A 101,968-nucleotide genomic window follows, 5' to 3' on the forward strand; every position below is an offset into this window, starting at 1 on the left:
CAATTCTCAGAGGTACAGGTTTGTCAACAGCACAAGAAGTCTCATTTATCTCTGCATTACAATGTGCTAAGCCCTTTGGGACTCCCTACCCTGTGCTCAGAGTCTCCCACATACTCTCCTTCTGGGGAGGGTGGGAGAAACTCCTTTGTGAAGCCAACTCCTCAACAACGCTTTTGTCAGGAGAGAGGCAGCTGCTGCAATTAAAATAGGTTGGGAGAAGAGTTCCTGCTGAGCCCAGTGAAAGCTCCTTAAGCCTGATGTTCAGTTACAAGGCCTTGTACGCTGTTGCAGCTGGGTGGCAAAATGTGATTAGCAATTAGGTACATGAAGTTATTGTTGCAACACCCTCAACAACTGCATCTCAACACAGGAAACAAGAGGTTGAATTTCACCCTTCAGTGTAAGGCTCAGAGTAGTGGCTACTGTTAAGGATATTTGACATTTTAACAGTCTTCTGATTATCAAGCTCTGTTTTCAGATACTTCTAACATGACTAAACAGTAATGATTTGAAGTTAAGTTTTACATAACTGAACACTGGCTTTAGACTGATCTGTTTACCTCAACAACATACTTATTTTTTTCTTCTAAAATATAATGAACAAAATCTATTTTTAATGTTAAAAATATATCCATTGTGATATATATCTTCTTGCATCTTATTTAACATGCTCTAACATTAGCTCAAGATTTCTGTTTGACTGCAAATACCAATGCACATTATAAATGTACCTACAATCCACTTATAACACTGGAAAGGTTAAAAACATTTAAGCAAGGACAAAGGCCAACTATTTACTCAAAATATCTTGCCCCCTGGACATATTATTGCTTAATCATTTTCACATTGGTTTTACTTTTGCTGCTGAAATTACCAGCTATCATTTGACACAGTGTTGGACTAGAAATACTATAAATCTGAAATGCTAATGTACTTTCCACTGTGTGTGACTCCTACCAATGAAATACACCATCCACAGTTACTTTTATCTCAAGCCAAGACCAGCAAGGACAAAACACAGTCTTTTATTGACTTTAGAGCTTAGTCCATTAAATTTCCTCCTTTTTCAACCTCCAAAGCCAATCACAGGCTGATGGCACCATCCCGGATTTTATTTTGCAATATTATGAGCCCAGTTTCCATAAACAAGGAGTATCATGGGGGCTGGGAACCTTCTTCGAGGCAAGGAGGCACATTACTCGCCGGCTGCCTGACAACAAGGGTAATTACTTTTTATTTTTTAAACCTATGGTGAAGGGCAGGCTTAGCCAGCACAGAAGCTTCCACAGAGCCTCTGGGGAAGAAGAGGAAAAACACTTCATGCTCCTTGCCAAGACGTTTTAGATGCAAAGTGGGGCATCAGCAAACCTGAACCAAGCTACTAAAGCCCTCACAAGGCAGCCACGCAAACAAAGAAAACAACCCTTCACGAAAAGATTTTTTTAAACAACCCATAGAAAAGCAAGCAAATGCACATGGTTACAAATAGTATCGCTTCTTATCGTACATGAACAAGAGATGCTGCTGTTTAAAGGATGAAAAAGCATAGACTCTTGTACAATTGAATGCAATATCCAGTGCTTGAAAACATGCTAAATTACCAACATGTCTTCTAGATTTTGTAGGAAAGGCACACGCTCAGCTCAATCTGTTGTCCACACACAGCACAAGTGAGCAAATCCAGCACACTTTAAATTATTTTGAGCAGATCTGGCACAACTTTTTGCAGTTCAAAAGAAGCTGCCGCAGCATCCACAGAAGGTCTGTAATCGTTCACTCCACAGTGTACTGGGCACAGTGACGCTGTGGACACAGTACAAAGTCAACGCAAGCATCTCATAACTCTTGCTGACACTATAACAGCTCCCAGGGCCAAAAGACAAACACTGTGATTCCTATTTGTGTTGCTCATGGTCTAAAGAAAGATAGTCTCACTCTGAGGGCAAAGGCATTTTTCAGTTTTCTTGCATAACTGATTTTACATATAAAAGTTAACATTAAACACCTGACTAGAACTGATCAGAAAACACCATTTTTTCTCAGGAGAAAAACACAATTATAGCAAACACCATGGCTACAATCCAAAGTAACGTCAAAGCGCTGTTGTATCCAGGGCAGCGGAAAAAGATCCAGCAGAATTCAAGACACTGGACAAAGAATTTCCACTGCAGACTGCTGAATCTCCTGGCTACCAATTCCTATACGGCAAATTTGTTGTATGGTGCATAGCCCCATGCAAATCCTTGTCTCCCTACCTCTGAAGAATGGAGAGGGCAGCGAGGAGTGAGGTTGCTGATACACCCAATGAATTAAAGGCTAAGAATTGCAATGCTACTGTTGTTGGCCCATAAACAGTGGCCTACCTTGAACCTAATTACTGTGCTGCATTAAGTATATGGGATATTGTGAAGAATACAGGATTAAAAACTGCTACAGAGACAGTATTGAACGTTTAGTCAGGAAATCCTCACTCAAGTTCATTTTCTCTCAGATTCAGTGAGACATTGCACTTAGACTACAGACAGCTTTCTTAACATTTTTCTGAGTTCTGGTAACTCTCTACTGGCACAGAATACAGTCTTGGATTTGGCAGAGCTAGAAGTGGATCTGCAATGCTACAATGATAGCTGTTTACAGCAGGGTCACTAGATAAATACAAACATTGTTATAACAGCTGTATTCAGTTTTGTAGGTACAGAGGTCATTAATAAATAAGATTGAATCATGATTTGTTTTCAAGGATTATTAACAACTGGTTGATTTTTTTATTACTGAGTCCACATACTTCTCATTTGTTCTGGTTGGCAGTACTGCAACCTATTAGTAAAGAGTGGCTTGTTTGCTTTGTTAGAGCTATTGTCCAGATGTCCAAATATATAACTCATTCTATGAGTTATAAGTTTAAAATCACAGTGTTTCTTAATGGCATAGTATAAATTAATAGAATATGGGGGGGGGTTAGCTAGACTTCAAATAAAATGTTATGTAAATGAGAAAGACATTCAAACATTGAAAATCCACATCAACATGCTGAGTTTATTACAGAACAGCTCACTGGAAATTAACTGGGTACTAATCTTTTAATACTGCAGCTGATCCTTGGTCAACCTGTTACAAGAGTAAATTGCCATTCCCAGCTGTGCCATACTATAAGAGGATAAACATCAGAGTGGCCCTTAGAAACAACCTATGTCAAGAATATCTCCTCCGTCTTTTACAGCTAATCAGAGCAACGTTACAGAAGAAAAGCCACCAGAAGGGAATGTATGTGAATATGAATCCAATTTGATGCTGCTGTAAGGCACAGATATTTTTTTTTTAATGTAGTAAGACACTGAAAACTCAGTATTAAAAAGCTGAAGAATTGAGAGAATTGAGAAATTAATTTGGCCCAAGAATTCAATTCAGTAAGACTCAGGGATCTAACACTCAAAAAATCTGGGCCTAAGTACTTATGAGAGTCTCTTTTCTCTCATTGCAATAAAGCCACAGCAGAGCTCGGGGAGTTATGTACCCAAGTGCTCAGGTTGTTTCAGAGAACACTTCCTGGACCCCTACATCAGAAATTGCAGTGCCAACCAGACCATGACATACATTTGAGAACCCGTATGTCTCTGGTTCTTACCAGCTGCTACATAAGCTAAATTTCCACCAAAACAAGCTGTGCTCAGCACTCTTTCATACTCATCAGCTTTTTATTCCACACATGCATTTTCTCTTTCAGTTTCTTCAACTTCCATTTTCATTTGCACTTACTCTACCTTGTGCTTCCTTCGCAATTTCAAGATGACTACTCTAAGTCACAGCTGAGCAAGAACTGTCTCTGCACTCACAGAAAGTCCTGTCTAAAAAAAAGACTGTCAGTGTTTGTAAGCTTTTTAAGGCAGAAATAGTTATTTACTGTTTGCACAACACCTAAAGCTATGGGACCTCCAACCTAGCTAAGGTCTTTAGTCAGTATTGCAATATTAATGTTACATAGTGATTTTAAATTGATAATGTTTTTGCCTTCTGTTGCATATGCAAGAAAGTGTGTTCATGTTAATTGACAGATGAGTAAACACCACTTCTTTTTATCATTCCCATCTTATTCCAAAATGAGAATATAGAATAATTGCACAATCACACTGTTTATTTAATATACTATAAGATGGCAATAACCTCCTCAACCTCCCAAAACATTTCTGTGGATAAACAATGACTTCTAGAGAAAGCTATTTTACTACTGTCTTTCCATTACTGACAGAAATATGGACTAGGTGATTTTTAATATTGGTAAAACCTAGCATATGGCTGTGACCTGGCTCTGTGGAAGCCACCCTGATGCTTCTACAATCTAACCCTCAGTTTTGGAGAAATTATCAGAGGAAGGAAAAGCTGTTTCTCCACAACCAGCCCTCCCCAGGGCAGCACCCATTCCATGTTGTGGGGCAGGAGGAGCTCTGTTCCCTGCCTTTTCTCTGTCCACCCCAAATAGTTCAGCTGCGTCCATCCAGTATTACGCAGGCTAGTGGACACAGCTGAATCTCTTGAATTACTGCTGGTAAGTGTTCAATTGCTATTTCTCCAGTCTTGCTTACATGGTGTTATTACTTACGCTGTTGGTTGCTGCTGGAATTACTATCAGTGCAGACTGAAGGGACAGTGGAGGGAGACAAGATGGCTTGACAGATGTCTGCTGAAATTTGGGAAGTGGTGCTAACTATGGAAAAAATGAGCGTGTTTGAGAATTGCTAATAAAACATAGCCGAACATAGTGATACTTTCCATGACTTATGCCAGAGCTAGATTTAAAAGCTGGCACGAAAGAACATTTCTTCTTACCAGTCTTATAGGTTCTTTCTTTGCCCATATACTCTGCTCAAGAGTGCCTGGTACAACACAGACCAAAGGGCTTCACAACTCAGGATGGATAGGCATTATATGGAATATTTTATTTTTTTTAAAAACTCACCAGCCCCTTCAACAATTACCCTCTCTTCAAAAATGGTAGATTAATCTTTGGCCTTCTTCCTTCCTCCTGCATGGGGAGTATTTGGCCAAGCCTTGGAAAAGGAGTCCAGTTTGAGAGCAGCCAAAATTACAAAATAATTATAGCAACAGCCATGCAGCCAGCCTCCTATGTAAAAATCTTGTGTCCTTCTGCTGATAATGTCAGAGTCACCGGAACAGCCTCTCCAAAACCACAGAAAGTACTTCCCCTTCATGCCGATGCTTCTCTGTGTGCAGGAGGAAGGATGGTCTTGTGGCTCGCAGAGACTTGGCTGTCAGCATGTGTGGCTTCTATTCCTGGTGGTCACCAACTTCTCTTGTGACTTTGGGAGAGTTACCCAACTTCTCCATCCACCAAAATGTCCGTCTGCTATACAACATAACAACATAAATAACTTTTGCTCTTTAATGTAAATACCATTGAAAACCGTAATGGCTGAGGATAGATGGGAAGCAATGTAAGAGTTCCAAATATTATTTTCATGGTGCTATTTAGTGGCATTTTAGTTCTCCTCCCCGAGCAAAATTTTCATCAGATGTGTAGTGCCTTTATATCATCTACAGTTTCAAGACACAGAGAGATAACTATTTAAATATACCTATTTTCCATCGCCTGAGGGAGGGATGTAGCAAACACAACCAAAGGAAGCACATCTCGAACTCACTCCCGCTTCACCTTCATAGTTAAGCTAATTTTCAAGAAGAAAGATAGCAACATCGTTCATACATGTTTCTTGTAAATCCCTCTCCAGGCAACTGCTATCAGATAAATAGTCCACATCAAACAATTACTGACAATTTTCAGTGTATGGCTCATTTAGTTCTAATGGACACATCTCAAGATACCACCAGCACTGTGCAGTGTAATAGGTGTCTGGCTAAGTGACACGAGTTACATGGCTCAAATAAGGGAGCAGCGATGTTGGTACACATACCTTTACTCCTAAGTCCCAGTTATAACATTGACTTTTACAGAAAGCGAGCTGATGGACCTTTGTGATGGTGCTTACCTGGAAAGATGACACACAAGGAGGTGGCACACTGGCCACATTTTTAAATATTTTCTGCAGGTTAGAAACAATTGTTTTTAGAAAAGTTTGAATACCACAGATTGGCAGAGGCATCAGGGAGGCTTCCACTGATAGTATTTGATATAAAGTTGAAGGCAGCTCCTACGTGAAACAGGAGCAAATAAATTTATTCCATCTTGACATTAAAGAAAAACATGTTACTTTAAGTAAATAACCAGGCAACCTTGAATTGTAACTTGCAATTAAATTTGGAGCTCCTGTTCACATCCTAACTCAATAGAACAAACTTCAGGTGGCTACCTGAACCTAGAGACAGAAATAAACTCAGTCTGAAACACAGAGGTTTAAAAAAAAAAAAAGTTAGAGAGATAATTCCTTTTCCTTACATCATGCCTTTTTCTCTTCAACTCTGGTGCTGCCTAACTTAAGGCATTGCTATAACAATGCAAGAAGTGATGCCATCCCAGTGAATGGCAGAGGGTTGTTTGTTTTTTTTCATCAAAAGTACTGTATTCATCACCATTATCTATGACTTGCCACCCAGTTTCAAAAATAGTTCATATTAAATTAAGCTATTCAGCACTCAATTACATGTTTCTTTTCACATTTTAATTTCTCAGACAGAAGCAAGGTGGAATTGCAATTTAAAACATTCTGCTGCCTTGCATTATTCAGAACTTTCTACTGAAATGATTCCAGATCTGTTACAGAAATAGTAATTCCGGTTTTGTTCATGGAGCTACCATGCAAAGCTTTTGCTCCTGAAAGCCCACTATACATAGAATTATCTGGAAGTTCCATGTGCACTGCTAGCATGAGTATGCAGGGTGTGCTGAAGGTTTTGTGATCCATACCACCAAAACTAAATATTAATGCAATTAGGATAAATCTTCAAATATGAACAAGCTACTCAGGTCTGCTTGTCTGAAATTCTAACACAGTTACAACATTCTTTTGATATTTAGTATTTCCTAAGTAACAGCAGATGTGCACATAGTTTTGTATTTTCCTTTCATACTACAGTAGGAAAGGCAAGTCGAACTGTCATGTTTGACTGAAAATATGGACTATGTAAAAATCAAGTTCTTTCTCAGCCAAACTGGTATTAACAGCATTGCTTTCAAGCTAGTCACTCCCTCCAGTGAAAATTGTTTTGTTCAGTTAAGACCTGTTAAGACCATCTGACCATTTTCCTGCAGCACCTATGTCAAAAGAGTCAGCTCTGTGCAGAAAAAGTATGGAAGCTGTTAATGGGATCATTCTGTTCATTTCCACTGTCTTAGCTCCCAGAAGCTTCAAGAGCAATCATAGAGACTAAAAGAGAAAATTAACTTTCAGAAATTATTTCAGTGCAGTCATGAGAGCTATTGTTACTAACGAAGAAGGGTTGTTTTCATGACACAATTTGAGATGTTATGGTGGCCTTCCTTTTGTGGAGGTCAACCTGAAAAGCAGAAGCAGAAGCAATTAATCTACTTTTTCCCCACATGCATTAAATTCCTATCCATTGACACTTGTTTTTCTCAGATCCTCATTCCAGAACATCACATATTCTACATAGACCATGAACACACAAAACTGCTGCATGTATCTTTATCCTGCCCAATCTGTAGGCTCGTTAGTACTGTCCTGAGGGAAACACTTTGTTCTAACTCTTCGTTCTCTGTTTTTATCATTTGAGAAACTTCCCAGTAAGTGCCATCGACTCCTGCTGTTTACTGATGAAATGAATTATCAAAGAAAGTATTTAAAGTGTGATCAAATGGGGGTTGTTCAAGCTCTTCTTCTTTACCTCACCACTACAGCTAGGAAAACCCTACAAATTAGAAACCAGAAACTCAATTATTGTGAACAGAACAGGACACAAAATTTCCCCCACTTCACATCCAGCTAAGCAAAGCAAAACTAAAAGTAAAAGGTTCCCCCTATCACAAAGGCACAGTATCAGTCGTGGACATATAGCAAGGAAGGAGAAAGGGGTTTTGGCCAGACACTTAGGAGGAGTGTGACTGAATAATTAGATGTAAGGAGTACATTTGAATACTGTCTGAGAACCTTCTGATTTTTTTGCTTGAAGTTCTCAATAACTTTAAGAATGGCATTAATTAACACCTGAGGGAATATTCATGCATTTTTCATACACAAAAACAATCTGCATGCAGAAGCCATCCAGACTCTCCCAAAGTGACTCAATCTGAGCAGAGCTAGTCTGTAAAGAAAGGACTTTTCAGCCCATGGACTCGTCGCCAGAGAGAGCACACTGTAGGCACTGGCGAAAAGGAGTTTTAACTGGCTTAGGTTAAGTTGATACAGAAGGCCAGTGCCTACTGGAGAACAAAGAAGGTGCTAAACACATACCGCTTTAGTGCCTGAAATCTTTTCCAAAGGTCTCTAGTAAGTTTTAAAACACAGTAAATGAAAATTGCCTTTTTCACTAGAAAGGGAAAACATCTGACATGTTCTTAGGAAATAAGCTATTAGAAATTAACAGGAGTAAAGCAGTCTAAAGACAAATATTGAAATGTCTGTATGTACACAGATACAAGAGAAAGGCTGCTTCAGTCTCTCAGCTTTGATATCTGCTGCCAGATGTTCCTTTTCTATCTCTTAAAATGAGCACTTTTTAAAGGAGATTTCCTATGGAACCATATAGAAAATAAGCATAAGGTCTTAATCAAAACACCCCAAATTTTTCCATCTTTTCTTTATGTCTCCATTGCAGGTTTAAAGTTTTTCCACTAGGAGTTTAAGACCTTAAACTTCATTATTTATATTTACATACTGATACACAACTGCAAACTGAGGTTCAACAACATGAGCTACGAGTATAATCTTGAACACTGTAAATTTCCTCACTTTGTCAGTTTAAGAGAATTTAATGACCTATTTATTACTGACTTAAATTCTTGAAACCTCTTTGAAGCTGAACTATGCTTATGTCTTGATTCTATAATCAGATCGTGATGCATCAAAATATGCAATCCCTAAAAATGGAAAAAAACCCCAACCAACAAACCACTCTCTGGCAGATCAATAGCGTTAAAAGTAGAACTGACAAAAAGTAAAATCCCTTTACAAACTGTTTCATTTTGTACTGGATTGATCGCTGCATACATACAATATGCACCAACCCCTGCTGTTAAGTACTAAATACAAGCAGAACACTTCAATCCCATATAAGCAACTTCACATACAGCTCAAGAAACTGGGAAAGTGGGCAGCTGCCTAGTGTAGCAGCCTGCAACGGGGGATGAACTGCTTCAAGAATACAGGTTAATAACCCTTATTCCCATGCTGGCTACTCATGCTGTAAGTCCTCCCGAACCCTCTAAGCAGGTTCTTGAACTTCAGCCTGGGGAAAACAGTGATAACTGTGAGGATGCAGCTCATGCTCTAGCCCTATTCCCACCCTGGTGTCCTGCTGAGGCTCTGGGACAGCGCCCCCATGGATAGTTTGGAGCGTGGAGGAATGCTTTTCGCGTGACATCCTCTCCCTAAGGAAGCACATGAATGGATTTCATACAAGTAGTTGAAAGCCACCAAGATGCTAAGAATTTCAAAATTGAAGCTTACTTAGAGAGGACATGAGAGGTAACTATCTCACTTCTGGAAAGCAACTTCCAGACAGAACTACTGGGCTAAAGCCCTTACCTTCCTGAGCCCATGGGCACCACTGAAAGGCTTTTGTTGAGTTTTGGTCACTTTTAAAGTAATGCCCATACTCAGCAGCTGTATTATAAATCCCTTGAGTGTTTATATTTCAACTACTAATAAGATACACTTGAAAGTTAAACAAAAAGCCTGTAATTACAAGTTTCAAACAGTTCCACAGAGCAACGATTTCTCGGGATAGAGATGCCTAGAGCATTGGCTTCTTACCACGCAGCTTTCATGGCAAACTCCAGCCCTAGTATCTTTAAATGGAGCAAACCACATGAAAGTCACCTTTCACGCATCTGGGAATCATCCAGAACTTTGGGGATCTTAGATGCTATTTGTCTTATTTCTTACAGCACAATGGGAAATTAAAGGAGATGAGCACACAGAATTCCTAAAAAATAATTGACATTGTTTGGGGTTTTTTTAATATTAACACTTAACTAACACGAATGAAATACCAAATTATTCACTGAAACTTTCTCATGAGAAGTTACTGTGGCCAGCCGCGAATGTCAGATTTCAGCCTGGAATGCTGATCTGAGCCTTTACATTTGCCTACATACTTCATTTAGGCTCTAGCCTGCATTGCTCAGGCATCCCAGGTGCTTAGACTCCAGCAGAAAACTGACACAGAATCACGATTCCGGTGATGAAATACCCAGTCCTGCTGACTGCTAAAGGACAATTAGAAATCTTTTGTCTTTGTGTTTATTTCAGTCCTAAGTGACCTAGAGCAGTAAAGGACTCTCTGTGATACACGTTGCAACAGATTTGATTTATTCTATTTTTAAGCAGTGTCTCAAGCCATAGGAATCCCTTGGGGAGATTTCTGCACTTGTCAGGAAAAAATTGCTGACCTTCAGCCTCAGATTTCGTCTGCTCACTTCGATCCCGTCTTCCCCTCACTCACCTCCCCCTCTTGTCCGCTCCCCCTGCGCACTAAGAGCCTCACGACTACAGACTGCGGCATCGGCTGGGGCACGGCCGGGCATTTGGCCACTCAAAGCCCGTCTCCAAACCAGTTACAATTACCAGCCTCCTGCAGATTTGTGTTAATCCTTTCCCCGAGGCCCTTGTCGATTTCCTCGCTCCCCTCTGTCAGCGGGAACCTGGCGCCGACCGCACGCTCTTCCCAGAGCCCGACAGCTCCCGCAGAGCCGCCCGCAGGACGCAGGAGCCTCTCCACAGCGAGAGCTCCCGCCCGCAGGACGCAGGAGCCTCTCCACAGCGAGAGCTCCCGCCCGCAGGACGCAGGAGCCTCTCCACAGCGAGAGCTCCCGCCCGCAGGACGCAGGAGCCTCCACAGCGAGAGCTCCCGCCCGTTCCCGCCCGCAGGACGCAGGAGCCTCTCCACAGCGAGAGCTCCCTCCCGCAGGACGCAGGAGCCTCTCCACAGCGAGAGCTCCCTCTGCTGGGCCGCGCGGGAGATGCCGGCCCCGTGCGCGCCTGCCCTACCCGGGCAGCCCCGGGGAGAGCAAAAGCCAAGCAAAAAAACCCAAAACGCAAAAAAACCACACCACGGTTATTATTTGTAATTCACAGAGCGCAACGGGACCTCTCGATCCACACGTCTCCTCCAAGGGCGGAGAGTACTTGTAGTGAGAGAAGACAGAAGTTCAGGTAACCAAAAGATTTTAAATAATTAGGGTCTGTAGTTTCATGCTGCTCTCTTCCTCCAAAAGCAAAATTTACTACTGCAGCTCAGCGGGTTCTCAGCGTTCTCCGAGAGCGAGACAGAGATGTACATACTCTTAACTCGCAGTGTTACAGATTGCTATAGAAGGGTGAGAAACACTGCTGCCAATTGAAAATAAACTAGGAGAAATGGCTAAAAAGAATAATCAAGCAGGAAGCCAAATTTCTTTTCAGAGATGAAAGACTATCTTTAAGATTAATGTGAGTTTATCCCAGCAGGCAACTTTGGCATTCAACTTCTTTTACAGCATGCTTGCTTTCCTGCTTCCAGCAGGTTTCTTTTCACATTGTAGTACTACTTTAAGCACTGAACTAACAGAAAATCCCTGCAGATAAAGCTTGCACTACTTTAATAAAGGCTGTTGTAGGCAGCGGTCTTAATTTTTAATCAGAGTATTATTTGTATCACCCAGGCTACACACTGCACTGTCACAGCATGATGGTAGTCCCAGAAAGCTTAACACCTACCAGACAAGAAAGTACAAGGACCTGAGATGCCAAGAAAGGACATACATAAGATCAGTAGCAGAACTGAGATGAAAATTTCCATCTGCCAGTCTCTCCTATCTACAGGATCACACTGTTTCCTATCAAAATGTCATACTGGGGAAATGATGAGTGCCATGAGATTACAGCCCAGCAAATGTCTCCCAGCAAGGTACCGACATTAAGTACAAGTCTGCAGGAACAAGCGAGAATACTGAATAAGTCTTCTCCTTTATCTCTTTTTTCTCTAGGATAGAGAAAGCATAGAAGACTGGAGAAGCAAACTAAAACCAGATACTCCTTAAGGGACTACTGAGCAATATTTGACATCTAAGCCAAAATAACTTCAAGGGGATGGCAGTGTCGTGACTGATTCAGAAGTGCCCCTACTCCAGCTCCAATTCCCTGTGGAGAAATGCAACACTGCACTAGCATCTTTTTCTCTGCTGCACAGAAACCAATCTTCTGCCAAACTCTGGCTGACTGGTAAAAGCAAAATTAAACATTTATGTGTCAGATCAGGTGTATGCACTGTCACTCATTCATTAGTACTGACACTTTAATGAGGATGGGTTACAATTGGAGAGTCCATTATTGCTGCCATTCCATAGGCAGAGAGCTTTGGGTGAGCAAGTCAAGGAATTTTGGGGAACCCAGGAGTTTTCCACCCACATAGCACAACCTCCTCCTAACCCATAAAGAGTAACATCATCTTGTTCATAACAGAAGTAGCTAACTCTGATCATGGATGAGTCAGAATTTTATATCCTTCCTCATCACTGTCAAAATTTGCAATTATAGCTCATTCTTTCTTCCCTAGTGAAACCTTTGCAAAATCTGTCCAGCTAGTGAGAAATAAGCAGCTACAAACTTGGGAAAGGAATTCTAAAATGTAGCTCTTCCCTATATACTGCAGGCAACCTTTGAGCTGACAGTAGAAAGCTTTACATCTGAGATCCACCCAAAATGTGAATTGCTAGCTTTAGTATTTATGGAACAAAAGTGACGCTTTTTGTATGCATCTATTTTCGGAAGGATGGCTTCAGAGATACTGCCAGGATTGAGAAAGTAATCTGTACCACCAAGATTACTAAGAAATCCTGTTTGCAAACCAAGTCCTGTTAAACCACTCCTACAGTAACCTGGCCTCTGAGCTTCTCCTCCTTTAGTCAATTATTGCCAGGCCCAAACTATGTGAAAGGTTTGCTTAGCATTTTTGCACTGGAAGAAGCATGACAGAGACAGATACACACCACAGTAACCTGATGAAGCTATTTGGCCTGCAATTATCAGAGAAGGTCATAAAAGACGAGCAAAGAGTGCTGACTTTAAAATCCATGAAGCTATATGCTATGTTAACCTAGCAGGTGCCCAGCTAGAGCCATGCAAACATACAAAAATCTGCAGTAAAAGAAATATCAATGCAATGAATGGAACAGCTAGAAGAGGCAGAGGCTGTTGTATCTACATGGCAAGCCAGTTGAAGTTGAGGAATTTTTTTAAGTATGGAAAGTAAAACGGCCCCATTACCAGCCTGCATCACACACAGTATTGAAGCATGGGGAGGGCTGCAGGAACATGCCATCAGAGACCCTTTGCTAGCAGTAAGAGCAATTCAATAGTTCGCATAGCAAAATCTTATTTAAACCCTGCTCAAGCATATCTCTACTTTCCCAAAATAACTGAAGTAAAATACTGAAAAGAACAAAGCAGTAATCCAAGGATTGAACATGGAAGTCAGGGTGCTAAGCACAAATGTATACAAAATTTGAGGTGTTCAGAGAAAGCTGGGCTGTGCAAACTGGCCAGCTCCCATTGATGGTACGTGCAAAACACTTCTTCCACGGAGTACCATGAACATACGTGAACTATCTACTGAACTTCCAGATCTCTCAAGGCACCTGACAAGGCTCACTCTGATCTGGAAACTGGCCTCCAGGACACAGCGTGTTCCAGGGGGAGGTAAAGCTCATGATGATCACTAATTTGTCCAGTATCCTCCAATATACTGATGAAGCTGCATTTGGTTCCACAGCAGGAAAAGCACAAAACTAATTCCTACAATAAAATAGATTTAGAATATTAGATTGGGTTGGGAGTGGAGGATAAGGATCCTGGAGGTGTGTCAAACACACAGGTTGTAGGGTAAACAGAAAGGCATTTGTTAAGGAGTCCAAAGGTGGAAATGAATGAGGCAGTGCTGGACTATGTCCAGCCTGGCTTAGCTTGGAAGTGCAGAGCAACTGTGTCTACAATACAAATCAGTGGCTGCACCATGATGTAGTGGGGAAATCTGTAACATTTAGTGAGCAACCATGAGAAACATTCTACCTGTGCTCAGTTGGATGGTGTTTTCATGTTGTGAAATGCAAACATGATGCTCTCAGTGCAGACCTGGATACCAGCATAATTAGGAAACACTGAAATACAGAGTATCATTTTTACTCCTCAAAAAGAATCAGGTAAGTTTCATACCAACCATTTTTTAGTAATATGCCGGTAAGTATGGTTAAAAAACCTTTATCCTCCATGCTAGCTTATCTTACTGAGAAACTAAAGGATGTTGATGCACAAAAATCATTTTATTAAAGCAAAAAGAAAGTAACATTATAGGGACTCTATCTTCTATTTCAAATGGTTTTCATTAGAAGTAAAAATAGCCATGTCAATTGATACACAGTCTAGATTCTTTCAATACCTTCCCTAAAGGGAAGATGACGATTCTTGCTTTTTGTAATTCACACCCGAGTGCATTGCTCCCACAGGTTGTTAGGTCATGCTGCCACAATCACCGCTAAAAATACGGCTCAGATGCGTTTATTCTGCACTGTTATAAACTGTTTTTCCTTTACTGTAAAGATAACTCCAAGGAATGAACTCAAACGTTCAGCCTAGAAAAGCCATTCCCCCTTACAAATCAGTAGTACAACATAACGGTAGATGGCACTGCTCGAATTCAATCTGAATCTGCACATTTCCTCCAAACACAGCCAAGACAGAGGGGCTATTAAGACTCAGCAGGGAGACACTGGTTCATGCATGACACCAGCTAATAACAATTAAAAAAACATGGGGGGGGGGGGGGGGGAGAAGAGAGGGAGAGAGAGAGAGAGCGCTTCCATATCAGTGCTTTAGCAAGAGCTAAACTACAGGTCAAATACATTAGCAAAAGGCTTAGTTTAAGATAGTGGGAGCATCCATTCAGAAGTTCATCTACCATACTCCCATCTTTCAACTTGGTGTCTTTTGCCCACACCTACTTCAACAGGATGGATACTAGATATTCTGCTTTACATGAGCCTAGAGGGGACAAGAGCATTCTGGATTTTAGTCTGAGTACTACTGACAAGTTATTTAAGAGAACCTATTGGCTACTTCTCCTTGACCTCATACTTTCAGCTCACAGAGGAAAGGTCTGCAGGGACAGCAGCTTCATTGTTTCAAGAGTGTTCAATTAAAACGCCATTCTGGAAGCTGCTCCAGCTACTACACAAAGGAGGTGCACATACCTGGTGCAGAGAAGAGGTTTTATATGTATATAGATATATGCAAATATGTATTTGCATACACACTATGTTGTTTTTTTATATACACCTATGTAGTACATACTACACTCCTTTGTTAACCCTTTAGCAAAACAGACTCAAAATCTAAGAGCTTAGGTGCACAATACCCAAACATTTAGTCAGTTGTCAGAACACAAATAATTTTTACCCTGAATTGCCCAAATATTGACAAAAAAAGAAGTAATTTTTCTACACATTTTCAGACACCAGGAGGGCTTAGAAGCTAGACATAATTCACACAGCAAGACTGACAATATTCCAAAATCACTTTGTGTTGAATATCCAGTTCTCACCAATTATGTTCTCCACAATACACAGTTTAGATCAGTATCTTGTTTTAATGTAAGCCTTAAAAGCCATCCCCAAGACCACCTGGACATCAGAAAGGGAAGCATTTCAAAACCATACTTCCTTACATGGCAAATAGCCTGCAGGTTAAAACATTCTTCATATTTTAGTAGTTTACGTGTAGCAACATCACATACTGCAATGCACTTCTTGCTATACCTTCTCTAACCTTCAAATATTAGAAGGGAATGAAAGATGCCAATACATTCTGCTGCATACCAACGAGTGCAGCTAGCTCATAGGTTTGAAATGAGACAGTGAAGAACAGAAGTCATCTCAACCTGGGCCTCAGAAAGCTAATTTGGGCATCAGGGAGGTCGACACCCAGCCTCACCTGGGTAGTGCAGCAGCACCCAGTGTTCTTTTGCAGAAAGGAAAGCTGCCAAGTGGGTTTCGGTACACAGTGTTCACCGTGGCATTTCCACTAACAAGCGTGCAAGACACCTTGGGCCTGGGCTGGTGCCATTGTGAGGAACGCCACTGCTGCAGCAGGCATATCCTGCCAGGAAGCCCACCACAGTCAAGAGGGGAAGACACACATTGGCTGCCCTGTTTTAAATTCCAAGCCATTTCTGCAGTGTTTTCTAGCGTTAATGGTACTGAACAGCAGTCACACCACATGTGTACCTTGAAAGGAAAACAAATAAAGCTTTTCCTTTCCCTTCTGGCCCTCTTACATATAGGCCTATACATAGGAAGAATTGTTTATTCAAGGAACACCCTAGAAAAGCTAAGAGTTGTTAGGGATCAGTTTGGACATGGATGCACAATTCCTGAACCTCTTATTAACTTACCAATGACACTGCATGATTTACATCCTCTTCGTGCCTCCGTTTCTTTAAGTAAAGAGGCAGTAGCAAGTTGTATGGCAATATTTTTTGTATGATCTAGGGGGACCATCTTTGCAAACATTTTGAAAAATAGTAAACACCTAGCAAAAGATAAGATACAGAGGAAGTGTGAAAGATTTTTCTGGACTGTAGAATTCAACAAGTTTCAGACTAAACTTTTTAAGACAAGGGACACAAGTAGTCAGCAACCTACATATCCATCACCACTAATTTAAGAACTCAGAATGCATTATGGAAACACACTATTTCAACAGATAAAGAAAATACATTGGTGGAATACACTAAAAGCTAAAGGAACAAGCTTGAAGAAATGGTTGAGATACTTGCTTAGCATTCTATTTCCCTTGGCCAACACACAACAAACTTTAAAATTATAGTAAAACTATTTTTATAAGGGAGAGAAGTATGCTGCCCTAAACAGACTGCCTGTCCATGTGTTTTTGCTACCTCAGTGTTATTTTAACACAACCTGCACGTAGTTGCAAGCAGTTAGAAATAATGGTACTACCTGCATTGCAGATCTGAGCTGTTTCAAAAGCCAAACATCATACGTGCTGCCTGTATAATAACTCCTATATATCAAAAAACAGGACCAGACTTTGATAAAAAGACTGCAAATTCAGTTTTCCAAAAGGCTAACTTGAAAGCAGTATTTTAAATACCTGTGCTACATTTTGTAGCAGTTTAGATTTTCTTTTTGGAGGGGGTGGGGGAGACCATCTAACTTGGACATCTTCAAGAGCACACGTTACCACTAGATCACCGTGAGAGAGATCACAGCCCAGCCTTTCCAATTGCAGAGAATTTCCAGTTAAAAGCATCCCTGCCTCAAGTAGAATTGAATGTCATATTGTTCATTTAGTCAGGAATCACACACCAAGCATCCACCTCTTCGTTATTTAAAAGGAAACTTCTAAATCTTATGTTAGAAGAACTGTATTTGCAGGAATCAGGGACAAGAAAAGCCTCCCTAATTTGTTTACAATTACCTTCAATATTTGAAGGATTGGTGTGAAAAACTTATAAGGAATTGTCAAAGCTGGCTACTGAGTATGCTTTTAGTAGGATAGCCATGCTACACATGCAGAGTAAAGGAAGTCAATTACCCTGAAAAGATTTTATGTTGATCCTTTGACTAACAAGTAAGATTAACATCAAAGCAAGACAAATATTAAGAATACAAGCAAGTATGTTTGTCCTGATTTTTAAGAGTTCTGCCACCCAGCATACACAAAAGCAAATAATGGTGTAATACTGTTCAATGAACAAGCAAAAATACTAAACATTATGTGACCTTCCATTAAGCAATGAGACAGCTAGAGTTTTAAACAGGATGACAGTAGACTAATCTCAAACTAGGGTTTCAAATATCAACATAGTAGCAAAGGATAGGCTAGTGTCAAATTTATTTTTAGGGAAATTACCTTCATTTTTGATATTGAGTATTATGCATATAGTACAATAAAGAAGTGTCATCTATCAGGCCATGATAAAAAAAACAAAACAAATATCAGCACACTCCAGCCAGATAAGGAAACAAACATTTATTAGAAACTGGTAGTTTTATAGAGCTAAAAAGGTAAACATACCTTTAAGAGACAAAGAATACACAACTGAACACAGTCATCATAAAGGCACATCATGAAAAATTAAATTTGCAAGACCCCATCTTTTCAACATTTGAAAACATCATTACCGTAATTTTCAATACTCATAATGGCACTTACACACTATAAACAAAATGGACCAAGTCTAGAAGATAGGCACTGCTAAAGTCATCTCCGCATCACACACAATACATTTGCTCATTGGTCACAGTCAAACAAAATGATTGGGAACTGATCTCACAAATCCCACAAAGATAAAAGAATGTTGGCAAAACCAAGAAGCATTCAGATCAGAAAGGCATTGTACATATGGGTGATTTGGATAGAATGACTTTTTGGTTTTTTTAAAAAGTGGGAAGTCCAAGGTTTCCCTAAAGGGAAGGCCAAAAGCACAGCTAAAGCTGCCATTTTCTGAAATCTGATAAAACAACATTTTAGAATATGAATTTTATGGACTTGTTATATATCAGTTTATGGAGAATAAGCATCAGCCACGGAAGCACTGAACACAGGTTTACATCTGATTGCTGTTTGAAAAACACGGCCCAAACAGTATGTGGAACAAGGGAGGTTCAGAGAGTTATTCAAGTTTGCTTGCTTATTTGTTTGTTTAAAAGAAAAAGAAAAAAAAGAGACCCTTAATGACCTTATAAGAACACAGTTCTTCCTTCCTTCAGTAATCCAATTTCAGGAAGTAGTCTAAGAGCAGTTGCTCTTAGAAAGTCAAAATAAATACAAAGGTAATCTTGAATTTACAAAGATTAAGCCACCACACATCGCAGAAAGCAGAAAAAGCATGACAAAATGAGTTCGGCAATAATTGTTAGTCTATTTCAGTGTTCAGGCCTGAAGGCAACTGAAATGTGGCACGCTTCACCACCCCTCAAAAAAGTAAGTAACTTTGGAAGTACTTGTACATGGAAATACCCACTTTCTGCATTGAGGAAGTGCTGCTTTGGTTTTTGAGGAGGAGCTGTTTCTCAAGCACTAACAAGTTCTGTGTGCATGCTTTGCTTGCTTCATTAACATCAACCTGATGGGCACCCGAGATCAGCAGTCCCATTTGGTCAGTTGGACAAAATGCCTCAGTATTTTACTATCTGAACTTCACACACACAGCCAGTGTGCACAGAAGACTGTGGGAATGAGGATTTATCTCCCATAACAAACCTGTAAAACCTTTACATAATAATGCAATTCTCTATTGGCTAAAAGCACATAGTGGACCGTAGCCCTCCAAGTAGGGAAAAAAATGGAGACTCCAAAATGAGAAAGATTTCTCTCCCCAAGGCAGCTATGATGAGCTCCACTGTTGGCTGTATTACAATCACTAACAGCTTAATACTGGATCTTCCACACCATTTTTAAATGGCAACTTGCACTTCTATGGAATGGATCTAGTAACCAGTTTTTTCTGTTCCTGTATATTATAGATCCTACAAAATGTGCAGCTGTAACCCAAAGCTTGTCATGGTTAATGGTGCTAACATTTCCAAGTGCAACGAAAAGCAGGTCCAGTGAAGCAAGTTATGAAAATCACTGATTGTATTACAAAAATATTGTGTAAATCAATTTGAGGTATTCCGATACCATGGAACAGCAGTTTCCCAGGCTCTTATTCTTTAAAAACAAAAAAAAGGTTAGCCTGAAGATAAAGGTGATGGGTTACATTTTAATGTGTTACTCCATCCTTGTCTGTATCCAAGATCCCATTTCTTATGAACTTAACATTAAGTCTTCAAAAATAACAATAAGTGCTTACGTCTAGGCGTGCAAAATGTTGCCTGTGAATTGGTTCAGTATAGGCAGCATGACAAAACAAAAAGTCACTTTCATATATTCAGTATCAAGGCAGTATAAACTTCTCCTACCTTTGGTTTGATCCAAGCCAAATACACATTTAGAGAAGACAAATACAAAAAAAAAGAAAGCCAATGAGTAAAATACACATGATTTCCTGAAAATATAAACATATTGCTGATTTAAAGATAGTTTCTTGATTTTTTTTTTTAAACTCAGTGACATTTTAAAGTGCAATATAGGTATCTGTTTAGAAATGGTGAACTAGAATTTAAGAAAGTTTCTTTCCACTTCAGGGCAAAAGTAGAAGTTGCTGCATCTCTCCACAAAGATCTGTCTCCAATTGTGAGAGCAGATTACTTGAGAAATCATTTTTGTTCTGGTGTTTCCAACAACATTAGAAGCATCTCACCTTTTTCCTTCATTTCATGCTATTCCCAAATTCTGCTTCATTTTTTCATATACAACATAGCTGATGCTGACAGCTGGAAGCACCTTCATAAAATTAGGGGCTATGCCCCTATAAAGTCCTCGGATTCCCTCTGTAGCAACAATTCTTTGAAAGAGACCGACCATGTTTAGCTGTGGAGCTCCTTCCACTGAGGCTAGAACAAAAAGATAATGTATTATACAACAGTTCTAGTAATTTTAAAATTCTTAAGCAATTATTAAACCCTTGGGTGGTGAGCCTACTACCACCTCTAGGGCCATTGATTAAAACTTGAGCCCTCACAGAGAGGAGATCTCTTTAATCCCAGATATGTGAGGGATGTCCATGTGTCTAAACCCCACTGAAAAGCATTATCCACCTACATTCCTTTGGAAATCTAGACTCCTATCCTTAAGTCTGTGCACAAACCTATCAAGGAAAAATCTCAGATATGAAACTGTCTTTATGAAATGTCCTCCAGAGCAAACATTGTTGTCTATGTTCAAAGGATGATGCAAGCCCTTTTCATTTTACCTTCAAAATTTAGGAAACATTCTAAATTTTAGAAATGTGCTTCCAGCCTATGATAGGAGCTCTATGCCTGGTAGTCTTTATGGAATGTGGCTCTCGGAGCACTAGTGTCTGAAATGTTACATTTCAATCGAGTATGATGAAGAACACTGTTGGGGGTAATAGGGAGAAGAGACTAATGTTAAGAAGGATTTTCCAGATAAGTCCTTGGTTTTCCAAGTTGGGCTTTTTTATTCCCATGTGTCTGCTACAGCTATCCCAAATGATACAAATTTGATGTGATCACACAGAAATGTTTTCAGTACAACAGGACTCACCTTGAGCCTGCATGCGTGTTCTGATAAGAGCAAGAGGGTAACTGGCTAACTGCCCACATGTGCTGGAAACAGTACCACACCCCAACAATACAAAAACACCTGGGTTAGCGGAGCTTGATGCATAGTGTTCTAGCCATGTACTCTTTAAGAGCTGCCAAGATATAAAATTAAATAATAAGACAAGAGACCTGCATTCAAGAAAGTAAACAAATACATCTTCATTCATAACAAATCTTATGGGCTCAATCCTGAAAAGCACCAATCTCACTACGCCAGTCCTACGTGCTCACTTTTAAAGTGCACAGGTAAACACTTTAGCACATGGGTAAGGACTTTAACCAGACTACAATAGTAAGTGCCTAGAAGAGAAATCCTTAAAAGATCCAGCAGCAGGAACAGTACTCATGTTCTAGACCTGTTAATACTTTGGGGGAAGACGGGGGTGAAACACAACTCAGCACCCCAGAGTGTGCAACAAAAGCTTGCACAGCTGTGCACATCACCTCATGTAGAAGCAAGGATGCAAACTGTAGAAAAGAACTTCCATACTGCTTTGAAAAGGTTTGCTCAAGCAATTCTGCTGATTGCTACTGCAGTGACAAAAAAAATTTGACTAGAAAAAAAATTAGTCTGTGCATCTGAGTTACTTAACACACTTCAAAGCAACACCTAGCATCTGAAGTAGATAAAACATTTTAATTGTTCCTGATGGGTGTAAGAGGTGCTGGTTCCTCTTGAAAGAAAAGAGAGTGGTGTTTCAGACCTTCTCACAACAACTATATGTCAGCCACAAAGAATTCTGGTGATGTGCGCAAACACATGAGGAATTCAGGTTACTATAATCCCATTATAAATCACAGAAAATGGCAAAAAAATGTATTAAGTATCATAAATGCAGGATAGGTGATATAGTATGAATATCATATCAGGTTTTTAAGGCCCATATTTGCTATAGAACGGGTATGTTCCAGTCCGACAGGGTTAGTTAGGCATGCAAGCATGTTGTATTGCCAAGGTCTATAGGATCCTGCCTTACAAGTAGATTTCTCGTTTGGTACTGTTCCATGTAAGGGCCCAACGGCACAGGCACTACTCCATGAGGGGCAAACAAACAAAACCATGAAAGCCCAGTAAGATTAGTGGAAATTCTCATTTGTCTATTTTAAACTGAAGGCACCTGTAATTCTACAAGCTTATTACAAATATAACTAATGATACAGGTCTTCTAAAGAATATTTACCCTTTTCATAAATTAACTAATGAAAGCTACATGCATTCAGTAACCTAAACTCACCTCATAAACAGCAAGGTCAATGCCAGCATAAGGAATTATACCCAGAATATTAGGAATATAGCCTTTGTAGAAGGCCTTTACACCTTCTCTTTTTAAGATCTTCTTAGCACAGTCAAACATCCCAGAATATTGCCCTGTTTTACCCACAGCCAATCTGGTCTTTAAAACCTAAAGGGGAAAAAATAGTAGCTGTAATTACATACCTACTTATTAATGTATGTTACAAACACAGGAAAACACAGTATCTCTCTGCTTATTCAATTGTCTGGAACTGCTTTGCATTTTGGTACTTCAAAATTCCTTTGTGATGACTGCTGTTAAGGCTTTGTCAGCAGTAGGCTTCTTCAGGTTTTATCATTAGTGCAGGGCAGTATGCATACTACTATACACTAGCTTACAATTTATTAGCCTTTTTAAATTGCATTTTACCTTTCCTTTCTTGATTAAAACAGGCAGATTTTTTATCAACTTGAAGGCAACAGTGCGGGCAATATTTAATAGAAGGATTAGCTAAAGAACAAGCGAGAACATTAACATACTAGAATATCACACTTCTCATCTGGGAACAGCAAAGTGTATTAAGAAAACAGTTTTTCAAAAAGCACGACACTGAGAGGTAGTTAAGGGAAATAAAGATTGCATCTCTACTGAAACCCAGCATCTGATTAATAATGCAAATAAGTCTATACAGAATCTTAGGACAAAGAAATTACTAGCAGTATCCAAAAGAAACCACACAGGGAATTTCCTGAGCAAGAATTTGACCTACTTCAAAGCCTCATAAGACTGCAGCTTCCTCAGGAGTTTCCTGGCACTTTGCTTTTCTCTTACTTTGAAACACCCTAAAAAACACTTCTAGGACAGTATTATATATTTGTTAGGAAGATCAGAGCATCTTATTGTAGAATAGTTCACCTGTCTCCATTGATCAGTGTAATCCAGATGATGTACATAACATTTCAGTTATTCTATAACTTAACCCATCTCTGTACCAACGCTAGCTGTGATTCAGCAGCTCTAACAGCAGGGATGCTATTTAAAAAGAGATCATTACCACTGTCAGCAATGAAAACAGCTAAGTTCTATTCCTACTGACACCCCTCCCTATGAAAAAGGTATTTAGGTTACATTTTCCATTACTTCCAAATCTTCATGTTGGTATTGGTTTAATCCCAGACCCCAGATATATTCCAGTTATTTGCACAACAAGATAAACTTTCTGGGGAACCAGCAGTAGAGTAAGTACATCCTACTTCCATTTAAAAAAAGCAGGATGTGAAATAGCTACCCTAGAGCTGTTAGTATATTAATGCTAGTCAAATTGCAACATGTGTAGTACCACATACAAATATGTCCTACAGAGGAAAGGGCAGTTAATCCACCCAGCCCCAACTGCAGCTGTTATATTCTCCCTCCACATTGATCTCCTAATTGGACACAGCTCCACATCATAATGTAAGAGAACTTCATCAGTTCTGCTACACACAAGACCTTCCCTTGCTTACATACAGTGGGAAAAAGATTTATGCCCAATTTAGAAAATACTTGAATATGTAATTAATTTTAAATGCGTTCTTGGATAATTTTTTTCCCTGAACTAGGTTTTATTTAAACATTGCTGTAGACAATATTATACAGCCAAATATATACAAAAATAACAAGTATCAATTAGACATAGTATATTCTAAAATGCCTAGTACTGAAATTCTGAAAGGCAGTCCAAAGTAAAAATAAATTAGAACATAAGAATATAGAGGAATTCCTACAATACTTTCTAGAGCAAAAAGGGTTTTACTTTGGAAATGAACCAGACGTTTGGCAGACTCTAACAGAAGCAGATTCTCTGTTGCTTACCTCCATGGGATAAATAGAAGTTTGTGCTGTTGCTCCAGCCAAAGAACCAGATACAAATCTTTCAACGGTGCCTAACTTCCCATCATCCTTAGTGAGTACCTTCTTATACTGTATAGTTAAAACACATAAAATAAACATCACGTGCTTTTTAGGAAAAGCAGGAGTTATTACAAGAGACAAGAGTACAGCACAAAATGTCTTTTCAAGCTGTACATACTTTTTATGTATTTACAGTTACATTTACTAACCCTACAAATTTCGCACTATACTCACTGCAACTCTGTGGACAAAGATTCTCAAGAATACAATAAATATTCCAGCCTGCAAGAATCCTTTACATTACACACCTCAGCCACCCACAGTACTGTCAGATGTTCTACAAACAGCCAACAAGGGTACCCACACTATGGACCTCAGATAACAAAGAGGAACCCGACCCCCTTGCAGACCCAGTTCTCCAATCAAAGAATGAAAGACTGACTAGCATGTTCACAGAGACACTTAGAGAGCTGTACATACTGTTTCACTCAAGACAGACACCATCATGCAAGAACATGCCACTGGCTCCCAAAAGGCAGAGCAAGAGTAAGGAATAATGTGCTCAAGGTTACTCTATGGCATCAAAATCTGCTGTTCAGTCTTGCAATATCCCAAAGTTTACTTGACTTTTTGTTGCTTTTATTTCATAGTTGTAGAGAGATGTGCAGTATGTTCATTTAGTTTTACTTGAGGCACCAGCAAGCCCCACAGAGGAAAAATAAAGATTGTTTAACTACACCAGAACAGGAGTTCATTTTCTAAAGGAGGATTAGGCCTTAACATGATGCTTAAAGCTGATTCAGAGGTAAATATAACTCTGAAATCCAGGTTGAGGGCATCTTACATAGCATCATGATATTTGACTTAAAAAGAATCCTGTGTAAGTTCAGCTAGCATAATGTGCTAAGTTTTTGGTTGTTGTCACTTCAAAGCAACAAACTAGATATTAATGCAGGGCTCCATATAAAGCTATGCAGACTGGAGGGCAGTTTAAAATGTATGACAGATTTAGTTTATTTACATTGCTTATAATACAATAGCAAAATCTGCCTAATACCAAGTATTCTATTAACAGAATAGACTATTTTAAATCTGAGAGTGACTCTAAATTACTGTGACAAAATCCCCAACCACAGTAAGAACCCCTATGTAATACAACAGTGCAAATAATAAACAGTGAAAGTGATATAATATTCTATCTACCATAAGTTTAATTCCTGATTTATCATCCTACCTGTTCATAAGCCCAGAATTTAATAGCTGTTTCAGGAGCTATTTTCACAACATTTACACCATTTCCCCTCCAGAGGGATCGGACGCCACCTTCTTTCAACATTTGCTTAAAACCACTGGCTATATTCATTTTGTTTGATTTTGAACCATGAACCTAAAAAAAACCAAAGTCACAGTAAAGAACACTGCTCTGATTAGACTGTGAAACTCGTCACCTAACTATTAAATTGCTTAAATGTATCAACTAGCAAAACCACATCCACTATTGAAAAAAATCTTATTTTAGTGGCACAGGTACTATAATATTTTGTCTACATTTTTGCCAATATGACTATGGAAAAGACAATTTTTATGAACACAAAATATGGAAATTGTCAAAACATAACTAGACCTCCAGAATTCAGATATTGTATTTGGCCATCAGTTTTCCATAACAGCTCTCTAAAAACTGAAGTGATACACTGGAAACTAAAAAGTTCTTAAACATTGCACCTACCTGCATCATCACTTTAAGGCGATCTAACGGCGCTGTACCCGTTCGAGAGACAGCACCAGCCACTCCTCCTGCCAACAGCTGTTTCCACCACTGTCCAGTCTTTTTCTCTTCCTCCGTGAACTCATCTGGAACAGTCAAACTATCTCCTATATCCAACACCTATTAGAATCAAAAGCAAAGATGTGCCAATAACTATCTCATTCCATCATCTGAATTTTATCAACAGTTCTAATTCCAAATTAACCTACCACCTGAGAACACATAAACAAAATGCTAGTTAAAAATAAAAAATTATCTCTAAATTACATTCTATAATTAACTTGCTATGGATTGCTATTGCTATTCAATGAATAGCTACTTTTTGAGCATTAATACCACAGACCCACCATTTCAAAGACTGCACCATCATCATTAAAAATTATGACAAATTTCCGCCTTGAGCATGGCCCAAACAAAGACATTCTGTCACGATCAGTAGACCTTTACAGTCAGCACTAAAGCTCAAATGCTTATATGTTGCAGCTAACCTTTCACCGGACAACCGTCTGGGATTAGTTTGGTAATCTCCTAAGGATGCTAACAAGAGATTTCTCTCTCATGGTAATTTATTCACACATATGTGCGATCCCACCCCCACCCCCCCCCTACTTTAAAGTAGCATTTTTATAGCTGATATATCAGAATATTCTATTTCTGGTAACTGCTGTGTATTATCTTACAAAATGACAAGTTTGACTTACGCTTTATACATTTTCTTATCATCAGTTACACTGAAAGACACATTAATGACTTTTTTCAGCTATAAAAGTTTGAAATTTCATTAAGAGGTGCATGTTTGTATTACCATTCAATTTGATCAAAGAACATTACTATAGGCTTTAGTGATAAAGCTGTCCAAGACTATGGAATCTCACATATCACTTAAACATAGTCTCTGCTCTTCATGTAATTTATAACCATGATATATGAGAAAAAATATGCTGTAGATAATGCAAAGCCAATATTATGCATAAATTAAACCTATAAAGAAGCAAGAATGTTTTTAATAACTGGTAAGTACTGACCAGAAAGCGTGTTAACCAACAGACTTTTTTTAACTACTGTTGATTTTAGTTGTAGACACTACATCCCTAATTTATGCTGCATTCCCTGTCTGTTAAGTAGACAGAATACTGTCTTGGTCATTTGGAACACAAGAATTGCAGGATGGAAATTACAGATATAGCCACTGGACAAACAGGGTAAGCACCAACTGCTCTGGATATTGAACACAGAACAGATTAATTGGAAAATCCTTTCACCTTTCTGACATTCATGGTTTCCAAGTAAGGTGTCATCAGTTGCTCAACTACATGGAATCATCAAAGGATCAATCAGAACTTTCAAAATATAAACTCAATGTTCTTAGAGATATTATGCATATCTACCAGGGTTTAAACATTGTGTCTACCAAGCCCTAAACACAACTAAGAAAAAAAGCTAAATTTGAGGGTGTTTATAACAGAATATAACAGCTACCAATTCATAATAGTTCTATGCCAATGCAGCTATCTGCTTGGAAAAGTCTGACAGCAATTAAAATTTTATAATAAAAACAGAATTGGAAGAGCTGTCAATGCCAGCCAGACATGTGACTTCTCACATCTGCTCTTATCTGAAACACCAGCTGTGTTGCCATATAGCTGGATTTTGCTTGCTGTGATAAGTGGGTCATCAGCTGACTGCAACACTGGAAGATCACAAGAGACTTCTAAAATTGTTTCTTGGGGATAACTAATGACGTTCCATAATTTAAAAAAAATAATCTTATGTTTAGTAATAGTAATACAAAGCATTTTATTAAAGCAAAGGGGTTTTTTCCACTAAGTAAGCTGGGACCAGGACTATTTGATCTCATAGCAGTGCTTCAAGTGTTTCCTTCAGCAAACAGGGAGGTAACACCCTTTTGGCAAGCATTTCTGAATTGAGCTTGTACAGTGTGAAACACTCAAAGCTTTCAGATTTCAAACTGGTTTTTATTACGGAAATGCTGACTAATCCCTGACGATATAGACGGTCTCACTATATTCAAAGAAATCTGTCTTTACCTAACTTTATGGATTACTCCAATAATCTACAGAAAGGATATTTAGTAAACAGCATTACCATTGGTTTACTTACCTTATTATTTGTTCTTAAAAGTCAGCCACTGAGGTGGTAAGAGCTCCATTCAATAATAACTTAAAAAAATTTATCTGCACAGTGGATAGCCTATTCCTGTATATTGTCATTCTTAAATGAAATTCTATAGCACAAAAGAGTGTGAGAACATGTGCACAGAAAATCATCACTAATGACACCAGTGATTTTATGATAATGATTGTTACTATATAAATGCAAATACTGAACTAATTTCAACATAACAGTTAAAGTGCTTCTATAATTTGTTTCAACACATCAAAAGCACTGAACATAAGAATGTACCGTAATGTGAAAAGAAAAATATATAATATTGTGGTTGTTATCTTTCTGTGGAATATCTCCAAAGGAAAAAAAGGATGCCTTCCTAAAAATTACTGATAATTATTGGCAAAGTTTAGATGAAGTTTTTTGCTTAGAATAAACTCACACGACACTGTCCTGCTTGTAAATGGGCCAGCATGAAGTGAAAAGGAAAACCAAACAATTTTAAATACAGGTATGCCTGAAATATAACAACTGTCAAGCTGTTATACTCAATACTGCAAATTAACCCAGCAGAGATGAACTTAAGAGCTGCACTAAGTTAAAAGAAAAGTTGAACTTACAGTGGAATGTTTCCAATATCGAATTATTTCCTCAATGTCTGTAGCTGGGTTAAACATAAAATGGTCTCTCCACTCATTCCAGTCTACTGTCATTGTCCCATCAGCATCAATACTAAAAAAAAATTGAACAAAACTATATAAGGAAATAATAGCAGGGATGGGTTTTTGTTCTGCTTTGTTGCTTTTTTTGTTGGTTGTGTTTTTTGTTTTGGTTTGGGTTTTTTTTAATATTGGCCATCATATCAGCGACAAATGACTGGAGATTCCATACGGAGACTTCAAGGCTGAGTCTGCCATGGCCTTTCAATACTATGCTTTTCTTATCCAAGTGCATCTGGCATATTCCATTTAAAAACAGAATATAACGCTTCATTCTATCAACAACATTCACAGGGAAATGAGGTAACATTCTCCTCCCAGAACCAGATCCTCAGATAGTGACCAGACTTACAATCACCCGAGAACAGATGAAATATGTGAGAATTCTTATAAAGGCACCACTGAAGGTACCAACACCTTTCGAAGTTATAACCCCATTTATCCTGTTCTCTGAATTATAAAAATATAATAACTAACAATACAAAGAAGCTTAAAATACTTTAAGCAATAATAATTCCTGACCTTTGCAGGATCTTTTCTGCCTGTTTTTCTGAAATGCTTATACCCAGTATCTTGAGGGACTGGACAACCTCTGATGCTTCAATTTTTCCTTGAAACATTAAAAGAAAGATGATGCATATTTAAAACATGGAACTTAATACACTTAGCACCTTGGAGCTCACTAAGTTCCACTATAACACCTACATAATAGCAAAGATAATTTAAAATACATTTAAACACAGATGATATATTTTGATTGTCTACTACAAGGACTGAATGCAGGCAAGTACATTAAAATCATGCAACCAAATGAGATGCAAACATTCAGTGAGTTAAAAAAACTATTCTATCTTTAATAGATACTTAGAAACTTCCTTATAGTTTCTCCATCTGGGAAACAAAGAGCCCCAGATCAATGGGCCTGAAAGATAATAAAAAGAAAAAAAGACTATAATAATTTATTATTTCAATCTATAGTAAACTATAATATGATCCTATTAAGGAAAAGAAGTAGGTGTTCCACATTCACAACTTTTTGTCTCCAGTTTAGAAAAAGAATATACACCAAGATAACTTTTAATGCACAGTTTCTTCAAACCACATTTGAACAAATGAAATAAATCAAGGCATACCATCATTGTTTTTGTCCAGGCTCTTAAATGCCAGTTTCATCTTTTTCTCATGATCTTTAAGATACTGCATAAATTCTTCAAAATCTAGCTGTCCATCCTGGTTAGTATCTCCAGCTTTAAAAATTTTCTGTTGAGAGAAAATGCAACATTCAACTTTTCCAAATTACAGCAGGTCACAAAGCAACATCAGCATGGCACAGCTTTAAGAAAAGCATCATACTGGTCACTTTGGGAGTCAAATCAGGAAAACACCTAAGCATACACTTCAGAGCTGTATTTTGTTTTCAGAATTTAACACACTATCAGTATTTTCATAAAGAGAGAAAACACTCAGAGCAGAGATAGATTTAAGAAAGCATTATTTATTATTTATATAACTTTCCTATTCAAAGATTTTAAGGTTTCTTACCAGCACTGGCAAGTTATCCCTACAGGTATCAATTTGTGGAGGTAGAGGTGGGGGACAGGACAAAATCATGAAAGAGAACAACTTTAAGCCTGTGACTTCCTTAGTTATACATGAAATTTGTCAATATGTCAGTAAAATTAAAGAAATACAGTCTTAACTATCCTCTTTAATCCAGTGGTCTACTAATTATGAACTATAAAGATAAAAAGACAAATAGCAATTAACTATTTAACTGCTGACCAACACACCACCCCCCCCCCCCCCCCCCAAAGATCTTGCCTGACTAGCACTTCCACCCCCCAGGCTTTGAGAAGGCAGGGCTTTCTGCTTCAAACTGAAGCCCCGACAAAAATTTAAAACAAACACACAAACAACAGACTTGTAACAAAGAGAAGCACAGTTATCTTCCATTTTTGCATGTGTTTCTTAGTAACTGTCCTGCAGATAAGAAACTTCTACATGTAAAATTAACTACGAGTTGAATGCATGGTATACAATTGCCAGCACTGCCGGAAACAAGTCTGAAATACAGCCTAGGCATACACTTCTGCATCAACAAAGGGCTAGAATACTTAACCATCTTTCTGTGTGAAAACATACTTTTTAAAAAAGGGAAATTACAGCAGTCCCCCCCAAGCATCAGCCTGGAACTGCTGAGGCTTGTCTTCAAAGGCAAGCCCAGAGAAGAGCGAAGCCCAGGCTAACAAGCTCTGCAGGATTTATTAGCTTGGGCTTTATGCCACAGCAAGGGCTGCTCCACACAGGGAGGGCTGCAGAGAGAGCAGCGGGGCCAAGGAGAGGCAAGACCCACAGCACACTGTTACAGTCCATGTGCTCTCACACTTCCATAGTGCTGCCATCTCCTCTGGCAGGATGCGCAGGAAGCAGGCAGGGAAATCCACCCCAAAACTTTGCTCTAGAACACAAGATTTAAGGGCAAATTATGCCTCATGTCTTCATTTGGGCATCAGTCCCTGTGGTTTCCCTCAATGTGTGAAATCCTACAGGGGCACTGTCTATAAAACAGCCAGGAGACCAGCCTGACAGCACAATCTCTTCATTAATTTGCTGTAAGTTTCAGAGCACTTTGAGGTACATATAAAGCATATGCCAAAAATTCTTCCAAATACCTTCTGTTTTCCAGACAGCCCTGTGCAACTGTAGTTTCTGGATAAAGTAATTCTCAACAAGATTTGCATGGCTGTTCTAATCTGCAAAATCTGTTTTTAATCATTTTGTTTACTCCATTATAATTACTGGAAGTCCTCAAAAGACCAAAGTCCAACAAGTTCTAGCCTACAGAAACTAAACATAAAGGAAATAGAAAACTCTAGTGTGTTTGTTGCAGGTGTCTGAAAAAAATTGAAGACATCTGAATACATTTATGTGCCTCCTTTATCTTTCTTATCCCTCTAATAAAAGCAATGTACTGTAATGTTTAATCTCAAAAGAAAAATTTGTAAGATTATTATAGATTTCTCAATGGAAGGGAGGAAGACGATGTGGCATTCCACAGTGAAATAAGCAGTGAATTATTTACCTCCCATAATACAGCAACTTATGCACAATACAATCAACTAAAGTTACTGCATGCTCAGATAAAGGCATTTGGTTTTAGCTTAGAAAAATAGTGTTCTTCATATACTCTTAAGTCCAGCTTGATTGTCATTTCTATTAATAACCTGTCAATAAAAATATAATCTTCAATTCAGTTTCATGCCCTTGCCAACATGGTTAGGGCTGTTCAGAATTTCCCATTCAAAAAAAAAAATAGTTTACGTTTCTTCAAGTTTATGAATGCATTTCTGAATTAAGGAAGGATTAAAAATTAAGCCTAATTAAGAAAGCCTAATGGATTAATCATTAAAAAAACCCCAAACAAATAAAAAACCCAAACCCAAGAACCACCATTAAAAATTACTCTAGCCAGAAAAGAGTCCCCCCTGAAAGACACTGCAATCTCAACCCATCTTGTACTCCACGCATGGCACCTCATACCACAGGATCCAAGTGCCCTGCTGGATTCCCACAAGCTACTGAGAAGAGGTAATTAATGTGGCAGTCATACAAACACTCTGAGTGAATTCTATCAATGCAAATTGTTAGTATTCCCTACTGCTATCTGAACTATACAAACAAAAATGTGGAACAAGGGAAGTGTTGTTCTGGCTCACATATGACAAAATTTTAACTAAATTCCAATTACAAAATCTCCTCTGCTGAGGATGACATGAGCCAAACAAAACAGAAGTTCCTAGCAGGTTTAGAGAGCTGGCAATTAGCGTGTGTGAAGAGGAGCACCTTTCATTTCATCTGCCAAATGAGCAGATTTTACATTGCAACAACTAGAAAAGGATAAGCACAAACATACTCTCCATTCCCTACTTTTGTTTTTACAGTTATTTTCCAGACTTCAAGCCAGTCTCAGCCACTCTCAGGGCAGCAGAACAGAAGCAACAGGGAACAAAAACATACGCTTTTCCTCAGCAGGCACATGCATTTTTTCTCACATTACAAATCTAAGAGTTTATACAAACAAAACCCTCTTGTACTAATTATGTGGGTGTTAAAGTTTCAGATTAAAACCAGCAATTTTGTGGAACAAACAGGAACAGTGAAAGGAGCTTGCCTTCCATTTGGAGGGCAGGAACTCCCTCATGGGGGTAATGTACTCCATGGGCATAGCCAGCAGGAAGACACTTGATTCTGCAGCACACTAACTCCCAGGTAAAAACTGCCCATTCACAGCATCAAATAATAATTCAGGTTGGAAGGGACCTCTGGAGGCCATCGAGCACAACCCTGACTCAAAGCACGTCTAAACAGATGTTGTGGTTTAACCTCAACCAGCAGCTAGGGTCCATGCAGCAACTTGCTCACTTCCCCCCACCCCCAGTGGCATGGACAGAATTGGGAAAAACAAGCAAAAACTCATGGGTTGAGATAAAAACCGTAGTAATAATAATAACGATGATGATGAAAAGGAAGATTACAAAAAGAGAGAGAGAAAACCCAAGATATACAAATGATGCACAATGCAGTCGGTCACCACCTGCTGATAGATGCCCAAGCAGCAATCTGCCCCTCCCAGCCAACTCCCCCAGTTTATATACTGAGCATGACATCACATGGTATGGAATATCCCTTTGGCTATTTTGGGTCAGCTCTCCTGGCTATGCTCCCAGCTTCTTGTGCCCCCCAGCCAACTCATTGGTGGGGTGGCGTGAGAAGCAGAAAAGGCCTTGACTCTGTGTAAGCACTACTCAACAGTAACTAAAACATCCCTGTGTTATCAACCCTATTTTCAGCAGAAATCCAAAACATAGCCCCATACCAGCTACTATGAAGACAATTAACTCTACCCCAGCCTAAACCAGCACATTAGATCTAATTAGATCAGGTTGCACAGGACCACATCCAATTAAGTCTTGGACATCTCCAAGGATGGAGATTCCACAGCCTCCCCAGGCAACCTGTTCCAACATTCAATCACCCGCACATCAGTTCAACAAGGAATTCAATTCTGCTGTTCTTCATTTAATATACTACCGGATTTTGCATAGTTACAACCACTTGTCACTGTGCCACTTCCTGGTTCACCAATTTCTCTGATGGAGGAGAACTGGATGCATTTTAAAATAGGCATGCTTACAACAATAGAGCAGGAACCAAAGTAGATGCCAGTCCTCACTTGGAAGTCCTGGGAAACAATGTTCAGTGTGCCTGCCACGTAAAACCTGACATTTCTTGTTATAGACTTACTATGGGATCACCTCACCTTTATGTAGGTCCAGCCCCAAGAGGAAAATGTTTATTTTTTAAGGTGTGCCATTTCTTTTCTCATTGTCTAAAAACTTTAAGGCCAAGCAATAAAGATAATTCACTAGATAAAATGAAATGGTGACTGTGTGAAAAATTGCTACTTACAGGTAGACACAGGAAGACTGTTTAGATGATCTTTCTTTTTAATGCTATGGGCCTTCACACATACCGACTACAACGCTCCAATGCTGACCTATTCGGTCATGACACTGTTGCCTTTTTCTTTTCTCTTATGTTTTGTTTTTGTTTTTAATTCTGCTACTTTTGTTCTTTTTCTGCTGTATATTTTGTTAACACAGCTGCTTTCAAAGTCCTGCACAGCAAGGCGATACCAATGTGAAAGGCCACAACTAGACTGAAACACTGAATAATTTTATTTTTAAATTTCTGTATTATATAAAGCATGTTACAGCATTGACTTCTTACTCCTCCAGAAGACCTCTGTATTTGGTGTGGAAACCTAAGCCAGCAGGTCTGTTGAGAAAAAAAAAAAAAAAAAAAGCTACAGACAGGCTTTATATACACCTAAAAATCCTGACACTCTGTAAGTGGCCTGATGAATTATTAGATTACTCTGTGCCAAAGTTATGAACTTTAACACATTCATAGCTACACTGTGAAGACAGAGAATGCAAGACACTAGAAATGTTAATGTTTTTTGTAGACTTTCCTTTTAATTCACAGTTGAATTTTTATACTACTTAGTAACAGTATTGTGCATAAGCCTTCACATTCTGGTTACAAAACTGAATTTTGTATGAAAGGCAGGGCTGCTCAGTACAAATGATTACCAATCATCTATTCATTAGCTTGTTAATATAATGTAAAGAATATTTAAAAAGAAGTGATCCATCAAGTTACTGGGTGTTTCTGGCTTCCTATCATGCTATCTACAAGATATAAGTAAAAAACCCAACACTTAAAGACACATAATTGGTGCAATTAGCAATTCATTCTTCTGTAATCTATGACTAGAGTTCCAAAGGGCACAATTACAAATACTGCATAGAAAAAACACCATCACAACAGTAAGAACAGCATCGCGTCTTCGGACATTCACAAATTTCACATTTTCTTTTAAAAGCAGAGGTAGTAGATATAAAACCAATCACGATATTCCCTTCTCTTCTCCCCTTTTGCTGTTTTTTCCCTCTTCACATAGTCATTCACATAGCTCTGCAATCTACAATTTTAAGTTATTAGACTGTAATCTTATTGGAAGCCAAATTCAGTCACAGCTCAAGTATATGCAACTCTTCTCTCTTTACCGGATACGTACCCTGCAAAACTGAAAACTAACGTTGTCCTTCTCCTATCTATATCTACCAAGACTACACAAATTTATGACACACAACGATAACCCAAAAACCAGTAGTAAAGATTATTAAAGTCAATCTTGTCAAACTGATTCAGTTGGGAGACAAATCCAGCACAAAGGGAAAGGGGCTGAGGATGTGTCCACGCAGCATTATACCCCAACCAGCAAGTCCACATAACACACTAACAAACTAGACTGCCATTTAACCTCCAGAAATCCAACACAACACTGCATTTTGAGCAAAACAGTAATTTTCACTGCCTCCAAAGACCTCCCAACTTGTTCAAATGCTGCATTCATATTCATTCACTTGCCTCCCAAAGGATACTGCCAACACACAAACAGTACCCAAGCAGGCTCTTTACACCTGCCACAGACAGACACTAAGAGTCCCCCATTCCAGTACAGCAGCCTTGCACCCTTGGCGGTAGCAGACGCTCCCCTTCTGTTCTTTGTCCTAAGCACCACTCTCCCCTGCAACAGAAAAGCACTAGCAGCGGTCTTCTCACTGGTGCATTTCAGGTAACAGAATCGCTATAAAATAAGCCTAAAAAGGAAGATATGCAAGTCATGAGTATGCTCTCCAATATGCCTTGCAAAAGTTGCTTCCTCCGGACCTGGATAAACTCGTCTCAACTCATAGCTATGAATTAGATTCCAAGAATCTGAAACAGCATAAATGGGAGATGCAAACTATCCCCTGTACCTCCATTCATCATTCCTTGCAAGTTACACTGGTATTTTTTACTTTGAACGTACTTGATAGACTGAGTTTTTCCATTAAATAAGACTACTCTGCTACAGAGGCATCCCCACCTTACAGTCATCTTAAAAGATTTACCAGTTTACCTTGTTTGTTTACCTGGGACATACTGCAGCCTCAAGACCAGGATTGAGCAAAGCATTTCAACATGCAATTAAGAGATGTTACAGAGGTGGGGGTTCCCATATTTGGTGCCTGGCATTCTTGCACTTTGCAGCAACAAGAGGAAGAATTAATCATTCACTGTACCCTGACACTGTTTGGAAAAAAACTATCAAGTTAGTATTAAAAAAATTCATTTTATCTCCTTGGATGTTTAAAGTGTTATGAAAACAAACTTTTATTCATCTTGCCCTTTCACATGGATACTTAGAGACTACAGCACATATCAGTTAAAAGCTTCTGAAGTTGTAGATATTGAAATGAAATAGTGACTTACAAGTTTGCTTACAACTCAAGTCAGCTACATTACTGAAGACATTTGTGGTATTTCACAATGAAGTCCCCATAATCAGACATAATCGTAACACCTATTATGACCTGAAAAGCAAAGTTTAAAGGAACTAAGTGGGTCCAGTTTTCTACAATCACATCTGTTTTGGTAAAAAGTTTAAGATGCCTGTCTACTTTAAATGTATAGTACCAGTTTTTGGCATACTATTAAGGTGAAAGAAAGCTTCATTTCACACAAAGAATGACATACGGACATGAAAGTACTGAAGCTTATAAGACTGTGAAACTGCATATCACATATGATAATAATTTCTAAGAGTAGATATCATGTGATTGAAAATGCCCATGTTTCTTCTAAGAAGTTGCCAAAGTAACTAGTGCTTTTTGTATGTTTCTAGCCAAGCTTCAATGTAACAAAGAGACTTCAGTTAACTTGGTCTACTAGCCTTCAAATTTTGCCATGCAAGAGAAGTTACCAACATTAAGAAAAGTGCAAAAATTTGAATAAAACAGTGGAGAAATATTCAAGGACATGTTTAGCTCAGTCACTAAACAAGTATGTGCTTTCTGGACTAAGAACAGCTACGCTAAGTTCAAGCTCTGAATCACTATCTAGCTGTAGTTTTTAGAGGCCAGAGAAAAGCACAGCAGGAAAACAATGCGTGCCTGGCCCTGTTCTCACCCCTCCTCTTGCACTGAGACACAGCACTGTAACACAGCACAGGGGCCTGCCTTGCTTGACAGAATTCTGAATTTTCTTTGGTTTAAATGCAGCAACACACTTCAAGTGTTCTGAGTGTTTTTAGACTTCGTTGGACTAAAATTTTCATAAACACAGTTGATTACTCTAAATAGACCATATTCTGATTGCTGAGAATTTAGTCTCTTTGGGTCCCATTTCCACCACACAGAGGTGTCTCATCACACTGTTTCTTTATCTAAAGGAGCCTTAACATAGCCAAAGACTTAAGTCAAAACCTGACAGAGTCAGTCCAAATAAGATCATCATACTGTTTCCCGAATGTAGTTATTCATTTCAGTAACATCTTTCTACTCCTAGCTCCAGGACTCGATGTATAGTACCTGAATTTGAATGCTTGGCTGTTCCTACTGCAAACTGAAGCTTGAAATATGGGGTTCACCTCCTACAGGTTTACCGTAAGGATTGATTGCAACAGAAGGAAAGGGTGAACAAAAATAGTACTTCATACAACCACTCACACCATTTATGGTACTCCCGCCTAAGAGACTCACAGCATTCTGAAGACACAGGATGAGATCATTTGAGATCTGATCCCAGCATCTATTTTGTGTCTCTACTGGACAAGTCCTCTAATCAAAGTGAGCATACAATAGCTGTTAATGTTGCTTGTAGAGTGCCATTTGATACTGTCATCACATTGAATTCCTTCTTCCTAGGTGTTGACGTATTATGTCAGGAATCTTCTGTAAAGCTTTGCAAAGTTACCCATTCCTGGGGGATAATAGACTACAATATAAAACAGGAGTCATCCTGGCAGCCTCTAAGCAGCGCACATTTCAGATTTTCCAGTGGTTTACTTTTGTCTGTCACATACTGACAGAAGGCAGGTCAAGTAGAACACAAAGTCAGGAGCTTCTGTCATGTTGTACTATGATGTCTTGCTACGGGAAAAAAATTATTCTTCCTTAGACGGACATGCAACCTACCTCCAAAGCTTACCACATGGTTTCACATCAATTCTTGTATCTACAATGTTACTTCACCTAAAAGAGTGTCTCATCAAACATTAACAAAACTGCCAAGACAACTGATGAAAAGTGAAATAAAAAGAGCATACCAATAGTCTATTACTCAAATGGATAGCAGCTTCTTTTAAAGACACACTTATTCCTTCTAGAGAGGAATTATATTTCAAGAGAAAAGAGGAAAGTAATACTAGTAGCCCAAGCACTAATTTATACCGTGAAGATGATGACTTAGGATGAACCAACTGACTTTGGAGTGAAACACAGTAGCACTTGCATGGTCCCTTACCAGGAGTTAACCAGGAAGCAGCTATGGTCCCCAGAAGTATGGTGACCAACACTCCCATGCATGTGGATATCACCCCATGCAACGGAAGCCAGCCCTCCAAGAGTATTTTTGGAAATCTAACCCAGACCTCCATCTAGAACATAACAATAGTGGATGGCCTGAGACCCCATCCCAGCCATGAGGCACCAAAGGCTACGATATCCCAACTATGTTGGCAGGGCTGAGCAGTTCAGTAGCTAACACTTCGCCACATTGTGTAATATTTCTGCATCTCATTTCCTCACTCATTAGTTATTAGTAATTATAAGACTACTTCTGCCTCTCCAAACCCAAATATTATGATCCAATATCTGACTTCATTAATAAAATACCTTTTTACCAAGTAGTAAAAAGACATTTTACTGAATTTAACATCACTTTAGAGCATGAAGTGAAGTAAGTGGGAGGAGGCAGCTTTGGGCTGCAAGGAAGTACAGGAAGCAGATTAGCTACATAAAGACAGGAAAGAAGCTGGAGGCAAGTCTTACTGAGGCTGTCATTATAACAAGTCTAGTTATTAACAGTTACATATAACTAGTCTAGTTTCTAGTTCAAACTGTGCCCACCATTAAGTTTAAAATAGTGAGTATACAGAAGTTTCAGTGCATTCCAACAATTCTTCTACCCCTCTCAAATGTGGAACATGACTCATGGTTTCTTTTGTTTACTCTGTTTCTTAAGCAACTAAGACAGCCAGTTCCTGTTCTCCATTACATCCAGGTAAGTCTAGTTTATCTCTATTATTTCATGGGTTTCACTTCCAGTTTATCCTGTAGCAACTGAGAATAATTTGACAGATACTCAGATGTGCACTATTAATGAAAGGCACCACACTAATCTTGAAAAAGAACTTGGAACTTCAATTCTAAGTTGCTCAAAACTTAAAAAACATGCCACATGTCTCAGGGCTTTCAGTGAACTATGGGGGAAGACCACCCTTGTTAAATGCCAGAAAATTAACTGATCACCTGTTCCTCTGTTGTTCAATGTAAGTAAAAACCCCAAATTGTTACAGTCAAACTGGTACAACAAGTTTTCAACAATGTGTATATAATGTGTGACTGAAGTTTGCAACTAGCATACTCTTAATATTGACAACTCTCATGGATAAGCAAACAGGCCAAACTGTCCCTCCTTGATACACCAAAAACTGAGAACACAAAACATACTTATTGTAAAGATGATTTTGACCAGAAGCAATATTGAAGTGAAAGCATGCTGTCATTTATGCTCTCACACAAGCACCATTCAAGACACCTGCTGGATACTTTTCCATTAAGTATATGAGACAGAGAATGAAATATACCAAGGAAAGGTAAAATAGAGACCAGATAATGAGTCCATGGGAAAGAACTGGCAGTGTCCCACGATTAGTATGAGGTCACTGAAACTGAATTACTGACTCAACATATCTCTTAACACTGTAGTCAAATTTTAAGTTCACTTTCCTGAACCTCTTTCAGAAAGTATGCAACAGCTATTACAGGCACGGCAGTGCAATGCCATCTAACCATTCTTTACACTGAAATAAAGAACAGGACTGTTACAGTAATAGCTCCAGCACAGATCTCAGCCTAACTGAACCTATGCATGCCTTTTCAGCACAGACTTGCCTTACCACACAAATACTTATGCCTACAGCATCCTGCACTAAACGAGTTTATTATTCTGAAAGCCTGGGGATTACTGAAAACTACTAGGAAAAAAGAAGTTTCTCTTCCAGTTACAGGCCAGAATTGCTAGTCTAACTCAGCATTGCACTAGAACACTTGATGACTCAAGTTTTACTGACTTGTGAGGTCACAACATTGATAACAAGAGACAGAGGAATGTAATAGTCCAACCTGATCACTGCAGAATCCACAGCACAAAGAGTGTGTGCTGTCTGTTTCACGGTTTGATGGCTGCTGTCACAAGTGTGCATTTTTAAATAGAATGGTCTTGATATCACACAGCTAATGCCAAGAAGAATCATTTTCACGTGTTCATGGAGATCTAGCATCAATAACTAGTTCTGATATTGCAACCTACTGTTACGCAGATTTACTTACCTGCTGCCCAAAGTAAACCTTAATTTATTCTGACCTAGATTATACAAAGGTGGAGTGACGGACAAAAGCTGTAAATTACCATCCCTTATCATGCTGGAGGAAGAATATGCTATCTATCGAACACGACGCAACAATGAGTCAAAGGAAGTCAAGAGTCAACACATGATGAATATACCCGGCCGTGCCCACTTGGCAATAGAACTGCCGACAGCTGTACATAGCGTTCACACTCGGGATCCTTCACTTATAACCCTGAGGCGTGCCAGTACAATACAGCCCCCGGAGCAGACTCGGCGTCCCCGGGAAGCAAAGAGGCAGGCCCGAGGCCGACTTCATCCAGGAGCGGCCCGAAGCCCCCGGATGCGGCTCCCGGCTCGGCAGCAGCCCCCGTCGCGCTGCCTCGGCGCCGGGGCCAACAAGGCGAGCCCCAGCCGGGCAGCGCCTCATCCCTCACGGGGCGGCCGGCAGGGTGGGCCGGCCGGCAGGGTGGGCCGGCCGGGCCGCCCCTCGCCCTCCCCACGGCCGCGGGGTGCCGGGGAGAGGCCGCTCGCCAGCGGCTGCTCCTCCGGGAGGCAGCGCCTGCGGGAAGCGGCTGAAGACCGGGAAAGGGCCTCCGCCGCGCCCCCGGCCCACTCTTACCTCCTCCGCCTCTTTTCCCAGGGGGATGCCCATGGCCCGGAGGCCCGTCTGGAGCTCGGCGATATCCACCCTCCCATCTTCGTTGAGGTCCAGCTTCCTGAAGAGGTTAGCGTACCGGGAGTCGCCATCCCTGCTCCCGTCGCAAGCGGCCGCCGGCAACGCGAGGCCTCGCAGGAGCTGGAACATGGCGCTGCCGTGCAGTACAGGCAGCGGGACGCTCGCCCCTCGGCTCCTGCGGGCTGGGCGCGGACAGGAGGCACCGCCTGTGCTGCTGCCAACGCCCGCAGCTGCCAGAGGAGGAGCCGAGCCGAGCCGAGCCGAGCCGGCGTGGCCCGGCCCGGCCCCGCCTCAGCGGCGAGGAGGAGGAGGGAGCGCGGGGAGCGCTGAGGCGGGAAGCGGGAAGCAGGAAGCGAGCCGCGGAGGGAAGAGGGTGGGCGGCAGCCGCAGCCCCCCAGGCGAGCCTCAGCTCTCCTGACCGCACTTGGACGGTTGTATCCAGCTAAACGTTTCCAGTACAAGTAGAGAAGTACCAACAATGCTTCGAAAGACCTAATTTGGATACTTTGCTTCATTCAAGTCACCAACGGTTGAGGTCTGGGTTGAAGCTGTGTGAAGAGCCCTTAGTCTAGGGGCAATCTTTGGCCTAATAGAACAAAGACTAGAAGAGGAAACTTACAGTTTTTTTGCTTCATAAATAAATCAGTGGGGTAAATGTAAAAGGACGCAGCTGGTATAAGAACAAATGGATAGAAAATGTCAGCAAGGAGGCTCTCTGTGAGAGAGCTGCAGTGAAAACAAGAGCCGCTGAATTGAGTCTTGCTTTCCCGGTGCATATTCAGTCAATACACAGCCATGGAAAGTGCATTTCAGCCTTGTAGTGGGAACTTAGTAGCCTTACCCAAAGAGTAATTAATAAAGCTAATGGTCTACGTTGCCTGACCGTAGACTAAATAGTGTTTGAAAAAGGGCTAGACACTACTATGACTTGCCTACACGAAGACTACCTGCTTGTGTTATAGGTTCACTGAATAAGTGGGGTAGAAAGGGACCTCAGGGACTCTGTAGTCCAACCTCCTGCTCAAAGCAACCTCAGCCATGACCTCAGACCAGGTTACTTAGGTCTTTTTTCAGTCTTTAAGACCTCCAAGGATGGAGACTGGACAACCTCCCCAGGCAGTCTGCTCTACAGCCTGACTGTACTCACAGGGAGGAAGCTTTTCCCTTTTGATCTACTCCGAGCTGTTGCTCATTTCAGTTTGTGCCTGCTGTCTCTTATCTTCCCACATGCCCCATTACAAGGACCCTGACCCTACTTCCTTTATAAACTCTGTAGGTACAAGGAAGGTGGAGGCCTCCTTTTAGGTCCCCACAAAGTCTTCTTTTATCCCAGTTGAGCAAGCTCAGTTTCCTCAGCCTCTCCTCACACAGCAAGTGCTCTAGCCCCCAGACATCTTGGTGGCCCCCTGCTGAACTTGCCAGTTTATCTATGTCTTTCAGGTTCTGAGGAACCCAGAGCTGGACTAGAGTGTCTAAATACAGTCTAGCTTGTGCAGAATAGAAGGTGATAACCACTTCTCTCCATCTGCTGGCCATGCTCATGTTAATACAGCCCAGGATGCTGCTGGCCTTGTTTACTACCAGGTCACACTGCTAGCCCATGCTCAGCTTGCTCCCTGCCAAGACCCCCAGGTCCTTCTCAGCAGAGCTGCTCCCTAGTCTGTATTGTTACAAGGGGCTATTCCTTCCTACGTGTGGTACTTCATGTTTGTCCTTGTGGAAATTCATAAGGTCCCTGTCACCCCATTCCTCCAGCGTGTCTGAACGGCAGCCCTGCACTTGAGCACACCAGCTGGTCCCCCACAGTTTGGCATCATCTGGAACCTGGATGAGAGTATACTCCACTGCCTCCACCTAACTGATAAATAGGTTAAACAAGACAGATCCAAATATAAACATGTTACTTTGTTAGTACAGTTAACTCTATGTATCGGAACAAGCAGAGTCTGAACATGCTTCAGTCCTTTCTGGAATAAGGCAAGTGAACATTGCTGAGGTCACTGCATTCCAGTGATATAATACTGCTAAATAGCATGGCCTTTGATTCTGTTTTTGTACTTATACCATCATCTTTACATCTTTATCTAATAAAGTACAGTGACTGCAACATTCTCTTTTATCACTAATCAGAACATGCACATAATAACTATCTGTACTAGTTATTGAATACATAGAAATATGACATAAGTGGGAAAGAAACAGTGCTACTACCTTAAGCTCCCATTGCATATCACTAGGTTTCTAATATCCAGCATTGTCATTGTCTGAGGTGTTGATGAAGTACAGTTATTTTCTTACATGATGAATATCATACTAAATACTGTACTTTTGTATTAACACCATGTCTGAACTAGAACCACTCAAAAATTAACACCAAATACCTGAAGCATACACTTAAATTGACCTCAGGCAGTTTTACCCTATATTGTGTGCTAATGTCATTTAGATGTTCAACATCAGTTAATCATTTCCACGTGATCAATAAAGCTATACGCAAGCACTCAAGGAACCTGCAGGCATTGAGTGTTAATATTTTTCCTAGCAGTATAATGGCAGACACCACATTTTGGTAACCACTTCAGGGTGAATAGGGACATATTATATATACACACACTTAAAATATTTTTTTATTAATTAAATATAACTTACTTTAGTGGCAATACATACAAGTTTGTGAACTGACCAAGTATCTGCTATAATTTACCTGCAGTGTGGGTTGAAAGTAGCGTCTGATGGGGGAATGATTGACTAAAGTAAGAAGTGGCATAAATAAATATTAAGACAAGAAAACCTCAATGGAATACTGATATTTTTTCTAAAAACTCTGTAGTTGTTATTAACACGTGTAAAGTTCATGTCAATATTCCAAAATTCAAGGTAAAAGAGGAAGAGTTGCACTTGTGCTTCCTGAAGCAAGAAGGAAAAACAGCTAGTTTTTGGCAGGTTTGGCTTTTGTAAGTGCATCCTGCACACTTATAGTTTACACAGTGTGTGTCATACTGTTAGGAGTTGTGTAGGAAAAGTAGGCCACAGAAAACAGGCAAATAATAGAGCTTGAGGGTTAGACAACTCATATTTGCAAACAAATTCTGCTTTGACTTGCATGCATGGCAGAAGGTTGGAAGTACAGGTTGTATTTCATTGGTCCAACTGTTTAACCATGATGTGACAACAGTGAAACTCATTTTTCATTGAGTGATCCCAGATTTGCACTGATCTTCCTGAAAATGGATTAAGTAGCATAGAGCTGTGCAGAGGGTTTAAATAACTTTAGTATGGCTGGCTGATATCAGTAAGAAAAGTGGGTAAGAGTCTCAGATACTTTACATATGTTGATGGATAGACTATTAGATACTCATCTGAGTTCAACATTGCCCTTGTTGAAAGTTACAAACACTAGTGTTTGGCCTAATTAACATACTGCAGTGACATCTGAGACAATGACCACAAACACAATTCTGGAGCTCTGCCTCAGTTACATCTCTAACAAGAAAATATGTGTTTCCTATTATTTGGAAGCTAGCACTACCAAAGCTATGACTTCTACAAATGGTCTTATGACAGGTTTTGGGGCTGTATCATTTATAGAGTCATTGTTTGTTAAAAAGGAGTTTTGAATAAACCATCACCTTGCACTCCAATTTTTACCTTGCTTGAAGGAATTGCAGAGCTGCAAAGGACATCCGAGTCAAGAAATATCTTTGCCCAATATATGCATCTAAAATAAGATTTTTCTTTTTTAAATTCTGTAACATTTATATTATTTGTATTGAGTATTAAGGCTTTCTGATATCAACACTGATTAGTATCAAAACCATATCAAAAATACATGCATTTAACTCACTAAACCAAGAGCTTTTAATTAGTATATATATCGATACATGTACAATAAATGTTTAAATTATATCCATACTATCCACTTAGAGGAAGTGCTATAAATACCACAAAACCTCAGAGGCTAGATGCAGACTTGATATATTTTATTGATAGGCTAAAAGATAATTCAGCTGAATTGCATCATTCAGTGTCTGCTCTAGATACTGTAGCTCTTTTTCTGTGAGCAAGGAAACACTTCATAATAATATTAAAATTACGAAAATAGTCTACTGCATGAGCCAAAAGTCACTTCTGGCTTAACTCCAGGGACTGCAGTGAAGTTGAGTAATTTTTAAATGATGAAATCAAATCCAGTGAAAAAATTGTCATCTTAGGTACATCCAGAAGTTTTATGTCACCTGAAGGAGCAATTATCAGGACACACACAGGAGGATGTAATTAAACACTACAAAGGCAATAAGTATTTCAAAGGCAACAAAGTTCAGTGGTTTTTCTTGTTTTAGGGTAAAATGAATACTGGCTCCACTGTATAGATGTAATTAGCTCAAGTTTTAAACTGTCATTATAAAAAAATTAAAATCAAATATATTTTGGAATCTTACTATCATATTATAACAAGCTATACCATAACAATTCAGAGTCTTTTATTATTTTTCATATTTTTCCTCACTGGTGCTTGTCTTTTCTGGCACATGGAATTGGACTGGTTTAAGCATGAAAAAGGAATTATGTCAATTCAGAAAGATTGGTGCTGTAATACAGGTAAGTATGGTTTACAAATTAAGAAATCCTGATTTAATATTGTCAATGGAGGTTAAGCTGGGTATGCTTCAGCTGTGTTCTGACTTTTCCTGTGACACATCACCATTTTGGAGGTCACAAAACACCACACAGGACTAGGGCTGTTACCTGAGCTTTATTTACAGCACAGCTTTAAAGAGCCATACCACATGAAGACAGCGATCATTCAGAGGGTAATCAGAGAGACTGCTCACATGGGTTTGTACTAAACACGTACAAGCATATTTGGAGGACCGTGACTTCACCACATGTTTCTTAAAGCTGCCTGAGAAGTGTCTTGATTATGGAGTTTACTTACCCACATTGCATTTACCTCCCACTGAGCTGACTTCTCAGTTGAATTTAGCTTCAGACATCCAAATCAATCTTTTTCATGACCAAGATGGAGTGCTTACAATTGACTGCTGCTGGAAGCACTGATCTGGGTACAGGCTGTAGCCCAGACCTTACATCAGTTCAAGAGCAGTGATCCATCTAAAGCCAAACCTAGGAAATGTTTCATTTTTTTCTGATGCCACTACTCCCAGGAAAAAGAACTACAGGTCAGAAATACAAGTGCCCAGCAGGGAAATGGTGCTGCAGAAGACAAATAGGCCAAGCAAATGAACACACGTCACATTAGTGCCACCTCCAACAACAATATGTACCCTGGTGCTCTGGAGGATTTAAAATCCCAAAGACCTTGGCTTCACCTCTTCATAAAGCAAGTTCCATATTAACTCCTGCAATTTTGTGACTGAAATCTTATATTTTTCAGGAGAGCAAACAGCTTTTGAATTATTTGTTTTATCCTAGTGTAACAGTGATATTTTGAAAAACACTGATTTTTCTTGAATCTCTGAGTTTTTGTACCTGCTTGAGTAATATCCAACTTCTTTAAAGATTTATGAATTTCTCCTAAAATAAGACTCCAGTGCTTTAAACTTGCAGAAGCTTTACATCAATGACAACACAGGATTGTTACATTAGCCACAGTGTTTATCCTTTTTTGAAAAACTCTTCTCCTATTTTAAGAATCTTTTGATTAAAGGTTCTAAATATATTTAGAAATCTATACTTCTGACACTTTGACTTTGACTCTTAGTGATCAAGAAGGTTATACTCAATATAGAAGACTCTCTCAAGTCACCAGTTTCAGAAAGTAACTATATCCCCCCAAAAGAGTTAGGCTTTTTTGAACAAAGGATTGCATTTGAATCAAGCCTCCTAAAGTCATTGGGCAACAATCCCTTTATTCTAGCAGCTATCACCTCAGGATGGCAGGGCACAGGAAAGGGCCAGCTTTCTCCCCAAAAGCAAGAAGCCAAATGTAAGAACAGGGTCCTTACCAGGAGGGCAGAGGTCTCACCAACCAGGACCACCCTACAATACCTGAGCAAGAAAAGCAGGCATCCACGGCAATGAGACACATCTGAGGTCATGCTGGGAACACAACTCAGGATCCAGCCCAGCAATCACAGTCAGGCACATCTACGATGAAAAGACAGGTCTGAGATTAAGCTAGGAAGTCAGCCTGCAGATCAGTGTCCACAACAAGGTGCAAGCAAGACTACAACAGAACAACCACTCAACAAACAGACAGAACTACAACAAAGCTCAAATAAGGAGCAAGTGCTCAGAGCTGAGCTTAAATGGGTCCCCTGGGCAGGGTGTGGGTGAGGACCCAGGTGAGGCTGGTCACGGCTGTTACAGCTCATTGGTGCACTCAGCATACAAACTCTTACAACTTCCTGAGAAGTTTGGTTATAGAGAGGATCTGCTTGTATGGGAAACTACTTAAAGGGCATATACTAAATTACAGGTTTTAATAATTTATGAAGGTTGTTGATCTATTTCTTGTCCAACTAAACATAAATTACTTCAGATTTTCTTTAAAGTATTGTGTAATAGTTAGACCAATTGTATTTGTCAAACTTCCAACAGATAATTCATCTGATAGGCAGCCCTATTTTTCTCTCTAGATATTAATACACAGGGCCTTCCAGTTAAATATGGTAATCTCTTCAATCAACCAGAAACTTCTGTTTTTAACAGAAGTCTGGAATTGCTTCTTTAGCCTTGAAAGAAAGGAGCATCTTGGTATAGGTTGATATCAACTAAATACTCTCTTTAGGTGCTAAAAACCTTTCACCTTCCATTTCTTTTGACAGAGAGCTGATGAACACAGTACCCAAAGAATTACCTTGTATGATATATTGTAGTCTGTTGCAGTCTGCTAAAGAGAGAAGACTTTGAGAATTATTGTAGAGCAGGCTGAAGAAGTGTTCTCAAGGGGGGAATTCCTAGCTCAAGGCCAAATGCCTAGATGTCAAAGATGTCTTCATACTAATTTTATTCTAATTAAACAGCTTCTTGCAGAGCCAGTGATTACTTGACATCTGGGAGTTTTGGGGGGAAGATTTTGGTAGGAATATGAAACTAATAAAGGAGCCAGAATTACCCTTGTAGTTATTTTTACTGGAAAACCCTGTATATAAATACCTTTTATGCCCTGGATGTTGTAGGACAGAAAAAGCAAGAGCATCCAGGCACTCCATTTTTATGCTTTTTACTCTTTACTACTACTTTTTTTCTAGGATCATGCTACAGGACAGTGGTTGGCATTTTACTCAGCCACACACAGCACTCATGATGCCTATATTCATCAGGTATGTATTCCATGAAAAATATTATTTTTTATCTATTTATCCTGAATGAGGAGCAGCACTTACTTTCACAAGCTGCAACAAGATTTCAGGGACTCAGCGTCACACTGCATGCATAATCTTACAAATTCTTTTTCTTATCATATGAATAAATGCTCGGTTGTGGGAAGACACGCTGTGTGTTAGGCTTTTCTCATGCAACGTTCTGCGAAGAGGAAATTGATCTGCTGATGGAGGTTACTCGGGGCTTGCTTTATGTTTTAGTCTCCTGGAATGGGTTTTTCGAGACACAGCTTTTCCCTGGAGAGCACATGCTGGTGTTGAACTATACATTATACAAAACAGTGCTGCGTGCGTGCTGCTGCGATCATCTGTGCCACAGGGCTGTTCTTAAATGTAAACACAGATGTGTACACTCCTCCTTCTCTACACGATTAGGAGCATCTCTTGCTGGCATCAGAAGTGGAGCTAGTTGCAAATCACAGGCTAAACCGCTGTAAAAGACCCTAATAAGGTTTGAATTACAGCAGAAGGAACCTAAATTCCTCGAAACTCATTGAAATTTCGACATCTAAACGATGTTTCGCTGACGTTCTCTAAAAGAATCCATTCAGCAGACGCAGCGTTAGCAGAGCAGCGGGCTTCCGCCCGCGGGGCGCGTCCCACCGCCCCGGCAGGGTCCCTGGGAGGCGGGAGGGCTGCCGGGGGCGGAGTGCACAAGCTCCGCTCGGCCGGGGCCGGGGCCACGTCCCTCCTCCGGACACCCTCCGCCGCGCAGGACGGTGGCGCGCCAAGTCCCCGTTATCGACCAGCCTTGCGACGGCACCGGCCAACTCCTTCGCGAAACCGCACGCCGGCCTTCAAGCCTCCGCGCGGCAGCGGCCGGGGCTCGGCGGTGCCGGCGAATGCCTCCTGCCGGCCGCGCCCCGCCGCCGGCCGTTGCCGGCAGCGGGCGGAGCGGAGGCGGGCGGGTTTGAAAGGGAGGCGCCGGCTGCCATGTAAGCGCCGGCGGGAGGCGCGGCGGCGGCCAGGGGCTGAGCTGGGAGCGGCCAGCGCTCCCGGCCCGGCCCGGCCCGTCGGTGCCGCCCACGCTCCGGGCATGGGAGCGGAGCGGGGCGGTCGGCGCGGAGGGGAGCTGCCGCGCGGCGCTGACCGGGCGTGGGGGCGGCCGCCGGCGAGCCCCCGGCCCATGGCCTTCATCATGATGAAGAAGAAGAAGTTCAAGTTCCGCGTGGAGCTGGAGCTGGAGGAGCTCTCCTCCGTGCCCTTCGTCAACGGCATCCTCTTCTGCAAGGTGCGGCTGCTGGACGGGGGCAGCTTCAGCGGGGAGTCCTCCCGGTAGGTGCCTCCGGCGCTTGCGAGCCAAGCGGCTGCCGGGGCGCCCGGGCCCCCGCAGACAGCCCCGGCCGCCTCTTTCCGATGGGCTCCGCTCGAGTCCGCGCCTCCGCAGAGCCCCGTTCCCCCCCCCCCGCCGCCGAGAGCCAGGGCGGCCGGCCGCCTCTGCAGCCCCTCCGCCCTCTCCTCGGGTCCCCTCGGCCGGGGCAGCGGCGGGCTCCCGCGGCCGTTGGCGGGTCGGGCGGGAGCCGGGGGCCCGGGCGGCCGCCCCGCTGCTTCCCTGGCCGGCGGCTACCCCGGCGCTTCTGGCGGCTCCGGTCCCCGGCCGGGGCCAGCGCCGGCGGCCGCGGGCGGGCCGCTCGTCTTCCCCCTGGGGAAGGGAAGCGGGCGCGGCCGTCCAAAGCTCCCGTGGCACGGCTTGCCGCCGGGCAGGCCGGCTGTCTTCTCAGCCCGTCCGCGTTACCGGCGCCAGCGGCAACGGAATGGATGTGGGAGCGCTTTGCGTGGCTGCTCGCAAATAAGTATTGAGGCTCTTAAACGCTTAGTAAGGCACTTAAATACAGAGTGAGAGGGGAAATGAATCCACGAGCGGCTGAGGGCTGTCCTGGAGAAACCGGTCGCTCGTGCCGTAACGCCTCGAGCTATAAAGCCTGCTGATCGTATCGGTAGCGGGAGGGGACGAGGCGTCTTGCCACCAAGTCTGAAGTCAGAGCTGTCCCTGTGAACGTGAGTTGTGCGACCTTAATGGTTTATTCTGTTGGACGCTGGCTCGCTGCGTTTCGTTCTGTGGATATTTACATGGAGAGTTAACATAAACAGTTTCATGGAAAAGTCCTCTCATTTCCTTTACATATTCAGGTCCTATGTGTTACCCACTTTCTTCATGCTTAATTCTGCAGTGCAAGTGTAGCAGCAGACAGGTGTCTTTTTTTTTTTTTTTGTCCTTTTTTTTTTTTCCCCCCCTTTTCTTTTGTGCCTCAGCAACAGAGCAGTCATCTGCTGTGAGGGTGGCTTCCAGATCCACTGGTAAGGATGGCTAAACAGTGCAGGTGGGTTAATTTTTTCCAGGTACCAGGCAGAGGCAGAACCTTGTCAATAGGAAGGGTGTGCTGTGGCTTCAGGTCTGGGGAGGACCCGTTACACTTGTTCATGTTGTATGAGTTATTATATTACTTTAATGTTATTACAATAAGGATTTACTGAAAAATGTCTCGTAATTCTGGGAGCAAACAGAAATCAGTAACAAATCTATTACTATTGAGTTATTTTCTTATTACAATACTGCTGTTACAGAGCTTGCTACATTATCTGCTTTTGATTCTGTAAATAGAATTAATCAAGGAGAATAAAGAGCATAAAACCAGAACTTTGGCCTAAAACCTCCTTATTTAACCATTCTGTTATACTAGCATGTGTAATTGAAGATGCATTTTTCTTCTGTATGGTTGGAGGGTCTTCAACTCATCAGTGTTCTGTTCCCACTTCATGTCTTTTTTCTTCATTGTTTTTCTTGTGAGCGGTTTCCTGAGTAATAGATGATGATTTTCATCTATGATAATCGTGATTTTAGGCACTAATGTGCCACTACTGTCCTAATGCAGCCCTTACTGCCTTGAAGTCATATTCACAGGCTGACATACATCTTCTGGACAGTATCTCTGTTTTAAAGGAGTTGATTTCAGCTGAGCTGATGTTTTTGATACGTTATTGTGATCTTAGCCTTTTTTGCCTTGCTTGTTTATGATGCTAAAATTAACAGCTTGAAAGCATACATGCATATCTTTATGAATGTGAACAGTATATTAGAGTAAAATATGTATGATAGGAGGTAGTATGTATGCGTAGGAAGTGTCAGTGGAAGTGTGACGATGTAAAAAATTGTGTTGAAGTATTGTGTTGGAGTCAAGCTTTGAAATTCTTCCATTTTCTTTTTCTGAGGGTATGGCTTAAAAATAAGAACAGCAGTGAAACATATGCTGGTATATCGAAGTCTCTGTGAGTATAACTGGTCCATTTCTGCTGGACTAAGAAGCGTTGAGGTATGCTGGTAGGAAGGTAAAGAATTCTTCTGCAGTGATCCTGCAGTGCCAATTCAGGGAGTGCCTTTGCTTTTGGCGTAAGAATTAACAGATGGATTTTCACAGTGGTGATTCAGCAAAGGTCTGAATAAATAAGGGAGAAATTAAGTTAACATCAGAGTGGCAGCATTTCAAAACTTGTCAGTTGCAAACTTTTTTTAATGGCCATCATCTTCTAGTTGCATAAATTTATTAGTTTCACTGTGGGCTGGCAGTCATATCCTTCAAGTAGTGTTCTTTGTAGTGTTATAAAAGACATTTGAAGTTTCAGTTCCATTGTGTCTCAGAAAGTAACACAGAAACTAATTTCAAGTATTTTATAATACAGGGGGAGACTGACTGTGTCATCTTACAGCTTTTATTTTTGTTACTGACTGAGGTTTAGTAAATTATAATTTTGGGGGGAGAAGTTATTGAGAATTAAGTTCTCAAGTTGGTACTGATACAAACCAATATCCTGCTGCTTCTTGCCTTAAAAAAAAAAAAAAAGGCAGTCATATCAACAGGCTGGTTTATAGCCTAATATTATTAGCATTTTCTTTCCAAAGCTTACTCACTGAGAAAGAAATGTCATAAAAACACAGGCTGGCAGCACCAGAATAAAGGCCTATATGTAGTGAGTTGTAATGAAAACAGATTCAAGGAGTGGTCTTTTCAGCCCTGTGTGGATCATGCTGTATAAATGATTGAAGCCCTGATCCTGTAAGCAATGTGATACCTACTTCATCCCTCTGAATGTTGAAGTGAGGCAAAAAGAAGACAGATAAAAGTTCAAGCTACTGAAAAATATTTTTTTTACTACTCAGATCTTTACTGAGAAAGAGATATGTAAGAAATATGTTGTGAAGACATGGCCCATGCTATGGGAGACATGTTGTCGGAGTCCAACTACTTTTTTGGCTGACACAGATGTGTGCCTGAAGTGTATAGAAATTCTGTGACCAAATAAAACCACCTTGTACAGTGCAGTACATAGTGATCTGGTTTGTGTATAAATAGCAACCATATTAATTGCTTAGACATCACTGTGGTTTTTTGTGTTTGTATGTAGTTTTTTTGAACTCCAATTTGAAACTTCCCTATGCATATTTGTGAGTATTTCCTGCAGGAAAAGAACACTGTATTATAACGCTAATTGCTTAATTACCTGACAAAATATTCAACTTTTTAAAGTAAACTGGTACTGTCAAATAATATTTTGATCAAAGGACATTGAACAGCCAAGTAGTAGCAGTGTTTAAACTGGGGGGGGTGGGGGTGGGGATGTTTGAGTGTGTGTGCAAGAGCAGGACCCTGGAATTCTAGGGAGATTGAACGGGTTATAAGGTTTGATTCTACAACATGGAAAACCTTGAAGGGAGTTGTGGGAGGGGGGAGGTTTTGTTTGGTTGTTTTAATAAACTGCCAATCAGCCATACAGTGTCATTCCTGCCCTCCCCATTTTGAAATTACTTTCTAATATGATTTCTGGATCTTCGCAATAGGAACTTTAGATTTTATAACAAAGGGTGAATTTTCAGCGAATAGTGGATGTATGCAAAGCTATGCTAACAAACCTCATTTTTGTTTAGAAAACTTTCTAGCTTAAGTCTGGCTTCCTATGTGGAAAGGTGTCTTTCTACATTTCTATCTTTCACTAGGCTGATGATAATAGGTATCTCGCTTTGAAATTGGATACATTAGTACAGGACACTCATGCAGATTCCAGTTTACTATGTATCTATGCACTGCCTGGTCATGAAATAATGTGCACATAATGTCTGTTGTGCCATGAAAGGACAAAATATTATTCCAGGGCAGAAATTGCACCTTTGAATATTGCGAACAGAAAAATACTATTCTAAGGTATAGACTTAGCTAAATACTAAGCATATTTATTCAAGGCTAGTCCAATGTAGACATAAATATATTGAAAGCACAGGCTATCTGCAACTGCCCTCATCTTAATAGGCTGAAGAAATAACTGATGGGCCCCTAGAGTAGATAATTGCTCATAGGCTGAGTTGTTGCTCAGCCAGCAGCAAAAGAGCAGATGGGATACAAGGAAATCAAAGAAGTTTTGGAAAGAAGTTTTGTTTTTTGAGGGTGTACTTTCAACACAGTACTGTATAGATCTAGGCTACAGTAGCTGTAAGCCTGGTAGTTACATTTTTAGCTTGATTTCTACCTGCACGCCACTCAAGGAAAGGACTTCTTGGTTGGTGTGTTCTTATGTCTGCAGTCTTCAGTCTGGATGTATTCCCCTGCCTTTGAGATTGGATTTCTGACACTTTAGACCGCCGATGTTTTTCTCTTCATTCTTTTACAAAACAATATTCAAAACTAAGCAGCTGATTATGATCCGTATCTGTGTGACAGACAGAGATTAGGGGCAGCTGAGAACTATAACTTTTTCATCAAAACATTTTATTCTCCAACAAATTCCAGGGAAATTTTTTTTATGCACAGCACACTCTTGAGTCCTGAGAGGCAGTCTCCAAGATCTTGCATTACTTGCATGAATATATTCTTATTCCTAATAGATACAGGCTAGAGTATGTAGTCGTCTTCCGTAGAAATTGATTTCTTATCTTCTAGATAATAAGTACTACTTTTTACTTCTAGTGATGCTTGGCTACTTCCTTCTCAACTGCCTAAAACTACATCTGTTTTTTGTGACTCCAGCAAGTACAGTATATTTTCTGCCTCACTGGACTCTTAAAATTGCTTTTTAACCATTGTTTTCCCTGTTGCTGCTATTGCATTTGAAAGGGAAAATTTCTCCTGATAGTAACACAGGTTAACCAGCTTTCTGTTTTTAAACAAAAGTACTTGTTAGAAAAACATATCTGTCACATGGAATTACTGTCCCTATCACTCTAATCTTCCTTCATGATGTATGAATCCAGTCTTCAGAACTGGTAATGGATAATGCTACTTCTAACAGCTTTTTCAGGTGTAACTGGATTTGCAGTTGGATAAACTGAAACAAAATGAGTTTTCAAGTACTGTGAGGCACATTGGTGGTCTAAAAATCCTGGTTTGCATTTCGTAGCTGCTCTTTTCAGACTTCTGAATGTCCACTTAGTGTTTTCTCAGTTGTGAAGAGACTGTTGGTTGAGCAGCTTCCAGGCCCTGTCCTTCTCTAGAGAGGAAGAGGTAAGAAGGGGAAGTTCTCTACACAATTTTTTTTTTTTAATGTAGTTTCTTTGTACCTCTTTAGTCTTTCATTAATAGTTACAATAAAATGTGTTTAGTCAACAGATTTAGAGAATATGCTTGAGAAAGGTAACATGATGCACAAGGATTGGTGTGGATATTCTAGACAGGGCTGAAGGGGAAGAAATTAAAGCTAAAATATTAATGGGAAAGTTCATGTATAAAGACGGAAGAGTAACTGTGGAAATAAGAGGGATGAAGAAATCAAGTATCTGAAATAGACCGGAGGAAAATCAAAGAATTAATCAAATGGGTAAAGAAAATAAAATGAGATCTGAAGGGGGTCATCTTTGGCCTACAGTGGGAGATAAGAAAATGTTTGTACAGACTGCATTTTGCATGGGATGTAACTGGTTATTGCAGATATGAAAAGAGCTCATTCTTGTGAGACTTTTGTTACTGTAACTGAAAGTACTGTTCAGAGATACAGCAACAGCTAGCTTTTCAGGAAAAAGTTCCAGAAAAGAGATGCATGACAGGTATCAAAGAGGAAAGGGTGGGGGAAAAAGTTTTTATGCTTAATGTGTCTGGCTTGTGCAGGAGACTAGGCACTTTGGTTTAAAAGAGCTGGTGATTTTGTTCCCCCCACTACAGTACATGGAGCACAGTATTTTGCTGTCATAAACTTGCCATTTGCAAGCACCATAGCACCTGATTGCTTTCATATTTTAAGGACTGTTTCTGTTCATGGAATAGTTTAGGGTGGAGGAGAGTGCTAGAGATCATGTAGTCCAACTTCTTGCTCAAAGCAAGGCTAACTTCAGTTAGATGAGGAAGCTCAGGGCTTTGTCTTGTCAACTTTAGAAAATCTGTAAGAGTGGGGATTCCAGTCTTTGTAGAAAACCTGTCCCTCTGCTTCACCACTTTTATTGTGAACATTTTTTTCCCTTATTTTATTGGAATTTCTTTTGTTATTGCCTCTTTTCCTTTCTCTGCTCCCCACTAAGAAATGCCTGGCTCCATTTTCTCTCTAATTCAACAGAGATGGCTGAAGATAGCAATTAGATCTTCCTTCACCTCTTCTTCAGATTGCAAAAATCCTATGCTCCCAACTTCTGCATCAGATGCTTCATCCCCCTCATCCCTGACTTTAGACCCCCATCTCACACCCCCTGGACTTGCTTCAGTTTATCAGTGTCTTACTTCTGCTGAGGGCCCCCGAAACAGGCACAGTGCTGCACGTACAGCCTCACAAATGTTCAACAGGGGGAAGCAATCACTTCCTTTGAACTGCTGGCTACAGTCTTGCTAATGCAGTTGGCCCTTCATGGTGCTAATTCCCTTCTAGGTCTCTGCTTTTGCCTATAACCAGCAGTTTTTCTTAAGTAAAAGTATTCCAAAGCAGCTCTCTTTCCATGTGATGATCAGCTTATACATATTTTATAAGAAATACTTGACATGAAATATTGCTAGTTAAAGATTTAACCTGTTTATCATGAGTAAAAACATGTGGAATAGAAAATGATTGCTCTGTTAAAGTTCTGCATGTACTAACAGCAAATTAACTGGGGAGTTGTGCACTGTAAACAAGTGGAGCTCTTCCTGCAGAGCCAGCTGTTTGCTGGTTTGCTTAGTGCTGAAATTTGTGAAACATTGAAGCTCTGTTTGTAAATTATGGGTTTTGTTGGGGTTTTTTGCAATGCTTAGGAAAAAAATGTTTTTGTTGGAGAGAATGTATCTTCTTATGTGCCTCAGGCATGGAGGAAACATAGAATCTATTAAAGGAAAAGTAAACTGTATTTCTTCCTGAATATAAGAAATAAATTGAAGCTTTGCATAAGTTTATTACTACAGTGTATACTTTGGAGATCATGCTCTGAGCTCTAACTTCAAGGGATGCATCTTTCTGTATGAAGACTAAATTTAGCCTTCTGGTTATCACATTTAACAATTTAAAGTATATCTTGGTATTTGAAAAGTTATACTGCATATTTTTTGCTCCTTTGTGGCTCAATGTTCTTTAAAGATGCTGAGGTTGGAATTGGTACATGCATGGGCAGCATGTATGTTATGCGTATAAAGTTATGTGTATTAGATGCATGGCATACATTTGAATAAAAATGGTACTGGTGTTGGTGCTAGATCTTTTTATTTGCTTTCAAAATACCTGTTTTAATTTTGTATTTATCTATTTGTGTTTGGTTTTACTTCCATTATCAACTAAGCACTAGGGATTTTAGTTTAATTTGAAAGTGAAGGATCTCTTTGTTGGGTGATCTTGTTTATATTTTTGTTTGTATGTACAGTAGACATATTAAAAGAAAAGACATGAGTAAACCATATTGACACTTCAGCTGTGTGGATCTAAGCCAAATGAGAAGACTACATTTCTGTGTAGTAAAAGTAATTTTCTTCCAAAGTTCTTAATGCTTTATAAATACCAAGCTACTTCTCAGATCCTGGCAGACTGAATAGTAGTGCATCGTGTTTTGCGTGGAAGTAGACTGATAAGACAGCTACTCAATTGCTCTAGGAGCCTGTTGCATGGGTACCTATATCTTTCCCTCAACTGTGAGACTGCACAAATTTTAAACGGAAGTAGATTTGGGGTAAGAGGGGTGCAAGAGGGTATTCTTCTCTTGCATGCCAAACCATTATGTGTTCCCCAGTATAAATGAGAACTCTATATCCCACAGTACCTTCCTAATGCTTAAGATAGCCTAGGAAAAGTCAAATCTTACTGTGAAGTACCTGAAGCACTGAGGGCACTAAAAGTGTGGCTGATAAACTGTTAGATTATAGTCTAATGCATTAATTCATGTCTCTCTAAGATGGGATCATGACATTGGCATTCTTTGTTAGGTGCTCTGGTGTTCTGCAGAAGAAAGATGTTTGGTTTTATATATATATATATGAATGGGAAATCATTCCCATTTTAAAAGACTATTTCCTACACAAAAAATAACTCTGTGTTACTCCAACCTACTAAACGCTGTATTTGTATCAGAAGGACAGAGCTAACTGTATTAACTTTATTCAGCCAAGGGTTGATCAAAGGAAGCTGTTAGGTCAGGTGATAAAAGTTCATATGCACACCCACAAATGAGCACAGGAAACAAAGGGGGGGGGGGGGGTGTGGAGTAGCTAAAATAATACCCTGCCCCAGCTATTCCCAGGCCTGTCACAGGAGCCATCAGCCCATCAAAGGCCAGTCTACACAAGCTTAGGGACACAGACGCAGGTGGGGAACTGAAATTATGGACTTGGACAAGGGGACACCCTGTCTGGGCCCCTCCCAGGGCTGTCCCAGGAGAGCCTCACCCCCATTGTCCAGGCAGGAAACCCATCATGTTGAGCTAACACTAAAGCACCTTCTGGACTGAGGGGAGTTGCTGTATAGTGCTATGAGATGCATTATGGGATGCAGGGGAAGAGGCTTTTTAGGGGATGTTACATGAGGGGATGTAAAGCTGGAGGAAGGAATGAATTTAGCTGATTTGGGAAGGAACAAGTGTGGGGAAAGTAGAGAGGTCAGGGGACAAAAGGCCCAGTTTCGTATCAGTAGTTTGCTAGTCGGTACATTTTTCTGGCCATGCCCTGTTTCTAATGAGTGCAGTCTATTGTATCTTCATATTAAACTACATTCTAACTCTTTGCTGGGTGAAGGGCTCTCTGCTCAGTGTTTATGGAGGGGTCTGAGTGCCAGCAACTGGAGTCAAGACTGTATCAGAGGACCTGGGTGTCTGTGGTGCCAGCAACGGGAGAGACCTGAGTAAGTGGACTTAAGTTCCAGCCGTGGGAGTGAGACTGTGGGTCACAGGGGCCTGTGTGTCCATTGTGCCAGCAACTGGAGTGAGTGAGAGTCTTGGTGCCAGCAGCTGCCGTGGGATCATGGGCCAGAGCACCAGTGTGCCTGGGTGCCAGCAACTGGAGAGGCCGGATGAGTGAAAGCAAGTGCCCGCCACTGGGGTGGGACCAGGAGTCAGAGACCTGTGTGCCTGTGGTGCCAGCACCTGGACCGAGTGCAGGCGTGTGAGCGTGTAAATGCTATCAGGTATCAAGCTGGACTAGCTGTCAAGTAGGTGATGTAGTCTGGGATATATAAGGGTCTTGGTAGCAGAGCTCTGTCCTGTTCAGCCAGAGAAGGGAATGGGATGAGGCTGTTGGTGCTGGCTGTCTCTGCGAGCGCTCCGTGTGTCTGTGATCTGCATGGCCAGCTGTGTGTGTGTGCTGTCTGTGGGTGCTTACCGGGAGTACACCTTCAGCCTTGCTACTGGTTGGATCTGGGGAGTGGAGCTGCAGCAGCCTCGCTTCTCTTGGCCTGTCTCATCAACATGATATATTTTCCCCTAAAAGAAGTAAGCAAAACTTAGGCAATACTGGAAAAGTTGCACTTGCTCAGAGATAACTCTTCTAAAGGCATTTTATTCACTGTACTCTAGACTCAGAGAGCCTGGCCTCAACAATTCTTAGAAGTCCAAAGCAACCCTCCCATCAAACTACCAGCTTTAAAAAATAGTAATTATAACAACAATATTCCCATTTACCTCATAGAGTGAAAAAGCTATTTTTTCAAGGTATTTACAGTGAGTAAGTAACTCATGTTCTGTCCAAAAGCTGTAAGACGTCTAAGCAAACACTCCATTCCTTAACATAAAGAAGCGTACTGACCCAATTGATTCCAAAATTATTTCTGGAAGGAGTTTCATGTGAAAGTAGTCTGATATAAAGACCAAATGGCATCTTAAAACTGAAAACAAATGCTCCCAATTTTTTTGTTTCTTTGGTGACCAATGATTCTAAAATAATTGCAGTAGAAAAACAATCTGTTTAACATGATCATCCCCATAGGGCTAAATGTTATAATTGGCTGTCTAGAATAATTCAGATAAAAACTTGAATAAACAGTTTTCCAATTAATGGAACACAGTATTTTGGTAAATGTCCACAAAGAGTTTTGTCGTCTTTGTTTCTAAGCCTCTCCTGCTAAAGCTTTTCCATTTGGCAAGAAGGGATTTTTCCCATGACGCTTAAGGTCCTTAAAAGTGTTTTATATTTGCATTTGTAGCTATTTGCTGAAACTAGCCATTATTCATATCCTTATCCATGTGGAAATGAATAAACAATCTGCTGGTCATAAACACCCTAAAAAAAAAAAAAAAAAAAAAAGAGAGCCCATCACTTGTTAACAAATTAGGATGAGGAGTTGACTGGATTAGGATTTGTTTTCTCTTTTGTGTTGGTTTTCTTGTGGATTTTCTCTTGTGGATCAGAAGAGGAAAAAACTAAGACTTTTATTCATCATTCTAAATTGCAATTGTGTACAGTACATAAAATACACAGACTTGTCTACAGCTGAAATCTTGCATTTGAAATTTAGTCAATGTGAAATTGCCCCTCTAAACTAAAAACAATTTGTTAAACTGATGGTAACTTAAACTATACTTTGGAATAATTTTATCTTAAAATATCTGTCTGTTCAATTTGTTCTTGGTTAGGTCTTACTGAGAGCATTAGTTAAGTTACACCAAAGCACTACAACCTTGTATGTATTTGAATGCATCTTAGTAACTAAGATATATTTTGATTTATAAACCAACCGGTTTTGCTTTGCATGTGGTAAAGCGACTGTGAGGCTCATAGGAAACTGACTCATAACGGAAAGCTTTCTCTAGCATGCACTGTAGCATAGGCACAGCTGCCAAGAAGTTATCTGGGTTCATTTCCATAGTAACCAATCAATATAACTATTTTCTAAAGGCCTTGCACTTGAACTAAGAAGCTTATAAGCTTAGATACTACTCTTTAAAGTTAAATGTTCTGATAATTTGACCTTTTTTTCCGCACGAGGGGAATAACATGCTGGTGCTTTTCTTTACAGAAAAACTACCTTCATTGAAATATGTCAAATTTTTCTTTATATAATGGAATTAGAAGGACTGTGTGGGGCAGGGGGACAGTTGGTTGGGGGCAGATTGTGTACAAATGCTTCAAATATCTCGTTCTTTAAAACAATGTGTCAGTGAAAGAAACTGATACTTTTTTGGTGTCCTTATGAGGAGGAAGGGATATTCCAGGTTTTACTTGATTTTATTTTTACAAGAATTAAAGAATCAGTATCTATAACTGAGGCCTTTTTACTGTAACTTTTACTTGTTTGTTTGTAAGAGAACTTAAAAACCTGATCATCCTATTTAATGTTTATTAAATTATTTCCCTGAATAAATCCTTACCTGTGATATGAGTGCATTGAGTCTTCCAAAAGCGTAGTGTTTTTGTGCTATCTTTCTTACTTGAACGATGATATACATATAGTAGTATTGGTATGTTGAAATAAATTTGAAAACCTTAAAGGTTTTAAGGACACTTACATTTCTCAAGCAGTTGTTATTTGCATTTATCTTGTATTTACAAGCAAAAATACATTTAATGTTCACTAAATTATATTTTACTATAACGTTAGTGATGTCTGGAATACTATATAACTGTACAGTGTAAAGCTGCTTTGACTGTAGTTTGCAATAGAGGTAGAAAGCTGTTCTGAGAAGTAGAAACATAACCTGAACCATAATCCTGAGTTGTACAAAGATTTTGGCACATTATTTTGACCTTATGAGTTTACAGAAACTTTTTTTTTTTTTTTTTGAAGGAGTATTATTACTTCATAACTGGAACTCTTGCAGATGTAAAAACACCACAGGAACTTAGCAAAATGATGAATAGGAGGAGAAGTGATTGTTACTGGTAGGCCCAATAGTATCCTGGGAGATAAGGGAAGGATGGTAAGGGTGATGACAACTGTCCTACTTGTGTGATGAACAGGTGCTATGAGAAGGGATTTTCTGACCTTTATGGATGACAAGTGAACACTTTCAGTCTTGTAGCATTGTTTTATAGCCTTATAATGAATAGCAGATAATCTACATTGCTTCTAGTTTCCAAAAGGACACTTGAGGCTGGAAGTGTTTTGCAGATATTATTGGATGCATAGTAATGTGTACATGCAGGCTTCCCGTGGATTCATGGCCTGTGATGGGTTGACCCTGGCTGGATGCCAGGTGCCCACCAAAGCTGTTCTATCACTCCCCCCTCCTCAGCTGGACAGGGGAGAGAAAAATATAACAAAGAGCTTGTGGGTTGAGATAAGGACAGGAGAGATCATTCACCAATTACTGTCATGGGCAAAACAGACTCAGCTTGGGGAAAATTAACACAATTTATTACAAATCAACCAGAGTAAGGTAATGAGAAATAAACCCAAATCTCAGAACACCTTCCCTTCACCCCTCCCTTCTTCCTGGGCACAACTTCACTCCTGGATTTCTCCACCAAGCCCCTACCAGCGGCACAGGGGGACGGGGATGGGGTCTACGGTCATTTCATCACATGTTATTTTCTGCCACTTCATCCTCCTCAGGGGCAGGACTCCTCACACTCTTCCCCTGCTCCAGCGTGGGGTCCCACCCACGGGAGACAGTCCTCCACAAAATTCTCCAACGTGGGTCCTTCCCACGGGCTGCAGTTCTTCAAGAACTGCTCCAGCATGGGTCCTTTCCACAGTGTGCAGTCCTTCAGGAGCACACTGCTCCAGCGCGGGTCCCCCACAGGGTCACAAGTCCTGCCAGAAAACCTGCTCCGTGGGCTCCTCTCTCCACAGATCCGCAGGTCCTGCCAGGAGCCTGTTCCAGCGCGGGCTTCCCACAGGGTCACAGCCTCCTTTGGGCACCCACCTGCTCCGGCATGGGGTCCTCCACAGGCTGCAGGTGGAGATCTGCTCCACTGTGGACCTCCCTGGGCTGCAGGGGGACAGCCTGCCTCACCAGGGTCTTCCCCACAGGCTGCAGGGGAATCTCTGCTCCGGTGCCTGGAGCATCTCCTGCCCCTCCTTCTTCACTGAGAAACAACGCAGGGTTGTTTGTCTCACATGTTCTCACTCCTCTCTCCGGCGGCTGTTTCTGTCTGTCCCAACTTTTTTTCCTTCTTAAAAATGTTATCACGGAGGCGTTACCACTATCGCTGATTGGCTCGGCCTTGGCCGGCGGTGGGTCTGTCCCAGAGCCAGCTGGTATGGGCTCTGTCGGATACAGGGGAAGCTTCCAGCAGCTTCTTAGAGAAGCCATCCCTGTAACACCCCCAACCCCCCCCCCCCCCCCGCTACCAAAACCTTCCCACACAAAACCAATACATGGCCATAGCTGATATGCCTGGATCTGAAATTAAAGATAGAATGCAGGAGGAGGTTAAGTTAAAGGGCTGGTAAGAATTCTTGCTCTTTGAGACTTAATAAAGGTTTGTATAATTGCATGCTTTTTAGTATTGATTAGATATTTCTGGTAAGATTTAATTTCATTAATTCTTTAAAGTCCAGTAAAACAGCCAGCCAGCTACAACAATCACTTTGTTTGGCAATGGCATTTTTAATTTTCCCTTTAATGTAGAGTGGTGTGTTAAAACTGACATTCTTACTCTGTGCTGAAACTAAAATAAAATCTGATTCTGGGATTTTTTGTGTCTATGCGTTTGGGGTTTTTTTGAGAGGAATACTACCAGTGTGCCAAAATGTGATGGTTTTAGTGAAAGAAAATCTTGACCAACCATATTGCTTAGTTAATCTGCATTCAAGTTCACCTTCCTGCTCACTCTTTATAGTCTAACAAGCTCCCGAAAGTTAGAATAACTACCAGCAGGGTTGAGGCCATGAGCAATTCTATTGTCTTTCAGTATCAATGGAGGCCTGTTGCTTCTGGTGCTCACAAGAGGACGTTAGTATTGTTTCATAAGTTTCTAGCATTCTCAATCTATCCTGATAGAACTGTTGACAGAAGGATCAGAGTACTACAGTGAATTTAATAACTTAAGGTATCGACATAAATATCCCTTCTTTATCTGAAGCAAAAATTTGTAGTTAGCTTATGAAAAAGTTTTTTATCCTTTTTTCCTGCTTGTGGTAAAACAGTTCTTGATGTGGTGGTGTTTTTAAGAGAGAAGAGGGCCTTTTATGTCTTTGTTTTTAGGATTAGCTCAAAATGTTACTTAGAAAAAAAAGAACTTAAAGAAAATAATTTCTGGAGATTTCATTTCTAATTTAATTTCAGTAAGGCTGGACCACTGTGTTCCCAGGAGTTGCATGATCTTTAAGCACAGTGTTGTGAAACTTGCAAATACGCAGACCCCAGATACCTATGCACTTGGATAGATGTGTTCTGCTTGACAGTGGGCATCTAGTTGACTATTTTCTTTACCTGAGAGTTGAGCAACTATCATGTAAGTGCTACAATAGTTATTCCTAGGTCTTCTAAGTGCAACAAATGTTAGCAGTTATCAAATACCCCTTTAAGGTTGTATTCTACTTGATGACTTCTTGCCTGAGCCTGTTTCCAGTAGAGGATGTAACTATTTGTAATTTCCCTTTTTTGAATTCTGGTTCTATTTTGGATTTAAGCAACTCATATACTGGCAGTTTGGGATTTTTTTTTTTTTTTCCAAAGCACAGGAAAGTTTACAATGTAAAACATAAAAGATAGAAGGTAGATCATGGTGTACAGAGACTGTTCCTTTTAGGTCACATGCTTGAATATGACTCAGTGTTGTATCATCAGAATCCGTTAGTCTGTTGTGCTCATTAAACTGACTTGTTTTAGGCAGGCTAATTTATTCCTACCTTAGGAAGTCATGGTGCCGGTGAGTGCTGTAGCTGGCAGTCTCACCAGTACAGCAAATCGGAGCTTTTGCGTAAGCCTTGCAATTCATCACTTCTCCACAGGTGTGATAAACTGACTCCAGCTTATGTGGAACTGTAGAATACTACCTCCGTTAAAGACGTCAAACTGGATCTTCAATAATAAGCTGCTGTAAGAAGTTGATATAAAACATAGGAATGTATGTATTAGAAAAATGGAAGAGAAAGGAAAGGACAAATATTGCTTTAATATGTGAAGACTGTACTTGAACGATTAGAGTGGTAGAAGAAATTATCAGTTTCTTGACCATTCCACGTTCTGAGTTTAGAAACATGGGACTAGAAAAGAGCTTTTGATCACTGAGGCAGGTCCCTCAGAATCACAGTCCTTACGTCTCCTGTTATTGACAAACTGGCCAAACTTGTCTTTAATTACAGTAAGATTTTTTTTGCTCCTACTTCTTTTATTTGAGGGCTGTTATAGAAACTTGCTCTGTGGCTTGAGACCTTGTAATTTTCAGTTTTAAATGGGTGTCTGATTATGCCTTATTTTGGTCCTAACCACTTTTCATTTGACTTAAAGTTATTTGGTCTCTGAAGTGTTTGAATCACTAGTGTATTTTTATTATATGTAATTTTTTTCTTATAAGATACAGGAGTTTTCCGTTTGTCCTCCCTGTACCTGTTAATTTTGGAGTCTTCTTGCTCAGCCAGAGTTACCCAAACAGAATAATGTGTTCTGTTTGAGCCTTATATAATAACATTAATATAGCTGAAAGCATCCTACATTTTGCCTTTTTTTCAGCTGCATCATATTGTCAGTTTGTAATCCTCCTGCAATGAACAAATCCGTTCAGATATTAGTTGTCTTATTTTGCTCTGAAATGGCAAGGTCCCCGTACGTAGCTGAAATTCTTGTTTGCCCCAGGTGCATTACTTTGTATCCGGTTATTATATATCATCTCCTTTGAACTTTTCCAGGCCTCAAATTTATCTAGTTCTGCTTGTATGATGCTCCCTTTCTGTGTATTGAAATACTACTTGTCAAAGAAGGTATCTTCAGCACATTCCAAAGCTCAGCAGCTTGGACGACAGTGCCTGGGAGCTAATGTTCAGGAAGACTTCACTCTTCTGAGGCAAACTGGAGAAATCACGGTCTCATTCATTTGCAAAAACACATAGCTGTTGAATTTTCTGTAGGTCTAATATTGTGTTCAAGGTTTGAAACAGTTATTACTCTTGCTACACAAAGAAGAGAATGAAGGATGATTATTCAGGCCTTGGATCAGATTTTACATGAAGTGACCACTCTACAAACAGTGGAACCTGTGTTCTTGAGCTGTCCTATTGCATTTTATGGTCCTGAATATATATGCAACTGATACTAAGCATATGTTCTCTATTTCCAGGGAGGTAGTACAGGCAAACTGTGTCCGCTGGAAGAAAAAGTTCTTATTTATGTGTAAAATCAGTGCCAGTGCCACAACGGGAGTTCTGGATACTTGCATTTGCAGGGTGTCTGTACGGAAGGTAAGTAGCTCTTTTTCCCTCCTCTCCTCTTTCCCTGCTCTTTCTTCACTTCTTTTGGTTTAATTTTTAAATATCTGATAAACTTCATAAAGCAAATTTTAGCTGCAACCATGTCAGGTATTCTTCTAGTCAAAATTCCATAGTAATCTTATTAATTACCTTAGCTTGACTAATTCATGTTTTTTTACATTCTTATTGAAAAGAACACTTACTTCAGTAGGACAGCAAATGAATTGCTCATTGGTCTTTACAAAATTGCCCCTTGATAGATACTTCTAGTAAGCAGCAGTAAACTTAGAAGCCTTGAACTGTGCTAAGTACCAGAATTTTGTATGCAGCACTTCCTGCCTTTGGGGTTAGACTTTGCAAGGGCCAAGTGCTGGTCTGCATCAGGCACTTACCCTTCTGCCTCTCCGCAAGATGACAGTCTCCTGCTGGCCTGCACCAAGGACATTATTAAGTTCTAAATGACAACAGTACAGCCTAGCAATGTGTGTTGAGCTATTTTAAAATGAAGATTAGTATTTGCTTTTCTAGAAAAAACAAAACAAAACAAACAAAAAGCCTCAGTCAGTATCTTTAATGGCTTAATGGCGTGGGTTTTTTTCCTTTTTTTTTCTAGGAGTTAAAAGGAGGAAAGGCATATGCAAAGGTAAATTGAGATGTATCTAATTTTGCCTATGAATTAGCTTGTATTTCTTGTCATTTTATGCCCTTTTAAACTAATTCCAGAATAGTATTCTAATACCTATGATTTCATTATATGTATTATAGTGACACAGGGGTTTGGAATTTTCATCAGTGTGTTTAATAAGTATGTAAGAATATTATACCACCAGAATATTTTTTTTTCTTTCCATTTAGTATGCTGAAAGGGTTGATAAAAGTAAACCCTTCTGCATGTGTTAACTTTTAAAAATAAACTCTCCTTGTTCTTTTTTGTTTTGAGACTTTAATTTTTAATTGAAAATAGAGCTATGCAGAATTTGACATTCAAAGTTTGTTTTCTGTTTTTTGCCTTGAGCCACTCCATTTAATGGGCATCCTCTTATTCATATTTGAGGGAAACTGCTGTTGAGTGGCAGTCAATATTGTGCATGTAGCAAGTACCTTCATTTAGTAATATGCTTACTACTAACTTTGTAATTTTCTCTTAACAGCTGGGATTTGCAGATTTAAATCTAGCAGAGTTTGCTGGATCAGGAAATACCACTCGTCGCTGTTTACTGGAAGGTTATGATACCAAAAATACAAGACAGGATAACTCCATTCTCAAAGTATGTTGTTTCCTTTATCGTACTTAAACTAATAAAGCAGAGAACAAGTGGTATTATTAAGCACTTAATGAAATTTAAAACATATTTGCTGAACCTCTTTCTAGAAGGAAAGCTATTTAAAGTAAAAACATTAGTGTTGTTTAGAAAGAATCATTAAAATCCATGCAGTCAGAAATAGAATTCGTCCTACTCTTTGAAATGGAGATGGATAGCTGTAAAATAAAAGTTTTGAAAAGGTATTCCTATTTTAACAGGAAATGAAAAATTGAATAGGGAAGCACGATGAAAAAGTTAATACATTCATATAAATGTAGCAAATATATCTTTAAGACTGGGCAACTTCCTTGCAGCTTTTCTAAGAGTGAATCTCGTAATTGGCTTATTTATATATAATCCAGCTTCAACACCTCCATGACTCCTGGAACTTTCCATTTTCTATTTCATAGTAATCAATGTAACAACTGGTGAACATTGTTTGAAGAAACCTACCCTCCTGTCCTCTCCCATTAGTCCAAGGAGTTTAAAAAATTCAATAACCTGCATTAACTTGAAAATAATTACATACAGCATGTTACAAGTAAATATTTTAAAAATTTCTTTTCCTACCAAGACACCAGGATTAATTTCTCATACTATTGAGTATACTATTTAACCATGCACTTTCTGATTTCTTTAAGACAGTCATAGACTTTTTCCAGAAAAAATTTTAATTGATGGCTTTGACCCCGCTAACAAGCCTTCTCAATGCATTGTTGTCCTATGGCATTATTTACCTTTCGTGCTTTTACTTTCTCTCAGATGTTAGCACAACCTGTTCTTGTATGCTAGCAGTTTGCTAAACATTCTCAGCAAAGAACATACTTCAGCATGCACTGTTTTAAACAATATTCTGTTTGCTCATTAATCTTTCAGATTTCCTGTTCCTATTTTTCCCTTGAAGCCATCTTAACTATTAATGATTCTATGATTCTTCTTGATCTCTTGCAGAATCTTGTATGTGCAGCTGTGTTACTTTAAATGCTATTCTGTGTTGTTTGCATGTGTACTAAGAAAAAAGATGTAGTTCTTTGCATAAGTGTGTTTATTTGCGTATGTGATGATGCCATTTTATTTTGCTTAAATGTAAGATTTGTGGCAAGTATAACTTAGTGACATGACCACGTATCACAGACCAATTCCGTTTTTTTTCTTACAGTGGGTTTTGTTTTCTTAATGTGTAGGTTTTGATCAACATGCAGCTAATGTCTGGAGACCCATGCTTTAAAACGTAAGTTTATGAAAAATCTGTGTGGGATAGTGTTTTGGTCATACATTCCATGTTCAGAATTACACTTCTAATTTGCATTTATGAATCTCTCCAACCTGGCAACAATGTTCAAAAAAAAAAAAAAAAAAAGCCACAAACAAATGGGATGGTAGCTGAATAATGGCTAATGTGGTAAAAATACCAGTAGGAGTATCATAGTTCTCCTTGCTGTTAAATACTTAGTATATTTTTAAGGAAAGAATACTAGCCTGTACATCTGTAATTAAAAAAAAAAAATAAATCAAAGAAACACTTAAGGGAAACTGTTCCTGCAGCAAGCTTATATAAATATACTTGGTGTGGGGTGACCCGACTAATACTTGTGTTTGGAAAATGTGCTGTTACACCTTTTATTCACAAGTCTCAGGTGATTTTAAAAGATTTATTTTCAAAAAAACCAGAAGTGTGATATGACTTATTACAAGAGAAAGCACTTACAGATATTTAGTTAGCAAAGACATTATGCAACTTAGTAAAAGATGCAAGAGGTAATATCTGAGGGGGGAGGTAGCTAGGAAAATACACTGCTATATATTGGGGATCCTTTGGCCTTATTTTCTTTAATGTGTAGTTAAGGAAATGTAATAGTTTTGCTAGAGCATGTTAGCTTCCATAACTAACCACAGAACAGAAAAATCACACGTGCTAGGGAAAAACCTAGTCTGGAATGAGATGAAATTGTTGCCTTCTTTCTAGACTAATAAGCCATTTTGTTATGAGGCACCTAAGCTTTATGAATAACTAAACTGAATCAGTACAATTGGCAAACTTCCTATTTCCAGAGAACACCACTATCTTGCTAACCATGCCTTAATTATCCTGATCAGTAGGAAGTGAAGAACTCTCACGTCATTTGTATTATACAAGATATTTTATAATAACCTGAAAGCCATTCATCATGTTGTTATACTGAAACTAGTAGGAGATGGAATCAAAATGAGAGGACGTATTTTCTTCCCACAACATGTGATCAAGCTCTGGAACTCCTTGCTACTACACATTGTGAAAAATAAAAGCTCAAGAAAGAATTAAGTCAGATTCCTGAATAAAAAAATTACTGAGGGCTATTAAGTATAAAACATCAGATGAGGCTTAAGAAATACCTAACTTACAGATGAGGAGATGCAGGAAGAATATTCAGGAGATGCGTTACTATGTGTGCCATATTCTCTCGGCATCTGTTGTTTGCTGCTGACAGAAACAGGATACAAGGCTAGACAGACCTTTGGTCTGAGACAACATGCTTGTTCTCATGTTAGCCCTTTCAAAAACAATCTAAGGCAGAGTTCCAAGTATTCCATGTAACTTGAAAAGAATAAATGAGCTTAAGGAAAACAATCTGCAAAAAATTGCTAGCTTCACCCTTTTTATGTCAGTCTCAACTTTTTGTGTAGGTTCTCAACTTTCATTTATACTTTCAGACCTTATGCTGGATCAAAGATATTTTCCATTGTAAAGATAGAGTGTTTACTTACAAACTGCTACACTAAAACACTTCTACTTCATTACGGATTAGGTTTCCTATTCAAAATACTCTCATAAATGGAATTTAAACTCATCTTTTATCAGATTAATGCAGGTAATCAATGTCCCTCTGAATAATCCAATGAACAGGGATAATAATCTCATACAGGTTTAAACTGTAGCAGTAAACATATACTGAAGTCTTTATTAAGTAAAAAAGATTGCGTTTAAAGTGAAATGAGGCTGAAGCTCCAAGAAAAGCAGCACTGACCTAACTCAGTCTGAGGTACAAGTATGAAGTAACTCATTTGTAGGTTTTAGTTGGTTTGAGGTAGGTTCTAGTGTAATTAAGAAATTGAGAACTGGTTTCTGTAGCAACTAGAGACTTTGTGCATTACTGTTGTGGCTGTATCCTAACCATTGTTTCTGAGGAGATCTGAGAACATTGCCTGCACCAGTCTAGTTCAGGTGATTCACCACAGGTACTCTTCAATGTCCCCTTACACCACTAATGGCCCTTTATCCTCTCTGCTTCTAACCTTCAATAAGAATAGAACACTGTAAAATCTCATCTTGTGCTTACTGAATAAATAGTAAGAGGGTATTACCTGAATTTGTTTGATTGGGCAAAGCTTTTCTGTATCCCTAGTTATTTAGCAACTCTTGATTTACTTTTGAGTCGGACCTATTAACAAATACATCACTGGTACTAATAAACAATTTCTCAAAGGCAACTAACTGATCATTAGTCTTGTATACTTGTCAGGAAGTAGAGTGTTTTGGACTGCTTAAAGAATCACCTCCAATGGTATTAGCAAAAATGATTTAATAGGAATTTATATAAAAGCACAACTTCACAGAATTCAATGGCAAGGTTCACTCTATTACTTAATACATGGATGAAACGCACAAAGGAAAATTAAGTTAGAATCAAACTAACATTATGTATACAGAGACTGAAGATGCAATAGGGCAAAAGAGAAACATATGAAGTTAGAATTGATTTATCATGATTTGTACAGAGATTGGGAAAGTAAAAAGGGTAGGGAAGACCCTTCCATTGAGTTACGAGGTTCAGAGAAGACCCCTTTGCTTTCTAAACTCCTCTTGGAGTCTAGGTGTGGCTGGATCCACTCCTAGTCCCAGACCTGGGCAACCGTTTATGTCTAATGGAATAAAAAGATAGGGGAAACCCTCCCATTGAATCATGAGGTTCAGAGAAGACCCCCTTGCTTTCTAAACCCCTGTCGGAGTCTAGGTGCAGCTAGATTGACTCCTAGTCTCAGACTTTGTCAACAGTTTATATCTAAAGAGATTGTGAGTATAAAGTAGCCTGAGATTCATTCACAGTCAAATAAAGTTCACAACAGTAATGTAAGTATAGATTTGAAAAGCAATATTTGTAATATGCTTGCTATAGAATATTCAGGTTAGTACACACACACATGCATAAAGACACTAAGAGATGTACATAAGCGAGTAAAGGAGGTATACCTGTTAAAAATTCCCCTTGAGTTCCGTGAAAATGCTTACATCAAATGCTTCGGCATCTTTCTCAATGGGCGAAGGGTTGAGCCTGAAGGAGCAGAGAGTATCAGCCCAAGTCTTGTCTGCTTTCAGTGACAAGACCTCCAATTTTCGCAAACAGGAAAGTCTGCGAGCTCTGAGAGGCATCCCACTCAGAGGGGATGCCAGTCACAGCCCCCTGTGATCCAGGAGAGCTCAAAGCATCCCACTTAGTACTGCTGTTTATACATTTGGATTGACTTTTGTCATCAACAAATTACTGGGATTCCAGTTGTGCTGGTACCATTACGCATGAGTTACGAGTCAGATAAGGAAGGCTCCAGGGCTGTCAGAGAATGAATTAAGATTCAGATACGGGATGCTCCAAGATAGTTAGGAGAGGACTGAGATATGTCTCAAGGTTGTCAGGAGAGAACTAATTATCTCTACTCCCATCCCCCACCTCTGCCAGGCAGCAGGAGTCCTTGGGTCAGTCAGCATGACTCACTGTCTTAGCCATGCAAGAGTTCCTGGTACAGCCAAGGGACATTTAACCGCCCAACTCATTCCACTTATCCTAAGGCCTAGTGAGACTTTCTGAGTTTGTAGATCAGCCCAGAGAGGGGGAAGAAACGCACCACCAGAATACTAATAACACAATGTATTTCTGTTCTTTACTGGCTGGTACTGAAGGAGTTGAAATTAGTACCTAAATAGTTTTCTGGCTCCCTAAAAAAAAATCTCCAACTGAAATTATTCAGACTTGGCATTTTCTTATGATGATATAACCATTTCCTGGAACGTAAGCTTTCAACACAAACAGAACAAAAAATTTATCTAATCCAGATGTCCTTCGTAGAAGGAAAAATAAACCTTAAACCAATTTCACAATCTGGGATCAGCTACATATTTTATGAAGAAGCCTAGAAGGCTTGATGTTTGATCTGAGGTGACATCCCTGAAATCATTCAGTTCTTGCTTTCAAAAGTATGTTATGCAGTTAAGTCACACAAGAATTGTATTTCTAGAAGTGCTTTTTCTCTTACTCTCTTTACTTTAAAATGTAACATGAGGGGTATGTTACTGTACATAAAGACAGTGACTAATTTATTGAATATGTCAAATCTAAAAATGTCAACAAATATCCATTGGTATGCAGACCAACAGTCTGTTCCCAAAGTAAAAAATAACAAAGCATGAAAAAAACTGTAGGTAACATCTTGAAATGTATTTTAGTTGTGTTTGCTTGCAAGAGAAGACTACTTTCACTTTGTCATTTTCTAATTAGTTTCTTTTGCACTAGCAAAACACAAACTTAGAATTTTATTCATTTTAATAAAATATATCCCTTTGGGTCTTGGTATAATCTGAAACACGCATTTAAGCTTTATTAAAATCTTTTTTAATATTGAGCCAAATTTAAATTATGGTGTACGTGATGCTTTTTTTATTTTGCAGGAGGTAGAATTTAGAGGGGAATACATGGATATGGTAACATAGGCCCCTTTGTTAGGAGCGGGAGGGTTATCAGCTCAGAATCTCCTCATGTACTGTAACAGAGATGAAACAAAGCCAGGAGTACATCACAGTGCACTATCCAAGTAGGCCAACTGTCATTGTGTGGATTTTGTTTTTTTTTAATTTACTGTCTCATCAGGTATTCCATGAAGTACTGAATTATATATATTCTTAGCATGTAAATTATTCTGTGATTCATACACTGAAAAAAAAAAAATTTAGAACTTAAAAATAAACACTTCACCAATCATCAAAAAAGTAAAAGCATTTCCAAGGATCCCCAGAAGCCTGAAGGACTGAGCAGATGGATTTTGTAAAATGTTCTTAAGCTCAATAGCAATAGCCTTTTTTTCCCCCCTTTTTTCTTCTTAACAGGGGGCTAGGCAGCATGTTTTGAGAAAAAAGTTACAAGCCTATTAACTTGAAGCATAGCATGAACTATGCCGATTTACTTGAAAAGAAAAATATGTGCTGATCAATTTGGAGGGATTACAGCAAAAGTACAGCAAATCTTAACCACCTTTTTCTTACAGGCCTCCTTCCACAGCAATGTCTATAGCAATTGTTGGAGAACCAGAATCTTTGCATGAAGACAGGAAAGGTGGAGAAAACTTAAAAGTAGTACATCTGGGCATGGCAGGTATAAAATAATGCTCTTAATTTCTCAATTTTTTTATAACTGGCTTCATAGCTTCAAGGAGATACATAAAATGCTTCAAAACTTAAAGGGATGCTGACAGTTGGCCCACAAAGGGACCTTCTTTGATTATTTCTTGAGACACACTCTCCTAGATAACATCAGTAGAATCTCTCTTTTTTACCTTTGCAACAGTTTATTTAATGGAAAGAAAGACCAGAAATTGGATTGATAGCCTGCCTTCTTTTTAACATTTAAAATCTTTCATTTTCTGTGTGACACATTTCTTGATTTGCTTTGGATTTTTATTTTGACTGAGCATTTAATCTGGCCCTTGATTTTCAACATATGAATCATAGGAATATGCATAACTGAGTAAATTTTGAGTGGTAAAAGTTCTAAGTATTGTTTAAAATTGAAGTAGTTACTCTGAAATTTAGACTATTAGAAAAAAAATACTATTAAAACACTTTATTACGGGTTGAAATTTGGGGGTGGTTGTGGGGGTTTTTGTTTGTTTTTAACAAGCTTCAGGCTCTTACATAGCTTAGTCATTTCCACCCTAAACACAGCTTAAGTTGTCTTAACCACAGTTACTTTTTCAGCCAGAAAACATCTAGCACACCATTCTACTATGGTACTATGGAAAGCATGGTAATCTCTTTAACATTGACAGGGTAGACAAATCTAGAACTACATTTCATACAAATCTTTCTAACCCAATGGTACTCTCTGTTTTACTCAGAAACTTTTTTTTTTTAAGGTATGCATGTTTGCTAACATACATGCTATTTTTGCAGCACTTGAATCTTCAAAGGGTTTGTAGAAAACCAGTGTCAAGTCCCTAATCCCTCTGGGAAATCTGACATTTGAATCTAATCAAGATTACAGGCAAAGTAATAACAAAGCTGGCTTTAGCAACAGTATCTGACTTGCACATGTTGCAGATGTCTCATCAAAGAGTGCTTCAGTCCCAGATGAACTTGGTGCATGTGGACATTCCAGGACATCAAGCTATGCAAGTCAGCAGTCAAAACTGTCAGGTAGCTGTTAACAATTTTGTTATGAATTGTTGGGGTTTATTTACTTTCACAGTTTTAGACTGTAAAAAATAAGTATACTTTATATGTTTAAAAAAATGGTTTGAAGTTGAAAGCTTTTTCCTAGGAGTTTCAGGTGCGGGGATGGTAACATTATTTTCCTCTTAAAAGCACAATGAATTATCTGTTTGAATGTGAGACAGCTTTTTCCCTTAGCTTCCACCAATTCATAGAATCATAGAATCATTTAGGTTGGAAAAGACCTTCAAGATCATCGAGTCCAACCATCATCCATGCCCACTAAACCATATTATGGAGTACCCCATCTACGCACTTTTTGAATACCTCCAGGGATGGTGACTCCACCACTTCCCTGGGCAGCCTATTCCAATGTCTGACAACCCTCTCAGTAAAGAAATTTTTCCTAATATCTAACCTAAATCTCCCTTGCCGCAACTTGAGGCCATTTCCTCTCGTCCTGTCACCAGCCACCTGACAGAAGAGACCAGCACCCACCTCACTACAACCCCCCTTCAGGTAGTTGTAGAGAGCAATAAGGTCTCCCCTCAGCCTCCTCTTCTCTAGACTAAACAGCCCCAGTTCCCTCAGCCACTCCTCACAGGACTTGTGCTCCAGGCCCCTCACCAACTTGGTTGCCCTTCTCTGGACACGTTCCAGCACCTCAATGTCTTTCCCGTAGTGAGGGGCCCAAACCTGAACACAGCACTCGAGGTGCGGCCTCACCAGTGCCGAGTACAGGGGAACAATCACCTCCCTGCTCCTGCTGGCCACATTATTTCTGATACAGACCAGGATGCCGTTGGCCTTCTTGGCCACCTGGGCACACTGCTGGCTGATATCCAGCCGGCTGTCAACCAGCACCCCCAGGGTCTTTCTCTGCCGGGCAGCTTTCCAGCCACTCTTCCCCAAGCCTGTAGCGCTCCATGGGGTTGCTGTGACTGAAGTGCAAGACCCAGCACTTGGCCTTGTTGAACTTCATACGATTGACCTCAGCCCATCGATCCAGCCTGTCCAGATCCCTCTGTAGAGCCTCCCTACCCTCAAGCAGATGGACCCTGCCTCCCAACTTGGTGTCATCTGCAAACTTGCTGAGGGTGCACTCAATTCCCTCATCCAAATCATTGATAAAGATATTAAACAGAACGGGGCCCAACACCGAGCCCTGGGGAACACCACTTGTGACCTGCTGCCAACTGGATTTCACCCCATTCACCCCCATTTCACAACCCTCTGGGCTTGTCCATCCAGCCAGTTTTTCACCCAGCAACATATCTGAATGAGATTTTTACTTCTTCCATGTGTAAAAACAAATAACTTGCAAATGGAGACTTAGCTCTAAAAGCTGAAGGGGAAGTAATGACACCAAGTCATTATATTTGTTAGGAAGCAAGAGTTATTTAGAACAAAAAGAGAACAGCATGTGCTAGAATACAAAACCTGAAGTGAATGGCCTAGGTGGTGTATGCACATACATTCATAGGGCTTTTGAAGTCTCTTTATAAGAAGACAAAACACAAATTCTGCTTTCAGGATGGTAAAATATAAGTAATGACCTTGGCTGTCAAGAACATACCTAACCTAGCTCTCCTGCACTTTCCCAACAGGATATAGCACATGTCACTCTAGATCATCCAGCCTGTCTGAACTCTGCCACAGAAGAAACACCTCGGTGGGTAGTACCTCAATAGGAATTGGAAGCATTCTAGAGCCATGTGAAGAGACTAAGCCAAAAGTAACTGAAGCTAATATTGATACATCTGTTAAAGATGTATCAGAAAAACTCTGCAGGTACACTTAACTTGAAAGCCTTACGTAGCAGAAGTAAAATATAATTTACTATATGACTTCTAAGAGCTCTAAATATATATTTTTTGCAGACATCCTGTAAAGCAAGACTCTGTGGAGTCACAGCTGAAGAGAGTTGATGCTACCAGAGTTGATGCTGATGATATAGTTGAAAAAATACTCCAGAGTCAAGACTTCAGTTTAGACTCAAGTGCAGAAGGTATGGAGATAAATAAGGAAGCTTAGGGAAAATTGATGTACATTACAGGCCTTAGGAAAATCTACTCTCTGCATAGTCCCTGTTGCTTGTAATCATAAGGACTGTGCATATGGATCACTACATTTTCTGCTTCATCCTGTCTCCCAGAAGTTGAAAAGACCCTTGCATGACTCAGGTAACTTTTCCAGAGAATTAATTTAAGCCGGAAAAGAAAAGAGCAGGGGCAAATCTATGATGAAGGTAGTTCCTCCAACCTATACCATGTGAAGTTTTGTTCTTCGTTACTTAAAACATTTGCATCTGAAAGTATCAGTTGTAAAACTGGTAGATTTAAAATGACTTAGTTTTAGCTAGGGCAACATTAAAGGAAGCTAACCTATTTTAATTCCCTTGCTTTTTAGAAGAAGGTTTAAGATTATTTGTGGGCCCTGGTGGAAGCACTTCTTTTGGAAGCCATCATTTACCTAACAGGTATGTAGCCTGAACAACTAATCCATAGGTAATACTAAACAAAAATGCATCTTATACAGCAATTATCCTGCATATACATTCTTGATCTTTGTATCTTTCTATTCTCTATCATTTAAAAGCACCAAAAGAGCTAGACTGTCGGGTTTTAAAACAAAACCCGTAGGTTAGTTCCAAAATAGAACTGATGTGTCAGCCATAAGAATTATAATTTTCAGAGGTTCTGAAGAGTCTTAGTTCCAAAGTTTTCAGATTCAGTATGGACACAGGAAACAGGCACCAGTTTGGAATCTTAGCTCTATAGACTTGCTATGTTACTCTCTGGAGCTGGACGAAAGTCTTAAGTGTTTTACTCATCTATCTTTACAGTATCAAACTTCTAAGTCTTCCTGATAACAAGCCTAATTTTCTTCACTTTAGTTTTGCTCACAACTCCTGTTTCCATATGCTACACTATTCCTGTTTCAATGGTTTGTTCATCATTCAACTATTTGTAGCCCTAAATTATCTCCTCTGATAATCTGTTTCAGATTATCTTCTTGTAGTTGTTTTAGAATCAGAGATATTTTTTTCTTCTCTAAACCTTCTTCAAATACTCTGATATATGACTTGACCTGAATGTATTAGACTTCTTAGATGAGAAAACATTAAAAACAGGTAAGAATATGCTCTAATACCATGATTCTGCAGTCCAGTGTAACTCTTAAGATTTTTCTTTATCTCAAGAAATTAGCATAGCATCAGTATTTCAGCAAGTACTTCTGGAATTACGTATAAAGGCAACTGATAATGTGTTGAAAGTTATAAAATAAATGTATTTTACACAAGCAAGCAATACTGTCAGTTAAAAGATAATTCATTGGTTTATTTGCAAACTGGGCACACTAATTTCTATCTAGGATTACATGTATGGTTACAGAGCACACTACAGTAGTATATAGAGATCTGTCCTAATTCATTTACCAGAACAGTCCGGGCAGAATATTATATTAAGGAAGAGCTTGCCCTATTGATTTTTTTACATAGTACTGCAATTTGCCATGTAAAACAACCCACTATGATCTGTCATGTGGGGGATGAGAGAGTTTTGTTTACAATTCAGCATGAACAAAAGACTGGAAGACGTTTTTCTTGTATCTTAACATAAGATGACTATCACTTACTGGTTTTTAGATACATTTATCTGTTTTTATATATATGTATATAAAAAGTATTAGCTGCATATGATATAGCTGGGGTGAGAGGGGTACCCAAAAGGTAATATTTAAGGAACTATAGAGAAGTCCAACAGTATCTTCTATTTCAGTAACATTATTTATCATTCTTCATTTTGACTGTAGTAAAACATAAAATGCTTTAAAGCATTAAACTGTAGGTTACTGAGTGACACGGTAACTATGCATGTTTTCTACCCTTCACATTTAACTGTTTTGGTACTAGGTGTTCAGCTGGGGTTTTTTTGTTGGGTTTGGGGCGGGGGGATTGTTTTTTTTTTTAAACAGTAAATTTGCTGATCTGTGATACTTGCTGTTTAGCTTCCATTTAAATTGGAATTGAACTAACTTCTTTCAAACATTCTTTCAGAGTAGGATCTGGAGCATATGAGCAGGTGGTGATAAAACGCTAGACTAGAATGACAAACGAGGAAAACTTGGAGCTCTGGCATTGATACTTCTGGTTTTCTTTGCTCTGTTGCAAGGGTTGTGAAAGCCAAAATGAACTCAATGTGATCTTTTTTTGAAAAGTAATGGAATGCCTCTTACTCATAGAGCTTCATCTTCTGTGGTATGAAGGCAATGTTTAGCTATGTATACCTTGTGCGAGCACTTGGACTGTTTTTGTAAGCTCTACCTGATGTTAGTGGTATTACTTGCTTTTTAAATTGTGTGAAACATTTTTTGGAAGCATGATGAAGTGAGTCCCATTTCAGTATTTTATACGGGAGATCATGCGTGGTGATGTACTTTGTTCATAACTTCTTTTCTAAAGAAGCTTCTGAAAGTTTGTCTTAAATGAACCTGAAGAAAGTAATTAGTCAATTTGATTCTACCTGCTGTTTTAGCCTTACAGAAGCTAATTACTTCTATCAAGTCAAAATTAAGGCCTCCACAAAACAGCCCAGCTATGTTTTAACATAAACAAAACCTCTTAGGAGTACTGAGCACAACTTCACTGTAAGGTTGAACAGTAGAGGTGAACTTCACATGCGTTTTAAAAAAACCCAACTAAATAGATCTAAACCAGCCAGTAATCAGTTGTATTAACTGTAAATGAAGTCTAGAGGCTTAAATGCATCAAATGTGACATCTGTTTTTGTGCAAGTGACAAAAGAAGTGGGATTCCACATCAAAATACTAAGGCATAGTAGTGTATTATGAAGAATGCTAGCTTGATTATTAAATCTGGAGTTCAAAAGCTGCTTCCACACAAACTCTCTTCAGTAATGCATGAACCTTGAGATTCAATGGGATGGTACTGTTTACAAACCTAGTCAGTAGTTTACTACCACTTAGAACTTTTTATTGTAGCTTAATCCTTCACAGTTAGTGCTTTGCTCATGTTTTGAATGTGCCTTGCGGGACTGGGGAGGTACAGGGAGATTAACCTATTTACTAAGCAACCTAGTCCTTAAAACTAGGTAAACTTCTATACTATTATCAATATAACTTATTAAGAGAAGCACTTTATTGTAGACGAACTCTGCACTCTGAAAACGTCTTACTGTGCAACATATTTGTTAAACACTTCTTTCACTACCTGTCTACTGTTACATTAAGGTCAATGTACTGTATTTAAAGTTGCACAAACAGTGATTTGCCTGACAGGCAAGAAAGATCTCTTAAAATTGAGAATTATGAAAGAATCCATTTTTAAAGGGATGTGTTAGATGACACAATTCTCATTCAGGCTGGGCTCTGCTGTATTTAAGTGTAAACTGCAAATGACCTTAATTTTGTTATGATTAGTTGTATTGTTTATCAGTAAGGCTTAGATTAAATAAAAATACAAATAGTGTGGCCATTTTTTTAAGCTCTGAATGCTTCAAATTCTGCTCAGAGTGATGTTTGACACCCTTTTATTGAAGTAGGCCATATTTAATAGGTTAAATTAGGAAAAGCAGGCTTTGTTTTCCATAAATCCATAGTAGAATTATTAAACTAATTTCTATTTCTGTTTTTTAAGGACATTTCAGATTTTAAAGCTTGAGTACTGTTGTTGAATATGATGAATATGAGCTATTTCTCAGTTATGGTACTTAAATACTTTTATTTCCTACTGTTAATTATAATATTTTTAAAGTGTTTTAATGGGTAAAAGAATTAATACAAAGACTATATTTTAGCTGCTATTAATAGAAGTGCGGTATTATCCATTTCTGTCCTCCATGGGAATTTTAAACAGAACCTACGTAACTGCCAATATACAACTATCTCTCAGAACATGATAGTTTCCTTTCCTGTTATATAACTAATTTGTACAAAAAAAATCCTACTGCAAGCCAAAAGATGCATGAAATTTGATTAAATTAGTTGCTTTCAGTACTCTTTAACACTTCTATGTTTGTTGACAAATCTATTAAACCCAGTAATAGTTAGATGGTAGCTTACTTAAGCTTACTAGGAAAGATAGGCATAGTTTGAGGAAAACAGACTTTTAAAAAACATTGTACAGCTACTTATGTAATTCTTAAGGGAATTTCCATAGCCCAAATTTGTATTCTATGTTAAAAGACACAGCTAACTGCCATAGATATTTTGTTTACTAGAAACCAATTATTTTCTTGCCTGAGCAGATCTTTTAAATAGGAAGTCTACACAGAAATCAAGCTTTTAATAAAACTGTATCCTAGTAATTTATTGTTCTGAGTTTGATTTACAACTTTTTATGAAGTAATTCTCTAATTGTGCATATTTTAAGTGGAATATAACCTTCATATTTAGATGTAGTGTTTTTTGGTTGTGGTTTTTTTTTTTTTTTGTAAACTGTGTTATAAGAATACTGGAGACTCGCATATAGTAAACTATTCAGGATGTGTTGGTGGCTTGTGAGTTTTTTGGTTGTGGGGTCTTTTTTTACTGTATTTAAATGCAAATCTCTCAGACATTCAATAAACTCATGTCTTCAGCTTGGAATCTGTTTCTAAACAATTATGTCTTTTTCTTAGTGCAAAAATTACAAACTTAACTGGAAGTTCATGTCCATTTCAGTTTCTCTACTGCTTTTCAAACTTCACCTCAGCAGCTTATTAAACTCCACCTCGAGTCCACAAAGTATTTAATGGCACCATTAGTAGTACATAGTACATCTGTCTCCTGGAGAGGAAAAGTAGTGTATCAGTCTTACATAAATGAAAAATCAATTTCAAATTGTGAGGCATATTTGTAGGTTAATTATTAAGCAGACTCCACAACGAGCAGTATTTGGGGAAAGTGAGGGGACTGTATATAGTCCCTCCTCACCATGCAAATGACAAAACTAATCCTCCTCAGTTGACTGTAAAGAATTACTACTACTAAAACTTTTCATACAGTTTGTATAACTTTGTAAATTACCACCTTATTATTTTTTAACAAAACTATTTGTGGTATGTATTACTTTTCTCATCAATGCATTCCAAATAACCAAGCTTTTTGGTTCTGCAGTAAGTATCTGCTCTTACATTAAAAATAATCATAATTAGAGTACAAACTATTAGGCACTCAGATCAATTCAGTAACCAATGAATTGTATAGTAAGGATTAAGATAAATAACTGTACCATGTATAACCAACTCCAGCCTCGGCTGTCTTTCAATTAAAAAAGGAAAACAATTTTTTTTCTATATTTCAGCAGCATATCCTGCAATTTCTTTTGAGGGTTGTTGTCTCTCTTCTGGTTTCATGAATCAACAGATTCCTTATAGAATGAAAGGCAAATCTCATCAGCAAACAAGGACCTCACAGTAGAGAGTTCCCTCAGAAATACAAAGTATACATGTATATACATAAAACATTCATAGATGCTAGTCACATGACTGAATACCAGCAGCTGCAAATATAATCACTAGGATGTTTTTCTTTAAAATGCATTGCTTTTTCTACTTTTGTGTTTTCACACTGTTTTAGTGATGTATATGTTGTAAGGAAAACATGTAATTTAGACACAGTTCTTTTTTAATCTGGAAGGAAAACATCTCATGAATGAAGATAAGGCTATGCACCGCTGTTGCATATGCATATGTAATATACGAAGGCAAAACCATGTGGTATGGGAAAAGATTTTCCTTTACTACTACAGGAAAAAAAGAAGAGATAGGAAGTACCAGAGCTTTGAATGCTGTCACTGAACACTTAGGTGCATTTTGTAGATGTTCTGACATGGGAAAACAACAACACAGAGACAAGGATTAGCATGGGAAAAAATTACTTTCTATAATTCTTGAGGCAAAATAAGTAGCTCTGTCTTCTTCCCACCCAATGGCTCATTCTTGCTTGCTCTCCTCTTCCCACCTGTTGCACCATTACCAGTTTCTGTGACAGATTAGTGCTTCAGTTCCCTGTGTCGCCTTGCAGGGGGATCTGCCAACAAGAAGAGGAAAGGTAAACACATCTTCATACATTTGTTAACGTTTGTGGGACAGGTTCTTTTCATTTTGTTGCTTCCTTGTTAAAAACTAGAAATTAAATAACTGTTGGGTTTTTTTCTTTTTTACATGAAGGGAAATCTCTGAGCACATGCTAGCAAAGCTTTGTCCAAGTTCAGAGTTGTAAGCACTGACCTGATCACAACTAAAATTGTTCATGAACTTGTAAATGCAGGACTAGCTTTGGATTGTTTTTTTTTTTTAAATTGTCTTCTCTTATGATCTACTAATCTTTCCCCAGTATCCTCATTTGAGTACATGCTAGTGGCAGTGCATTTTATTTTGGAGATGTTCCCAGTGAACTGGCTGCATACAGGACTGCATTACAACATGTTTGGTTTTGTGAATGAGGAAGAAAATGCAAAGGACTTTTGCATAACAATTTTTCTGTCATTTCATAAGCCCCTTCCTATGTTTCTTCTAGTCAGTTTAAACAGAGAAACAAAAAAGTCCTAACAACTGTTATGAGATATATATATAACCTAGCTGTAGCTGAATGATCCAAACCTTGCTTGTCCACATGACAATAACAAGCACGGAATAGAGCCTAATACCATGGAAGCCCATAGGAGACAGGACTGAAACACTTCAGAAGTTTATGAGCTGTGAGATCTATTTGTTTGAGAAATCTCTGAGGAGACAGACAACTAGCACCTCCAGCTCTCACAATTAGGCAGTTGTTTTTTATTTATTAAAATAAGTAAGGGGATTTTTTTTAGAATTTATACCACTTCCTCACTTCATTATTAATTTAAAACACTGATCAGAAACATTCTGTTCAGCTATTCTGGCCATCATCAGTCTCTACTAACTTGCTCAATAGCTATCAAGTTATTTCCTTTATATTCAGGATACCGCACTGGTTTTTTTGGTTTTGTGGTGGTGGTTTTTTTTTTTGTTTCTGTTTGAGCTTTGATTTTGTTTTTTTTCATCTACTTTATTTGGATTTTACAGTTTTGAACAACCTAAGGTTGATCTGTTTTGAGATGTATGTACCATATCCTGGTCAGTGATATTACCACAGGCAGTCTAAAACATTTCATTTTCATAAACTTGCCTTCAGCATCCTGATTTGAGACATCAGAATTGACCTTGGTTTCAAACTGCCAGTTTAAGTGGCCACAATACTGTGTTTATTCACAAGCATGCATAATAGTTTAATCAGAAGACCAACCTAATAATGAAGAGCTATGCACAGTGAATCCTATGAAAGGGTTTAACTGCTCCTGAAAAGACAGTTACTTCACTACTTTAAAGAAAATCTTAATTAAAATTGATTTAAGCCAGTGGAAGCCTGGAAAGCTGGCACACAAAATAGCATAGTTTGTTTTAATAAAAGCTATCAATCAGTCTCAAAAATTTATATATTCTAAATAGCACTTCTGTATATGATATGTAATACCTTTTTCAGTTTCAGTACACATATATATACTAAGGAACACTGTGAACATATGGGGCCAAACATCTGTAGTTTGACTTCAGATTTTTCCCAGGAAAGGCATAAGCAAGAACGTAAGAATTGATATTTGCCCTAGCCACCATTAAAAACTAAACCCTGTTACAAAGAAGGGGGAGAGGATCCATGAACCCCTTAAAAATTGGATTACTGTTTAGGCCCCTTCATATCAATCCACCAAATATTCACATAAACCATTTTCCAAATGTAGCTACAAAGCCTTAAGGGTATATTGTTTTGAGGACAACCAAGCATGTATTCCTATGCAGTCTTGTCTGTTCACAAGACACTCCTGTAAGTAGATGCGATACAATGTTTCAAGAAGAAACAACACAGCTGAAGAAGTTCTGTGGTCCAAAAATCTTTTAAACTACAGTAAACTATATAGTGAGCTGCAGAGATATTTTCTCATAACAAACCAATGCTACTCTCAAACAGCTATGCTTATTAGTGTCCAAAGAATATTTACCAATTTTGAATTTTACATATATATTTAACATAACTACGGCAAGTTCATATCACAATGTCAAAAAAAGTGAAAACATTCTAAATATCATATTAAAGATGAATTTTAATTAATTCTAGTTCTAAATATCATGTGAAATTAGTTTTTAACAATCCATGTCTATTTGTTGTAGGAGAAAAATCTCCCACTAAAGACAAAGCTTAAGTACGCATTTTTTAATCATTCAGCATGACAGAGCACTGCAGATCATTCTTCTTCCCCTGAAACTCAACCTGTTACAAATTCTGTGACATTTCTCAATTTAGAGAATTATAGCTGCCTTTTCCCTTTATGTCTGATCTTTCACCTTAATCATTTCAAGTGAATTCCAAAAATGTAGAAGGTAGAATACAGTTACCATCTTTAAGAAACAGTCAGTCCTAAGAGAGAATTTTTTTATTTTCAGGAAGTTGTGTAACTTGCATTTCACAAACATGAAGTCAGTTCTGGTAATACTAGCTCATTCAAAGCTGCCAATTACATTGTGAAACATACACAGAATGAGGCCTCTTAATTAACCATCTCCTTACTCATTAGAAATACTCAGCTGAGATATTAAAATTGTTGGTTCAAAAAATTTGGGTACACAAAGAAACTTAAAAAGAACTGTAGTGTACTGCTTCATTAATCCTGTATGAACAAGTCAATCTTGTGCATCCTTCAAAATTTCTGTCTTCCCAAGTCCATTGTCTAACATTTGCTTACTGTGCATTTACACATACAATTCAGCTCTACTTAAGAAAAAAAATCACCTTGGCCAAGCCAGTAAGGTCTACTATCTATAATACCTCTGCTTTTCATTTCTGCTGAATGTGTTTTCAAGACTTCTTGGACAACAGCTGCATGTGAAAACACAGATTTTTTTTTTTATTATTTTTTTTTTTCTTTTCCAGTTATGCCAGGGCCAGGTTAGCATTCACAGTGACAGATTTTTTTTATTTTTTCAAAAACAGAACAGTCAAAGATACCAGTTTCAACTTAATTAAATTCAGCTTCTGGAAAGTTACAGGATGCAACTTATTTTCCAAGTAGCAGTTACCAAGAAACTGGATAAGACAATAGGGCTAAAACTGCCTTTTTTTCCCCACCTCACATCCAACATCATGGCACTCCTCCCCACTATTGAATTTACTGAGCTATAAATGTTTGTGGCGTATTCCAATTTATCTGGAACAACATTTAGTTTTCACGAAGGCTGAGTATGTGCTCATCTTGAAAAAGGCGTCTATAAATTTTATTCTATCAAGAAAAAAGTTGCCCTAAACCTATGTCCGACTCATTATTCAGCACAACAACATAGTTCTGTGTTATCATCAACTATCCTTAAAGCTAACAAAAGATCACCAAAAATAATCTAGTCATGATAGCTACAATATGGTAACAGAAAACAAACAGAAATACTTAAAATTTTCTTCACGGGAATTAATTCTTTCCTTTTAGCCCCTGATACTCCAAAGCCCTATAAGTTACTACAATCTTTGTCAGAAGCACTCATCTTCAGTGAACAAGAGAGGTGCTAATGGATAAACACTGGAAGTTTTAGAAAAGATTTTGTGGTTCTAGTTAGCATACAGAACACACCATTTGACAGCTACTAAAAAAACCACTTTCATTACTTAAACTGAACTTTGTATGAGAAATCTGTGATCTAATTCTCTTCATTTTCATGTTCAGTATTGAACATCACAGCAGAACCATCACTGCTCAGTGTGACCTTGCCAGCAATAAGCTTGCATAACTTCTCAAAGGTACCACAAAGTTGATTCACTTTGGGAAAAGAAAAGATTGTTGTAAGAGGTATATAAACCACATGTCCATTGACAAATGGTTCCATGCTTTTTTCAACAACCAGTTTTCCAAGACTGTCTGAAAAATAGTTCATTGAAGGTTGGAATTTGGATTTTCTCTCAGTAGGATCATCATTATACTCCTCATGCTCTGACGTTACATGGTCCAGCAGACTTCGCTTAATGATTTGTGCTGTGAAAATAACTTCACTGACCACTGCATTCTGGAGGTACTTCTCATCTTTAAGACTCGGATACACTGCTTTGAAGACCTTTACAACATACAAGAACACATACATAGGCTTAGATTTTAACATTTGCTTATCAAAAAGAGCTTCTAAAATGTGAACATAATTCTTGATTCAATCCTGTTTTGCTTATTACTTTAAACATTTTCAGATAATAGAGAAACTACTAGACAATATGACTTGATTTTATGTATTACAACTACAATGGCAATTAGATAAGTTAACGGAACTTCAAAAAAATCAGGCTTGTATCTGCAAGCTATACTTGTAGATCAGGAAAGGTGAAGCCCTGCAATTCTTTAATTCTTTTTAATCATTCTCTTACTGTCCACATTACTCATCATGAGGTGCTGGTGACAGTTCCACAGCTATGTAGATTTTAAACTACTTCTGAACCATCATCTGGAAACCAGGACTGCAGCTAAATCTTTCATTCTGTTTTCAGAGTAAAACATTAAATATGCTCTCACAGATGCAGAGAATGCTAAAAAATAAATTGTGACATCAAAATCTGTGAACTTGCAGTGTGTTTTACACTGACCTATACTCCAAGGCAATCAAGGCAACTAGGCAGGCAATCGCATTCCCACTAGTTTACTAGGAAATGCTTTATACCAACACACTACCACTGAAGTTCCACAGTCTATAACTATTCCTTCTTACTTTCTGATTACATCTTGAAATGTTGATGTATTCCTATAAATTAGTTACATAATAAAATAAAAATGTAATAATCCAGGTTTGAAAAGAAACACATGAGATATAACAATCTTGTTTAAACTCAAAGGATACTGCTGTCAAAACTCCCTCCATAATGACCCTGTAACAGAAGATAATGAGAGCAATTTCTAGTATATGTCAGTCACCTAGACCTATTTCCAAGTTTGTTGAGCATTAAAGAGCACTTCACGATTCTACTAAGGGCAGCAGATGACAGGTGAAATTTCAAGTGTGTAGAATGTCTTTATAGCTTGGAAACTACAAAAGACATTCCCATAACGTCACTTGACATTTCACATCAGGTCACAAGTTGCTTAAAGGTACATATAGATCTTTAAACAAAGAAGTGAAATATTAGAATATGTTCACTGAAACAAATAATTTAAGGCCTCATAAGATTGACGAAAAAAACCCAATATATTTATCTTTTTGCATTATTACTTCATATTATCTCTGAAAAAAAGAACATCCTTTGATTTATACCACATGGCACTTAGATGCATTAGGCTTTGTCGGTGTGACACACTGCAACACAAAGCAGAGTACTTTACAAAAATATTATCTGATGTTATCTAAAGAAAAAGCCATTTAGTGCTGAAAAACAAAGTGGTTTGATGTGGACCACCAAAGAACAGGCTACCTGGCAAGATCCCATGCCTCTGCAAAAACCAGAACTGGCTACCTGAAAACACCGAGATCAGCGTGTAACATCAAATGCTACTGAGTAAGGCAAACTACACAAAAGAGGGCCTGTCAATCAAATTTCTGGGAAATGCCTTCCTTCTGACAATATATTTGACAAAAATATGCAGTTCTTCGCAACACACACTCTGTTAGAAATACTTTTTTATGCTTTTTATTTTTTATGCACCTGAGAAGTCTGTCAGTGCCAACAACCACATGATGAAAAAATGAATGATTAGAGGAACTATTATAAAAATAGTGTCACTGTATATCTGGCAGAAAGGAGAATTTTCATTCTAAGGATAATAGCACATTAAAATAAGAATGATTATCCATATTGCTATTTAGTGGATAACCTAAAAGTTAAAGGCCTTTATACAATTAGAAACATAAATCATGGACTTTGACTCTCTTGATCTGATGGTGTATGTTAATCAGAGCTAAGACTGAATAGCGATAGTAGACCATAGTAAGAACACCTTCACAGGCAGGCCATGGAAAATTTTATTCTTTATTCATCCTCCTAAAGGAAGAAAATAATACTTACTGTTTTGTAAACTCCTTCAGTGGGTTTCTCAGACTGAGCAGATTCACTGGTTTGAGGATGTTTTCTAACAAACACACCTATTTGGGTACAAAACCCAACGTTCTCCATTCCTGTTGGTGGGTGCCCTACACCAGTAAATTCCACTGAGTAATCATAGCGTCTGGCAGTCTCTAGAGCCCTACGAAAGACAAATTATTCCAATCATACTAAATATTCATCTTTTAATGTGATAAAGATGCATTCTCTAACAGAAGCAAGACCCCGTGAATGCTTAAGCATAATTTCTCTAATAATACTCACATGCCTGAAGATAAGCACTGTCAAAACTTGCTGAATCAGAGCTGTAATCATATGCCTACCATAGTTTGAATCATTTAGTATCAGTAATTTAGGCAACCAAAAATTACTGTTATTTCTAAAATATCTGCACAGAATATACACGTTCACAGTTGCTTACTCACTGTCTTAATGCACTGAAAGTGAGCTAAAAAACACCAATTTTAGAAAACAAAATTGAGAAGACCCAATAAAAACATACACAACCCAAAAGCACAAGAGACCATTTGTTAATAGAAAAAAAAAAGGGGGGGTTTGTTGTAAACGTATAAAGAGTAAAGTCTACCTAATCAAGGTTACAACAATGTACGTGACATCTAAATGGAAACCAATCTTGTAATACTGTACATCAGCCAGTGTGAAAAAAGTGATGGGGCTGGGAACTAAAATGGCACTACCTACCTGCATTACTCTCCGTGAATAGTAAACTAAATTAGTATCTCATGTATTTTAGAGAATATTGCAATACTTTGATTTCACAACACAAATATAAAGGCTTTCTGATATTTGCAGCACAAAAAAAAAAAAAAAAATCACTCTTTCAGTGATATCAATATTTTTAATTCACATATATCCAAAAGCAGAATCGAAATTTACTTTAAGTCTTATAAATGGTCTCTACAGTATTCAGCCTTTAGCTAATAATGCAGGCAGGTTTTACTACGATTATTTAGGGAAAAATACATGCTTCAAGCTTTGCAAAACTATATACTCAAAAATCACTGCATACTTTAAAGTCTATGGCAGAAACAACCTAAGTGGCAAATTTTCCAAGATAAAATTTCTGACCAAGAGTCGGCTCTTGAGGTATGACATCCTTTACTGTACCATGTATTTTCTTCCACAGCTGCCTGACAGTTGAATGTTATCACAGGATATATATCCCACTCCCTCTTTTTTTTGTTTTTATTACATCTACTGATACTAGCGTAAGATATATCTCGTGCAACCCTCTGTCATGTACATATATTTTGCACAAAATCTTTCGTTGTGCCATGATCCACTAAACTATCCTTAACTTTATTCAACATGCTCTGCTCCTGTGATTATTTGATAAATCTGCTTGCATACTCTTACAGAAAGGTCTGGACTAATTAAGTGCTTTGATTACACACCATACATAGTAAGCACATTTCTCAGGTTTTTATGAAGCATTTCTATAGCAGGGTATTATTAAGTGAAAAGGTTAATTAATACCTTACACTTCAAATGCATTAATTGTAATGAAGATATATAAAAGGGAAAGTATAAGTTTTAAATATTTTTGCAGAGCAGTTACAGTAAAAGCAAGCCAACTTAACAAGCATCACTAAATGCAAAACCCACAAAGCATGCTTAACTATTCATAACAGCAAAGAAATGTTTTGCCAGATCAGTAGGTGTGAAACTCCACTGACACCAAACCACATACACAAACCATTCTGAAAACGTATAGGTGTTCCTTTCTGACATTACTGAGCACTCAAAGCTGTCTGCATACGATGTTCAGTAAACTTACCAGCTTTGAAATTGCACTCGGTTCCATTCAAATTTGTGGTCTGGATGCCTGAATAATGTCACTCCCGGAAACAAAGGGTTAAATTCAGAATTTGGAGTACTGATCACAACTATGCTTGGAGCCATGAAACCAAACACCACTTCAGGAAACTTCTTCAGTTCTGATTCTTCCAGGTGCTCTATTCTGTAAAGGATAAGTTTCTCTTCTATCTTTAAAAACACCCTACTATATTTTAATCATCTTAAAAAACAGTCAAAAAAAAACCCCAAACCCATATCTGTACCTTGTAATTTTACGCCTAGCTCTGCAATATTAGCACTGGCACTGTGGCTGAGTGGCAGCTTAGAGGTTTTTGTCTGAGAAAATTTCCTCTTGCTTTTTGGACTTTTTCATCAATATCCTTTTTCCACCATAAGCTAGCACCACTTGAATTTCTTAGTATTGTTAATTTAAGCACAAGTTAGAAAATGCCACATTCTGCTACTCTTTTGATCAAGTCTGTTTAGAGTATGGACAAAATTCCAAACTGAACCCTAATGAACTTAGGAAAACATAGTATGTTGGCCTAATACTTACAGTTCAATACAAGTTACCAAGTCAAAACCAAGCATGCAAGGATCTTTATGGGCAACTGAACCGTGATGCAAGGTAACAGTTAGGGATCTTTCAGCTGGTTGTAAATAATCAACAGGAAGAGGAGACAACCTATGCCTACAAAAGTGTTAAAAACACAATGTCACAGAAAGGACCTTAGGACAAGATAAATGGTGCATGTAGCTGAACTAGCTAAAACCCTACATAGATACCTTTTAAATCTCAAAAAGGTTAACTATTTTACACAGATTAAAAAAACAGAATGTCTAATATAAACACTTTTTATGACTATCTACAATAGGACAGAAAGCACAGAGGAGTTAATTCAGCAGCTGTCCTTCATGTTTACAAAAATTTCCACTATACTCTCAAGCCACTTGGAAAATCACTTGTAAATTCTGATAGTAGCTCAATTCTAGACACACACAGTAAGTCTGGCTTAGACACGCTTTACAGGATTTTGGGGGAAGTTATTAGGCAAGCATATTAACCTATTTTTTCCAAATAAAGTACACCAAGAAGTAAAACATATGGGCAAATTTCATTCTGAAATACTGCATCAGACAAAACACACATTAAACATTAAATATAACAAAAGGCTACTTTTCTTCATTCTTGAGAAAGAGCAAGTGATGTCAGCATCTACATCCTACGCATTCATTGAAACCATATGAATCAGCTTCCAAGAGAGAAACTTTGGTGTTCCTCACCAGTCTGACCCATGCTTCAAAGATCACATAAACATCACGTTTTAGAGCCTTCTAAGCCAGACACAAAACATTGAGCTAACCTTCGCATTTTGAAAATGTTAAGAATGAAGTTCCCACCACAGTGACTAAGAGAGAGTTACGTGCACGTTTTTAAAAGATCAGATTTGCATACCACAGTAATGTCGTATATGAGCATAAACAGATACTACTAATACAATATATTAGTACCTTTACAAACAGTGTATTTCTCAGATGTACACACCTTCAGAGCCATTCCATGACTTGGACCTTTACTACGTTAGGTGATGTTATGGGCATCTACAGCCCAGTAGTCCCCAGACACAGATGCAATGTAACTAACTGTCATGGTTTAACCCCAGCCAGCAACTAAGCACCACACAGCCGCTCACTCACTCCCCCCCACACCCAGTGGGATGGGGGAGAAAATCGGGAAAAGAAGTAAAATTCGTGGGTTGAGATAAGATCGGTTTAATATAACAGAAAAGAAGAAACTAATAATGATAACACTAATAAAATTACAACAGTAATGATAAAAGGATTGGAATATACAAATGATGCGCAGTGCAACTGCTCACCACCCGCAGATCAACACCCAGTTAGTCCCTGAGCGGCGATCCCCCCGCCCCCACTCCCCCCCCAGTTTATGTTAGATGTGACGTCACACGGTATGGAATACCCCATTGGCCAGTTTGGGTCAGCTGCCCTGGCTGTGTCCCCTCCTAATTTCTTGTGCCCCTCCAGCTTTCTTGCTGGCTGGGCATGAGGAGCTGAAAAATCCTTGACTTTAGACTGAACATTACTTAGCAACAACTGAAAACATCAGTGTGTTATCAACATTCTTTGCACACTGAACTCAAAACATAGCACTGTACCAGCTACTAGGAAGACAATCAACTCTATCCCAGCTGAAACCAGGACACTAATTAACAACAATGGATAGCTCTTCATTCACCAAGCTGGTATTTCTGCATTTACCCTCATTTTGAAATTCTTTATAAGAAATTATGTAACATGCCACTAAGTCAAGCCAAATATAAACCTTAAATTAACACAATGCAAGAGCTTACATTTTCTCTTTCATTATACTTGTACAGATGTCTAGCCCAGCTAACACTTCAATGCAACTGCAGAATTTCAGCATCCAGAGAAGTGTGCAGTCAGCACATCCTAAATCTGCCACCTGCAAATTAGATATTAAACAATGTGTAAACACTGCATATTTCCAAGTAACTTCAGAGACTTTAATAAAAGTTCCATATTTATGTCAAAATAAATTTTTAATGATAGAATAAAGCATTTCACGATCATAACTACATTTACAGTTGCAAGCAGGATAGACAAGGATTTGAAAATTCTTTAAAAAAAAATTTATATGAAGATCCTACAAGATTTTTTAAATGGATTAACCTTTTGTTATTACAGCCATAAACAAATACATGCAGAACATCCCACTGGCTGTGGAGAACATCTTCCACATGAAGGCATATTCCCTCAAATAACAGTAAGGTATGTTTCTAAGTATTAAAGCTGCAGCAATTTTCACATTCACCACTGCTTTTCACTGGACTATTCTCCATCCAAAACACTGAGAATAGGCTCACCAGCAGCCGACTTAGCAGCAAAGTATCTGTATAAAACAAGTTTACAGGCTCAGTCTAACGTTTAAGTGGGGAAAGCTGGGGATATTCAGACCACAAAGTCAAATATATAATAGATATTCCCTCCTGTAAGCTTAAGAGGTGGCTGAGTACACAAACCAAACCCCTCTGTTCTTTCTCAGGCTAAGTCAAGGTTGAAGCACAATGCTCAATTCTCACTGTGAAAATCCTGAATTGTTTCTATTCAGTTTACCTCTACCCTGTGGGTAAACAGAAAGTTTACTCTCCTCCCCATTTTACATCCTAAATCAGGAAATTCAAACCTTTCAGTACGGATGCAACAGTCCTGAATATGCTCTATTTAAAAGCAGATTACAGTGCCATGACTTCATAGACTGTATTAGATTTATATTCGCTACTAGAAGTATGATTATGTGAGGGCACCGCAGGTGCATTTCTCATCAATTTCTTGCATGCTCCCTAAGACATTAACATCAGTTTCAGAGTTAAACACTGAAGACAGAGGTATTTCTCAACTTTTGCATTTTGGGAGGAGGTGCTGGGGGTGGGGGGAGGACATATTAGAAGAGAGCAAACACTACACAACATTACTTAAATAATTTAACTTTTCAAAATGAGTACCAAAACAAGAGCCCTGGTATATTACTCTTAATGTCACTTCTCCTCTGAGAACATCCACGTGCATGATGAGGTAAACCTGATATTGTATATGGAACTAACAGCTCTAGAAAGCAAAACCAAACTATGATGAAAGCAGCTTGAACCAAAATCCTCAGCATTATATTAAAACCAGAATGCCCCCTACTCTCCAAAACAGGTTAAGGCATTTTTCTTGTTTAGATTTTTCCCCCTTCCCATCAATTAATATTAACTATATGCACCCCTGAAAAACAAAACATGATCATCAAGTGTCTGCTAAGGCAATTCAATTTTAGCAATAGCTCCTCCATACTGTTGTTTGGTAACTAAGTCAGCAGGTTATCTATGCATTTCCTGTCTTCCTGAGATACCTAATGTTAACTTTTTTCAAATCTATAAAAATGCAAAACATACCAACCTTCTTAGGTTTGTATTTCCCCACTAAATCTTTAACAAACTGGTAGCGTTGTTTGTATAAAGGAGGTGTAAATTTAATAATTCCTGTAAACTGTTCTTCTTGAAAGTTCTTATCCATAGTATTTTGCTAGTGCTAAAATAAAACCCTCTTTTTTTCCGAAGTACTTTATCAAAGTCTGCTGTTTTCAGTGGTGTTCAATTCACAATTAAGCAGGGGTAGACCTGATCCCAGTTCTATTCAGAGAATGACAAAAAAACATAGGAATTAGCAAAATTATGCACTAACTACTCCCTCCACATACAATGATGTAAATAACATTTTTATAAAACAATTATAATCATACACAATCCTAAAAAAGCAAGTTTCAGAATTCGTCACTCTCCATCCAGCACACCTACATAGTGTTCACAAAACTGCAACATATTTAATCTTCCTTAGCTTTTCTGGCAAGAGCGGAAAAATAAATAATTCCTCGCTCAGGTGCCTGCTTTCTTGTCTCTCATCTATCATTTGTTTTATCTTACAATTCAGATTATTTTATATCCAGATTTGTGCATGTATGGCTCAAACAATTTCTACAACATAGTAAGAAGCAGGAAATATCTGAATAATTACTATGTTGTGCAAGAGGAAATGTCCTGCTAGGCCTTAGCTTTAGACTTAGTATGAGCTGAACCCAGTTATTAGTGCCTGCATTTTATAAATAAGCTAACATAATTCAACATTGCATTAGAGTCATAACCATTAGTGCATTTCCAACTCTCCCACCTTTCATTAAAAACTACATTTTTAGCACACATAAAAATTTAACAAGAAATATCCCCACTAAACCTAAAAATAAGGCCCTAATGAATGATGAATGAACTCCACAGGAACAGCATAAGTGAAGGAACGTGGTCCTGTGGGCACATGGCCTTCCAGGGCCCTTCTGCCAGGTGACAACTGCAGCCCAGGGCTCACTAGCAGATCTAATCGGCACCAGGTCCAGCACAACCAAAGCAGCTGGGCTGAGCACGCTGGCAACTTGACTGCCCCATGAGGTCTTTTATCCGTAAATATAAATATGTATTTTTATATATATATATGTACAAAGTCAGGAAACAGGCTCAGTCTTCAGGCCAGTCATCTGCCTCCTCGAGTGCAAAGTGAGCCTGTTGGACTCCCCTCACCAAACCCCCACACGCTCCTGGCCCGCAGGCTGCGCCCCAGCACTCCCCAGGCTACGCGCCAGGCAGCCTGCGGCTGCGCCAGCCCTCCCCTGGCCGGCCAGGGCCGCCTCAGCCCCAGCCCTCACGGGCTCCAGGTCTCGGCCGGGGCCTACTCCCGGCTGTCCGCAGGGGCCGCGAGGGCTAGGGCGGAGCGGCGCTGGCCGCCCCCGACCCCTCAACCGTCATTTCCTCACGCCCCCGCCCTTTCCCCCCCATCTTCTCTCCCCGGCGCTGACCTCCCGCCTCGTGCAAACAACCGCCTCCCCTGGCGTGCAGCGTCGCGAGCGCCCGCCGCGGCGGGAAGGGCGCGCGCTGCCGCCTCAGGCGGGAGCTGCGAGCGGCCGGCCCGGCCACGCGTCCTTCCGCGGGGAGCCGCGCAGTGGGGAGCAGGCCTTCGCCGGGGCGCCTGAGAGGAAGGAGGGGGGCGCCTGAGGGGAAGGGGCTGCCTTCGCCTCTCGTCTCCGCCAGGCCTGTACGCCTGCGTACGGATTTCTGAGTCAAACCTGCCCCTTCGAGCGAAAAGCCTCGACGCTTCGGCGGCGTCGGGAGCGCCGGGAAGCTGCCGCCCCGCAGCAGCTGTGGAGTCTCCTCAGCCCCGGACTATGGCTCCCTGCGGCCGCACAACAAACCCCTTATTTACGTCTTTTAATGTAGGGAGAACGTCCTATAATCCTCTTTAATGCAAGACGATAGATGAACAACTAAACGTCCGCCTGTTGTATTTATGTCTGCCTGTGCCAGCCTCCATGGAATTAAAAGTGATTGGCGGGGGTGTGTGTGTCCCTAATTTTTACACAAAAAACCCAAAATCCCACTAACTTCTCATGCTATTTCTTTTAGGTTCTGTGTGACTCGGTACAGCTCCTGTGCCTGCAGACGTGTGTTATTCTCCGTAGGGGCAACTTAACCCTATTGCACTGGTCGTGACATGCAGTGAAAGAGGTCTGCCAGGGTGAGGTAGAGACTACAAAAAACCAAACAAACAAACAAAAAACCAAACAAAAAAACCACAAACACCCATATGTCTTTTGCAGGATTTCATTAAGTATTTTCCACATTGGGACAAGATTTGTCTCTCAAAAAGCAGGCAGCAGTTCGGATGCACAGTGAAAGCAGAAAGGAAAACATGGCTCCAAATTTCCTGTTACTTTTTCTGTGCACAAGTATGTAAAGCGTTTTGCTAATCACAGGGTGGGGCAGCTATATAAAAAGGGTAGTGGACATTGTACGCCTGGGACCTAAAAGAAGGAAGGAGGATTCTGGTGGCAGTGAGGGTAGAGATTTGTTAATTAAATTAGACCACAATTCAATACTTTTTGTTTTAGTTTTCAGAAAATACTGGCAATTTATATGCTGATATCTGCCCGTGATGGCTTAAACTTGAGTCTTGGATAACATTTTAAGTTTTGCAGGATGTGGCCTAGACAAAGCATATATAGCTAACAGCAGATTAGCTATGTTGTTTACTCAATAGCTAGGAAATGCATGTAAGTGTGCTTGCAAACTGGCAATGCATACTTTTTTTTTCAGATATTTGAAGTAATTAGAATGGTTCCATTCTGTTCTAACTTCTTTGTTTTTCAGGTTTTGGAATACTATCACAGTTAGCTTTTCTTTATATTCATTTTGGTTTATGACTGGTAGAAATAGGGAGCTGTCTCTGCAATTTTACAATTGTTTCTCATCTAACAGTGAAGCGCTAACAACAGTGTATCTGAGTAAGGCAGCCTGAGAGTTGCTATTTCAGAGTTTGGATTGCAAACAGGCTTTAAATAAGTGTTGTAATATTACTGATCTTTACTTATATAGGAAAGTTATTTTAACGTATATAGGGAATAATTCTCACTAAATCCCTTTGACTAGTCTTGTAAATTCATTTTTACTTTTTAATTAGGTTTTTGCTTTTTAGAAAAGAAAATACACTGTAATTGAAATAAGGGTATGAATACCTTGTTTAAGAAAAAAAGAATATAGGTTGGAGACTCTTTGTTTTACAACTCAGTTGCTCTTTTTGGCTGTTGAGTCATTGTTTAACCTTGAACTATCATTTAGTACCTATGTCTCAATTAGACAATCTATAAATTATGCATAATATTTTTTACCTCAGAGAGATACCTCAGAGATAAAGTTTATTAATAGAAGTCTTTCACTTCATGGCTTAAAATGCTATAGATTCTGGTATCCTGTAAAATTCTACTTATAATTCAGTATGACATGGTCAAGAATAAAAAAGGATAGGAAGAACAGTAGTAAAGATATAGTACACAGTAAAAGTAAATTCATAACACATTGTGAATTCACACAATTTCCTAACAGTTTGTGAGACTTCATCCCAAAATGTACCACTGTAAGTAAAACCTTCAGAATTACCAGATGTTTAATTCTCCATTATCAAACAATACCATCACAGAAATAACTTTTTTTATTGTTCCATATTGGGTGGTGGAATTGGATGGAGATCCAATCTTTTGAAGATGGCAACATGAAAGAGATGGAGAGTGCTATAAGCAGTTTTAAGCTGGACAATCTGGTTTGACTCCAGGGTGTCTGATCTTTTTCTTGCTAGAAAAGTTTTGAAAAATTCTGATTATTCCCCATTACATAGAATATTTTTTTTGTATTATTCTCTCACTGAAAAAAAAAAACAACTTTGATTTAGTCTGTCTAAAGTTTGGAGTGGATTTTTTTCCTTATGCAGTGGTAAATCTACTTAACAGTCTCAAGGAATCATAGAATAATTTATGTTGGAAGGGACCTTTACGGGTTATCTAGTGCATCCCCTGCTCAAAGGAGGTCCAAGTCGATGACATTCCTCAGAAATTTCAGTTCAAAGGTATTTTTCACATCACAATCTGTACTTTTGAACTGAATATTCAAGTTGTATTCAGTTCACTATGCCCACAAATTAAGCAGGTTATTTTTAGAGAAGCCTCTTACTTTTGTACCATACAGAGAGCAACAAATTGTATGACTATGCTGGAATAAAAGCATCTCACAGTATAAAGTCATGAATCAAGAAGTCCTAAACTGCTGAAACTTATTTTATCCTTCAGTAATTGGGATGAGAAAGGCAACTGTACTTTCCCTTTAAAGTTGCAGTGCATATAATTAAATGTGCTAGGAAAAGAAATCTAATGCAGCACTACTGCCAGAAGACACTAGTCCACACTGATATTTGACAGGAAAACACATGCAGCAATACTGCTTAATCTATAATTCAAGAGCTAACAACAATTCTTCTCAAAACAGATTCAGAGGATGTTTAGTGACTAAGTACTAGTATCTTTCTCCTCAGCTTTAACAGATTAGGCCTATTTGAAGAAATTCAGAAAATTTCTGAAATCTGTGTGAATGACAAGGGAGACTAGGCTTTTACATACAGATCACCATACTCTTACTTTTTTATAATTATATATAGTTCCTTGCAGTTTGCAAGTGAAAATCACCTCCTTGCTGATTTTTTGGTGGTGTTTTTTGGTTTGTTTGTTTGTTTGCTTTGGTTCTCTTCTATGTAAAGACAAGCTGGGATGCCTGAGGGAAGAAAATCTAATTTGGAGCAAATGGTTTTATAGGCTGCAGCTATACCAAGGTTTCAGCATCACCACCAAAGAGGGACTGCATAAGAAGTAAAAAAATGTTACTGTTACCTTATACTGAGGAAAAACACTGAGGTTTGGAACATATTGACTAAATATTCCAACAGGAAAAGATAAATGCATAAAAACACAATTTGGGTAATATAAATTATAACAGAAATACAGGCTGTCTTGAAGTGATTATACAAGGCAAATTAAAGAAGTGCTCAAAGAGTCAAGGGTACCCTAAACAACAACAAAAATACCACTCAGCTTCAAGTAAAAGTTACTACTCTAGCTAACTGTCTCCAGAACAAGACTACTTCACTGCTATAAGGACACTTTCTTAGAATTCATTTTGTGATTAGTTCTTTAATTTCATATGGGATTGTTAAATGGATATTTACTGCATCAAGATGGTCAAGTCCTGTGATAAGTAATGAAGGTTTTGTGAACATCTTTGGAAATCGGCCGAGATGGGAAGAGAAAGCCAAAAGGAGGCTGGCGAAGCTATTCCTAGAAAAGGGGAGTGAAGAGCCTAGATAGCAGAACAGGCAGTTTGGAGAAACTGTTAACTGTCAGGGCCTCAATAAGAACACTTTTCTGCTATAGTATGAGCTCTAAGGTACAGTAAAGGGCCAGAGTAATGAAGATGAATTACTGTGCCTCAGGTTTTCAATGTGTAATGTAGAGTGAAGATACTCTGTTACTTCCAGCAGTATTTATGTCCTCGTAGTTTGAAATAGCACACAGAGATGTTATTTCTATGCACACTTCTGTACCAACTTCTCTCTGTAGCTGTTTCCTGGTGCACTGAGCAATGTAGACCCCTTCTCTGTGTGTACAACTGAATGTATTTTGTCACACTATGCCCACTTTGCAGTCATTTCCGTGGACTCTCAGTTATTTTTTCTGCACAGTCATTTGATGTTTAGAATCTCTTGGCAATTCTTCTACATCGTGCATTGTCTCCCTCTTGTACTTCAGGTTAAAGCTTGACACCAAAGCATGTAACTAGGTTTTTTTGCTTTTGCAAAAAAGTGTGCAGTTCAAAACCTGCTGGAAACCTTTGAATAATAAGCTAAACATAACCTGAAAATTCAAGTTCAATTCACCTATCAGATATATTTCAGGCAAAACTGGAGGATTTTATCTTTTCTCCGTTTCCTGTTAGCTTTTAAATGTAGACAGTTACTTTCTTAAATCCACCTGTTCGTTTTAAAAAGCATTAACCTATTTCTGATGGTTCTCAGTCTGCATGTAGCATTACTAACTTCAGAAAGAGGTGTTCGGCTTGAATTTAGCAGCAGGGAAGTTACTGTTTTCTTGGTGTATGACGGAAGATTCTCTGGAGCTGCCCCGCCATTGCCAGGTCCCGGCCGGAGGAGCAGGCCTCGTAACCAGCACTAGTTTCAAGTGAACAGACTTTGATGTATCCTGCCCGTGCAGCCATCAATACACGCTTCTTCACCCCAGATTCCCGCACGCTCAACAACTCTGCCGTGACTTCCTAGCTTCTCTGTTAACGTGGAGGCGGGAGGCAGGCCGCCCGGTGCTCAACCTCCCGCTCCCGCTGTGCCCCGGCCTCACTACCCACGACGAGGGTGACCGATGGGACCGATTTCCAAGCCGCCGGCTTCCTAGCGCCTCGCGGCACGGTGACAGCAGCTGTCCCCCGG

The 101,968-nt window shown here is 39.2% G+C and overlaps 3 protein-coding genes across 8 annotated transcripts; 1 reads left to right on the forward strand and 2 right to left on the reverse strand.

Moving 5' to 3' along the window:
* Window positions 1–6,180: 6,180 nt before the first annotated feature.
* On the reverse strand, window positions 6,181–42,114 carry SLC25A24 (solute carrier family 25 member 24). 5 transcript variants are annotated; one of them, XM_075038818.1, is made up of 11 exons: window positions 41,760–42,114; window positions 30,249–30,375; window positions 29,638–29,725; window positions 29,017–29,128; window positions 26,231–26,389; window positions 25,736–25,888; window positions 24,463–24,570; window positions 22,609–22,776; window positions 21,315–21,465; window positions 20,449–20,641; window positions 6,181–7,467 (listed from the first exon to the last, which is right to left on the reverse strand). In XM_075038818.1, the coding sequence occupies exons 1-10, from the start codon at window positions 41,943–41,945 to the stop codon at window positions 20,463–20,465; spliced, it is 1,431 nt and encodes a 476-aa protein (XP_074894919.1). In that variant the 5' UTR covers window positions 41,946–42,114; the 3' UTR covers window positions 6,181–7,467; window positions 20,449–20,462. The 5 variants fall into 5 exon arrangements, with proteins under 5 accessions (XP_074894919.1, XP_074894918.1, XP_074894917.1 ...); XM_075038817.1 differs by lacking the exon at window positions 6,181–7,467 and adding an exon at window positions 18,159–20,107; XM_075038816.1 differs by lacking the exon at window positions 6,181–7,467 and having other exon boundaries at window positions 18,159–20,641; window positions 41,760–42,113.
* Window positions 42,115–49,884: 7,770 nt separating this feature from the next.
* On the forward strand, window positions 49,885–81,167 carry EEIG2 (EEIG family member 2). Of its 2 annotated transcripts, none has more exons than XM_075038823.1 (11): window positions 49,885–50,437; window positions 66,739–66,859; window positions 67,482–67,511; window positions 68,020–68,136; window positions 69,357–69,403; window positions 74,464–74,570; window positions 75,515–75,610; window positions 77,233–77,416; window positions 77,506–77,633; window positions 78,035–78,104; window positions 79,691–81,167. In XM_075038823.1, exons 1-11 carry the CDS (start codon window positions 50,199–50,201, stop codon window positions 79,704–79,706), a joined length of 1,155 nt encoding a protein of 384 aa, XP_074894924.1. In that variant the 5' UTR covers window positions 49,885–50,198; the 3' UTR covers window positions 79,707–81,167. The 2 variants fall into 2 exon arrangements, with proteins under 2 accessions (XP_074894924.1, XP_074894923.1); XM_075038822.1 differs by having other exon boundaries at window positions 49,887–50,437; window positions 79,686–81,167.
* A 4,995-nt stretch (window positions 81,168–86,162) lies between these two features.
* HENMT1 (HEN methyltransferase 1) lies at window positions 86,163–97,096 on the reverse strand. The gene is made up of 7 exons (XM_075037559.1): window positions 96,951–97,096; window positions 95,507–95,739; window positions 93,898–94,010; window positions 92,082–92,216; window positions 91,506–91,688; window positions 89,672–89,849; window positions 86,163–87,744 (listed from the first exon to the last, which is right to left on the reverse strand). Exons 2-7 carry the CDS (start codon window positions 95,621–95,623, stop codon window positions 87,334–87,336), a joined length of 1,137 nt encoding a protein of 378 aa, XP_074893660.1. The 5' UTR covers window positions 95,624–95,739; window positions 96,951–97,096; the 3' UTR covers window positions 86,163–87,333.
* Between the last annotated feature and the right edge of the window lie 4,872 nt (window positions 97,097–101,968).

This window comes from Buteo buteo, chromosome 10 (genome assembly GCF_964188355.1).
Source record: "Buteo buteo chromosome 10, bButBut1.hap1.1, whole genome shotgun sequence".
NCBI lineage: Eukaryota > Metazoa > Chordata > Aves > Accipitriformes > Accipitridae > Buteo > Buteo buteo.

Coding starts and splice junctions, on each gene's coding strand:
- SLC25A24 (XM_075038818.1), bottom strand. CDS start 41,945: ATGTTCCAGCTCCTGCGAGGCCTCGCGTTGCCGGCGGCCGCTTGCGAC. Junction 30,376..41,759: donor TGGGAAAAGAGGCGGAGGAG/GTAAGAGTGGGC, acceptor TTCTCTCAACAG/AAAATTTTTAAAGCTGGAGA. Junction 29,726..30,248: donor CCTGGACAAAAACAATGATG/GTATGCCTTGAT, acceptor TAATGTTTCAAG/GAAAAATTGAAGCATCAGAG.
- EEIG2 (XM_075038822.1), top strand. CDS start 50,199: ATGGGAGCGGAGCGGGGCGGTCGGCGCGGAGGGGAGCTGCCGCGCGGC. Junction 66,860..67,481: donor GCAGGGTGTCTGTACGGAAG/GTAAGTAGCTCT, acceptor TTTTTTTTCTAG/GAGTTAAAAGGAGGAAAGGC. Junction 78,105..79,685: donor AGCCATCATTTACCTAACAG/GTATGTAGCCTG, acceptor ACATTCTTTCAG/AGTAGGATCTGGAGCATATG.
- HENMT1 (XM_075037559.1), bottom strand. CDS start 95,623: ATGGATAAGAACTTTCAAGAAGAACAGTTTACAGGAATTATTAAATTT. Junction 92,217..93,897: donor AGTATAATGAAAGAGAAAAT/GTAAGCTCTTGC, acceptor ACACTTTTGTAG/GCATAGGTTGTCTCCTCTTC. Junction 91,689..92,081: donor TTGGTAACTTGTATTGAACT/GTAAGTATTAGG, acceptor TATCCTTTACAG/AATAGAGCACCTGGAAGAAT.